A 144,179-nucleotide genomic window follows, 5' to 3' on the forward strand; every position below is an offset into this window, starting at 1 on the left:
AGATGGTGGGAGCTGAGACCCTGGACCAGAGTGAGGACGTCACCCACCCTCCGAGCTTGGTTCTTGTTGGCCCATCCAGGGCACCAGGCCCCTGGGCAGGAGGGAGGGTATCAGAGGGAGAGAGCATGCCTCAGCCCAGCCAGGCTCAGCAGCAAGTGAGGGGTGGGCTTTCTCCCTGGAGGCTCAGGGACCCCTGTCCCCAGCTTCCCAGGCAGCCAGCAGAGCAGCCTGAGTGTCTAGTGCCCGCCACGGCCTTGCTAGTGCAGTCACAGCTGAGAGGCAGACGTTGAATAATTCAGCAGCGCTGGGTATCTTGATTCCCCGTGGAAAGCCAACTGCTGGCCCCATAGGCCTCCACCTGGGCAGCGAAGCAGATTCCCGGCATCCCCAGAGCTTCTCCACACCCTGGAGGGTCTCACTGGCTCCCTCACCAGGTCCAAAACTGCTCCTCCACCCTGCTTTCCCCACACCTGTGACCCTGCCAGAGCCATCTTTGTCATTTCCCTCTCCTCCATCCCATGTCACCAAGTCTTTCCAATTCCATCCCAGAAACCCCTTTTTATAAGATCCATCTTCCTGGCCTCCACCCTGGTGCAGACCAACACCATCCTGGACCCCCGACAGACCCTGGCTGGGCTCCCCGCCTGCAGAATAGCACCATTTGCCCCGTGCACGATTGCTCACATCTCCCCTGCTTCTAGCGCATTCACGGTTCCCACATCTCAGAATCAAGTCCCGCTTCCTACCCTGGTTCCACAGCTCCACCTGCCTCCCAGGACCTGCCTGCATCTCCACCCCTGCGCCTTTCACTCCCCCTACCCCCCACTGCAGGATCTGGGAACAACATCTGTGTGGTCCCCCTCAGGCTGTTCCAGCCTCTCAGCATTAATTTAGGCCTCTTCCTCAGCCTGGGATATCGCCCCCATCCTCCACCTCCCCAGCTGCCACTCAGCTCAGAAGATGCAGCTCAGGTCTCCTCCTCCAAGGAGCCTTCCCTGAGCACCATGGCCCCATGCCACCCTGCCTGTGTCTCCATCACAGCCCTTTCCTCAGAGTTTGTAACTGTCCAGTCCTGTGTCTGTCTTTTCCACCAGGGTATGGAATATAAATATCTACCTTTCCTTAGGTGTTTATCTTAGGTGTTCTACCCTTGCTTTCCTTCTTTTTCTTTTACATTTTTCATTCACATCCCTTTTTTTGGTTAAGATACACATAACATAAAATATACCATTTTAACTGGTTTGTTCTGTTTTAACTGAAGTGTACTCTTCAGTGGTATTAAGCACATTCACAATGTTGTGCAACGATCACCGCTTCCATTTCCAGATCTCACGCTCCTCTCGTCAGATGGGACTCCTCTCCTTATCAAGTCAGGTCAAGGCCCAGTTCATCCCCGCATCCTCCTCCATGCAGCCTTCCTGCACACCTTGGCCTCACCCTTCTTGCTGAAGGAACACACATGGAACAATCTGCCACCAATTTATCTCCTACCTTGGAGTGACTACGTGGAATGTGGGTGTCGTTGCATTGGCACTGTCTGCTCAAATGAATTACACACTGTTTGGGACGAGGGCCTAGGTCTCATGTGCCTTCAGTTACACCCCCTTCCTCCCTGACCCATAATGCAAATCTGGGCACACAGAAGGATCCAGTAAGTACCAGCCAATAGAAGTGTCTAGCTGGTATCATGGCCTGGAGGGACATCAGATCATAGGACATTTGCGCCATCTCTGCCAGGTAGGAATTGAACTAAGCTGCTAGAACTGGCAGAGACTGCCAGTGTGTCCCCGGAGCTTCTTCTTACTAATAGAACTCCAGCGTTTTAGAACCCAAATTTTAAAAATATAAATCACAATACTTTTACTTAATAGCAGAACTTTAAAAAACTTCTATTATGAAACATTTATTATCTACTCAAAAGTAGAGAGGATGTATAATGTACCCATCACTCAGCTTCAGCGATTGTTAATACATGGCTAATCCTGTTTCATCTATTACATCCCCACCCACCACTGGGTTATTCTAATCCAAACATCAAATTATTTCATCCATAAATTCAATATGTATTTTTAAAAGGTAGTCTTTGAACATGTATATACACACACAATATAAAACAATACCTTTCTCACCTATAAAAAAAAGAATAATTTCTTAATATCATCACATACCACTAATTGTTCAAATTCCCACAATTGTCTCATAATTTTTTAAAGAACTGACTGTTCCAACAGATTCCCAAAACACGAGGTCCACATATTGCGTTAGTAGAACCCCAGTTTTACTCAAGGGGGCAATGTGCCCAGCTGAAGTACATTTCCCCCACTTCCCCGTGCCTCAGTTTGGCCAAGGAGGTATAAGTGGAAGTGTGGAAGAGGCTTCCAAGAAGACTCCTTAAAAGGAGTTGTCAGGTGGGAGATAAAGACCTTTTATTCTTCCCTCCTTCCTTCTTCTTATTGCCTAGAACTTGGAATATGATTTCTGAAGCTCTAGCAGCTCTCCTGGACTGTGAGGTGACATGTGCAAAGTGGAAGCCAAAGCTACGATGACAGACAGAGAGTAGGAACCTAACTTCCCACTCCACTGTTATTTCTAGTCTATACTATTGAGTAATTTAATATTAGGTTCAGTTGTAATAAATAGAAAACAAAACAAAAATTTTAAAGCTGTGGCTTAAATATGATAGAAATTATTTTTCTCTCTCCTATAATGTAAGTGTTGAGATAAGCAGTCCAGGGCTAATATAGTGGTTCCACAAGGTCATAGAGTATTAGATATCTACGGCTGTGTAACTACACTCCAAATGTAGAGGCTTAAAACTACAAACACTGCTTCTCTGTTTCAGTTTCTGAGGGTCGGGAATCTGGGATTCGTGAGGCCTGGGCTCCAGTCATTCCTAGCTTGACTGGGTCTGGAGGGACCACTAGTTTAGGGCTTCAATTCCCAGTCATGTGGGTCTCTCCAAAGGGCAGCTCAAAACTCATCAGCTGACTCCCACCCCCTATGCGAGAGGGCCAAGACAGAAAGAAGGAGCAAGACAGAGGGCGCTCAAGGTGGAGGCTGTGGTCTTCCACGGGGTCTCAGAAGCAAGACCCCCTAAGCCTCTCTTATCCTTCCTGCCCCTTTCTCCTGCCCTTGTGCTCCTGCCCTGCTGCCCTGCCCCACCTGCCCCTGCAGCCTGTGCCATTGTCCCTCCTTGCCCAACCCTCGCACTTCGGCAGAACACTTTGGGCCCCTGTCCACTACTGTCTCTCTCTCTCCTTTTCTGTATTTTTGTTTTGTGCGTCTGATGCCTGACTTGGCCCCAAGCCACCATTCAATCTCCTTTCCCTCCATACCTCCAGGCCAGCTAGAACCCTGAGACCGCCCACCCCCTTCATCTTCCCCCCAGATCCACTCCCACCTCCTTGCACATCCCTGGCCACTCCCTTACCTGGGCTGCCCTGCGCCTTTCTCTCTTTATACAACCCCTTCCCATCCAGCCAGGCCGTGATCAAACCCCTTCTTCCAGGAAGCCCCCTCCTTGTGGTTTGTGGTTCTTTCGAGAACTTTATTCCTCCCTGCCCAAAAGGTCAGTTGGGGAGGCCAGGTCAGGCGGGGTAAGTTGCCTCTCCCCTTCCGGAGTAACAGAGGGTTTGCAGGGTGGCGGGCACACTGGTACTACGCACATCAACTTTGGTGCCTATGTGCTGAGTTCCCTTTCTGCTCTGGGGGCTCTGTCCCTAGAGGGAAACCTCACGTTGAAGAGGCCTACATCCCTCGCCTCCGGGTCCCCATCCACTAGCACAGGGTCCTGGCTTCTGCCGGGACTTTTCTGTCTTCAGTACTTGAAGCAGAGAGGAGGGATGGTTAGATTCAGTGGGTGGCCGGGCAGTCTGCTGGGGTGGACTTGCTCTGGCCGGGTTGCTCCCGAGGCCAGTCTCCGAAGGTCCTCAGCTCCTTTCATTTTCCGAGTCTGGTCTTAGAGCCTTCCAGGAATTCTGGGGCCCCGCCGTGACCTTCCAACAAGCCGCTGCTTACTTAAGCACTCTCATCTGTCGCTGGCCACCAGGAGCCACGGCCAAGGGGGCAGTCAGGCTGGGAGGCTACTGAGATGGGCAAGGAGGGTCAAGGCCAGGGGAAGGGGGGCGGGGGGCGGCCTCTGCGGCACTAATGGGGGACCCCGGGTGGGGCCCATGTCTCAGGCTTGTGTTTGAGTGACCTCGTTGGTTTTCCTTCTGGCAACTGCAGGGCACCTCGGCAGGTCCAAGTGGGGTCTCCAACGTGCGAGACGCCCGGAGGCCTCCGGGGTCCCACCCGGGCCGGCTGGGCGGGCTCAGGGGCTGAAGGGCGGGACCTCCCGGGAGCCAGGGCCGCAGCGCGAGACCCGCGCGCCCCCTGGTGGCGGAGGTGGGGGACGCGCTAAGATGGCGGGGGCTGGGCCGCGCCCCTCCGCGCCCACCCCGGGCCCTTCGCCGCAGCCGGCTCGAGGAAGAGTCCCCAGACTCGTGGAGGAGCCACTTCCGTCCCCACAGGGGACACCTGCGAACCCCCGGAGGGACTGTAGCGTGAGATCGCGGGCTCTAGCCAGCAGCGCGCGGCGGGGCGCACGGTCGGGGGCGCCCTCGCGTCCTGGAAGCCACGCCCCCGGGCCGGGGGGCTGCGGCAGCCGGACCCAGAGGGTGCCCCCCCTACCAACCCCGGCCCCGATTCGCCCGCGGCCTGTGGGCTCTGCACGACCCCAGAACATTCCCTGCGGAGGGTGAGGTTATGGGTTCTGCCAAATCCCCCATAAAAGTCGCTTTTGTGGTTTATTTGCGTGTCCTAAAAATTCCTGCTCGACCTGGAGGCTTCCAGGGCTGCACCGTCCAAGTAGGTGGCCACGACGAGCCACTTGTGTCTCTTGAGCCGTGCCAGGTGGTGACTGAGGGACTGAATTTTTCATCTTATTTAATTATAATTAACTTAAATTTTAAAACAAGCAGTGTACATTTTTCTGTAACTCAACTTTGTTTTGGTAGGACTACATGTTACCTTTAACGTTGAAAATGTAAGCGTCCAAATTGAGATGTGCTGTGTAAAATACACACTGGATTTCAAAGAGTTAGTACAAAATCGAGAATGCAAAATATCTCATTCATTTTTAAATAGTAATTACACGCTGAAATAATATTTTGGATGGATTGAGTTAAATAAAACATTAATTTTGTTTTAAAAGAAACGTGGCTATTAGAAATCTTTAAATTATTTATGTAGATGGCATTCTATTTTTATATTTCTGCTCTAGGGTTCAGTCTGAGTTTTATTTTCTGACTCCACTGCAGGGCCCAGAGGGTGGGGTCACTGCTATCAGTGGAAATGGGATTGTGTGTAGGGAAAGGCCCTGACCCTCAAGGACCAAGCCCACAGGGCCTCTGGGCAGGTCAGCCAGGCTCACCCGGTCAACCAGGAGGCATCTCGTAGGAGCCCCAGGTGGCAGGTTGAGGCTCACACAGACACAGGTGCCCACAGCCCCAGTCGAGCATGGAAAGAACACTCACCTGTAGCCTGAAGATGTGGGTCCAGCATTGGCTGTGCCATGAACTCTGTGTGCCCAGGTCTCTTGGCACCTCACAAGGAGTTAATGTAAAGGGGCCAAGTCCTGGTCTACTTCCAGAGGGGCTCCCAGGGCCAGTGTGAGGATCACAAGGGGAAGGCCTCTCCGGCCACCGCTGATGCTGGTTGTCTGCGGAGGAGGGCACTGTGGAAGACTTGCACAAGCTTCTGGAATGCTGATTTGTTACCAGCACATAATTTTTTGAAATCTGTAGAAGAGCATCTTTTAAACGCTTTGTTCCACACTTTTACATGCACGTTAGTAGACTGTGGCAGGCACCTGATCCACTGTTTATAGAGCTGGAGAGAACAGAACTTAGGCTGAAGCTTCTCAAAGGGCGCTGCTAGCTCTGCACCGGCTGACTTAGGTGGTAGGAGCCAAGGGAAGGGGAGCTGAGAGAGACCTGAAGGCCAAACCCCACCGGCTGTCCAGCAGCCCCTTTCCAGGTTAATTGTCAATGATGGGGCAGCCAGAAGGGCCAAGTTTGTCTTTTAGGGAGCCCCGGTCTGTTCCTGCCACCCCCATCATTTGACGCCAGAAGCCAAGTTTGAGCCCCAAAGAGCTCTGAGGTGCCCCGGCCCTTTTTCAAAATTAAACATCCTTCATTATGGACATATATGCATCTACCCTGCACCCCCCAAACACACACACACAAAGTAAGAGGGGAAACGCCCCTGTGTCTTTTACCTTCAAACATTAAATCCCTAGTAAGGGTAACTCTGCAGTTCTAAGAAGTTCTGGGTGCACAAACCCTACCATGTGAGGCACTGGAGAGCAGGGTTGGCCCAAGGCAGACTGTCCCGGGCTCACTCGGGCATCTGAGTCCCTGAGAAGCCTGTGGGCTCCGTATAAGCAAGGCTGCTCAGTCTGCCAGGTGGCTCTCAGGCCTCCGCAGGTCCAAGGATTGTGGGAGCCAAACAAATCCTCTTTGCCCTGGTTCTAGGTAGGGAGCAGAAAACACCAGGGCCCAGTGTCACAGAAATTTATTCCCTGGGGTAGAGAGCAGCCTTCAGAGATAAGAAAAGCTTCAAGTAAGTAAAAGTTCTGGGGCTCTGAGCCCATAACTTTCTGTTCCAGGACAATATGTTTCAGAAACCCTGCATCCCCCTTCTCAGGAAAGGGGCAGTGCCTCAGGCAGGCAGTGGAGAGCCACCTGCCACTTGGGAAGCAGCTGGACTGAGGCTGAGAGGTAAGAGTGATGCTGGGAGAAATTACTGGTGGGGAGGGACCCAAGCCCCACTGGATGTACTGAGATTCCTCATGGGTTTGTTTTTTTAAATAAATCATTTTATTTATTTATTTATTTATGGCTTTGTTGGGTGTTTGTTGCTGCGCGCGGGCTCTCTCTAGTTGCGGCGAGCAGGGGCTACTCTTCGTTGCAGTGTGCGGGCTTCTCATTGCTGTGGCTCCTCTTGTTGCAGAGCACGGACTCTAGGCGCACGGGCTTCAGTAGTTGTGGCGCTCAGGCTCAGTAGTTGTGGTGCACGGGCTTAGTTGCCCCACGGTATGTGGGATCTTCTTGGAACAGGGTTCGAATCCGTGTCCTCTGCATTGGCAGGTGGATTCCCAACCACTGCGCCACCAGAGTAGTCCCCCTCATGGGGTTTTTAAAAGCAGCTGCCTGCGTGAGATCAATAGGATGACTGTTCGTGTGACCCGTAGATCTAATTCTTTCAGCTGGAAAATGGGTGCTGTAAATTCCCAAAGCTCTTTGGGTCCTAAAACTCTAACCTCTGGTCTTGAAACCTTGGTGTTTTTCAGGTTGATATAATATCCTCTCTCAGGATACTGAGTCCTATGATATGGTTTCATTTCAGAGCCTGGATGGAGTTCTGAGTCACAAAGTGTCAGTCAGAACCTACTAGTTTAGGGATCACATGTTAAGAGATGAACCTGAGGCCCACAGAGCTCAAGGCCGCACAGCTGGTTATCAGAAGAGGTGGCACCAGGACTCACAGCGCTGGTTCCGTCCTTTGGTCCACTGTGACCGTGGCTGAGTAGTTAGTGAAGACCAACAGCAAAGCCTTCTGTTGACTGTTTCGTTTCTGAGCACTTGAGGCAGCCAGGGGAGCTTGAGATGTCTGTTGGCAGGGTTCCTGGGTGGCCTTACCCTCCTCCTCTCTGGTAATTACAAAGCTGTGCCTACAGTCAACTACATCGGGATGCAGTGAGGAAAAAGAAGGAGTGTGGGGGAAATGAATAAGGAGAAGAAAACAGTGGAAGAGAGTTGGGGGAATGAGGGCCTGTGACCAAAGGACAACTTTTCGCTTTGTCTAAAGGGCCTTCTAACTAAATCCAGCAAAAGTAAATAGACTAATGAGGCAACATCGCCACCTGGTGGCCGATGAGGACATATGCTTTTAGAAAGGAACTGAAATGTTGGGCTAATCCAGTGATCAGCTTCAGATGCAACACCCACGGCTTTCCCCCTTCCTTGTTGAGGCAGACCAGCCCCAGCAGGAAGCTGTACTGTCTGTGAACTCCAGACCAAGTGGGTACCCTTTGCTCAGCATTAGTTAACAGGGTCTAGAGGTTTGGGCTGAACAGCAACACAGGAGCCATACCTGTTGATCCACATGGGGGTAGGCGGGGTCCTCCAGGCTACAGGACTTCACAGAACAGATGGCTTTTCAAAGCTCTGGTAGAGAAGCTTCAGAGCCAGCCCTGTTTATAGCCAGCAGTCACCTGCCACTCCAGGTATAGGGGTAGGACTCTTGTAGGCAGAACCTCTCAGTTACTACTGCCTACATGACACTCCCTTCCCAAACTAACACAGTCACCTGCCTCATAAGAGATTCTCAGTTAAAAAAAAAAAGGGGGGGGGGCAAGCCATGGTCTGCTGCTCAGAGGAGCCAGATGAGTTAGGGAGGGTGTTTTAAAATATCGGGCTTAGTAATCATGGGGGCTGTTATCTTATTGATCAAGGTCCAGCCATTTGCCAAGGTATATACACATTTTATTTAAAAAAGTTTACAGTTTTCATTATACACAACTATTAAGAGGTTATAGTCAGAGGAGGCATTTGTCCTGTTGACAGAAGTGCCCACTAGATCATCACAATGCAAGGAAAAAGGTGGAAGGGAGGAGAGGGGGCAAGGAAAAAATAAGTGATAAAAAGCTTAGATTTCAATTAAGGGCTGGTAAGTCCCTTTTATCTCTTCAAGTATCACACAATATGTACCAAATACAATCAGTAAATAATGGCCATTTCTTCCCAAGCCCACGGCCAAGATGAATATTTGCTGAATTAAGAGTCCTGGCCCTTCCTCAGGCGAGTGGAGAAACTGCATACCTGAGGGTTTACTCTCCCTTCCCCACAAGGGGCCTCCACTCCATTCAGTCCCTAATGGAATCACCAAGGTGTTCAGTGGCCAGAGAAAATATGAACATGGATTCAGAAGTCCAAAGAAATGCAGGTCTTTGAGCCCAATCAGAAATGATTTGATTTCAGTCAACAAGGCTGTGAACCCAGTCAGGAAATTGGTGAGATGAATAAAACTAACTTTTGTTAATGGCTTTCACTTTTCTAATTGAGTCCCGAGAATACAGAAGGGTCACATGCCATTTAAAGTTCAAACACTAGTTCCCAGAAAGTTGGTATCTAACAACTTCACCATGGGGGCTAGCAGAGGATCTGTCATGATTCTCAGCCATCCCAATAGGAGGCCTAATAGAAAGCAAGTGTCAGGCCAAGGCCAACTAGGGCTTCAGGGAGCCTTGTGAGGGAAAAAATTCCTTCGAGGGGAGACACTCTTCTGGAGCTTAGATCAGCCAGTTGGCAATTAGAACAGCTTTTGGAGTGGAAGAAAAATGTTAGGGACTGGAGAGATATATGGCAACTTCTGATAATTATCTCACTAGTATAAAATGCTGGTTGAAACTGCACAGCAACCTCAAGGAGCGCGATGCGACTGAAGACAAAAGAGCAAACACGCCAGTGTCTAGGTTGGCTACCTTAAAACGCAACCCACGAGGCCCCGGTGCTGGGGCGGCTGGAGGGTAGCGGATTGCAGGCTGCTGTGGTGCAGCCATCTTGCTTGTTGGTGTTTGGCGAGAGCTGGAGCTCAGTCATCTGAACAGGAGCAAAGAATGGCTTGCGCTGGTAAGCCACAAGGCAGGGTTTCAAAAATGATGGGTACTAAAGAAGGGAAGGGAAGGGAAACTGCCAGAAGCAGCTCTGACCTACCACCACCACCTTTAAAAGCAATAACGTGCAGCCTTTCTGAGGGGCTCTGAATGCTTCTCTGAGTGTTATGATGGGACAACGTGGAAAAGCTTTTGGTGTCATACCACCCCCTGCTCCAGACTCACTCTACCATCTATTACTGGGGGCCCAGAGTCCTCAGAATCACAGCCAGGCCCTCTTCCAGCTTCCTCTCCTACTCCTACCTCTCCCAGGCACAGGGAAGGGACAAAAAGTTAGTGTAAGAAGGGATTCTGTTCAACATATCAAAAGTCAATTTCCCAGTGGAGAGGAAAAGCTCCACACAGAGCCAAAAACATGCATGGGATCAAGGTTAGTGCCCCAAAAGGATAGACTTGCACGGAATGAGAGGGTACAGTGTGATCTGGGCAGCAATTTCCAGCAGCTTCCAGTGCTAGCAGAGAAGCCTAGTTACACCTTTATCACACAGACTTGGATGGGCGCGCACACACACGTGCATACACACTGTAGCCATACTCAGACCTGCTTCTTAACCCCTGCAACCTCCAACAAATCTTCATTTGGAAATTCTGCACCACCAGATTCCTAGTGCTGGAGTTCTCGATCACAGGCAAGCTGATGTCTTTTTGTTAGAGAAACATGGATTCAGTCAGGGAGCGGAGCTGTGGCACTGCTCACATACCTTCCCTAAACTTGGTTCTACTAGTTTTCGGTTTTGTTTTTTGACAAGATTAAAAGCAATTATTATCTGGACATTATTTTTTTTGAAAGGTAATTAGAACACTATTGTTTATACAATATTGAAAAAATACAGTTTTTTATTGTTTGAACTCAAATCACCACCCAGCACTTTAAGCCTACCCTAAGTCGCACCTACAAATAACGGTTATAGCACAAGCGAGCTGCTAATTCAGCAGGTAAGCAAGTTAGACAGTGCCAGCAGAGACCCTCCCTCCCCCAAAGTAATGAGAAGACAACGTGCTAGATAAGAGTTAAAGTACTCCATTACATGTTAAATAGTTAATACTACCCTTCCAACAAGCCACAAATGCTAGATAGATAACTCAGTACGGTTAACTAACCACAGCCCTACATAACTGCACTTTTTTTTTTTTTAAAGAAAACCTTTTGCTTCATGCCCGTAATTAACATAAAATAAGTAAATTCTTTGTTTTTTATTTAGGAAAATAATCATGCTAAAAGCAAGTTGTACTTTATATAGATTTTCAAAGAAAAGATTGATTGTGCTTTTTGAATAAAAAAGATAGGGTATCTTCAATCTCATTGACTCAAATTTTGTGGAATATAGCACTTATAAACTAAAAACGCACAGAGAGAAGATTAAATTATCCCAGTAGGACATTCAAAAATCATCTCGAAAAGATTTCAGGATTGGCTAATTTTGCTATTGTCCTACTGGTTGTGTCAACCCCCCCCCACCCCCAGCTAATGTCTGAAGTTCTCCAAATTCAGCAGGCAACACTCAGATCTGAAAGAAACTCTGCCAGCAACCTGGACATATGGTTAGCTGAGTAAACATTTGATTAGCAGGCATTTAAACTGATTTCCTCTTAACATATACAGGAGAGAAAATTCTCTTCCTTCAAAGCCTGTTCTACATCCTATTTCTGAATCCTTTCCTCCTATTCAGTCTCACTCTGAAAAAAAAAAAAAGCTGTTTGTTTTTCCCATGTAGAGTCACTTTGGGTACAAGAACCTTTATTTGTTCCAATTATTACTCATTTTAAATTTAGAATGTGAGTTGGGTCTAAAATACCTATTTCCCACTCCCACGAGCAGACGATGACCAGGCTGCTGCCAAGAGCGGCAGCAGAAGGGAAAACAAAATCAAAACCTGAATGAGAGTACCCAGGAGTCACAGCCACCAGAAGGGTCTTCTTCCCAAGTCTAATGGTCCACTGAGTGGCTGTCCAAGGAGGAGGCCATCTCTTGGTAGGTGAAGATTAAATTTGCAACCTAAGCACAATGCACACACACCAAAAAGAAAAAAAAAAAACAAACCCAAACCCCACAACCATCCTCAAATATAAAGCTCTGAGTCGAGGGTAGCGGTCTCACAGTGGCCAACAATAGGATGAGGATGTGACTCTGCACGTGTTGGATGAGAGGAAACGTCTTCCCAGTCACTTTTCTCCTCCTGTCCTGTCCTCTCAAAAAAAGGTCTGGATTACAAAATTCTACCCCCAAGAAAAAGAATCAGATTCAGAAAACATTTCCAAAAGGTTCTCCAAAGCAAAACACTTGTGGCTGCAGGGCCTGGTAGCGAGAAGGGCAGGAATCTACATACAAAAATGTACTTAAAATCCAAGTCAAAAAAATTGTTTTAAGTTTCAATACTCCAATTAGCTCCCTGTTTTATACTGTTACTCCACAGAAATGGGGCCACCTAGGATGCACAGGAAGAAGCAGCTCTGATTCTGACATGGCTGGCTCTAAATGCTCCCAAGCAGGGCTTTTCCTCCCCAATTTTTTCCTTTCCAGTTTGAAAAAGCACTATTCTATCTTCACATCCAAGAGCTGATTGGTTTGGTTTGTTTCTTTGGAACCATCAATAAAAGAAGCAATTTTTTCCTGTTATTTTTACTCATGTCTATCTATCAGAGCGGCTGTTTCTTTTGACAGTTCAGTAGCACACAGGCTGACTTGGCTAAATGGACTTATGAATGCATGCATTCGGACCGCATATTGCTACCAAAGTGGAATGTGGGAATATGCTATGCACCTCAGGTTGAGAAATGACCAAGAAATCAAGATCTAAAGGGTGATATATAATATATATATATCAATGCTATTATTCATAAAAACCTTGTTTAGTAATAAAAAAAATTGCTTTGTTTAAATATGAATATTATAGTCTGCTTCTCATGGTTAGGAAATAATAGTCTTTCTGAAAAGCAGGTGCTTTTTCTACTACAACTCCATATCCTGGGCCTCATCTTCCGAAAAGTCAGACATAGAACTCTCCGATGAGCTGTCTCCGGTGCCTTCTTCCTGCTCTTTCAGTGCCTCCTCTGTTGCATATTTCTGGATGTACTCTGCACAGGGGGTTGGGATAAAGAAAACACAAGGAGAGTCAGCAGGCAGGCATGTGCTTCAGCGACCCCAAAGCTGGCAAGTCCCAGGGAGGTTCAAGCTTTCCCTATTCGGTATGGGCAGTAGGGAACAGACAATGACAAAGATGACAGTTATTATAGTCACTAAAGCTAAGGGGAAAATTGTACAGGGAGGTGTCTTTGCAGTTTATGCATTTCGCCCCTTTAGTAAGAGAGGCAAACCTGAACACTTGATTTTCAGGGGAACAGATACACTGCACCGCCATGCTAGATCTTCTTTGGGCCATTACCTCCCACATGGATGTGTACAAGACAGCCGACCACCCTGGGCCTCGCCTGAAAGGCTCAGGAAGGTCGGCATACGTCCAGGACAGTGTCTGGGGTTAACCAGGCCCCAGTTTTCCAGCCAGGGCACTCTCGCTCTCTCCTTGATGCCTACTGATATGGCTGCATTCCTCCAAACTTGATGGACTGGGGAAATGTCAGCCTCACATTTTCTTTTACTTTCTATGTTATTAATAAAACTATTCACCCCCCCCCCAGGTAGAACAGGACTAGTTATGATTCCATAGAATTTATAAGGAAATCCCCCATCATTTTTAGATTTGCAGTTATATAATTACAGTCAGCCCAAATCTATTATTTTAGAAATAGATTTTGGTCTAAACAGATCCTGCCTGTCAGGTTTTTGAAGCAGCTGGTGAAGACAGTCTCTCAGTCTGCTCAGGAATGAGCTGCTACCTGGGGACACAGCTGGCCTGAGTGACTTTACCACCTATTAATTTATTTACCTGAAGATTCATGATGCTATAGCCTAGGCTGTATCTGCTAGCTGAAAAAAATGTTAAGAACAGCTGAATACACAATTAAACGTTTTCCTAAAATTCTAGGTGCAGATGGTTTTTCCAGTAAGTAGCCTACACACAATATGAAAAGACAGGACAGAATCCTATCCAGAAAAACACATCCTCACGTCCGTATGCTTTGTTTTTCCTCCTACGGAGTTGCAGGGACTAGAAGAGAAGGTATATGGGCCAAGTCTGAATGATGAAGTGCAGGGCCAGCTAAGATTATTTTCTATATTTTCAAAGGGCTGTTAAAAAGGAAGGAAGAAAGAAAGAATGAGTATGTGACAGAGACCATGTGGCCAAATCTGGGCCTTTACAGAAAAAGTTTGCAGGCTTCTGACTTACACCCCTACAGATTCACTAGAGCAAAATTTTATGCTGAGATAATGAGATTTCAAAAGCCCCTGGCTAGGTAGGAACTTGCATTCATTTTTTTGAGAGTGAGAGAAATGTTTACTAAAGTCTTAGAGTTGGCTACTTTGTTTCTTCCTTTGTAGAAAGAAGTTGCTGCACTTTGGCACTGCTCTTGGACACTGTAAGTCGACACTATCAGCCTTCTTCAGTTTATTCAAGGAGACCAATGTGTATTAAGTGCTTACTGGGACAAGGCCTTTCAGGAGATAGAAAAATGAAGAGCAAGGTCACTAATGAGCAGGAAACACAGACAAAGATAAAAGCAGTTAGGGGGTTAAGTGCCATCAATGGGAAGCAGGAAGAAGGGACTGTGGCCCCTGAGAGCCAGGAAGGCAGTACCTGAACTGACCCTTGAAGCAGCTCTGGCAGCTGCAGCATAGGAGACGCCACTCCAGGGGAAAGGCACAGACAGCCTCGCCAAAGCACAGGGGAGAAGGAAGTGGCTGGGATAGTAAAACACATTAAGAGAGAACTACATTTGTTTTCTTTCTTTTAAAAAATCTGAAGCAAGTAAGGCAAAATGTACAGGTTTTGCTATAGTTGGATAGTGGGTATGTAGTTAAGTCACTCTGTTTTTCTGTATGGTTGAAAACTCTCCCTGAAGAACTAAGGAAGCAGATACAGTGGGTATCTGAAATTCATCCAATTTGTGTGTTACATATTGATACATTTAGAGGAGTAAAGGCAAAGATGTAGATCGCACACAGTAACAGAGAGCCGTGAATGGCAGGCTAAGATGCCACTCAGGGAAGGTTTTTGAGAAGTGACATATCTTTAGACATCTCCAACGGTGCTCCATCCTACAGATAGTCCAATATTTCTTTTCTTTTTTTTTTTGCGGTACGCGGGCCTCTCACTGTTGTGGTCTCTCCTGTTGCGGAGCACAGGCTCCGGACGCGCAGGCTCAGTGGCCATGGCTCACGGGCCCAGCCGCTCCGCAGCATGTGGGATCTTCCTGGACTGGGGCACAAACCCGTGTCCCCTGCATTGGCAGGTGGACTCTCAACCACTGCGCCACCAGGGAAGCCCAAACAGTCCAACAGTTACAAGATAAAATAGCACCAACTAAATATGAATCATGTTCACGGTAAGAAAGGTTACATACACTGACCTCTGATGTCAGGCGTGGAAACTGTCTACCTGGAGGGGATTATCTAAAGTGGTAAGGGGTGAATTAGCTCCCTAACGGGTGGGGGAGGGAGAGAGGGGCCGAAGGACCCAAATCTTATGAGAATGATCACGTTTAGGAATGGAACGAGAAAAGTTTTCAAAAAGGTAAGGGGTAAAATACCAAAGCTGCAGAGAGGAAAGTGGGTCATGAGAAAAATCCAAATGATTAAGAAGAGAGGAGGACTTCCCTGGTGGTGCAGTGGTTAAGAATCCTCCTGCCAATGCAGGGGACACGGGTTAGAGCCCTGGTCTGGGAAGATCCCACATGCTGCGGAGCAACTAAGCCCCTGTGCCACAACTACTGAGCCTGTGCTCTAGAGCCCGTGAGCCACAACTACTGAGCCCGCACGCCTTGAGTCCGTGCTCCGCAACAAGAGAAGCCCCTGCTCGCCGCAACTAGAGAAAGCCTGCATGCAGCAGTGAAGACCCAATGCAGCCACACACACAAAAAAGAGGAGCGAGGAGGGGAAACAAACAGCAGGACTCCTAAAGGAGTCCACAGAAACAGATAAAGGCTTCTGACATGGGGATACCTTTGAGTATGGGGGTGGTGGGTAATCAGGAGGAGAAGTAAGACCAACAGTGCTAGGGGGAAGGGGATAAATGGAGAATAAGATCATGTTGGTGGGGGGACTGGGTCTGAGAAATAAGATCCCTTATTTCCTGTAGGAAGAAACAAAGAAAAGATTGGCGGGGGGAGGCGGATATATATAAAGGTAGGAAGCTGGGGTGAGCTCAGGTCTGATAGTCATGATCTTCTCAGATTACTAAGGAAGTGATAGCCAACACTAATGTTTCAGAAATCTAGAGCCCCCTAAGCTAGAGCTTGCTGTTCAAAGATAAAAACGTAGGTTAGGTTCCTTTTGTAACTGGGACTATAACAGATATGTACTAAAACAGGAATAGTGTTAAATAGAGGCATAATGAATACAAGAACTATAGAAATATGCTCTGCACAGAGATATCTGTGGGTTGCAGACACTGTTAAGTGATTCTTATGTCAAAGTAAGACAGTCTCATAACAGAATTGTATCTGGTTAAAAATGAAATACATGTTTTCTTGAATTATGTTTCTTTGGCTATGTCAGTATTCTGGTTACATAAATTAGATATTAATTTGCAAAGCACCTGAGACCTAAGTAAGTTAATTAGAGTAGATTTATTTTTACTTTATCTCAACAAAAAGTACCAAACAATATCCTAAGAGACCAGGGAAGAATGAGAAGACGAAGAAAAGGAAAAACTACTGTTCAACAAATAGGCCCAGATGCTCCCATCCTGTCTCATACTTTCATATTTAAGAGTGAAGACCTATGAATTCTGGGCTCTCATAAATTATCTCTACTGTCATCTCCTGCAAATGTACTCAGAGGGGCTATACACTTTGCAGAAGCTCATGTTCTGAGCTGCTATGCAGATGAACGAGTCAAGCTAAAAATTGGGTAAATACCAATGCCTGCCATTTGTTAAGAAGAGTAGGCCTATTTTCATGGACTTTGAATTCCTCTCCTTTCTGGTGGAACTTTATGTATCTAGACTTTTCACTATGAAAGTTCTCAAACATACACAGAGGTAAAAGGACAACGTGGTGAACGCTGGTAATCCTGTGTGTAGCTTTAGCTGTTCTTTCACAACCACATTTTCATTTTAATGAAATTCGTGTCCCATTAGCCTGTAAACTGAGAATGGGAAAACAGGATCCTAAATCTTAAAGGATGAGCTAACTAGTGCTACTACCATTTGCACATTTCTAAACTTTTTTTTTTTTTTGCGGTACGCAGGCCTCTCACTGTTGTGGCCTCTCCCGTTGCGGAGCACAGGCTCCAGACGCGCAGGCTCAGCGGCCATGGCTCACGGGCGCAGCCACTCCGCGGCATGTGGGATCTTCCTGGACCAGGGCACGAACCTGTGTCCCCTGCATTGGCAGGCGGACTCTCAACCACTGCGCCACCATGGAAGCCCTGCACATTTCTAAACTTTAATAGCACATTTTAAGTTTTAATAGAAAAATCCATAGCACCAGGGCACTGGGGCCAGGTATCTGCAGTAGAAATGTGCCTTAGATGTAAACTTCCCAAAATGTAAGCAAATCAGTACGGGACCAAGAAAAGAAGCCAGTTGGGTAATTTCTATCCAACAGGCAAAATGATATAATAAAACAAAATCTAAAGATGAATTTGGTAATTATTTCCCAACTCCCAAAGTTAATTGCTGTCCTGAAGGGCCAGGATGATTCCATTTATAAAACAATGTGAGACTATGCCTTTCAATTAATACTTTACTCTCCAGTCCAATTTTCTAATTTTCTAAGACAAGAGGAAGCAAATGAAAGCAAAGGTTCTTTCATATAGGGGGTCAAAGGGATTTCTGGCAGGGTTATGTCTACTTACCACCCAACTAATAAGTCACCCACTTTCTCATTTTTCCTTTTTTGCTCTCTCTTCTTGTTGAAACCTCCAGCTTTCTAAAGGTGTCTCTGACCCTTGAACCTACAGAGGCTAGTGAGCTCCGCTCCGGCCCGCAGCTGTCTCTTTTTAGGCCTGAGAAAAATTACGAGTAACTAAGAAGGGCTTTTATTGATCAAAACCTAACAGACTTAAGTCCTTCTGTCTCCAGGCTAAGCTATTTGCCTTACCTTTAATTTTCTGCTTGTATTCTTCTGGTCGATGGAGGTACATAGCTGCAGCGTCACCATTGAGAGGATCTATGGGGTTGGGATAGGCCAACAACTGGGGCAGGAAGGACTCAAATATATTGGTAAGATCTGAAAAACAAGCAAGAAATACATCATGCACGGAACAAGCTAGTTCACCTAAAATTCACTTGAATTCAGTAGTCAACATATTTAATTACACTGATATTTTTTCATAAAACAGTGGTCCATTACATGTGACTTATATTATATATTCCTTTCAATACCAATTTTTAAATTTAATTTTAATTTGAAGAACCAGGTAAAGGTACACTTGGTATTCTCTTTGAAAGGCAACTGTCCCAATTCGAATTCACTCCACTCTGTAAACTGAGATTTTAGAAATACTACATGGTTTATTAAAACTTGTACCCCAATACTGTACAGCACTCTACATTCTTACAAAGCGAGCAGTTAATTTCTTAACATCGCCATTTTCTACAGCTTTGAAAATCCCCACTCTGAAAGTATTCAAGCACCAGATCTTAAAAGAACTGAATACAATTATATAGGCCTTGACATTTAATTCAATTCTCCTAACTTCTAATGGAGGTAAATATAACCAGTTTTTCAATTATTCTAGGTAATGAGGGTAGGAACCTGTATGAACCACTTAAAATCATAAACAATCATAAGACAGATAAGTACCAATTTACTGCTTTTATTAATAATCATTTTAATAAACATTAACAACTCCCTTACTAGATTCAGCACAAGGTGCTGGGTGTACATCTACATACACAGCAAAAACAACAAAAACCCTGCAGTTACCTAGTGTTTTATAAAGGAAGTAGGGCTTGAAAACCTGTAAAATAAACCACACATCCACATAACTTCGGAGATGCTCTAACTTCCATTCTATTTGCTGCTCAGTTAGCAGACAGTGACCTGTGGAACCTTAGTGCTTCCATCTCTCTGCCCACTCTAGTTACTCATCATGTTTTATAAAAAACATTTCTGTTTCAAGAGGGAATGCTAAAGTATAGTAGCATAGAAACTACTCTTCAATTTATTCTGCTTTTTTAATGGATTTTGTTTTAGAGTGAGCACTCTCATGCAGTATTGTAAGTGAATGTTTTGTCAAGCCATGTCACTTTAGATGAATGATTCTCAGCCAGGGGTGATGTTGCTCCCCAGCGGCCACTTGGCAATGTGTAGAGAAATTTTTAGTTGTCACAACCGGATGGGGGAAGGTGTAGGGGTGGCACTAGCATCTAGTGGACAGAGGCCAGGGATGCTGCTAAACATCCTACAATACAATGCACAGGATAGCCCTTCACAACAAATAATTATCTGGGACCAAAACGTCAAAAGTGCTGAGGTTGAGAAACCCTGGTCTAGATAAAAGGGGTCAGCAAACTTTTTTGTAAAGGGCCAGAGTAAATACTAATTTAGGCTTGGTGGGCCACATTTGGTCTGTCACAGCTACTCAACACTCAGCCCTGCCACTAGCACAAAAGCAGCCATAAGTAATAGATAAACAAATGGGTGTGGCTGTGTTCCAATAAAACTATATACAAAATCAGGCAGCCAACGTTTGCTGACCTCTGCTCTAGAAAATCCTACGAGAAGCAGATCATCATTGTCACTATAAGGTTAAAAAACTGAGCAGTCAAAAAAAACCTAGAGCTGCACTATTCAATAGAACTTTCTGCAGTGATGATAATGATCTGTATCTGCTGCCAATATGGTAGCCATGTGGCTACATGTGGCTACTGAACACGTGAAATATAGCTGGTTTGACTGTGAGGACTGAATCTTTCATTTTTAATTCTAATTAATTTAAATTTAAATAACCACATGTGGCTAGTAGATCCCATATTGGACCACTCAGGTCTACAGAGTGATATATGGACTGTGCTGGCTGTACTTCATGACAGCCAGCACAGTCCTATTCTCATGCACCAGATACTGACACAGAGCAGGTTTACCTTCAACCCCAAGTTAGGGACTTGGTATTACTGACAAGGCTAACTTTCCAAAGAACCACATTAAAGTAAAATTCCCATGTACCAGGAAACAAATGCAGAGATCCTTAATCAAAAAAGCAAAACAAAAAAATGATCTTCCAACATAACCCCAACCATCTGTGGCAGGATTTTCACTGCTGTTTTACATATATATATTTTAAAGTAAGCAACATATTTAACAAACCAATAACTATTCATGGTACAAAATCATTGAAACTATTTGTAAAGGCTAAGGGACAGAGAAAAATGCTTATGTTCTAATGCTGAATAGAGAAAGTCTGTAAAATATTATGCTCTCTAGAATTACAATGATGTACATAGTATGATGCATAAAAATAGTTTTAAAGTTATGCATAAGAATATTTTAAAAATTATGTTGGACTTCCCTGGTGGTCCAGTGGTAAAGGATCTGCCTTCCAATGCAGGGGACACAGGTTCAATCCCTGGTCAGGGAACTAAGATCCCACATGCCATGGGGCAACTAAGCCTGTGCACTGCAGCTATCGAGCTTGCATGCCTCAACGAGAGAGTCCGTGTGCTGCAAACTACAGAGTCCATGAGCTCTGGAGCCCACACGCCACAACTAGAGAGAGAAAACCCGCAGGCCACAACTAGAGAGAAGCTCGAGTGCCACAACAAAGAGACCATGCACTATAATGAAGGATCTCACAGGCCTCAACAAAGATCCTGTGTGCCCCAGCTAAGACCTGACATAGCCAAAAAAAAAAAAAAAAAAAAAAAAAAAAATAATAATAATAATACATTAAAAGTAAATAAAATTTTTTAAAAAGTTATGTCAAAGCAAAAGGCTTGTAATTTCTACTTTTCACAATTCAAATGACACTTTACTTTTTTTCTTTTTTTGCGGTACGCGGGCCTCTCACTGTTGTGGCCTCTCCCGTTGCAGAGCACAGGCTCCGGACGCGCAGGCTCAGCGGCCATGGCTCACGGGCCCAGCCGCTCTGCGGCATGCGGGATCTTCCCAGACCGGGGCACGAACCCGTGTCCCCTGCATTGGCAGGCAGACTCTCAACCACTGCGCCACCAGGGAAGCCCGACACTTTACTTTTTTTACCTTTAAAAATAGCATTTGCATATAAATGTGTTCTTTCTACTTTTGCATAGGTTTGAAACATTTAATAAAACATGGAAAGTCTGAAAAAAAATTTTCCTCTCTTTATCCTGAAGTGGGTGGTTTATCAAAGCAATGGTAGAAAATGCTAAAAGGTAAGCAAATTAAGAAGAAAAGACAAGGGGTGTGAGCCTCAAGTTTTACAAATTGAACATGATCCCAAAGCAGAGTTACAGTAACACTAATGATAGTAACAGTAAGAGTAATGGCGGCAAGAGGTTACACTTACACAGCCCTTACTACAAGCCAGGCCCTGTAAACACGTTACATATACACTCTTAATTTCACTACAGCCAACGAGGGAGGTACCATTACTATCTCCACTTTGCATATGGGGAAAATGAGGCACAGAGAGGTTACGTAACTTGTCCAAGGGGCTGGGTTTCAAACCTGGGCTTATGCACTACGCTGCTTCTGTTAGTGGATAAAAGGAACACTGTCTCAACCATGATGGCAAAAGCTCCCCACATCTCTGCATCAAAACTGTACACCCTGGGCTTCCCTGGTGGCGCAGTGGTTGAGAGTCCGCCTGCCGATGCAGGGGATGTGGGTTTGTGCCCCGGGCTGGGAAGATCCCACATGCCGCGGAGCGGCTGGGCCCGTGAGCCATGGCCGCTGGGCCTGCGCGTCCGGAGCCTGTGCTCCGCAACGGGAGAGGCTACAACAGTGAGAGGCCCACGTACCGCAAAAAAAAACCAAAAAAAAAAAACTGTACACCCTCAGAGATGGCCACCCTCCTCCCCAAAAGTTTTCTTTCTCACATGTTCAAGGCCAACAGGATGGTCTCTAAGCAGAGAACGTTCAGGAGTTTCTTGGATGAACTGTCGGGTATTTCAGAGGCAGTGTGCTTCAAGTAGCTCAACCACAGGAAGTAGCCCACGGCCGCGCACAGATATGCACACATAGCAAACTGGGGGCCTCTCCTGCCACATCAGCATTATTGGTGCTACCCCCAAAAGATTAACAGTTGAATGTTCCTATCAAACAACAAAAAACTTGAAAAAAAAATAAAGTGCAGGTTTTACTTTAAGTTCAGAAGCACTTCAGGACTTGAGAAATATTGCAGACAACATGTCTCATAACTAGGTGTTTCATGTGTTCCAGGAAAAGATTTTATACCCCTCACCACTACTTTTAAGTTTTTCAAGCTACCAATAAGTGGCTTTGCCTATGTATTTGTTCCAAACAAATAAAAGAACCCTCAATTAAAAAAAAAAAGAACCCTCAATTATTGGTTTTTCCTTCCTGTGTCTACTGTCTTCCTACATCAACATACTTTTGATCCATTTTACAGATGTGCTGAGTCACACCTCTAAAACAGAAGAGCAGGAAAGGAGAAGTATGCAGCCCAGTTTTGGGTAAAGATGACAGCTTTTGAAGGCCAGGATGTTGTTGCCATGGCCATTTTAAAGCAGTAAAGTATTCCTGAAAGTGGCTAACAGAATGACTACCATTGAGAGGTTCTTCCCCAAAGAAATATCTCTCAAACATGCAGATGTGCGCAAAATCTTCTTTCAAGATAAATATTCTAGCAGAAGAGACATAAACCATAAACCAAGAATGAAATAAAGATACTCATCTTTGGGAAAATCCATCATAATAAAATTTTCCCCCCTAGAATTGTTAATAATATAAAACACCTATCAGTTCCAAAGTCTTTTAAAAAACACTGACCTTCCACTTTTTGGAAGGGAGAGAACCAGACATGGATCACACAATCTAGAGATTACAGTCAGGTGCCCCCATTACTGGATGCCTTAATTTTTAAAGAAAGTCCCAAGAACCCTGAGAAGTATGGTTTACCATGAGCAAACAGCTCTTACTTTTGCCTTGGACTAAATCAGCACTTACCAAAATGCAGTCCATTAGGACTGATTCTTCAACCTGATCTTACAGTATTAATGTTAACAATATCACAACACTCACAGTTCAGCTCAGGCACATAAACTAATGATTTATATCCATATTTAATTTTTAAAAACACTCAAATTATACTTCTCTCTCATCAAAAGCAGCATTTACCCCACTCAGTCTAGAGCAATGGTTCTTGGGCAAGTCTAGGTCCTGGTTGTCCGTCCATTAAAATTACCCACAGGGTTTTTTCAAAATATGCATGCTGAGGCCTCATACCTACCCCAGGGATTCTGATTTAGGATTGGTTAGCATCTGCATGTGTGTGATACGTGTGCAGAAATGCACTACCTACTCTACACACTCCTATCCCCAGAGACCAAACGGGAAGAGCTATGTGCTTGTGGGTTCTCTAGCTCAAGAAAATGTTTAGGTCTTGGCAGCTAAGCTGCTGAAGAGGCTCTAATTTAGTAGCCCTCCCTGACCCTTTCATGGTCCTTTATCTGCTGTCACCATCACTCCCTCCAGGTGGAGGTCCTCCAAACTATAGGTGTGAAAGCAGGCCTCTTCCTCTCTACATCTCAATTTCGTCATCTGCAAAAAGAGAATACTGTAGTTCCTTACAAGAAGAAATACACATTTCTAAAAATGACTATAAAATAGGCTTCAAACTACATCAAAGGACTAGACTAAAATATTAATACAAATATGCCATCTTCTCAGAAGACATTTCAGCTACCTGTATCCCTCAAGGAATACATATTAATAATTAAAATGAGTCACCCACACAAAAATGCACCAATTCTTTTTTGTTTTTTTTGTCTGTGTTGGGTCTTCATTGCTGTGCACGGGCTTTCTCTAGTTGTGGCGAGCAGGAGCTACTCTTCATTGCAGCACGCGGGCTTCTCATTGCGGTGGCTTCTCTCATGGTGGTGGCTTCTCTCATTGTGGAGCATGGGCTCTAGGCACGTGGGCTTCAGTAGCTGTGGCACTCGGGATCAGTAGTTGTGGCTCGCGGGCTCCAGAACGCAGGCTCAGTAGTTGTGGCACACGGGCTTAGTTGTTCCGCAGCATGTGGGATCTTCCCAGACCAGGGATTGAACCCGTGTCCCCTGCATTGGCAGGCGGATTCTCAACCACTGTGCCATCAGGGACACCCCGCACCAATTCTTAAAGTAAAGCCACCCTACTCCAGGTGACTCACAAAAAGATGGGTACATGGCTTAAAAGAGAAGACACTCAGGAGGGGATGAATCACATCTCATGTTTTATTCTTGGCTGTTTGTGAACCAGTGACCGTAAGTTATTTCTTCTTCCTCTATTTCCTTTGAACATTAAAATGGAAACCTTTGTAAAGCATACTGCTATCTTCAGGTTAAAACCCTGTGGATGCCAAAACTTGACTTGGTCAGCCCTAACAGGAACCACAATTACCAAGCAGGCAGTCCTCTCAGAGACTTGAACTTGCATAATCTTTGTTTGTTTTTCAGATTTAACACCCCAAGTGCTGTGACTCGGAAAACACCACCATGGTACAGCACAGTCATGGCCAGGTACCACCAGCCATCATAGCCCTCCTCCCTTCTCCAATGCCACCTATCCTTCCCCCTTTTCTCACACTACTCCTTGTTCCCCAGATGTCCAAGGCCCTGGGTTCCTTCTTTTTAAAGCCAAACAAATAAAAAACATACAGAAAAACTTGTTTGGCAAGACATCAGCCACTTGCTCAGCAATGTGAATTCTGTGGTCTTTGTATTAATACAAAGAGTGTATTTTATACTCTTACTCCAGGAAGCTCATCATCTCACAATTTTAAAGAAATAAGTCTATGCTGATAACTAGCAAATCCTTCTAATTGGTCCTTTACATTTCTGGTCTTAAAATTATTTCCCTGAAAACCTATTCCTTTCTCCTAAAACCTAGATCGATGGCTCCAAACCTCCGGAAGGACCTTGGTTAGGCCTTCCTCCTTTATTCCATGTACTCAGTCAATTTCCCAGACTCACTATTAATCCTAGTGAAATGCCTCTAGTTCCTCTTCTGTTTCCGCTGGCATGTAACTACATCAAGCCCAATGTATCTTTCTAGACCTGGATTAGGACAACCATCTCTGGATGGCCTTCCAGCCTCCAAATTCTTACCTTTGGAATCAGAGAACACTTCCTTAAAACACTCAGGTCATTTCCCATCAAGAGCAAGTTCCTTTTCTTTCCCTACAAAACTTCATACTCCAGAAGCATGCTATCCAAACAAACTTACATTTTACTGACCTTCTCCCTCCTGGAGGACTCCTGGCTTCCAAAGCTCAGAATCACTAAGTTAGCCACGACTCCTTAAGGTATTTAACTGTTTTGTAATTCAATAGGGAGCAGGGCTAAAAGGAGAGGAAGAAAGGAAAAGTCCTGCTCACAATTAGAGAGGTAAAAAGATAAGTAAAAACCCACGAGAAGTAGATTCTAGTGAACCAGAACCAATGACTCTGCGACCTCCTCTTTCCATGGCTTTCGGCTATTACAGTTGAAGCTGATGGCTAAATAAGTTGAGATCACTTGAGAATTAAAACCATGTTATCCGGGGCTTCCCTGGTGGCACAGGGGTTGAGAATCTGCCTGCCAATGCAGGGGACACAGGTCCGATCCCTGGACCAGAAAGATCCCACATGCCGCGGAGCAACTAAGCTTGTGCGCCACAACTATTGAGCCCGTGCTCTAGAGCCCGTGAGCCACAACTACTGAGCCCACGTGCCGCAACTACTGAAGCCTGCGCACCTAGAGCCCGTGCTCCACAAGAGAAGCCACTGCAATGAGAAGCCCGCACACCGCAACAAAGAGTAGCCCCTGCTCACCGCAACTAGAGAAGGCCCGCGTGCAGCAACCAAGACCCAACTCAGCCAAAAATAAATAAATACAATAATTTAAAAAAACCAAACCAACCCATGTTATCCTTGATTGGCTAGAGAAAATCATCAGCTGACCTTTCAAAATCCCATTGATTGACTTTGCTCATCTTATAAGGAACTGTAATTCATCACATTGCTAAGCAAGCCATGAATTTATAGTTACATGTTCAAAATAAAAACAATCATAGGGGCTTCCCTGGTGGCACAGTGGTTGAGAGTCCACCTGCCAATGCAGGGGACACGGGTTCGTGCCCCGGTCCGGGAAGATCCCACATGCCGCAGAGCGGCTGGGTCCGTGAGCCATGGCCGCTGAGCCTGCGCTCCGCAACGGGAGAGGCCACAACAGTGAGAGGCCCGTGTACCGAAAAAAAAAAAAAAAATCATAAAATTCCATTTCATTTGCTCAAGGTTTTTTCTTTTGTTCTTTTTTTGGGGGGGGTGGTATCTAACTATATGTATAAAAACACACTGACATATATGTGGTCAAAGTTTGTAAGACTGAAACAGGACAAATAAAATTTCTAGATTTCTTCAGGTTATCTAAGAATTCTGAGTTAATTAATAGATCTTTACTTTTCTACTCTTGTCAGCTCTTAAGAAGATGCACTATTAATGATGAATTTGAGTCTTTTACTTTAATTTTCTTCTGCTTGTAGTCCGGGAATACTAAAAACAGTGAAATTCTACCCCCTAAAAGGAGGAGGAGCCAGAAACCTATACCTCTCTTCAGCTTGGAGGATCAGCATTGCATATAATCAAGCAGTTGTTATGTATGAAAGACTGGGTAAGCAGTGGGCCCTAAAAGGTGACAGACATCCCCTAGAGGAAAACCTCAATAAAGCCAATTAGGAGGAATGCCTTCAGATAGGCAGGTAGATTTGAAAAAAGAAATGGCCTTGAGATTAAATATTCTCTTACTAGCTGTTTGAGGGCACACATGTGGCAAGCTGAAGCAGACCACCACAAAGACTTGTGTGGTGCTGCGACACAGAACCAGCTGGCCACTGAATGCTAACATGCTTTAATGGAATAATACATACAGCAAACCAGTATCCCAGATGATATATTCAAGAATGTATCCAATCACTTAACTGAGAGGGTCTTCTGTGTGGATAAAATATACAAAGGGTGTGAAACTCATTAGATGTACACGTGATCTCGTGTTAGTCCATGCGGATCTTTTAAAGATAGAATAAAGTCTCATGAAGAGGGTCATGAATGCAAAAAACAAAACTCTTCTCTCCTCACACCTCTTAAAAAAGAGAGAGAGCAATCAGCAGGAATTAATAAGAATCAGCAAACACTTGAAGAATTTTTGCAATATTCCTGAGAGATATACTTAATCTCACTACACTACCATTACACTTCTTTAAGTATTCCAAGCTAAAAACAGGTATTCCTGTTATATGTGGGAAAGAGCAATGTCAAAGACATAGAGTACTAATTAAAACTTGGTGGAATACCAGATATATCCTGCTAAGTGCCAGATCACCAGGTCACCAACCAGAGGTGTGTAGTTTTATAACATGGAACGTTTTAAAGCATTCCACTGTCTTAGAAAATCATCTTCCATCCATTTGCCTAATTGCAACTCCCTCTCCACAATGTATTTAAACCGTAGAGATCTGCAAAAGGAAATGAATGCTACTACATAGATCAGAATGAAGAAAACAGACTTTTGTTCACCAAAAAACATTCCCCTTGTTACCATGTCAATCTCAAAACACTTCCCACCTTACTTAGGTGTTCTTTAGAGGTCATTTCATCCTGGTTTAAACCTGGTATGACCCTGCTTACCTTAAAAGATTGCAAGCTAAAACACGGTAGTAGGATTTGTTATTACCCTTCTAGAAATGAGGGCAGTTAATGTATAATTAGCTAGTTGGGTATTCTTACAGTCATACTAAAACTCATTATTAAAGTTTTAAATTACTAGGCAATAATTTAGTTTGTCTTTAATGTCAGAAAAGAACAAGATAACTTCATGCAATTATAAGATAAGTGACCATGGATGGGGAAAGACTTTACCTAGACACAGTGATCACAAGCAAATGAAGAGAAAACAAATCCATAAAATCACAATGGAGCCCTGAGGCTACAGCCCCAAAGAAAGAAAAACATGGCTGTGGCTGTCTTTCAGGACCATAGCCTGGCTCATATCCCACGATCCACAAAGCCTGGACCACTCCATGGTTCTAATGCTGACTGTCAGTGAATGTGAACGTGGTGTTTTTAATGAATTTCTGCTAAGTTGTTCAACCCAAGAAAGCCCCATTTTTCTATGTATAGCTAATTAAACTCTTGGGGCACATGCCAACACCAAATCTAAATATCTACAAGCAGACAAAGGAGGTGGATCATGGAGCTAGCATTGTGGAAACCATCAAATCCAAAACTCAGCATATTTCTTCTTTATCTACTACAGCTGACCTTTCTCCATAGTACTAGAAAGAAACTGCTCTACCTGGGTCTGTCTAGGAGACTCATAATGACACCCAGCTGTTCCAAAAGCAGGATGATGTTTGTGATTCCAACATGGATGGATCAATACTGAGTTCTCAAGCCTGTTCAAACAGTGGCTGCTGGCCACTCAATCATCCATGCAGATAGATAAATGTATCTCTTATCTCTGCAACTATACTAAAATGTCTAGAAACATAGTTAGCAAACACTCATGCAGCATAAAGCATTATTTTAAGATAAAGTTACCCTCAGCCAAAATTTGAATTGTTTGGAAAGATTCACAGGCTACCTGACTGAAAAGAGGTATGTAATAACAATGCATTTCCAATATGAAAAGGCTTAAATTCATTTAGCAGCTTAAAATCATCAGGTTACAGCATAGTACTATTAAGTAAATTTATGATTTAAAAATTTTTTAAATGCCTAGTAAAAGAAGCACTGTTTCTCCTAATTCTAATCCCAAAGTTCCTGAAGCATTCCATTTGTTGTAGTCAAACTCATTTGTCTGTTATTGACTGCCCCCCGCCAAACGACTCTAGGGGAAATAATTTCCCAAATGTTGATTTTTCTCACCAGTAAAATAAGAGGACTATCCAGTCCATTGGCTAGCAACCTTAAAGGTGAGAATAAAATTATAAACTGCCCAATTTTATATGAAAATTGTCTTCTACATTACTTGTCCACAACTTAATCCACAAATAAGTAATTTACCAAGTCAGTCAAGAAATGAGTAAAACGAAAGTCGGAGAGAGAAACACAATTTGCGAGGGTCAAGTATGCATGGCCCAGAACGGTGGGAGGGAAACTGAAGCTGTACTGCAGTGAAGGTACCGGAGCTTCCAGGAGTGTGGGGTGAAAACACAACTATGGATAAAATATATATGAGTAAAAAGGAAAAAAGAAAACAAGCTACCTATGGCTTAATGAACTTTCCTTTCATCAGTCTTTAAAATTACAGTTGTTTTTGAAATTGAAATCCAGATCCCCTTGGCTGAATTTTAAGTTTTCCAGAGCTTTTATCATTCCTGTCTGGAAGAGCACGAAGGGATGTAAAAAAAAAAAAAAAGATGCCATCATACAGAAAGCCAAAATGAATCAATTTTGTGATGGCATCTGCTACTTTCCTTTTAATGTCACAAAGAGTAACAATAGTAACTTCAAACTCAATAGATAGCTTCATGTTGATGACAAGCTTCTTTACAAAATTAAGCACTATAATATGCTCTCTTTCAAGGTTAAATATAAAATTTAAAATCACTGGGTGATTAAACTACAGTTATACCAATTTTGAGCTTCTGAATGAACAAACTGCATGTACACTTGGCAAAGGAAAACAGGAGGAGAACAGAGGCAAGGAGTCAAATGGGCTGCCAGAAATCAATTTTCTTTTGTGGAGTTGCTGAGGGGTGGTGGAGGAATAAACATAAACATTGTTTATTATCAGGTTATGATGAGTATAAATCTGAATTTCATCTGGGAATTGCTGTTATAATAAAAATATGTGTATCTATTGCACAGTACATGCCCTGGCGCAAAGTTAATTGTAGGAAATTTCACAAGTAACTCCCTGCTCCTTACCATATTATATAGTAGAGTTGAAACAAGTTTTGGTTACCAAGCTAAGCCTTTTGCTTTTCAGTTGAATATCTGTGTTAACTTGCCAACTTTCTCCTATTAGTTGTTTCATATTAAGTTAGATTTGTTTTTGTCCTTTGAACTAAAATTCAAGAATCACAGCAGGAAATTGAGTGATTCAAAATTCACCAATGATGAAACTAACCTTCAATGCCGGAGGGCTTAGCAGCTTGTAATAAAAATTCAGTTTAGATCTCAAGATCAGATAAGTCTAAAAGAAACGTCAAGGTCATCTAAACCAACTACCAGTACTTTCACATAAACTGTATTTACCTGCTCCTAAATCTTTCCATGAAAGAAATGTTGAATTTTCTTGAGGAATAGTTTGGACTTGAGAAAAATGTCAAAACAGTTTTCCCATGCTGAATATAATTTTGAATGTACTATAAAAATATTTTCTTCCTGCTTTCCTACACTTACCTGTTAGTGTGTTCATGTTCTTGTATTATGGAACACTTAATGGTAACTTGTACACATGTAATACAGAAATCAAAATTCACTTTGATCAATGTGGTTTAATTCTTGTTACTTACTAAATGCTTTGCAAGGTAATACAAGAACATATTCTAACATTTTATAGATGTGATGAAACCTTAGTCACGTTGGCCTGTTGCTTGAAAGTCTATTCTAAACCTCATACACCTGCTGGCAGGAATGTTAACATGATACCACTGGGAAAATAGTTCCTCAAATGGTTAAACAAAGTCACCGTATCTCCGAGCAATTCTACCCCTAGGTACATACCCAAGAGAAATGAAAACATATGTCCACAGAGAAATTTGAGCACAAATATTTATAGAGGCATTATTCATAATAGCTAAAAGGTGTAAACAACCCAAATGTCTATCATCTGACAAATAAAAATTATATCTGTACAGTAGAGTATTATTTGGCCATAAAAAGGAATGAAGTACTGATACATGCTACAACATAGATGAATCTTGAAAACATTATATGAAGTAAAAAAGTTAGTTACAAAACACCACATATTGTATAATTCCATTTACAAGAAATGTCCAAAATAGGCAAATCTATACAAACAACAAGAAGGTTAGTTATTGCCTAGGGCTGGGGGATGAGGCTGGGAGATGAGGGGATGATAGCTAAAGGGTACAGGGTTTCCTTTTGAGGTGATAAAAATATTCTATGATAAAAATGTGGGAATGGTTGTAAATAACTGTGAATATACTAAAAACTATCATCAAATTACACTCTTTAAATGGGTGTATTTTATGTATGTGAGTTATAATTCAATAAAACTGTTATTTAAAAAAAAATCTGTTCTGAGATGTGAGGTACTTGACAATCAGCAAACCTCTTCCACAAAGTTCTTCTGGTCAGTAGTAAAAGAATTAGTTAAACTAAAGTCCAATTTACTTTATTGTCATTGGAACCAGCTTGCAGCATTTAGTTATGTATATTTCTACAATGTGAATGCAGTTTAAGAAAATACATCATTACATCAGATATTCCAGGCAACCTGCCACAAGACATTTTTACCGAAAAACCATCTTAAAAGGAATCCCTTTAACCAACCTCAGTGTATATGTTCTTTCTTGTTGCCTCATCTCCTTATAAGCTGCCGTTTCCCTAAAACTCTCATGTTAAACAGTACTGGGCATGATTAATTCACCTATTAATTCAACAAATATGTGAACCCTCATTGTACATGGGCTACGGCTTTAGGCACTTGTACATATGTACACGCACACATGCACGCACGCGCGCACACGAGACAAAGTCCCTGCTCTTGTGGAGCTTACAATCTGACAGGACAAGATAAACAATAAATAAATTTTAAGGTTTTTAAAAGAGGGTGCTGTGCTATGGAGGGGCGTTATTTCAGATCAAGTGGCCAGGAAAGGAGGCTTCTCTAAGGAAGCATGTTTGAGATGATAAAAGAAGGTGCCAGCTACACAAAGATCAGGGAGGATAACTCCAGGCAGAGGAAATAACTCTTGAAAGAATTAGGAGGAGGAAAAAAAAAAAAGGATTAACCGTGTGCTGCTGGTGACCAACCTCTGTGATTCTTATCACCATCCTAGTACAAACAAGTTGACTTGCAGATGGTAGCTGGAATAAGGGGTCTTATGTACCTTAAGACCGCTAAAAGGTCTCACAACTCTCCAACAAGGGGAGGCCGTCTCTAGTTAACCCCAGCCTGAAGTGATCTTTCCCTCTCTGCACCTCTCAGCACGTGTTTGTTGCCTGTACCACTCACTCTTACAAACAAATTGGTGCGAGGCACCGTGCTAGGAGTGCCAGAACTTAAACACAAATCAGCCCAGCACCCTGACAGCCCTTAGGGCAGGAAATAATCCAGTAGCACAGAAAATGTAGGCACAGACAACAAACACAAGGTAGAAAGTAAAAGCAGGCCACAAAAAAAGAGCTATAAAATTTAGGCACGTCCAGAGATTACTTCCAGCTGGAGGATCAGGGGAAGCTTCACGAGGTGGGCGCATGAGAAGAGGGAGAGTCTGTGACGCCTGAGAACTTGGACATGTGGGGAGAACAGATTGATCTGTTGTATCCCTAATAAACTTTAAATATATTTAAAAATACTTTTAGCTCCCCAACCAAGTTACAAAGCTTGATAAGGCTTCTCTCTCTCTGTGATCTCAATTTACGTGCTGATTCACTGTAAGAGATCATATGTCAATTTCAGCACCGAAGGTAAGGCTAAATTATTCTTTGCTTCATAACAAAGTTTTCACCTTTGAAACAGATGATGATCCCCCAAACCTCTTAATACATCATCTCATTTCAAAGGGACATTCCTAAGAGTTTTTCCAAAACTAAAAGGCATTACAGATAAACATGTATACAATGTGCTTCAGAATAACACATATATGAAATGTCTGCATATGTATTTGTGTGTCTGCATATGTGTAACACTATACATTAATTTCAGAATCTTACCAGATAATTTCAAATTTCCACTGCTAAACCAAAGTCTGTACTCATGAGAAAACATTTTTTTCACTGATTAAACTTGCCCACCCGGCTTTCAAAATCCCTTCCCATTCCCAACAAAACATTTTAAACCAGAGAAGAAAATCCAAACAACATTTTTTTAGGCAGTGTCTCAACATCTCTAAAAAATATTCCATGGCCAAACTCACCATAGAGAGCCGTCCAAGTTTGATTAATTACATCTAGACACACAGTTCCTGACCTGAAACAGATGGAAAGAATGGCATTTTTAAAAAAATTAGAAAGTTAGTTGCATGTATCTGGCAACTAGTTTAATCATCAGGAAAAATATTTTCATAGATCATTAAAAAAAACCCCAAAGAATCCCAATTGGGGAAAACATGATGAGGAGCAGAATATACACAAAGTCTTAAGTGTCTACTTAGAGATTGAAAGGGAAAACCAGTAACTATACAATGGAGAAACCAGACAACACCATAACCATGTGATGAGAATTAACATTGGTTATCAGGGCAGACAAACTTGTGCGCCTCCAAAGAGGATACCCTGAGGAGGACACAATCTCACTTTTTGGTTTTCTGGCCTTAAGAGCATACTCTGAACCTAATTATAAGGAAAAATCAGACAAACCCAAATTGAGGGACAGTAATGAAATAACTGGTCTTTATTCCTTAAAAATGTCAATTTTATAAAAAGCTGAGGAATGGTTTCAGATTGAAGTAGTTTAAAGAAACATGACAACTAAATGCAATAGATGATACTGGACTGGATCCTTTAATGAATTAAAAAAAAAAGTGCTAAAAAGTCCATTACCAGAATATGGCAGTAGATGAAAAAGTACTGCATTAATATTCAATTCCTGAATCTGACAACTATACTGCAGTTACATAAGAGAACATCCTTGCTAAGATGACTGATACATGAAAGTATTAAAGGACAATGGGGCATGATGTACATATATACATACAACCTCTCAGAGTTCAGAATACTTCATATGTATGCACGTGTGTGCGTGTGTGTAATATCAAAATTTAGTGCCATGACAAGGAAAAACTGCAGGATAAATAGTATTCTAAATAGAACTGGAAGTATAAAATAGGAGGCACTGATATCATATTTTAAAATATCACTACTAAAATATTAGAAGGAAAGAAAGGGATAATTAAGATTCATTAACTGTTTGCTTTACTCTCAAGGACTGAGAAATACTTTAAGGGCTGAAAATAATATAATCTGTACACTGAAGACAGATCTCTGGACAGTGTCTATACAAAGAGAACAGAGATATGGAATATTACAAATGTTAGCTGGATATCAAGAGAAATGAAGGACCCATTCATGACAGTGGAAAAAAACCAAGCAGTCCAATAGTGGACCCTGAACAAGTTAGAATATCGTAGTCCTGGATTCTATAATGGAAGTGACCATTCTTATAGTCCTATCTGTTGTTAAAATCCAAAAAGATAATTGAGGCTTTTTTATAACAGAGAGATGAACTCTAACCAAGAGCAGTTGCTGCTAAGATTTAAACATTTTTAAACAGTTACTTACGCTTCATCAATGTTGGGATGGAAAATTTTATTCATGAATCCTGTAAAAAGAGATGTTAATTAGCAGCAAAAAGTATCCAGAGAACAATTAGCTTTAAAGTATTTCAGTACTGGAAACAATTTCAGTATTAGGATAACTCATTACTTTCAATCTTAGATCTTTGGTTACTGGTAAGACTATATTCTCCTGGCTGTGTCAATTACTTAAAATACATCAGAGTTCTACTAATCAAATGAGCAAACTTTGAGAGCAATGCAGCTTCTAATACAAAATAATCATTACAAGAAATTATTTTCTGAGCTATGAAGGTACTTGCCAAGAAAATTTATAGTACTAAATGGTTTATAACTAGTGCCATGATAAAAGTTAAGAAAGCTACTCTGACTTTCCTCCCCAAAGTTTTATTGTTCAATCACTAAATGTGGAGGTTCTGCATTTGAACTTCTCCTTCCGAAGCTCAGTTACTGGTATCATTGTGCTACACCATGTGCGGAACATGAATGAAGCTGCTGAAATGCTAAAGGAGTACCGCTTCCAAACCACAAAGGATTTCATAAGAACAGTGACCAAAATATTTCCTTTAACTTTAGTCTACTCATTCCAGGAAACCCAGTTTTGATTAAAATTGGGGCAACAAAGAAATTAGGCAAGGTGTTCAAAAAAATTCTGTAAGATGGCTATATCTGTCAGGGATTCAAATTTTTTGATTTATTCCTAGAAAAACAAGTATGTATAGACTTTTAAACAAATATATTGATATTTAAATTCCAAAAAGAAATTATTTTCTAACTCAAAACCAGTGATTTAATCAGTTTGTATACAAGCAAATGACAGTATTCTAAAGCAGAGATCCACTGTCAAAGCTCTCATTTTGTCATCCTTATCGCCTTACTTCCTTTTTTAAATTAAATTAAATTTATTTATTTTTTGGCCGTGACACACGGCATGCGGGATCTTAGTTCCCTGACTAGGGACTGAACCCGTGCCCCCTGCAATGCAAGCACGGAGTCTTAAGCACTGGACCACCAGGGAAGTCCCCTTACTTCCTTTTTAGACTTCCTTATTCTGTACCCTCCTTTCAATAAATTGAAGTTCCTTATTAAGTGGCTATCACCACGACCCAATCCCACCCTCCCTCACCCCACCCCCATCTTACATGTTCTCTTTCATTCATTCAAAATATATTTGGTCAACATCTATGTGTCAGGCACTGTGCTTATTTAGGGTACAAAACCAAATAAAGACAGTACTCTATTCCCAAGGAGGTCACTGGAGCAATGGGACAAGACACACAAAGAAATAACTGCAGTGTGCAAAAAGAGGTGACAGGGGGCTTCCCTGGTGGCGCAGTGGTTGAGAATCTGCCTGCTAATGCAGGGGACAAGGGTTCGAGCCCTGGTCTGGCAAGATCCCACGTGCCGCGGAGCAACTAGGCCCGTGAGTCACAACTACTGAGCCTGCATGTCTGGAGCCTGTGCTGCGGAACAAGAGAGGCCGCGACAGTGAGAGGCCCGCGCATCGCGATGAAGAGTGGCCCCCGCTTGCCACAACTAGAGAAAGCCCTCGCACAGAAATGAAGACCCAACACAGCCAAAAAAAAAAAAAAAAAAAAAAAGCCAAGCATTTGAAGCCCTTAAAAAAAAAAAAAAAAAAAAAGAGGTGACAGGGGAAGCATGTATGAGGAGAGGAAGATGTCAGGAAAGATGCAGACAAGTGGTATCAAAGGAAGATCCTCAAGGATGAGGTGTGTCAGAGGTCATCTCCAAAAATCTAAGAAACTTCTCTAGACTTAGAAAACGGGGATGAGACTATATGAAATCCCAGACATTCCAATCCTCACGTGCTCTAGCCACTCCAAGTACTAATCATGCTTCCAATTTTTGTTTTTTAATCTTTTGTGTTGAAATAGCTTAATGTTTTATTTACTACTATCAAGAGAGCCCATACAATGTTTAAATTGCTCTGACGCAAAAAGATTTGTGTCCAATTACCATTTCATATTCATTTTTCATTCAAGATGTTTCAAAGTCTAGATGTACAAGGTATGTGTTTATGAGGCGATTATACTAAGCCAATGGAAATGTTCATGCCTTAATGTTAAGAGAGGAAAAAGCAGAATAAAAATTCTATCGAACCTCAGAAAAACACTAATACATATGTCCAAGAAGGCCTACGAGGATATCTGTTGCAGCAGTGTTTATAAAAGCCAAGAACCAAGTTCAACCCCATCAACAAGGGATGGGAGAGACTGTAGTACATTCTTATACTGGGAGTCCTATACAGCCAACGTAGTGAACAAGGCCAGTATGTATCAATTAGGATAGAGCCAAAGCTGAGGGGAAACAAAAAAGTTGCAGGATGATATACTTACAGCATGATACCATTTACATAAACTAAAACGAAGCAACACTACATATTCTCTATGGTAACGAGTATAGAAAACTGTATTGGACCAACATATACCAAATTTATAAGAGTAATTATTTTAGTGAGGGTGCAAGGGTCAAGGTCATGGTGGGAATAGGTAACAGAATGAGGAATGGTGATTAAAGATGAATTTATCTGTAAAACTATATTCCTTTAAAAAAGAACTAGCTCTTGCTTTGGCAGCACACATACTAAAAAGATATATGTGCTTGTATATTATTTGCCCTGGTATTTTAAAAAGTGTGCACATAGATAAAAAACTGCAAACAAATATGTACAAATATCAACAGTGCTTAGTTCTTAGTGGTGGGGATATTTTCTCTGTTATCCTTTTTAAACCACCCCCACCCCATACCAGAAGTAGGATCGCAGCAATGGAAATGGGTTAGAAGGAATGAAGCTTCAGAAAACTAAAAAGAGAATCACCATATGATCCAGCAATCCCGCTCCTGAGCATACACCCAGACAAAATTATAATTCAAAAAGATACATGCACCTCTATGTTCACAGCAGCACTATTCACAATAGTCAAGACATGGCAACAACCTAAATGTCCACTGACAGATGAATGGATAAAAAGATGTAGTACATATATACAATAGAATACTACTCAGCCATAAAAAAGAACAAAATAATGCCATTTGAATCAACGTGGATGCAACTAGAGATTATCATACTAAGTGAAGTAAGTCAGAAACAAAGACAAATACCATATGATATCACTTATATGTGGAATCTAAAATACAACACAAATGAACCCATCTATGAAGCAGAAACAGAATCATGGATGTAGAGAACAAGCTGGTGACTGCCAAGGGGAGGATGGAGTGGGAGGTTGGGGTGAGCAGATGTAAGCTATTACATACAGGATGGATAAACAACAAGGTCCTACTGTATAGCACAGGGAACTATAGTCAATATCCTATGATAAACCATAATGGAAAAGAATATGAAAAAAGAATGTATATACGTATAACTGAATCACTTTGCTGTAGAGCAGAAATTAACACAACACTGTAAATCAACTATACTTCAACAAAAAATTAAAAAAATAAAAGAATGAAGCTTCAATAATTTGATGTCACAGGGAACCTCAAAGGTATAAGTCAAGGAAATAGCTATGGTGAAAAAAGCTTTAAATGTTTATCAAAACTGTCTCTGAAAGATTAAGGTTCCTGCCTCCCTCCTTGTACAAGGTCTGGAGATTACATTTGGAATCAATATAGTTTCCACACTGTTTTCAATTTAATCTAGATTTTGGCTTGGTTGAGTCCAAGACTATATAAGAAATAGGGCCAAAAAGGGCTTAGTAAACATATTCTTTAGTAATAAATGGGTTGGAGCCCAGTCCCCAGTGCCCCTGCTAAATATAAAACCCCATCTGAGCTCTGAGGTGGAGAGCAGAATCGGATTGGAAAGAGAAAAGTACTAATAGGGATTTGGCTTCTAGTCCCAACTCTGCTATTAACTGCAGGCCTTGATCAGGTCACTACACTTCTGTGGGTCTGCTTCTTTACCTGCAAAGAGAAACAGCTGGGCTACATGATCTCCAAAACCTCCACTCTTACTCTGTTTGTAAAAGGACCATCAGCTCTAAAATCTAGGATTTAATAACAATGGCCAGACCTCTGAGAACAGAGGACTTAAGGGGAAATGGCCAATGGTTAAGTCCATAAGGGAAATTAATTCTGTGAGGCACATTTTTAGGTATATAAGTATTCTGGAGAATATAATACAAAGTTACTAACAAGCTAAAATACCACAAAGAGACACACAATCCACTGACTATTCCAAAGTAGGCAGAAATGGAGTTTATAAACTTGCCATTGAGGAACAAGCACAGCCAGACCATTTCTACTAAAAAACAATTTCCACACTACAATCATCTCTTCCTATACCAGGCTTTTTCTACTGTTAGAAAAATACCCAACGCAAATAAATGGAAAGGGTTAGATTTATCTATATCTGTATATATCTATATCTCCTTTACATTTGTCCTTGGATAAGCTGTGGGCAGCATTTCTGGCAAAGCTATTTACATTCTGGATAATGATGGCAACATGGAACTTCTGCACAAGGAGGGGAGGAGAGAAAGAACAGGCTAGGAATTCAGAGAAGGAACATTCTCAGGACTGAGTGTGTTTGCCCTGGCATGTTTTCCTTCCTTTTGGCAATGCTATCACCACATTAATGAATTTGTCTGCAACAAGAGAATTTTCCCAACACTTGTTTCCATTTGACCAGGAACTATTTTGAAGATATTTTAAGAGAACATATTTTGAAAACTGCTTTTATGGAAACATGATAAGTGGAAGCAGCAAGCCACCTTTAATCCATATGATTTAAGATTTTATTCACTACCAGACATTTTCTAATGATAACATTTCAGTGATTTGATCAGATAAAATTCAGAACTCCTTTGTTTAAATTTTTTGGACAATTATTCTCTGGCATGGCTCAAGCATTTATAAAAAAGGGGACAACAGGTACAAATGTTTAGCTAAAAAGCTTATCACCTCTGTCCTCCGTCTTTTATCAGAAGGGAATCAGGAGATTTATAATTCTGGAGGAGGAATCCAAACCATGCTTAGTTGATGAAAAACTACATATCTTAGAAAAGCACAGTTTATTAAAATAGAAAAATATGCCATGCTTTTGCTTGTTCCACTCCAATACTCAACCTCTAGAATAACAAATCTCTTGACCCATAGGCTAATAAACAGAGAAAGTAAATAATGCTGTGCCGAGTCATGCTGAAAACTGTTTTTTATTTCAGACTGTTTCTGTGTCCAATCCCAAGAGGGGATCTGTACAAAGTTGTACACTTTCGAATAACTGATATTGGGGTCAATATGTACATGAAAGAGGCAAAAATTAATTATACTTCCATCTTTGTTCCGTTTACAAGTGGGGATATTTTTAGTGATCAAATTTGTGGATAGAATGAAATACCTAAGGGCCAGTCATCTATCCAGAAATTTCATCCAGAATAATCTTGAAGAAATGAGGTCAAACAAGGTGACTCATGAAACCCTATTACCCTAAGGTAATAGGGTGAAAAGCACGAAAGGCAAAAATGAAAACTTTATCCCAGAGCTAAAATGAACCTGGACTGCAGATGGTTGAGGCAGCTGTGGCCGATATGATTTAATTATAAGCTTATGAATTCCTGTGAGAAAACAGTAAATGAATAAATTACTCTGATATTCTATCTTCAGGACAAATACCCACATAAAGTAGACCATTCAGAATGAAACTGATTAATTCTCTATTTTTAAAGTAGATATAATTATTTAAAATATATTTATTAAAGATTAAATCCTATCTCCCCTAGAAGTATCTCAGACTATAAATCTTTTAAGGGCAATAACTTGGATCTCCATTCCTAGCATGCAGGAGGTGATCAGAGTTAGGGTGTTCCAGATAAAAAAGGGGTGGGGATGCTGCCAGCTTCACTGGTGACAGCTATACTGCCAGCTTTGTGCATTAGTGCACCCTCAGATAGATTTTCATCTTACCTCAGACAGCCAGGCCCAGCCCATGGCAGCCTGCACCCGGGCAGAAGTCTCTTCCGAGAGCTGAGCCTTTCCTACTCAGGAGAGATGGACCTGGGCCGGTCTCTTCTTGGGTGAGGAACCAAGCAAGGAGCTCACTCTCATTGCCCTGTGTCATGGGAACTTCTGAACTGATCCTGTGTGTGTTCAGGAGATCTAAACTCAACAAGGGGTCCTCTTTTCTGTTTCTTCCTTTCTCTCTGATAATATGGAATCTGAGGAATGGGCTGGATGGATAAGAAAAGTTCATTTATTCATTTATAACTAAGAAAAGGTGAAGTGTTATCCTTCAACAGCGTAACTCTTCTACCAACCTGGCAGATTACCAAAGCCTGCAGCCTTAAATCTACTCTTCTGCACTTCCATTTTTGGAAGACTGTAATCTCTTTCCTGTCTCCATAGTTTATCTTTCACTCTCCTGGTCATTCATATAACCACACTGTCTGAATCAGGCAGGATTTATTTTCATGGTCAGAGGCAGCAGAGTATGGACAGAACACACTGGACTTGAAATTTCGAGACCTAATTTCAAGTCTCTGCCACTGTTACTACACAAAGTCGTGGTTAAAAGATCAGGCTCCAGTCAGACTGCCTAAGTTTCACTTAGACCTACTGTATTTCTTTGCCTTTATGTCTCATTCATAAAGCTGGGTTAAATAATGGTATCCACATATCACAGGACTGTCACCAAGATTTAATGAATATATGCACAGCATGTGACCAGTAAGTCATGAGCTCAGGCAAGTAATTTCATCTCACTTTTCTCATCCTAAAAATGAAAATATCTGCCCCTACATATCCATCTCTTAATCCTTTAGGAACTGTCAAGAGCATTAGAAGGTATTCTGATTATGGGATATTAGTTTTTTTTATAACCCTATCACACTGGAAATGGCAAATACAGTTACTCTAATATTTACTATTAAAAGATTGTTCTGATTGCATTTGGCATATGGAAAAAACACTGGACTGGAAGCTAGAAGGGAGACTCTGCAACTAGTTAGTAGTAATATATCTCCGCCTTCCTGAGTCTCATTTTTACAATCCTTCAAATAAGGGAACAGGATGATATAATCTCCAAAGTTCCTTCTAGCAATATGGTTTTCACCAACACCAAGAATATGAACAAATCTTGAACTGTGTGAACAAGCTTTTCCAAGGGAACTAAGATATTACTCTTATTTGTTTTTAAAAGAATTTCAGTTTAACTAAAGAAAAATGAAGCTAAGGATATATGTTTTCATTATGCCACCAATCCTAAAGGGAAAATGAATTTTATGCCCAGAAGATGTCAGATTAACCAACCAGCTCAAAAGCTAGAGGAATTAAAGTTCAAGTAGGAACTAACCTAAACAGCAAGTTAGGTGGAACTTTAATACAGCAAATGGAAAGATTATATAATAATGAATTGCCAAAGGCAGAATTAAAACTGACATAAGCCAGCTTCAAGAAGGAAATGGACAAACCTTCTCACAGAAGCAAGCATGTGCAAAAGCAAGGTTACCCCTTAGAGGTGGCCTGGGGAAGGGAAATCAAAGCTGACTATTATTTTTACTATACAGCAAGATGAAGCTGAATAAATTCAGATATTACAAACTGCTAACAACAGGTTTTTCATTGACAGGGCCATTGACAGGGCCAATTTGACTACTGACTTCTTCCATCATTGAGAACTTCAGCACCTAAGCCCCCAAGTCTCTCCCCCACCAACTCCTGTCATTTTTAGTGACATTACCTACACAAACCACCCTCCTCACACCCTGGGGCCTCTCAGTTCTCTAAGCTTCTTCTTAATGATCTTTCCTCGGTTCTATCTCATTCACACTCCCAGGACATGCCTTGAAGTCTGGCATCCCTACAAATAGCTTCACTTCCAAAATCACAAATTCAGACATCCCCTCTCCCACTACAGTCTCCTATCCTTGTCAAAGAGCTTCCCACCCCATGAACAATTCTTTCACCTGTGAACTCTAATCCACTCACCCTCCCTCTTTATTCCTACCTACCACCATCCTTTTCACGTCTTCTCCTAACTAGGTTTAAGAGCTATCACCATCATCACTCTCTGGCAATTCTCTGCAAATCCCCTGCCCTCTCCCCTCCAAAATACCCATCTACAACTGGAAGAAACCAATCATTCACAATTCTTACTTGGACTTGAGGATGTCTCTTAAATAGGCATTCACTCATTTATTCACTAACTCACTCAACAGATATTCCTCTGCAGAACAGGCAATGTATGAAGCCTGGAGTTGGGGAGACAGATTTTTAGTAAAACAGAACCAGGAACTGCCTTCATGGAGTTTATATCTATTGGGTTGGCAGGGAGAAGAGATGTGAGTAAACAAATATACCAGTTTTAAAAAGTATGCTCTATAACAACTTTCGTGGATTCAACATCCCCTATAATTTTCCTCTCTTCTTTCTCTAGTAGCTTGCTCCCCCATTCTCCAATGACTTGGACATCTTACCATTATTCTGCAAATCTCCCACTCCCTTTGCCCCTCCATTTCTCACTTTGACTTAATAGCCCTGTCCATTTTTTTTGGAAAATGGGTGCCAATTGGCAGGATCCCTCATCATCCCCAACAAAATCCACCCCCCCACATGCTAAGTTTTCCTGCCTCAACAGCTTGCTCAAATGTTCATGTTCATGGTCTTCTCAAGTACCAGTCTTCTATTTGTGTTCTGATCTTGTCCCTTCCTACAGTGTCAAAGGCATTGCTCCTTTAATTCTCCTCCTGACGTCCAACATCACCAAGCTTTCCCTCTCTTCTAGACAACTCCCTGCAAGTAGCAAAATCTCCTATTCAAGAAATAAAAAGTAAAGCCTTCCTTTTCTCTTCCTCTAGGTAACAGCCTCATTTGTATGCTTTCCTCTATATAGATAGATTTCTTCAAGTAATGTGTATCTATTGGGTTGGCCAAAAAGTTCATTCGGTTAGTGAATAATTGTTCAATAAAATTATTGGTGAAAATAAAAAATGTGTCTTTTATCTTTACTTAAAACTGAACAAACTTTTTGGCCAATCCAATACACCAGTTTTCAACCTTGGCACCTTGATCCAAACCACCAGTATCTCTACTCTTTCCCCACAACAGCAGAGTGATCACTAAACCTGTTTAAAACGTTGCAATGATTTTTTCTCCATTACATTAAGAATATAACTCTGGGCTTCCCTGGTAGCACAGTGGTTGAGAGTCTGCCTGCTAATGCAGGGGACATAGGTTCGAGCCCTGCTCTGGGAGGATCCCACATGCCGCGGAGCGACTAGGCCCATGAGCCACAACTACTGAGTCTGCGCGTCTGGAGCCTGTGCTCCGCAATAGGAGAGGCCGCGATAGTGAGAGGCCCGCGCACCGCGATAAAGAGTGGCCCCCGCTTGCCCCAACTAGAGAAAGCCCTCGCACAGAAACGAAGACCCAACACAGCAAAAATAAATAAACTAATTAATAAACTCCTAAAAAAAAAAAAAAAAAGAATATAACTCAACCATTTAACCTGGCCAGCAAAGCTCTACAGGACTTCGCCCTGCCTACCACTTGGACCCCTTCTCATATCCCAGGCTCTCGACCCAGCCTCCCAGCCTCATCTCTCTTCCCTGAGCATGCAAAGCTCCTGCCTCAGGGTCTCTGTCTTCACAATTTCTTCTGCCTAAAATGCTCTCATTCCTGACTTTGGAGGATCAGGGCTGGCTTTTTTCCCCTTTTCATTTAAACCTCAGCTTAAATTTACTTTGTCAGAGAAGCCCTTCCTGAATACCTAATCTAAGATAGCTATCATGTCAATTCTATCACATCAGTTCTCTGCATAAAGCTATCAGACATTTAAAATTTTGTTTTATCTCCCCCCCATCACAAAAGGATTTAAGGGTGAAGGGAGCAATTTGTTCACTTCCGTATTCCTAGCACCTAGAATAATGCCCTGCACACAGTTGGTATCTGATAAATTTGTGGAGCTGATTAGAAGACATGATGCAAGATGTATCCACTTTATGAGAAAGTAGGTTCTGCCTCAGCTGCCAGACATAATCTTTTCAAAAATCTATCCTGAAAAATCTCATTTTCAAAACTCCAGTAAAAGGAGAGCTTTTAACAATGGCTTACATTCTCATAGCACTATCTAAAAAAATTTTTTTAGGAAACTTTTCTACTAGAATGTAACTAAAACAGGAACTAAATTCAAACCCAAGGTTGCAAAAGTAGAGAAGTATATAGGTGATCTTAATGGAATTTGCTTCCTCAGTCTAAGAATTCATTCTATTTGTGGAAATATAGTGGTTCAAGTAGTCTTTGTTAAATGACTGACCCCAAACCTCTCATGCATGACACACTACTCTCTACTCCCAATCCTGGTCTACTCCTGACTAAGCAGGGCTCAGTCAAGTTACTCACAATAGTTCCTGAGGGAGTAACTGTACAATGTTTCCAGCTAGGAAGACACAAAGTAAATGGTAAATATTCTAAGTTCTACAGTTAGTCATACCATATGTTATAAAACTCCATTCCAAAAATACTGTGAGGTAATTTCTGGCCATAGTGAAATAAAAAATGTATTATGCCAGAAGAGTCTGTGAATCTGCCAATGAAAAAGGTGAAAACATTTCCTTTAATCACTGGCACAAGTAAAAAGAATATGGTGCACTGATTATCAGAATATCTTTTAATTAAAAACTGGTGGCAGATTGGGAAATTTAGAAGGAACTCAGACAGGTTATCTAGTCTAGTTTCCTTTGGAAAAGAATGACCTAAAACCATTCTATTTAGATGACAGTCTGACCTAATTGTAAAGGCCATTGGTATAGCTCAAAATAGCATTCTAATTTTTGTTATTGTCCATGACTCTTTCGTTTTGTTTCTATTTACTCAAATGGACTTGGCTAGCTCTTGCCATATACTATTGACATCAATTACACTGAAGAATGAGATTGGTTTTTTTCCCTGGCCATTCTATCAACATTCGGCAAACACATTAAGTGGTCTCTCCAGAATCTTGTTCTCAACAATTCCTCTTACACAATCAGCTTTGGTATCATCAATTACAGTCCAGACACATAGCACATATAGCCTGCTCCTGAGAGGGGCCTCCTCACTGTTAATATGGAGATACACACAGGGAGTATTTCAAAAGTGAGTTTCTAGACTTGTTAGCTGGCTCTTACAAAAGAGTTTTCTATTTTAAAAAAGTATAAATGGTGACAGAGTTCCCAGGCTGGTCTTAAGGTTATCTACAAAAGATTCTAAAATACTCTATAGTTCTATCTGAAATTAGCAGAATACATGTCTATTAATATACTAGTCAGTAGACATTTAAAAATAAGATTAAATGACAACTTTAAAATTTTCTCTTGAATGCTAGTGTTTAAGTAAAATAGGTAGATCTGATGGAGACTACTGTAGGTCTTGAAGGGAACTTTTCAAGGTACTTTCAAGACCTTTAGAGCAGGGGTCCCCAACACCCCCGCCATGGACTGCTGGCGGCTTGTTAGGAACTGGGCCATACAGCAAGAGGTGAGTGGCGGGCGAGTGAGCGAAGCTTCAGCTGCCACTCCCCATCGCTTGCATTATCGCCTGAACCATCCGAGCCCCCACGCCCCCCGTGGAAAAACTGTCTTCCACAGATCCAGTCCCTGGTGCCAAAAAGGTTGGGGACCACTGCTTTAGAGGCTGAAAGGCTTAAATCTAGTATTTTATGTTGTATTTTATCAGAAGACATAAGTTTGCCCCCTTGGGTGAGGTTTATCCAAAGTATTACTGTTATTGGACTTCCCTGGTGGTGCAGTGGTTAAGGATCCACCTGCCAATGCAGGGGACACACGTTCGATCCCTGGTCCGGGAAGATCCCACATGCCACGGAACAACTAAGCCTGTGCGCCACAACTACTGAGCCTGCGCTCTAGAGCCCGTGAGCCACAACTACTGAAGCCCGCGTGCCTAGAGCCCGGGCTCCTCAACAAGAGAAGCCACCGCAATGAGAAGTCCGCGCACCACAACAAAGAGTAGCCCCCGCGTGCCTCAATGAAAACCCAATGCAGCCAAAAAATAAATAAAATTTTAAAAATTAAAAATAAATAAAAAAATAAGAGGCTTAATTCTGCCTGTTGAAAATAAGAGAACAGACTCTCCCCTCCCCTTCTGTTAAAAAAAAAAAGTATTACTGTTATTATTAGCTGTAAACGGGAGCCTTCTTGGTTCATATGAAGAGAAAAATGGAACAAAGGGAAACATAAGTGGAGGAGTCAGACTGAAAAAAGAAGCAGATAAGAATTGCTCAAGGTAACAAGGGAAGGGAAAAGGGAAAGGAAGAAAAGGAGTGTAGAATAGCTATACTTAAAGGTTTATTCCAAGATGGAGTAAACTAAACTGTAAGCAGAGAAACAAAGGAAATAGTAGGTACACTTACACGCACAAATAATTAAAACTGAAGGTAAAAAAGAAAGGAGTGTGGTGGGAAACATGGGGGCCAGCAGGCCCTTAGCAAGCTACCAGGTGAGAATTCTGGCCAAGGATTGCTTGGTGGCTTTCTAGAACAAAAGACAGGAAAAGCATAGACTCAGACAAAGATGTAGACAGGACATTCAAAAGACATGCACTTGCCATATGTTTTTAAATATTTACTTTTATAATAAAAGGGAACTTACTATAGAATATTTGGGAATTACAGAAAAATGGTTTTAATTCCCTTAACAGCCATGGATAACTATAGCCAATATTAGGCATTCATACTTGGAATTTGCATGGAAAAAATTATTGTTACACTATATAATGTTATACATTTTCCTGTGTGTTCCTTTATTTATTTATTCATTCATTCATTCATTCATTTTTGGCCATGCTGCATGTGCGATTTACAAAATCTTAGTTCCCTGACCAGAGATTGAACCCAGGTCCCTGGAAGTGACAGTGCCAAGTCCTAACCACTGGTTGGCCAGGGAATTCCCTCCTATGTGTTCCTTTAAAGATGGTGCTAAAATATGAGGAATGGTTGTGAAACATTTTGTCCATTAAAATGTACCACAATTTAACTACTTTATTATCAACTGGGTGATTCAGGTTGCTTCCAACTTTTAAGTTTTAAAAATAACACTGCAATTTACATACTCTTGTATATTAAGCTTAGTGTACACCTCTGGGTATTTCCTTATTTTAAGTAAAATCACTCAAAGGATACAAAATTTTATCAATATATACTGTTAGGTTGGCTACATCATAATACCTCTGCCAACAATGTTTAATCTGCCAATTTGAGAAGTCATATATACCCTCATTTTTTTAATCTGCATTCTTTGGATTAGACACAAAACCATTTGTATCCTATGCTTATCGATTATTTTTAATTTTTATAAAAAATTGCTCCATGTGAATCTCTGTATATATGAGATCACTCATTTTTATTTCCCCACACAGCAACTGCAAGTCTTATCTTTGATGGATAAAAGCTCTTCCTTAGTAGATGAGCACACGTGTAACGACTGAAAACTGTGAATGTGGAGAAGTATGGAATATGGCAGTCTCTGTAGAAACTCCTCTGCGTATAACATAATCTTCATGGGCTGGGCATTACTTGGGTTTTGAAAGAGTATTTGTAAAGTCCTTATGTTCACCTTCACATCTCTGAAGCTTTGTAAAGACTCTATTCTCAATATGCGACATACAATTCTTGTAAAAGCCTATCTCCTCCATATACTCTTTCTTCCTCAACTGAGCTGCTAACTCACACTTCTCCTAAAAAGCAAGGAAATGCTGTCATTAAAGCCAATGCAGTATTTTATATGTGTTGCTTTTTTCCTCCCAACTAGTGAAAGCCTTACACAGCCTTCCTAACTATCGGGTAGAATGCCATATATCATATATTCTGAGTATTTAATACATTGGTCAATATCAAACATGCAGACTTCATTTAATTCCATTATCTCATTTTCTAGAAGAGGAAACAACAGTTCTGATAAGTATCATTCTCACAGTCAAGGAGAACCAGGGCCAGAACCATTCCTTCCCACTCTTTCCTGAAGCAGTCCACCGACCAATCACATTCGCCTAACTACACAGTGGCGCACCCAGCAGCAGTGGTAGCATTCTAGGAATGTTTCTGAATGAAAACGACAAAAGTCTGTACTTTAAACTAAATCAGAACTTAAAGATTCAAATATGATTTACATCAAAGCAGTCTCTCTGGAAAACGATGCAAATATTTCAATGACATTACAGTTGATTAAAGGAGTTATATACTTTCCTTTTGAAAGCGCCCATAGGGCCAGTTTAAAAGAAAATCATCAACCTTAAACTTAAGTCACTTTCACAATCATATATCATTTTAGATTTCAACTGATGTGACTCTGTTTTTCAATTCATCTTATTCTCTAGAATTAAATGACCTTTAGCCATTTCAAGAATTTATATCCAGCTTCAAAGCATCAAGATTTGCCATCACTCGTGATATTCAAAGAGAATGTAAAATTCCAAAAGATGAGCTTAAGATGTTTGGAACAATGATGGCATTGTAAGAGTAAGCTCATAACTTCCCCAGGAGTCTGTTTATATTCCTTCTCTTTCCAAAGAGGAGTTGAGGGAGTTTATTGCTGTTTGGGGGGAAAAAACTTACTTAAAGACGTAAACTGTTTCTAAAAGGACTTTTTGAGTTATACCTCATGCAATCATGTAACTACTGAAAACTCTCTAAAACTGTATTTGGAGTATATACCAAAGATGAGCCTGTCCAATTACATTGCATATACACTTACATATGCATAGAAAAATGTTTTAAAGTACATTTTTATGCACTTTATGCAAATAATGATATCTATTGAGGGATAGGATTATAAGACATTTTAATTTTTCTTGACTTTTGCTCACCTGGACCTTCTTACATTCCTACTATGGATATGGAGCATTTATACAATTAAAAAAATACATAGTAATATTAAACAAAGAAGTATATATACATATATATTTTAAAATTCCAAGAGCTAAACATTAAAATACTTAATCTAAATTTGCACATCTCAAAATTTGGCTCAGAAAGAAGGGTATGCCTGCCTAGATACTATAGAGGCAGGGTTTAAAAAGAGCAGTGAAGTTGGATTTATCTTATCTCCTTGCCCTTCTGTATAATTCTGCAACTATCTATACAATTCAAAAAGGAATCTTTGCCTATTCTACATGAGCCACTACCTCTCAAAATGTTTAATGCACATTCTAACAGTAATTACACTGTTGACGACCTGAAAATGGGTCACCCCACACAACTGTTTAAAACTCTCTTATGCAATCTTCCTTTGGAGGAAACAAGGACAGCTTGTACAAATATTTCAACTAGATCTACTTCCCTAAGAGAATATGGTACACATTTGTAGGTATTACCAAGTTCTAAGAGCACACAGAAAGGCAAAGGAAAAATTATAAAGAAGTTAAATTAGCCTAGTCATTTGTCCTAACCAATTTCATGTTACATCATTAATTTAAGAAAGTACAGAGGCTTCTGTTGTGTTATTAGTTAATAAACAATGTCTGAAGTTTAGATATTTACACTTTGAAAGTTATGATGAAATAATTATATTACCTGGAAATATATGTTAAGACAAGACTTGAGAAAAAACTACATTTCTACAGGATATGTAATTGCATTTCTATAGGTTCCTTGTTAGTTTCAACTAGCTATACTCATTCCTTTCTGACTAGGAATCTAGGGTAACAAAACTAGATTTAGCAAGCCAATTTTTAGTCTTTAAGTAAATAGGTATGTATGAAATATATTTGAATGAATTTACATGGTTTGGACATTCTGTTTGTAAAGGTTTAAAGATCATACCACTCAACTACATAAAAGTTTTTTTTTTTTTTTTTTTTGCGGTACGCGGGCCTCTCACTGTTGTGGCCTCTCCCGTTGCTGAGCACAGGCTCCGGACGCGCAGGCTCAGCGGCCATGGCTCACGGGCCCAGCCGCTCCGCGGCATGTGGGATCTTCCCAGACCGGGGCACGAAGCTGTGTCCCCTGCATCGGCAGGCAGACTCTAAACCACTGCACCACCAGGGAAGCCCCTACATAAAAGTTTTAAATGCCTATATAGAAAGAAACACCCTAAAGTTAAAAGACAAACGGGGGATAGGGAACCACAATGTGACACAAAAGCCCTCCCGAACTGAGTGAAATCTACATTCCACCACACTGGAATGGAACTGAGAATGGGCTGGTGTCCCAAGTATGCTAAGGTATTAAGTCAGATACACTCAGGGATTGTCTCAAAGATTCAGCACCTCACAGCACTCTTCTTATATCACCAGCTGATAACTCTAAAACTTGGAGGCCCTTATAGTAATGGGGAGATTTCGAATTCAATTATCCATAAAGTATCTTCTCAATTACTGAGTTTAAAAACTCAACTTAAGGGCCCTTAAGAGGAAATCACCAGTTTATTCTTAAAATGAGCACTAAGAATCCCAGCCTAAGAAGGGATATAGATGCTCTGTAGTATTTTTATAGCATGAAATTCTAAAACATATAAAGTAGCTAGATGTCAGGGGGCTAGGCCGTTGCATCTGACTGGGAATTAGCCTGTGACTATTCTAACGTTCCTGCATTATTTATCCAAGACAGAAATGTGGGGGCCTAGAATCAAAACATAAAGCTCAGAATGTCTTTGGCCCACCTCTTTTAAAAAACCCTTTTGGGGTGGTAGGGCAGTCTAAATTCCAAGAGTTCTGGCATTAGCTCTGAAGACAAGCCCACAGCAGTAGCAAGATATCTGAAACTAACAATTCTGAACATGCGATTCAGTGTGACAGAGAATGCTCTAATATATTCCAATTTTATTTTCTTCTTCCTTCTTAAAATTGGTCAATATTTTATAACATTTTAAAATCATCTACAGAATGAAATGTTTAAAAGTTGGCTTAAGTTAGCTAAGTTACTACCATTCTACAGTCTCAAAATATTTAAAGGTTATCAATCTTCAATCAAATATACCTCTATAGCATCTGATGCTAAAGTACCTAAATTGTCACTAAATGCCTTAACAGGGGTAATAGGTTAATATCACCAATTAGGGCAGAAGATGAAGGTGAGGAAAAAAATACCCTTTATACAACCCCACTGAGGTTTCTTCTCTACTTTCTTTAGCTGTTTAGAGGGCTAAAAAGATTGAGAATGTAGAGAATGGAAAAGGGTACCCAGAGTTGGAGTGAACAAAAGTAAAGTAGGATATACACGGGATTTTTAAATGGCAGAATTAGAATAGGCACTGTAAAATATTAATTCCAACAATCTGGCATTTAAAATGAGATTTAAGATGTTTATTATTTTACTGCTAATAGCCTGAATGAACAGTGGGTCTTAAAATTGTTTAATCTGACCCTAACAGACAGAAAAATCTAGAGTTATAGTCATTACAAGCATGCAAAGGGTATATTTAAACATCTTCTATCACACTATGGAAGTACACCCCCCCAAAATTACTAATTAACCTAAGCCAAAAAAGGAAAAAATTCAGTTAAGTTAATATTTCTGGAATTAATGATCTCCCATAAAACGTAGGATTTTTTTTTTTTCCATTTCAAAACTCTCTAAGGAGAGAAACTGGGTAGTTACATACCTATAGATGGAGATTTGAAAGGGTATTTATCAGGAAGATCCACTCTAACTTTCCATACTCCACCTTCATATGGTGCTGAAATAAAAGCAAAAAAGTTAGACATTAGGATTGTGCCTCCAAATCAGAAGATAAATCTGAATGTAAGTTAAACATTAAATCCTAACCTGTTTTGAGAACCTTGCAAATTAATTCCTTCAAGAGTCAGGGAACTCTTATAAGTAACTAACTACTATAACTAGTAGGTTCTCTATGTTCAATTATAGTACTTTTCTTTAAAAAAATCTAGAGTTAGCAAAGGTTCATTTTCTCCCCCAAATTTACCCGATTCTTTCAAGTATCAAACACTGTTCAGTTATTTGTTAAGTAATAGCCTACTGTCTCAATCTATACCATGCCCATCCCACCCCCAAAAAACAACCACAAAAAACATTTCCACAAAACCCAGAATTCACAATTCATGTTTAATACTGTCACACAGAGATAAAAGAGAAAAGCATATAAAGTAATTATGATAAGAGCAAGATTTCCTCACTGCTTCTAGAATTAAATTTACTTTTCAAAAACTACACATATCACCATCTCCCTTGATATTCTCACTGTCTATTAAGGAATAGAGTAAAAGATTGTAATAAAAAACACATACCAACACATATACTTACTTCCTTGTGGTCCATAAAACTTCACTACAAATTCATTGAGTCCTCCTAGGATCGTAACCTCATGCTTACTCTCGATGCTAAGGTGGAAGGTAAAGGAAATTACACAGGCTTTATATATTACCCAGAAGAACTAAAGATGGCTTCCTCAAGATAGGCCATTTAAAGTGTTACCAACATTTTATATGAAAGCAATAAAATATAAAATATGAATAATAATTCTTGTAATTTAAAAGGCAATATACGCTTTTGTGAAAAGAATATGAATGAGCTTTAGATTCAGAGAAGCTGGTGTTCAAATCCTAGAACTGCCATATACTGAGTTTGAGCCTAGACAAAATAATGTAAACTCACGCCCTGAGCCTTTTGTTCTCCTTTGCAAATCAGGAAAACACCACTTTACATACCACTGTGAAGATTAAATGGGTTAAGTATGTAAAATGTGTAAGACCACATTGTATATATAAGTAAATGAAAAATAGGCACTTAATTTTAGTTTTTCTCCCCTCTGTACTGTCCCCACCCCATCCTATCCCCAATGACCCTTTAACATAAATCCAGCATTCCCTTTAGTCAAATTCAAGCACTCAGCAAAACACCGATTCTCCTGAACTGGAAATGCTGTGCTCCTAAAATTACACATTTACTAAGGAAGTCCCCATAATTTTCTCCCTGGCTTAGAGAATAATCAAAATAACTAGTGATATAACCTTGCTATAAGTAGCATTGCCAAAGGCAAAAGACAAGCAAAAAAAAAAATTTTTTTTTTTAAATCTTATCTGTAGTATTTATTTTCACCTACTCTTTTCCTCCCTCTTTTCCATCCCCTTGAGACTGGCCTCTAGGTTCTTATGTGCTCGGGGCTGGAATCACAGAGCACTAACACTTCTGTGTTCCCTTCCTCAAAAATTTACTTGTCCCGAGACCCACCCCTTTAAGGTACTAAGATTCGATTATAGAAACCAAACCAACCCACATCAGCAGAAGAGAGGGCTACTGGCTTAATATCTGTTTTGTCTCTGCTTTGTGGTCTAACCCAATAATGACTCTACTGAGAAAAATTTTAGATGGTGGGGGTTTTAGGGAGCTCTCAAATCCCACTGTAACCTTAAAAAAAAACCCAACAACAACAACCAGATATGACAGACTGGTCTCATCTTTCTCAACCACCAGTGCAAATTACATTTTAATTATGTGTACTATTATACAAAAGAAAAAAGGCAAAGAAATTTAAAGTGATCTCTTAAATAGAGAAAAATGTTAGTTTTAAAGGCTTGAAATTAAGTATTTGGCTCTCCAATCCTTTGTCCTGTAGGCCACAGAACAGAGGCCAGGTGTATTTTTGGCAAAGTCCTTGCTCAAGAGCAATGAACAGTATCCACTAGAGATATTAAATAATAAGATAATTCAGTCTATTTGATCTCATTCTTTTTGAAAACTATTTTAATAACATGCACACTGAAAGGATTCAAATAGTATCCACACTGGAAAATTGGCTTCATTTCTCATGGTCAAATGACACATGCATGCATGCTTTGGTGTACTAAATTCTTCCTGGCACCTCCTTACAAAATATTCCAAAGCTAATGTTAATGTAATAAATTAAAGTACATGTTTAAATTGTTTTAAAACAAAAACAACCAAAAAAGCTCCCTTGTGTTAGTAAAAGTCAAATCTAGTTACAATAAACAAAGTTAATTACAAATAATTAAGTTCTCAAAAAAACAAACAAAAACCTTGGGGATAAAAAGGCTTTCTTAAGAATGACCCCAAAGCCAGAAACCACAGAGGGAAAAATCAGCAGATGCAAGCACACACACACACACATTTAAAACTTCTATATTCTAAAAAATAAAGTTAGGGCAAAGGACAAGCTAAAAAGAAAAGACCAGAAGAGCCAAGTAAAGAAAACTGAAATTAAGCCATAAAAAGTCCAACTCATTAAAGTAGTTTAAAAATGAGATATTTTCCACTATTAATTGATAAAGATGAAAGAGCTAGATAAAACCCAGTGTTCAGTGGAGTATAAATTGGTATTCCTGAGCACAAATTCAGCACTATACTCTAAAACTTAAAATGAATTTACTCTTTTACTCAAATTTCACTTCTCTGAAGTTATTTTTAAAAAAACAAAAAACAGACACTGCTGGTGGGAGTGTGATACGGTTTCAACCACTCTGGAAAACTGTTGGCACGGTCAAGCTGCACACATGCATGTCCCACCCTCATCAGCACTATTCCCAGTAGACAGGAACACCTATGTTCACCAAAACACGTTTAAGAATGTTCGTATAGTACCACTTGTAATATCCAAAAATTAGGTTACAACCCAAAAGTTCATCAGCAGTAAAAAGGATAAATTATGGTACAGTCACCCAACAGAATATTACACAGCAATAAAAAACTAACTGTACATGTAAACGGATGAGTCTCAAAGATATTACAGTAAGTGAAAGAAAGCAGATACCAAAGAGCACATACAATATGATTCCATCTACACACATTTCAAACAGGCTAAATGAATCAAGGTGTTAGAAATTAGAATAGTGGTCACCCTCTAGTGGGGCCTGGTCATTGGAAAGGGGTTTGAGAGGGACTTCTAGAGTGCTGATTACACTTTTATTTACAGTTCCATTTATCAATGAGCTACAAAAATGATTTGTGCGCTTTTTGTACATAGGTTACTATTTAATAAAAGAAGTTTACTAAATATAAGACTATCTGATACATGTACAGATATTTTTTATTTAAATTTTTAAAATGAAAATAATTTAAGTATTTATCAATAGGAAAAAGAATTATAAGCCATTTATGCAACAGGCTGCTACTAGTGTCTCTTATTGTTTACTAGTGTCTTCTCCCCACCCAGAGCTCCTCTAATGTATGTTTCTGCTTAACTTGGGGTATCCAGAAGTAGTCAAAATGAATACACTGTAGTACCACATATAAAGATATCTCAGACATTAAACTAAATAAATTTGCAAGAATAATAATGGAGTAAGGTAGAGAATTAAGTGAGTTCAACAAAAGAAGTCAAACTAATTTTACAATATAAGAATCTGTAAAAGCAGCATTCCCTATCAATCAGACCTAACTTGCTATGAATGACACTGATCTACAGCAATTACTCTTAATTAATCATTTAAAATTATAAGTTATCCACATGAATGTCCCCTCTAGAAAACTGAAGATATCTTTTCTATCTTTTATGTAGATGCAGTTAAGTCTGGGTTTCTTCCATTTTGTGATCTGTTTGGGATTTAGTCTATGCTGTTACCTACTTTTCAAAGAAGATTCTTCTTTCGAAAAGGTCATGTGAAAATGAGATTAGAAATTAAGGCTCCAAACCTCCTCTTTCCCATGAGCCCTGGTATAACCCACATTCCAGATACACTGGGTCTGTCTGAAATTACACATTATACTGTAAATTAAAGTGTTCTTATAGTCCATTTCATATGAAAAGCTAAAAGTAAACTGAATGAAACCTTTAAAAACTTCTACCAAGTTGGTAAAATGAAGAAGCTGTACTAAATTTATGCTGCCTTGGAGTGGTACAGACACTAAATCAGATGGAAAAAAAGAATTTAAGTTTAGTTGAAAGAAAAACACTGCATTAAAAATAAGCCATTCCATCACCATGAATGAATGACCTACCCACAAAAAATATAAAATTACTTGACTAGTTACCATGTATATTTATGGTAGAGGCCATGAGTTTCTTTCTGCAAAGTCAAGGGCAAGGAAGGCAAATGAGAAGGCAGGTTACAATGACAGGTTACAATGATCTATTTCTGAGATGTGCTGGTCAGGCTAGTAGCCTGGTGGGAACTCACTAGAAGGTTCCTTCATTACTTTCTTACTTTCAAAGCTTGAAAATATAAAATATCCTTCAGATACCGTTCTGGTAAAAATATGTTAAATAAACCCATAAAAATCACATTTTACTCACCTCTAAGTTATTTGTAAAATACTGCTTTTTACTTACTTAGCATTTCACTATTAAGGAATGTCAGCATTTTCAGTAGAATAATGATTAACATTCCCAGGAATCCAAGTTCATTTCACTTCTAAAATGCCAGCCACCCACCAACTTATTTTCCCTGAATGGCATTATGATTACACAATGTAATATTTAAAGGTTAATGCCAAGCCGTCAAAAGATAACTGACATTCTTGGCAAAACGTGTCTGTCGGGATTTTAGAAATGATTTTTATATACTGCTGGGATTTTCCAGAAAGGGAGTCAAGGGCTAAGCCTGTTAACAGGTCAAGGATTCAGACGGCATTGTTTCCTAAATTTGCTGATAGTGAGTTTGTAAGATAATGGAAGGTGGCCTCCCTGAGCTGTGCCCATGGCAGTAAGGAACTAGGATAAAGAACGGGCTGCTTCTGTGAAGAAGGTAAAAGCAATTTGTGTGGGCTTTCTATCCACATGTTCAGACCAGTCCGCTTCCAACGCTCCTTGAGATTAATCACATTACAAAAGTTGAAGAAACTGGGCAACCTTCACTACCTAGTTTTCTTGATAAAAATATGATATGTCTACTAATCCAGTAATGAACAAAATATCACAAAAATAATACTGTGGGGATTATGTTTATAAAGAATCTTTCTCCTTTAGAGATATAAATTGAAATATTTACTAATTAAAATGTATGTTACTTCAAAATAACCCGTGTGGGAAGAGTTAGGAGAGAGAGGTACAGAAGATAGGACATAGGCCCTGAGTCAACAATTACTGAATCTGAGTGAAGGGTACATGGGGGTTTCATTATATCGTTCTCTCTAGTTTGAAATTTTTCGTAATAAAAGTTCTGAAAAATTAGGGCTTCCCTGGTGGCACAGTGGTTGGGAGTCCGCCTGCCGATGCAGGGGACGTGGGTTCGTGCCCTGGTCCGGGAGGATCCCACATGCCGCAGAGCGGCTGGGCCCGTGAGCCATGGCCGCTGAGCCTGCACGTCCGGAGCCTGTGCTCCGCAACGGGAGAGGCCGCGGCAGTGGGAGGCCCGCGTACCATTAAAAAAAAAAAAAAAGTTCTGAAAAATTAATGTAGTCAGTTATCAGAACTTTAGCATTTAACAAGCATGACAATTTAGAAGAACTTAGCTACTGCAGCTCTCTTAAGAGCTTATGAGGGACTTCCCTACTGGCACAGTGGTTAAGAATCCACCTGCCAATGTAGGGCACGCAGGTTTGAGCCCTGGTCCGGGAAGATCCCACTTGCTGCATGCAACTAAGCCCATGTACCACAACTACTGAGCCTGTGCTCTAGAGCCCGTGAGCCACAACTACTGAAGCCCGCACGCCAATAGGATTGTCTATTTTGTTCACTGCCATTTCCTAGTGCCTAGAAGAGTAACTGGCACACAGTAGGCACCCAATCAATACGTATAAAATGAACACATGAATGAAGCTGTAAGACAGGCATAGACTGAAGCTGCCAGTCTGAGATCTAAGGATAGATTTAGGCTTGTCGGAGAGATGAGGTGATACTATTAAGGGCAAAGTGGAACAAAGATGCTAAGTTCAGTTCTGAACACGCTAAATCTGAAGTATAAATGGACGAACCAAGAGGCAATATACTGTAAGCAGCTTGGGAAACTCGCGATTTAAAAGGAGTCACCTTGTAAACTGCTTAACTTGGGGTTTGTTTCTTAAACTCTAAAAAAAAAGGGGAGGGGGGCTTCTTTACTTTGGGGAGGGGTTACTACCTCACAAACAGAACTGTTGAAGATGAAATGATCTATCTACAAAGGTATCTACCTGGCTCAGAGTCAGACACAACCAGGAATTCAATTTTTTTAGCGTAAAATAAATATACAAACTCTGACTAAATTAATTTCCACGTGACAAAAATTTACTTAAACAACACTTTTTACTTTTTTACAATATCTAAAAAAATTAAGTTTCCTTCTATATCCTTAAGCCTTTCTTTTTCTTTTCTTTTCTTTTCTTTCTTTTTTTTTTTGCGGTATGCGGGCCTCTCACTGCTGTGGCCTCTCCCGTTGTGGAGCCCAGGCTCCGGACGCGCAGGCTCAGCGGCCATGGCTCACGGGCGCAGCCGCTCCGTGGCATGTGGGGTCTTCCCGGACCGGGGCACGAACCCGCATCCCCTGCATCGGCAGGCGGACTCTCAACCACTGCGCCACCAGGGAAGCCCCTTAAGCCTTTCTTGATGTTAAGTCATCATTATGAATAATAGTTGCTATACAGTACTACAAAATACAATGATGCCCTTAGGAACCGTAAGGGATATACTTATTTCCTGAAGTAGAAATTTCCCATACTGTTAGGCTGAAGGGATTGGCAGGTTCTTTTCCTAGTTTCTCTTCCTTCTTTAGCTGCATTTGAGAGCCGTCACTGGGCTACCATTCCTTCAAATGTATCTATGGTAGGGTGCAAAAATCAGATAACCAAAGTTCATGGAATTTTTTTTTTTAAAAAGGGTAAATAATTCTAAGCAAGATATTCTCCAATAAATAAAATACATAATTTTTAGCTGTATGTTTTCAGGTTTACAACTAAACCAAACAACTTCAGAGTGAGGGAGTTATCACTTATTTAAAAATAGCCTCTTCAAAATAAATAAGTATCGTCCAGAAGTAAGTAAAGCAAACAATTTGACAACTTACTATGATATACTGAACACTTAAGATTCACTAAGGAGTAAAAAGTAGCATGCACGTATTTCTTAAATTTTACAAAGATAGTGCAAAAATTAAGTTAAACAGCAAGCATGTTCATTACCACCCAGCAGACTGTAAATCATACTAGCCTTTGGAGTTTTGGGGCTTTTTTTTTTTTTTCCCGCTTCTCAAGTTTATGCTTTCATTTAAAGCTTCCATGTCAGAAACCAAAGTAAACACTGGCAAGATCTAAGTAAATGTTAAATGGGAAAATCATTATAACTTAGCTCTTCCCTAGATGCATTATTCTGCTACCAGATTCCCAAATAATAAAGTAAAAAACTCAAAAGAAAAATTAAGAGTCATAAGTTATGGAAAATAATTTTTTCAAATAGGTTTTAGAAAAAACAAGTGTATCAGAAAGATACATAAGAAATCTAAGCCCCATTCGACCCCAACAAAATGTTTTATACAGTCAGATAGTCAGAGATGACCCAGTTGCAGAAGAAGTGAGAGAGAGAGAGAAAAGCAAAGGGAAATATGGAAAAACAAAGATGCCATCTTGAGACCAAGAAAATACAGTCAAAACAGAAATAAGATTTACATTTTCTAAAAAGTTCAAATTCCAATTAAACACCTCAAAATATTTAGAAGGCTATTGATAAAATAGAAACAGCTCTTTAATATACAAACTTTTCTTTTTTTTTGATCTTTATTTCAAGTTGGACAACTGCAGCCCAGGACTTTCTTTTTTTATTTTAGTTATTTATTTTTGGCTGCATTGGGTCTTTTTTGCTGCATGTGGGCTTTCTCTAGTTGCAGCAAGAGGAGGCTACTCTTTGTTGCGGTGCGTGGGCTTCTTACTGAGGTGGCTTCTCTTGTTGCGGAGCACGGGCTCTAGGCGCATGGGCTTCAGTAGTTGTGGCTCACGGGCTCTAGAGCGCAGGCTCAGTAGTTGTGGTGCACGGGCTTAGTTGCTCCACAGCATGTAGGATCTTCCTGGGCCAGGGCTCGAACACGTGTCCCCTGCATTGGCAGGCGATTCCTAACCACTGCGCCACCAGGGATGTCCCTAATATACTTTGATGCTTTGCTATTTTATGGCAACAAAGCATTGTTTATTTTTAACTAAAGATGTACAGATCCATGTACATAAATTAACAGTATATTACTTAAATAGTATTATTACTCTTAAATAACTCATAAAAGGTTAATGAAAAGCTTATTTTTCAGAATTCGGTTTGTTACAGCTTGATTCACAGTACTTTAAAAATAAATCACCTCGGGCCTCCCTGGTGGCGCAGTGGTTGAGAGTCCGCCTGCCGATGCAGGGGATACGGGTTCGTGCCCTGGTCTGGGATGATCCCATATGCCGCGGAGCGGCTGGGCCCGTGAGCCATGGCCGCTGGGCCTGCGCATCCGGAGCCTGTGCTCCGCAACGGGAGAGGCCACAACAGTGAGAGGCCCGAATACCACAAAAAAAAAAAAAAAAAAAAAAAAAAAAAAAAATCACCTTCCCCCAAAACTGCTTATTTTCTTAAGTGTGATAATGTCATTATGTTTATTTAAGAAAATGTTCACATTTTTAAGAGGGGCCTACTGATATGTGTAGATGTTAAATGACAACATCTGGGATTTGCCCTAAAATATTTCATAAAGAAGAGAAACAGATGTGAGAGAAAATACTGATAATTGTAAAATTTTAATTTGGATAATGGGGATTCATTAAAGTAATCTTTAATCTTGTGTACACTTGAAAATTTTAATGATATTATTTCTTTTTATTTAATTTCCAATACTTATCATTTCTTTTTTTTAAATCAGAAGACTGTATATATTTAACTACACTCTACTTATGTGGATAGGGGACACTCACTGCTAAAGAACTATCAGCTGGTCAAACATCCAGTTTAAATCTGTAAACTTGGAATACAACTTTGAACTGCAGAGAAAAAATAAAGACTTGCAAAATTCTCAAGATGCAGGACACCCCAGAGACATCAAGTCGACAATGAAAATCCAAACCAATGATCTAGAAAATCTGTTAAAAAATTTTTTTAGAAGATAGGACATATTAAAAGAAAGAACGCTGTCATTCCAAAGGCAGACTACCTAATCACAGAAGGCTGGAGAAGAAAAACACATGAATCACAACATTATAGATGACAATAGCACCTGAAAACTTCGAAGTCCCAGGCAACGTATAATTTCCCCAGAGATGAATTCCCCACAGTCAGGTGGCCATCTGCAAAATCCTAATGGAAACATCTATTTAAACACATTCTACCTCCCCTTCTGGGTTGTATGCTACTTCACCAAGCCATCCACAGTGCAGAGCAAAGTGCATCATGAAGCAGCTTCTCAGTAAGAAGCTAATATTGCTTTATGGAATATCTATGCAGTGTATTTGTAATCATGTTTCCAGTGTTCTTCTCTTCTCAGAAAATCCTTGAGAACTTTACTTCTTTTATTCATTTTAAATATAGCAGACCAGTTTTTACCCTAACACCTGACATGCAGACTACAATGCCACTCAATGAAAATAGAATTAAGCTAAGTGTTTGATAATCCCTACCCACAGATATTCTAATCAAGGCATATGTGAGTCATTCACAGTAAGCAGTGACATTTTAAAGGAAATATTTTCTTTGGCAGTCTCCAAGTGACATATAGTATATTACAAATGCAAGGTGATGTATGAAAATTAATAAATACCATGAAAACTAATAAATACCAAGCAGTGGTACCCATTCAGCAGATGAAGATTATGGAAGAGTGAAAAACAATGGATCACAGAAATGAGAAGGAGGAGATCTTAGATATATGGTCATACTCTTAAAAAAAAAAAAAAAAAAAAAAAAGAACAATCAACACACCTTGAAGTCATGGAACTACTGATGGAAAGACCCAGGTCCGCAACCCAGGCCATGGCTCTTCTTCCTTTCCTTCTCTGCACTGGCTAATTACGAGTTTGTGTCTCTAGAGACCAACGATTCCTCATCATAATTTTATGACTTCAATAATCTCAAGGAAAATTTCTTAAAGCAAGCTCTTTAAAATTCAAATATAAATGCCTGTAAACCCAGAACAAAGGGGGAAAGATAACAATTGGCTTGCCCTTATAAATCACTGTTCTATAAGCCCTGGTCTCAGTGCCTCCTCACTCCCTAGTTCTTTCCCAGAACATGAATGACCAATGCCTGCTGTTCCCTTTACTACTCCATGTTCATTAGGCAGAGTAGATGTCAAATGTTAGTAACAACCCTGATTTCATAAAAACTATAAGGGGGAAGTGAGCAGCACAGACTCAGGTTTTTTTTTAAAGCAATACATGTACAAAGGAATAAGTAGCAGGTTCAAGATCATTGTCAAGATTTTATACTGAAAAAAGCACAACTACAGATGAATACACTGGATAGGATGCTAAATTAAAGCACAATCCACCATGTAGAGAACTCTGCATTCCACAACAAACGAATATGCTTTTATTCAATTGGGCCCAGTTTCTATTACCCATTTGGAAGACTTATGAGAGGTAATATAGCAAGTATCTGTTGGAAATTTAATAAAGGCTTGGCTAAACAGTATAAAAAAAAGGATTAAAAAGTAATCTAAAGTGATACAGAAAATAGCAGTGTCTTCTTGATTGAAATTCTGCTTAAAAACTATATCAAAGGGTAGTTGGTAGGCAAATACCCTATCTGATATGTTCAAGTAGCCATTATAAGCTGCCTTCATTTATTACCTTTATAAGTAATTAGGATAAAAAAATGGGATAAAAAATTACCAGAAACTTTAAATGTTGCTTAAAAAAAAAAAGTCCATAAGGAAAATAAGCGAAAGAAATAAAATTTTAAAATAGAAAAAAAAAAGTTTCTTTTAAAGAAACATCCTACCCTAAGAAAAATAACCCCAATGTGACTGAGTTAAGTAGAAAACCCTGGAAAGTCAAGAGATGTGGGGTGAAAGTGGACTGTAAACTAGGTGTGCAATGTGATACAACAAGGGAGGTTGCAGCTATTTTAAGCATCATACAAGTAACAGGTGACAGAGCTGAGAAAGGAAGCTTTCTTCCTATGTTAGTAAACTTGCTAGCTCAAGACCAACAGAAATGATTTATACATACTACGAAATGGGTTGTCAGGTACAATTAAAAGACATGGGAGTGATAAATATGTGATATGGAAGCTAGCCTAATAATTTAAAGTAAACAGAAGTTTGAGATTTAAATATACACAAACAATAAAGAGAATAAAAGCTGGATTGTTATGAGTTATAGTTAAGAAGTTAAAAAATCAAGGTTCTCACTAGGAGTGTTTCCTGAATAACTAAACAATGTGGGGAAAAAAATCGGTTATTTAGCAAAACAAGAGAATATAAACCTAGACATACACAACAGTGGGTATATATATAGTAAGAAAATTTGGCCTTGAAAAGGTGACAAAACTATTAGGTTTCCCTATCCCATGTCTGTACCATGGGGAGAAGTAGGATTGATAGGCTCAGGTGCCACTAAGTGAGACAAACAGTTTGCTGGCGGCACAGTCACAGGGCAAGAGTGCAGTTCTGAGAACGCCTTACAGTACAACCAAATAACCTCATTGGTGAAGCACTGAGTTCTAGGCTTTTAAAAAATTCTCTTTTAAAATGTGTGTGGGGCATAAAGCAGCCTCCCCATTCCCTTAACGCTCTAATCCCACTGCCCAGATATTACTATTGTCTATATTAATGTTTATATATACTCACATTAACATCATCATGTACACCCAGACACACAGGTGTAAACTCTTCTGTAAACACCTTTCTTCAGGTTATATATGAAGGACCTCTTTATTAGTACATATAGATCTAAGCTCCCTTTAAAAAAATGCCTGTGCAATATCCATGTACCATAAGTTAAATAACTAAGCATCCATTAGTGAGCAGGTAGGTTGCTGTTAGTGTTTTGCTATTACATTGTTACAAAGAACATCTCAGTATGCCTATCTTGCTGTACATTTTTTTTTTTTTTTTTTTTTTGCACAGTACGCGGGCCTCTCACTGTTGTGGCCTCTCCCGTTGCGGAGCACAGGCTCCGGACGCGCAGGCTCAGCGGCCATGGTTCACGGGCCCAGCCGCTCTGCGGCACGTGGGATCCTCCCGGACCGGGGCACGAGCCCGTGTTCCCTGCATTGGCAGGCGGACTCTCTACCACTGCGCCACCAGGGAAGCCCCTTGCTGTACTTTTGATAGTGCCTAAATGTCTTTCAAAAAGGATACATACAGTCACTTTCTAACCACTGTCATATGAGCCAACCTGTTTTCCTCATACTCTCAACAATATTGGCATTAAAGCTTTTAAAGTGAAACAAAGTTAATCTTTAAACACTACCCCCTTCAAATTGCCCAGTGCTCTTTCTCACCAATTCAACTTCAGCCCTGGCTGGGTTACCCAAGGGAAAAGCATCCACTCTGCTGACCTTCCTTCTTGCCTCTCCAACACAACACCTGACTGTGAAGGTGGCCCTCCAAGATTCATGAACAAAAACGCACTAGGGGGCTTCCCTGGTGGCGCACTGGCTGAGAGTCCGCCTGCCGATGCAGGGGACACGGATTCGTGCCCTGGTCCGGGGAAATCCCATGTGCCGTGGAGCAGCTGGGCCCGTGGGCCATGGCCGCTGGGCCTGCGCGTCCGGAGCCTGTGCTCTGCAACGGGAGAGGCCACAGCGGTGAGAGGCCCACGTACCGGAAAAAAAAAAAAAAACGCACTAGGATATGAAGCACCTTTCATTAACTATCTCAAAGACAAAGCTAGCCAATTAAATCTCACTTAACTCATCGAATAGGTTAACTCCAGAACCTGGACAGAAAAAGCTGAAAACAAGGAAAGTTTAGTCTGACATGGCATCACTCAATTAAATGACAGGAGTAGTATCTTACCTACTTCTCTAAATGCTTAAATCTTTTATACGTCTAAACTTATGCCCCAACTAGGATGTGAAGTTAATTTCTTATTTCTTGGGTGAATCCGATATTTTAAATAGTTCTCTTTAGACCAAACTACTTTTGCTGTTACAGCATACAAAATAATGAATTCTAACAAAAGAATTACAGATTTGAATACTTCAACAACAGATATTTAACATTTAAAGAAATACGTTAGTCTCCAACTCACTAAAAGCCACAGAGTTTACCCCCGATTATTTAAAACAAATGAGAGATCTTGTAGTAATGACCATGTAAATATTATTCACTGCTGAGCCACACAGTACTAAAAGATTTTTTCTTTTCAGTATTTTTTCTCAAGGAAATAATCACTACCTAAAATAACTAAGCAAACAAGAAACCAATGTATCTATCATTATTTGTCCCTCAATTCTGACAGAACTGTCTCTTGATGTTTAAACCTATCAAGATGAATATCTGTATTTGAATGTTTCCCCTCGTAAATTTACCTGCCCCACTCTTTGGCTTGATCAGGTACCATGCATTCCCCAAGCTGACACTGGCTGGACTGCCAAGGAAGGTGACTCATGAACATCCCAGCTGACAGAAGGAAGCCAGACAGGGATCAATACCTGATCGCACTCTGCCCAAGAGTAATTAAGAATTTTTCTGCTAAAACCACTAATATCACTTTAAAAGAAACAGAATATCCAACATCAGCATTATTTACCGAGTAAAATCCAGGACTTCAGGGGCACATGCTGGAGACTGACAGGATGGCAGAGAAGTCCTACCTACCTCTGCCACTCAGTTTCACCAGATCACCCAGTTGCAGAGTACCACTTCCCCAAAGGAAGATGGCTCTTTTCCAGGAACAGAGATTTCACAGTAAGTCTGGAATTCTAGTGGTTAGAGAGTGGGCTCATTAGTTTGAATCTCAAGATGCCATATGGGTCTTGGGCAGACCATTTAACCTCTCTGTGCCGTGGTCTTCCTCAATGTATAAAGGGAGTAATAGTAAATATATCATAGGATTAAGGAAAGGCTCAGTATTTGCTATTATCATTAATACTTCCAAAACAATAACCTCAGATTTAACAAGGTACATCTATTAGTCTAATCTACCTTAGTTACTAACCTACAAAGCTGAAATTACAGCTCTTCAATTTTGAGAAGAGTTAAGTACACAATGACTTTTTACCTTTAATATGCCTAGGTCCTTAATATATTGACATTAGCAATTGCCAATGAGGGGATTATTAACCTATAATTTGTTCCAAAGATAGCATTCAGCCCAACTTCTATGCTGGTGCAGCCCCTTCTGAATTTTAAAAATTGCTACTTCCCCTTTAGTCACCAATATTAACAACAGCTAGCCCTTTCAGCAGTTACAATGCACTGAACACCATTCTAAGCCTTTTGTACTAACTTATAACCCTTACAACAGCCCAGGGAGACAAGTTATTATTACAAAGACAGGCTAAGTAACCTGCTCAGGCTCACACAGCCAGTAAGTTGTAGAGCTAGGGATGAAACCCAGGCAGGCTAGTTCAAGTCTGTGCTCTTAGCCATCCAGCATTGTCTACACAGACCAGAGCTTTTGGAGAGGGGTGTAGCATGCTCAGACTTGTCTTGATTTAGGAAGACTAACTCCAGTGACACTGCGGAGCAGTCTGGGAGACCATGATGGGAGGAAGGCCAGCTGGGATCTGATGAGCAAGAACAGGTAAGAGCTGACAGGGAGCAGGGGGCTGGAGAGGAAGCCACATTTCAACGAGATTCTGAGAGCTGAAAGAACTTCATGACTAATTGTACGTGAGGGGAGAGAGGACTCAAGAGTATCTGTTGAGGTAGATGACACTGTTCTAACAAAAGTAAAAGGGAAGGCAGGAAGAGGAGCAGATTGGGGGTGGGGTAAGAGCAACATGGGACATTTAAGTGTAAGGTGATGAGACACCAAATAATTGTCCAATAGACAATATGAAGTAATATTCCCCCATTTTTATTCTAGCCCTACACTTTTTTAAAAAGGGGATACAGCACATTAAACATTCTAAGTAAATGTTGAACTAATGAATAAAATACAACTTCAGATTCTCACTATCTAAGAAATTATTAAATAACCAACTTACAGGTCCCTCAATAAAACTCCTGTTCCACTGGTGAGAGTTAGGGAAGTTCTCTGGATGGTGGAAGGCTTTGGAATAGAGCAAACCTAGGTTTCAGGCCCAGCTCCACCACTTTCTAGGTAAGCAGCCTAGGGTCTAACTACTCAAGGTGGTAAACTTGTCAGAAATGCAGAAACTGGGTCCCATTTCAGACTAACTGAACCGGTATCTGCATTTTAAAAATATTCCCCATTAATTTGTGTGCACATAAAAGTTTGAGAAGCACCAGCCTAGAGCAAGTGAATGTTCTCTAAGGCTTGCTTTTCCCACCTGTACAAAAGTGGAGATAATCATATTTACGCACAGGGTGGTTGAAGATTAATAGGTGCCAAATACTTACCAAGCCTCTACCAAGAGATGTTAGTATCATACATATGTTACTTCATTTAATCCTCTCAATGCCTATCACGCAGGTACTTTTTCCACTATAAAGATGAAGATATGTCCAGTTTGTGACACCTTCCAAGGTAAGATTGTTGGTGAGTGGTAGAGCTGCTACTCATTGTCTATCTACTCAGGATTCTGCTTCCCATTAAGCCCAATAATGCTTAAGCAACCTGGGCAGAGAAAGGCACAAAATGGATGAGAAGGGAAAGAAAGTAGTCTTGCACCTACCAAAAATCCAAACAATGGTTTTTAAAAATATATAGTTTCTAAAAATATAGATTTATCTATTTGTTTATGGCTGCATTGGGTCTTTGTTGCTGCACGTGGGCTTTCTCTAGCTGCGGCAAGCCGGGGCTACTCTGTCGCGGTGCGCGGGCTTCTCATTGCGGTGGCTTCTCTTGTTGCAGAGCATGGGCTCTAGACATGCGGGCTTCAGTAGTTGTGGCACGTGGGCTCAAGAGTGCAGGCTCAGCAGTTGTGGCGCACAGGCTTAGTTCTTCCGTAGCATGTAGGATCTTCCTGGACCAGGGCTCGAACCCATGTCCCTTACATTGGTAGGCAGATTCTTAACCACTGCGCCACCAGGGAAGTCCCCCAAATATAGTTTTTTAAATAGTATTTTAAAGTTACATCAATCATTATAATTCAAAATTCATGAGTACAAAACAAAATGTACTCATACAAGTTTAAATCCGCTATGCTTATCCTGAATTGGTTTTCAGATGAGGATATCATATTAAATTAATAATACTTATCTCAAGAGTTGTGCTGAAATAGTAGATCAACCAGCAGAAAATAATGATAGTCAGTAAGACTAAGTGAAAATTCTCAGTATGATATAGAAGGCTTATCTGGCTGTACTATAGGTTCCCTAGGGATAGAAATTTAGGCATAAAGAGGAACTTCCTATGAGTGTTTGGCCAATTGTAGGCTATGTTTCACGGAAGGCTGCAATTCTCAGTTCTCTTTCAATCATTATTTGTGAAAATTCACTTTCCAGAAAGGAATATGGAAAAAGAAAACTTAGAATCACAAGTTCTAACAAATAACCAAGTGCTAGTTCCAAACAAATCTTAACCTATGTGAATCACTGTATCAACAGTTGTCTTATTTCACTCATCCGAGCCCATAATATGACCAACACAGTACATTCATGCCCCATTCTTCCTCCGTTTCTAGCTACACTGGTCTTTCATTTCCTGAAACACAAGCTCTTGCCCTCCTCAGGGCCCTTCCAATGGCTACTTCTGGCTAGCCCTGACTTCTCTGTTTCTACAGATAGTTTGCTCCTTCTTATCCTTTATGGTGTGTCTTAAATACCACTTCCTCAGCAATCTTTCTCATCACCTGAAGTACATACCCAACAGACCCCCAACTATTCTCTACTTCAGCCCACCGTCTGTTTCCTTGTATGTCTTACCACAGTACTATGTTGTCTGCTTACATCCTCCCTCACCCCCAGAAAATCTAAGTTCCAAGATGGCAGGGAACCTTATCTGACTTATTCTTTGTCTGGCTTATGGTGGGTGTTCAACAAACACTGGTTAAAGTGAATTATGTAAATGGGTGCCAGGCACCATGCTAGACAGTGGGATCGGCCCTCGGACAGCTCAAGTTCTTGTGGGGAAACAGACAGGCAACCAACTACCAAACGGTGAAATAAATGAGTGTTATGATAAGGGTTACCCAGAGGTGCTAAGGAGGCATACAGAGGATGCTCCAAACCCAGGAGGGTGGGGAAGGGAGAGGGTGTTTTCAGGAGGTAACGTTGACAGCTGAACCCAAGGGGAGATTAGCCTTTCGCTCTCAGCAGCTACAACGAAGTTTTCTCCAAACACAAGAAATAAGAAAGCCCTCAAAGTTCAACTCAAGATCAACACGTAATGACTAGTAAGAGAGGGGTGCAAGCCATCTAAAAGAGAAAGCCTGGTTTGCCGCAAAACAAGATTCAAGCAGAGCCAGAAAGGATGTATTCATACATGTAAAGAAACAAGGTATTCAACAGCAGTGGTCTCCCCTGCAAGCACTGAAGAAGAATTAAAAAAAAGAGAAAGGCTGGCAGGGGCCACTGAAGCAACTAGGCAGGAGAGGAGGAGCCTTTGCTCATAGATGAGATTTTCGGTCACAAGGGATCTCCCTGTTATGAGACGGTGGTATCATCTGATCGGTATCATCTGATCGTGACAAGCCATTAAACACTTGATTTAGCTTTTGTTCTGATTCCTTCTCAGATAACTTTCTCTAATTATGGTATGGGCTCCTGGCTATGTCTAGGAGAGAACACACTGAAAATTATATACTAGCTTTCCAATTTCAGACTCATGAGCTTGGTTAATCTGAAGCCAGGGAAGTGGATCTGCTCTTAGTTCACCAATTAAAGACTTGGGGAGTGGGGAAGTCACCCTCCCAACAAAGCATGAGGTTAGCCTGACTTCAAACAGAGTTAAGGAAAAGGATTTAAGGGAAATGTTTGAGGTGAATCTGACTGATACAGAAGGTGAGGGAAGAGGGACATGGCAAGGATGATTCCAAGGTTTTAGGCTTCAGTTATTTGGGGATGGTGATACCATTCAGCAAGAGAGCATCAGCAGTAAGCGAGGGCATTAGACTTGTAGAAGAAGTCCCCTTTAGGACATGCTGAATCTGTGGTCTCTGAAGGCCAGGTAATAGGAGATATCCAGTAGGCATTTGCCTATCCAAGACTGGAACTCAAGAGATAATGGAATTTTTAAAATTTGGAGACACTTGTATTTGGGCACTAATAGATGAAATCACCCAAGAAAGGCATGGCAGCTACCAAAAGATGAGGAACTTGAGTAAATCCATTATTTAAAGGATGGAAGAAAAGAAACCAGCAAGGTAGACTGTGAAATAGAGAAAGGCACCTATAACTGTCCTAAATATTTGTTAGGTTATCTTTCAATGTCAGATTTCTACAAAGCACATCTGCACAGAGAAAGTAAAAGAAAAAGAAAACAATCTTATAGTAAAGTTACTGAAAAAGACACAAAAGTTCTTTCAGAATACCATAATATGGCTTCCTGGAACAGGAAGGAAATCAATGAGATACACCCTACTGACTTCTTACTAGGACTCCAAAAAGTGAAATAAAGCTGGTTGAAAGGAACAAAGAATTTTCTTTTGGGACCTACTTTAAATGTTTAAATCTTGCCAAAAGTTCAAAGTCCATGATGCTAACCACCTTTGGATGAATGTTCAAGGCAGATATAAAAGCTCCACTGTGCATTTTAATGACTAACACTGGTTTTGAGAGACTTTACTGGCCATTTATAAATTTATACTCTGTGACAAACCAAACTTTCATCCCCTAAGAGATCTATGATATAGCACAGTACTATTCTCCCCAACAGTGTCACTGAGTTGGTAGCTGATTTGTAAGAGCCACTGAAAAGGTTACTGTCATCAAGAACCACTTATTGGGCTTCCCTGGTGGCGCAGTGGTTGAGAGTCAGCCTGCCGATGCAGGGGACACAGGTTCGTGTCCCGGTCCGGGAAGATCCCACATACCGCGGAGCGGCTGGGCCCGTGAGCCATGGCCACTGAGCCTGTGCATCCGGAGCCTGTGCTCCTCAATGGGAGAGGCCACAACAGTGAGAGGCCCGCGTACCACAAAAAAAAAAAAAAAAAAAGAATCCACCCTGCCAAAGCAGAGGACGCAGGTTCGAGCCCTGGTCCGGGAAGATGCCACATGCCGCAGAGAAACTAAGCCCGTGCACAACTACTGGACCTGCACTCTAAAGCCCGCGTGCCACAACAATTGAAGCAGGCGCGCCTAGAGACCATGCTCTGCAACAAAGAGAAGCCACCACAATGAGAAGCCTGCACACCACAACAAAGCCACAATTAGAGAAAGCCTGCGTGCAGTAATGAAGACCCAACACAGCCAAAAATAAAATAAAAATTTTTAAAAAGAACCGCTTATTAAGTCTTTTTTTTTTTTAACCAAAGCCACGTGCTAAAAATTGAGCTGTATGACATTTTCTACCCTATCATAGTTTACAACTTTGCTAGGGAAGACCAAATTACTCCATAAAAAACCTGGGACTTCAATATAAGTTGCAAAGTTAAGTGCCGAACAGTGGTACAATAGGTCAGATGAGGGAGTAATCACTAAAGACTTGATTGTATAAGAAGAAAATGGGATGTGAGCCAGATCTGCGGAAAGGCAAGACAGTCAAGAGAAGAAGCAATGTGAGGTTACAGTAGTGTTGCAAGCAGGGTACAGATACGAGCAGAGGGACAGATACAGGAACTGTGCCAGAAACCAGCTGAACAGTTTTTTTTTTGTTTTTTTTTTTTAATAAGAGATTCACATAGCCAAGCCGTAGTAAACAAGGCCAGAGAAGCCAACAAGAGGCAAGACGGTTGAGCGCCAGGCTACGGAATTCTGAACTTTATCGTATGGACAGTATATGGCACACGTGAGCAGTGGATGCAAAGCAAGATCTGGGGAAATCCATCTGGCGACTGCACACAGAAGAGGCAATAGGTCCAAGACTGTGGTGGGGCACACATTCGACAAAACTCATCAAGCTGTACATCTGAAACTGCCACATTTTGTTGTGCGTAAGTTATACATCCATAAGGCTAGTTTTTAGAAAATAAAGGACAAAAGTACAGTCAGGAATGAGACAAGTATTAAAAGTACGGGCTGTAAGATTTTAAACATTTAGTGGCTGAGGTGAATTCGGCAGTGTGCTGAAGCCAACTGATTATGCATCTCTTCCCAACTTCAAGTTCAGTGACCTCACCATCTGTAGTCTGAAATCAGGCATGGTGGAGTATTTATACCTCAAAAATCAGTAAATGCTACAAATCAGGGCTTTATCCCCCCACAGGTGGTTGTTCAGCATTCACCAGCACACCACTGTGTCATTTCTACACAAGGTCTCGTAAGAATATGGCACTAAATGAAGTGACAACATTTTCTTCTAATTCAAAATAATGACATAGTTCTGAAGCACCAATTCTTAATCTTAACCATCGACAGATGGTTACCAAAAAAGTATAAGATTTAAGAGCCTAACATTTATTTAGTTTCAAGAACTAAAGCACGCCTATGAATAAGAAACCTTTGTCTGCATCTCTCAATCAAGGTTTTCTAGCTATTATGCGGTTCCCCTGGGACTAACATCAATTGATGATAATAATACACAAAAAAATTCCAGCATCCACTCCATTATAGTAAAGGCTAATTGCATGGGCCTATTATTGGAATATGCTTTCCTAGTTCAAACTAGCTGCATTTCAATAGAGTAAAGAGGGTTTTCTGGAGAAACCCTACTGTGAAAAGATGAACTTTGTCTTAACAACTTTAGTTTCAAAAACTATTCACTTATAGGTGCCTATTTCACATCTCTGAAGCAAAATGGCTCATTTGTTATGTAGATTACTAAGCAGTCACTTAAGAATAAAGAGCTTTCTTCTTTAGAGGCTCCAGCTAACTATCTGCATAAACTCAATCTCAAAACCAGCAAAGTGTACTCTAAATATGACAGCAAATAATTGTTTGAACCTTTCTGATTTGACTGCAGAGAAATACAAATGTGTACCTCCTCCCCATTTTCCAACCCACCTTCCAGAGGGGCCAACTTGGAGTTCCTCCCAAGAAATGCTGCCTTTATAGAACTTCTAGGTCACTATCTGCAAAGCTAAGAAATCGGGGTACTAAAGGAGGGGGGGTACAGCAAAGGGTACACTTCACCACAGCAGGTAAGCCCTTAGCTAACAGACTTAAGTTTCGTTTCAAAATTTCTTAAAACTCAGAATGTAATTTCTCACAAATAAAAGCCAATTTAACTCATATCTGAAGTACACTATTTTATTTGGATTGTTAATCCTCACATATATCAATATTTCTATTAGAAAGTACAAAAGCATCCAGAGTTGCACACTGAGATGCTAACATCATTATCATTTGAACTTCGCTGCATCTAGAGCCCCTCTCTCAGAAGAAGGGAAATAAGACATTAGAAGAATCATCATGAAGAACTCTGAAATGGAAAGAGCAGGGAGAAAATGTCAGGTGGGAGAAATGACTGGAAATGCAAAGAAGAAATATACATGTAGAAGAATCAACAGGACATTAACATCTGCTGCCCCTACTGCTAACTGGGTGGGGATAGTGGGCAGTAGGTATTCATCAGACATGCAGACATTCTTTGAAGCACCACTGCTCTAGGGAGTGAGCTGCCAGGCCATGAAGAGCATACAAGGGGACAGTTCTAAGCCCCAGGCCTGTCCACTGGGTATTCTTTGTACCACAGACCCTGGCCCAAGGATCTTTTCCTTTTGCCGCTTTCCTTAGGCTTTTAATTCCCCTGGAAGAGTAGAAATAAGAACCCCCCAAAAGGGAAAGAAAAATGTACATGTGTCCCCACCTCTTTATTAACGAATATTTACCACTCTTCAAAATGTCCAAGCCCAGATGTACAAGAAGCTAGGGGCAAAGGCATAAAAGGTTCAGGATCTGCCCTCCAAGGGGCAGCTTGAAAGAGGGGGGAGTTGGAACCACAAGCACAGCCGATGATAAAGTGGTAACGGCTCATCTGAGGGGAGAAGAAAGGGTGCTACTAAAATAGGTAGGAGGCAGGAGAAGCAGCTAAGGCAAATACGGAGATGGGGTGCTGGAGAAAGATGCAAAGCCTAAGGTGAAAACTAAAGAATAAACCAGAGTTAGCCAGAAGAAGAGAAAGGAACTATGTAGAACAGTTAGGAGCTGTCCTCTGAGAAGGCTGGCGTTCTGCAGGGTGGGTGCAGCACAACATCTCAGACTGTCACAGTAAGGAGGCAATACCTCTCTATTGAATTGACTTTTATACCAAGGTTAGGCTTTAAACCACAGAGACTAAAGAACAGAGGGGTTTTAAGCAGGAAGTGGCATGATCAAATGTACTAAAAACAGGATCACTCTAGCAGCAAAACGAGAGGCAGACTGGAAGGAGACAGAGGCTAGACATAGGGAGCTCTGAAGCTGTGAGATGATTTGCAACAGTCCACGTATATGATGAGTGCCTGAATAAAGAAGTGGTGCTAGGGATGGAGAGAAGGGGAGAGAGTAAAGATTTCGAGGGGGCAGAATAAAGAGGATGAGGGAGGAGTTAAGGGAATATCTATGTTTCCCACTTGGGTAATAGATGAGTGAACACATAAAAAGACTACAGTCTGATTTTGAAGGCTACAGTACTAAAATCAGTATCAGACATGTTAAGGGGCTTGTTGGGATATTCTTGGAGAGAAGTTGGAAGGCAGGCAGCTATACTAATTTAGAGATTGGGAAACGATTCAACTGAAGATGTGTATATATGAATCATTTTATGGTAAAGGAAGTGTTATGTGAAAAGAAGAATGAGGATAAAGCCCATGGGAAAACCAACCTTTAATAAATCTACATTAGCCTACAGAGAGAGATGTAGGACCAAGGTAGGGCTTTACAGTGAGACAGAACTGAATATGTTTCTTTAGTCCAGGGGTGCACAAACTATGGCCCATCATCTGTTATTATAAATACAATTTCATTGTACCATGCCAAGCCCGTCCATTTGTGAATTGTTGATGGTGGCTTCTGTGCTGCAATAGCAGAGTTGAGCAGAGCTGCAAAAAAGACTGTGTGGCCCACAAAGCCTAAAATATTTACTATTTGGCCCTTGGACAAAAGTCCATCCCTACTTCCTACCTCAGTTTCTCCACTTGAAAAGCAAAAAGTACATTATATTTAAATGCAACAAAAACTTAAAAGGCTCATGAAAGTTGTTAGTATCAAAGCCTTTCATCAACCAATGTATTTCCAATTAAAATCAAGGTTTTAAAGTATATAAAAAGTTACAACATATAATTTGAGAGTACTATAGTATTTAAATTATGAGGCAATTTACTGATTTACATGACTACAAAATAAAGGGAATCCCAAACTTTACCTTATATCCAATTCAGAATGTTACACCACAGTCTACTCCAGAAAGTATTCACCACTACAAAAACCTTTGGTAACAGAAGAGATGGCCCACGAAGCAGAATCAATCACCACCATCTCCATCACCACTGCCATCATCTCCAGAACACCTTCCATGTCCAGATACTATGCTGAGCACCTAATGCTTTGTCTCATTCTAGCCCTACAATGACAGTACCCATCCATGTTACAGATGAGGAAACTCAGCCTTAGAAAGGTTAAGGCTCATCTCAGGTCACCTAGTAGAGAGTGGGTGGGAGAACCAGTAACTAGTGTAGTCACAATCAGAACCAGGTCTGACCTCAGAGGCTCCACACTTATCCTCAACCCCATACTTTATAGTTTGTTACCTGCACCAAGGGAGATAACATCTGTAAAGGGACAAACGGAACCTGGAAACAACTAGGAACACATATCTGCTTCTCTTACTCCCTTGGAACTCAAAGCAGGTCTTAGAACCCAGGCTGGTATAACAGCGTAAAGAAGGTGAAGCATATCGATTGTCCCAAGTGGCTCTGGCCTTGGAACCATAACCAGGTACAACACTTGTTGCCAGCAGACAACGTATTCTGAGTTCCAAACCACCACCTCACAAATGAACTTTTTAAACAACTCCCTCTCTAAACTGAGGGCAGCCAACACAAGAAATAAAAAGATCTTAGTAAATCAGATATTACAGTAAGGTACTCTAAGAGGTAATACAATACACTTAGTGGAAAGAACACGGGTGTTCACTTCAAACCGACCCAGGTTTGAATTCTGGTTTCAACACCAGTCTTATGACAGTAAATTACGTATCTTCTCTGAGTCCACTCCCTCCGGGAAATAAGACCACCCCCTCTTTACCACGTGGTCTGGGGAAATACCAGTACTACAGTGTGAGTTTACTGGTTCAGAGTCAGAGAGCCTGAGTTTATCACCCAGCTCTGCAACTTAGTTGGCATGAGACTGGAGCCTAAACTTCAGGTTTCTCATCTGTGAAACAGGAAAAATGACAATAGGATCTACTTATTGGGGTTTTTTGAGGATTAAGCAAGATATCCAAAGTGCCAAAAGCACAAGGCCTGGCACACAGTAAACACTCAAAAAACCTTTTTATCAGTTTAAGTTACAGACCAAATGACAAATCAACTTCCAACCCTCCTAGAACAGATCTTAACGGAAGCAACATCTTTCCCTGAGGATATGAAATTAACTTTTACAGCTTTAAAGGAGTAGTAGTAGAAAAACATTCCCTCCACCCGAAAAAAAAAAAAACCGGTGGCTTGGCTCCATTTTGTTAAATGTCGGGAAGTTTTCTTCATCTCTTGCCTCAAACCTTAAAATAAATATTAAATAATACTATTGGTGCTTTCAGGCAGGCAACGCCCTTAACCTTTAAACAGAACAAGACTCTTTCCCCCCACATATGGTTTTCAGAAAGCCAGGAAGAAACACTGGAAAGGCATCTGTTTAGAAGCAGAACTTTAACTCTTTGTAAAACAGCCTGCCTGCACCTGTGGCCAAGGCAGAAGCAAACAGGCTAAGTGGCCCACGACCCCAGTCTGCCTGTCTTTCAAAAGAACTCCCCCTGCCCCCAACACGCAGTCACCTTTAAGCCCTACCCCCAACTCAAAAGCCATAATAGTACTGAGTTCCACAGATTTTTCTTTCAATCATTAGCTCAAGATACAGAAATAGATCACAGGCAATGCAAAGACATTCTATAATAAAAAAAATTCCTTGTCCTTTACAAGCCTTGTAAGTCCATCCAACTAAAATGTGTCTTTCACACCAAGTTCAATTATTAATGACAAGACAAGAAATCCATAAAACACTCTGACTCTCAGAAAGCTTTCTCAAATGCACTTTACATTTTCAAATGGCTTATATTCCTGCACCTGTTCATTTTTCTTCAAATGACTTTAGCGATTTTTTTATAGGCAGATAATCACATTTATTTAGTCCAGAACCCTCATACTCTAAACACAAAGTTTTGATGGGCACTATAACTGGCTTAACATAGAAATCCTCTGCCATTAAATACATCCAGTTCCAAAGGGATCTAAAAAAAATAGGAAAACAGTCTTCAGATATGACACTGGCTTTATCTACTACAGAAATCAACATGCTCAGCTTGGGCTTCCCTGGTGGCGCAGTGGTTGAGAATCCGCCTGCCAATGCAGGGGACACGGGTTCGAGCCCTGGTCCGGGAAGATCCCATATGCCACGGAGCAACTAAGCCCACGCGCCACAACTACTGAGCCTGTGCTTTAGAGCTCGCAAGCCACAACTACTGAGCCCGCATGCCACAACTACTGAAGCCTGCGTGCCTAGAGCCTGCGTACCACAACAAGAGAAGCCACTGCAACGAGAAGCCCGCGCACCAAAACGAAGAGTAGCCCCCGCTCGCCACAACTAGAGAAAGCCCGCGTGCAGCAATGAAGACCAATCGCAGCCATAAATAAATAAATAAATTTATTAAAAAAAGAAAATGCTCAGCTTATACAGACCTCAACAGATTTGGTTTAAATTTCTCAGCCATTTGCTATAGAATATGCACAGTGATCAATGTCCTGGGCTTTCCTCTCATTTTTTCAAAACCATTTATCTATGTTCAACTTCTAACAGAATTTTTTTAAAAGGGAAATCCTCACCAAAAATCAAACCCAGGAACAGAGCCATCGTCTCCAGCACTATGCAACAGTCTAGTTCAGATTATAAACCTCACTTTTGTTTTGAAAGTTAAGGAGAAGTAGCTTTTCTGTTTTAGATTTCATTCCTGGGGAAATGGAAATAGATGCAAGTCTTCAAGGTTATACAGTACACACAGAGTACATCCTATCCACTTGCTTAACATACTCCTAGCACGCTCACAGTTAATGGCCAAACCACCTGCAAAAGTCTCATTTGCTCAGTCTCACATGTTGCCCACAAATTCAAGATTATGCTGTTTCATTTTGTTTATTTTAGAACAGTCACCTTGTATCCAAATGATCCAGCCTATTTCTGCTGCCAAGGTGTTAACATGTATTACATTTGCTAAAGGCTGTTAACATGTATTACATTTGCTAAAGGCGGTAAGTAAATACAATAGACCTAGCCCCTACCCTGAGGACAGACCCTCATATCCCTACTCTTTCCCCACCTGTAACTGTGTGTGTATGTGTGTTGGAGGCTGGGTGGGTGATTAAGAGATGATGAGGCTGAGAGAATCAACACTGTGGGAGGTTCTGAGAGGAAAGGACACAGGCAGGATGACTGGGCAACACAAACTTCTAGTTCTTTTAATCCCAGGCATGGTCCTCTCAATTAGAGCTCTCCCTGGATTAAGTCCTAAACTAATAAAAAGCCCTTTTAGAGATCTCATGGAGGGAACCGGGTATTTTTAGGGTATCAAGTAGCTAGGAAAGACAACTAAGACTTTGAATTGTAAGGTTTAGAAAAGTTTGTTTAAGAATCTACTTGCAAATGATTTTCCTAAATTAAAAATAATATCTATGCAGTACTCAGTGTTGCCCCAGCAACTCAATGAACATACCTCTGAACACTCTCCTTAAAACTAACACAAGTGTGAGATCTGTTACAAGTGCTGACTGTTCTGTGCTAGGTGTTTAAGATTTATTCTTTTAAGGCATGGAGTTTTTCAAAATACTGTAACTCTCTCCAACCTGGTCTCTAAAATCACTTCCATTTAAATTAGGTGCTGGGAGGCCTCAACTTCCATGCCTTAAAGCAAGACAAATACTCCCATGAAAAAGAACTGGCAGCCAAGGAATGCCAAAAGCGGCAAGGACCCCCAAAAGACCTCTAAGATCACCTATACACACACACACACACACACAAAGTTGGCTGACAAAAAGCACTCAAGCTTCCTAAAGAAGTTCTTTCAACTATGCAAATATTTGCTGTGATGTAGCGAGAGACATGAAGACTCAAATTCCTTACAAAAGACATTGTCCAAAACCACAAATTCTTAAAATTACCATCTCTGTGCAAACCTATACCTATTTGATAACAGAAATAAAATACTGTGAAGACCATCTGCTGTCCCACTTAAAACCAAGGAGCATGGATGAGAGCAAATGCATCATGTGCTACGCTATAATTATTTCTATTTTGGAAAGCAAGTGACCAACTCCAGTTCAAAGGAAAACATATCAATTTCTATCATCTATCTGTTTCAAATGGGCAATAATAAATAAGAGGCAAGCTAGAGCATGAGGGGGTGGAGCCTCAGGCACTCCAGGATCATGACGAGTTGCAGCGGGGAGGATGGGAGCATTGGCTGCTTCTTCTAGACGCTGGGGAATGCAGCTGGACCTGGATCCAAAGCAGGCTCTCCATATTGACTAGGGCTGAAGGACAACACCTGGCTGGAGGACCGAGCGGAGCACAGAAGGCTGACCACCCTGTGTCGTCGGATTGGAGAATTTAACCCATAACCCATTTACACGTAAGCCGTGTGGCTGACAGGGTCTTGGTGCTCTGGCCAGGTGGGAGGCCTGAGCCTCTGAGGTGGGAGAGCCAAGTTCAGGACACTGGACCACCAGACACCTCCTGGCCCCATGTAATATCAATCGGTGAGAACTCTCCCAGAGATCTCCGTCTCAATGCTAAGACCCAGTGCCACTCAACAACCAGCAAGCTCCACTGCTGGACACCTCATGCCAAACAACTAGGAAGACACGAACACAACCCCACCCATTAGCAGAGAGGCTGCCTAAAATCATAATAAGTTCACAGACACCCGAAAACACACCACCAGACGCAGTCCTGCCCACCAGAAAGGTAAGATCCAGGCTCATCCAGCAGAACACAGGCACCAGTCCCCTCCACCAGGAAGCCTACACAACCCAGTGAAGCAACCTTACCCACTGGGGGCGGACACCAAGAACAACAGAACTACGAACGTGCAGCCTGCGAAAAGGAGACCCCAAACACAAGTTAAGCAAAATGAGAAGACAGAAATACACAGCAGATGAAGGAGCAAAGTAAAAACCCACCAGACGAAACAAATGAAGAGGAAATAGGCAGTCTACCTGAAAAAGAATTCAGAGTAATGATAGTAAAGATGATCCAAAATCTTGGAAATAGAATGGAGAAAATTCAACAAATGTTTAACAAGGACCTAGAAGAACTAAAGAGCAAACAAACAGTGATGAACAACACAATAAATGAAATTAAAAATTCTCTAGAAGGAGTCAACAGCAGAATAACTAAGGCAGAAGAATGGATAAATGACCTGGAAGATAAAATATGGAAATAACTACCACAGAGCAGAATAAAGAAAAAAGAATGAAAAGAAATGAGGACAGTCCCAGAGACCTCTGGGACAACATTAAATGCACCAACATTCAAATTATAGGGGTCCCAGAAGACGAAGAGAAAAAGAAAGGGACTGAGAAAATATTTGAAGAGATTATAGTTGAAAACTTCCCTAATATGGGAAAGGAAATAGTCAAGTCCAGGAAGCACAGAGGGCCCCATACAGGATAAATCCAAGGAGAAACACGCCAAGACACATATTAATCAAACTATCAAAAATTAAATAAAGAAAAAATATTAAAAGCAGCAAGGGAAAAGCAACAAATAACATACAAGGGAATCCCCATAAGGTTAACAGCTGATCTTTCAGCAGAAACTCTGCAAGCCAGAAGGGACTGGCAGGACATATTTAAAGAGATGAAAGGGGAAAAACTGCAACCAAGATTACTCTACCCAGCAAGGATCTCATTCAGATTCGATGGAGAAATTAAAACCTTTAGAGACAAGTAAAAGCTAAGAGAATCCAGCACCACCAAACCAGCTTTACAACAAATGCTAAAGCAACTTCTCTAGGCAGGAAACACAACAGAAGGAAAAGACCTACAATAACAAACCCAAAACAATTAAGAAAATGGTAACAGGAATATACATATTGATAATTACCTTAAATGTAAATGGATTAAATGCTCCAACCAAAAGACACAGACTGGCTGAATGGATACAGAAACAAAACCTGTGTATATGCTGTCTACAAGAGACCTACTTCAGACCTAGGGACACATAAAGACTCAAAGTGAGGGGATGGAAAAAGATATTCCATGCAAATGGAAATCATAAAAAGGTGGAGTAACAATTCTCATATCAAACACAATAGACTTTAAAATAAAGACTATTACAAGAGACAAAGAACACTACATAATGATCAATCCAAGAAGAAGATATAACAATTGTAAATATTTATGTGCCAACATAGGAGCACCTCAATACATAAGGCAAATGATACCAACCATAAAAGGGGAAATTGACAGTAACACAATAGTAGGGGACTTTAACACCCCACTTTCACCAATGGACAGATCATCCAAAATGAAAATAAATAAGGAAACACAAGCTTTAAATAACACATTAAACAAGATGGACTTGACTGATATTTATAGGACATTCCATCCAAAAACAACAGAATACACTTTCTTCTCAAGTACTCATGGAACATTCCCCAGGATAGATCATATCTTGGGTCAAAAATCAAGCCTTGGTAAATTTAAGAAAATTGAAATCATATCAGTCATCTTTTCCAACCACAACACTATGAGACTAGAAATAAATTACAGGAAAAAAACTGTAAAAAATACAAACACATGGAGGCTAAACAATACACTACTAAATAACCAGGAGATCACTGAAAAAATCAAAGAGGAAATCAAAAAATACTTAGAAACAAATGACAATGAAAACACAACAACCCAACACCTATGGGATGCAGCAAAAGCAGTTCTAAGTGGGAAGTTTATAGCAATACAATCCTACCTCAAGAAACAAGAAAAATCTCAAATAAACAACCTAACCTTACACCTAAAGCAATTAGAGAAAGAAGAACAAAAACACCCCAAAGTTAGCAGAAGGAAAGAAATCATAAAAATCAGATCAGAAATAAATGAAAAAGAAATGAAGGAAACAACAGCAAAGATCAAGAAAACTAAAAGCTGGTTCTTTGAGAAGATAAACAAAACTGATAAACCATTAGCCAGACTCATCAAGAAAAAAAGGGAGAGGACTCAAATCAATAGAATTAGAAATGAAAAAGGAGAAGTAACAACTGACACTGCAGAAATACAAAAGATCATGAGAGATTACTACAAGCAACTCTATGCCAATAAAATGGACAACCTGGAAGAAATGGACAAATTCTTAGAAAAGCACAACCTTCCAAGACTGAATCAGGAAGAAATAGAAAATATAAACAGATCAATCACAAGCACTGAAATTGAAACTGTGATTAAACATCTTCCAACAAACAAAAGCCCAGGACCAGATGGCTTCACAGGCAAATTCTATCAAACATTTAGAGAAGAGCTAACACCTATCCTTCTCAAACTCTTCCAAAATACAGCAGAGGGAGGAACACTCCCAAACTCATTCTACGAGGCCACCATCACCCTGATATCAAAACCAGACCAAGATGCCACAAAAAAAGAAAACCACAGGCCAATATCACTGATGAACATAGATGCAAAAATCCTCAACAAAATACTAGCAAACAGAATCCAACAGCACATTAAAAGGATCATACACCATGATCAAGTGGGGTTTATTCCAGGAATGCAAGGATTCTTCAATATACACAGATCAATCAATCTGAAACACCACATTAACAAATTGAAGGAGAAAAACCATATGATCATCTCAACAGATGCAGAAAAAGCTTCTGACAAAATTCAACACCCATTTATGATTAAAAAAAAACCCTGCAGAAAGTAGGCATAGAAGGAACTTTCCTCAACATAATAAAGGCCATATATGACAAACCCACAGCCAACATCGTTCTCAATGGTGAAAAACTGAAACCATTTCCGCTAAGACCAGGAACAAGACAAGGTTGCCCACTCTCACCACTATTATTCAACATAGTTTTAGAAGTTTTAGCCACAGCAATCAGAGAAGAAAAAGAAATAAAAGGAATCCAAGTCGGAAAAAAGTAAAACTGTCACTGTTTGCAGATGACATAATACTATACATAGAGAATCTTAAAGATGCTACCAGAAAACTACTAGAGCTAATCAATGAATTTGGTAAAGTAGCAGGATACAAAATTAATGCACAGAAATCTCTTGCATTCTTATACACTAATGATGAAAAATCTCAAAGAGCAACTAAGGAAACACTCCCATTTACCATTGCAACAAAAAGAATAAAATACCTAGGAATAAACTACCTAAGGAGACAAAAGACCTGTATGCAGAAAACTATAAGACACTGATGAAAGAATTAAAGATGGTACAAACAGATGGAGAGATATACCATGTTCTTGGACTGGAAGAATCAACATTGTGAAAATGACTATACTACCAAAAGCAATCTACAGATTCAATGCAATCCCTATCAAACTACCAATGGCATTTTTCACAGAACTAGAACAAAAAAGTTCACAATTTGTATGGAAACACAAAAGATCCCAAAGAGCCAAAGCAATCCTGAGAAAGAAAAACGGAGCTGGAGGAATCAGGCTCCCTGACTTCAGACTATACTACAAAGCTACAGTATCAAGACAGTATGGTACTGACACAAAAACAGAAATATAGATCAATGGAACAGGAGAGAAAGCCCAGAGATAAACCCACACACATATGGTCACCTTATCTTTGAGAAAGGAGGCAAGAATATACAATGAAGAAAAGATAGCCTCTTCAGTAAGTGGTGCTGGGAAAACTGGACAGCTACATGTAAAAGAAATGAAATTAGAACACTCCCTAATACCATACACAAAAATAAACTCAAAATGGATTAAAGACCTAAATGTAAGGCCAGACACTTTCAAACTCTTAGAGGAAAACATAGGCAGAACACTCCATGACATAAATCACAGCAAGATCCTTTCTGACCCACCTCCTAGAGAAATGGAAATAAAAACAAAAGCAAACAAATGGGACCTAATGAAACTAAAAGCTTTTGCACAGCAAAGGAAACCATGAACAAGACAAAAAGACACCCCTCAGAATGGGAGAAAATATTTGCAAATGAAGCAACTGACAAAGGAGTAATCTCCAAAATATATAAGCAGCTCATGCAGCTCGGTATCAAAAAAAAAAACAAAAAACCCAATCCAAAAATGGGGAGAAGACCTAAACAGACATTTCTCCAAAGAAGACATACAGATTTCCAACAAACACATGAAAGGATGCTCAACATCACTCATCATTAGAGAAATGCAAACCAAAACTACAATGAGGTATCACCTCACACCAGTCAGAATGGCCATCATCAAAAAAATCTACAAACAATAAATGCTGGAGAGGGTGTGGAGAAAAGAGAACCCTCTTGCACTGTGGGTGGGAATGTAAATTGATACAGCCACTATGGAGAACAGCATGCATGTTCCTTAAAAAACTAAAAATAGAACTACCATATGACCCAGCAATCCCACTACTGGGCATATACCCTGAGAAAACCATAATTCAAAAGGAGTCATGTACCACAATGTTCATTGCAGCACTATTTACAATAGCCAGGACATGGAAGCAACCTAAGTGTCCATCGACAGATGAATGGATAAAGAAGGTGTGGCACAAATATATACAATGGAACATTACTCAGCCATAAAAAGAAATGAAATTGAGCTATTTGTAGTGAGATGGATGGACCTAGAGTCTGTCATACAGAATGAAGTAAGTGAGAAAGAGAAAAATGAATACCGTATGCTAACACATATATATGGAATCTAAAAAAAAAAAAAAGTGGTTCTGGAGAACCTAAGTGTAGGGCAGGAGAGGAATAAAGGCGCAGACGTAGAGAATGGACTTGAGGACACGGGGAGGGGGAAGGGTAAGCTGGGAAGAAGTGAGAGAGTGGCGTGGACATATATACACTACCAAATGTAAAATAGATAGCTAGTGGGAAGCAGCCACATAGCACAGGGAGATCAGCTCTGTGCTTTGTGACCACCTAGAGGGGTAGGATAAGGAGGGTGGGAGGGAGATGCAAGAGGGAGGGGTTATGGGGATATATGTATACATATAGCTGATTCACTTTGTTATACAACAGAAACTAACACAACATTGTAAAGCAATTATACTCCAATAAAGATGTTAAAAAAAAAGAGAGAAGCTAATGAGTTTGAAACTGAAATTAAAACAAAAACTAGATTAACTTTTAAAATACACAAATTCATTTCTAGACTTAAAAAAATCTCCTGCGCTTAAAACTTTCACCAGTGACTATGGATGCCTGCAGTACTCAACTCCTTCAGCCTGCCCACACGTCTGCAGATTCTCCTCTGCCTCTCCCTTGGCCTCCCAATCCTGGGACTCTATGCATAGTCATTAACACTCAGTAAGTTCTTTGAATGATGTGGTTTTACAGCTCTATGCCTTTGCCTAGTTCCCTCCTCTCCACGTGTAATGTCCTTCAACTGTTATGTGCTGTCTGAAAATGCCTACTCACCTTTCAAGACCAAGGTCAAACTTCATCTCTCACAACAAAAGTACCCAAGTGGGCTGCAAATTGCCCATTCCTCTGTATCCCTCTGCTACTCATAGACTGACAAAGTTCACCTCTCTCTCCTAGAACAGAGAAGCCATGTCTCACTTGTCTTGGTAGCATCTTTCCTGCTTTGCAGAAGGTCTGACAGAGAAAAGGCACTCAAAATATTTGATTAGAAACAGGCTGAGGAAACATTAGGATACCATTTCACATTCATTAGACTGGCAAACATTAGAAAGCTAGACAAGTGCTGGTGTGGATATGAGTAAACAGAAAGTCTCACATGCTGCTGAAACGTAAAGCCTGGTACGACCACTTTGAAGAGTAATTTTTTCATCTCTAGCAAAGCTGAAGATGTGCACCATTAAGACCAGCAATTCTACTTCAGGTTAAATACACTGGGCCATTATTTGTCAAAAGTAGAGCATGATTAGCATTTTTTCAGAGAGATATCTCAAGGGTGTATGGCTAAACATTTTTTCAGAGTAAATATTATTATAAAAGTAAAGTTTCTGTGTGTCTGTGTGTGTATATATATATACATGGTGTGTGTGTGTGTGTGTGTGTATATATATATATATGCTGTGTCTCACTGTAAAATACATTTCTTATTGTGTCCAATGAACAAAAAAGCCTAAAAACACTGTCGTAGAGAAACACATATGCGCTCAAAAAGACATTCATAAATGTTCTTTACAGCACTATATATAATGGTGAAAATCAGGAAATAACCTAAATGAAAATTAACAAAATGGATAAGTAAAATATGGTATATGCATGTAACTTCTACAAACGAATTAAAAATGAGTTACAAATGGAGACCACCAGAGATGCATGGCTCCCCTTGACCACCACGACAGCAATAAGAGTACCAAGGAGAATGATGATTGGTAATAAATGGTATAATGGGAAAAAAAATGAGTTACAAATGAAGTAGATCTACTTCTATCAACAACAAATCTCAAAAGTAATACTGAACTAAAATGTATGCTATCATTTATTTAAACATGCAAGACAATGCTACATATTTATGGATATGTACATATATAAGAAAGTCTTTTTAAAAGATTGGAAAGATAATTCAGCATAGTAGCTACCTCTATTTCATAAGAGAGGGAGGGAAGTAGAATCTGGGAGTACTTCACAGGGGGATTCAATGTAACTTCAGGTCTTACTTCTTTTTAAAAATAAATTCTCTGAAGCAAATAAGGCAAAATGTTAAGACCTGACAAAACTGGGTAAATGGGTCCTCTTTTACTATCATTATCTTATTCCTCATATTTGTCGTGGTGCTCAAAAAAATTCGTCATTTTAAAAACATTCTAAATGAGCAAGTAACTAGAATAAATCAAAAGAAAAAAAAGTAATCTTGCAAATATCCTGGTGTCTATAGCTCCAAATCAATACGTACACATTTTTCTTTAAAGCTAACATTTGAAATGCTTACATATCAGACACTGTGTTAAGCCCTAGGTACACAGTCTCACTTAATTGATTCAACAGCCTCTGTGGCAGCCACTATCATTTTTCTATTAGGATGACTATATCACTGCCTCTGGTCTTTAATCTTGAAGGTCCAACTGTATTTACCATTCCACATTTTCTGAGGGCAGAAAAATGGATTAATCTATTTTTAAAAGATTTTAATATAGATTCAAATCAAAAGGGTTTCTTCTGCCCAATTTTCAGTTAATCCAAAGAATCTATTCCAAATTCACACCCAGCTGAAATTTTACTAAAATGTATCCTACCTTTGCAGTTTGTGTAAAAAATAAATACATATACAATGAATGCTAATCTAGGCTCCATTTGGTCACCTTGCTTTAAAAAATCAATTCAATGAATATGGGGGTACACTTCTAGTTCATTCTATGTAAACTGCTATATATTTTTTTAAATTTATTTATTTCATTTATTTTACTTTTGGCCGTGTTTGGTCTTCGTTGCTGCATGTGGGCTTTCTCTAGTTGCAGCGAGTGGGGGCTACTCTTCGCTGAGGTGCACGGGCTTCTCATTGCAGTGGCTTCTCTTGTTGCAGAGCCTGGGCTCTAGGCGTGTAGGCTTCAGTAGTTGTGGCTCGTGGGCTCTAGAGCACAGGCTCAATAGTTGTGGCACACAGGCTTAGGTGCTCTGCGGCATGTGGGATCTTCCCGGACCAGGGCTCGAACTCACGTCCCCTGCATTGGCAGATGGATTCTTAACCACTGCGCCACCAGGGAAGCCCTAGTTGCTAAATTTTTAAAAGATGTGCAGCTGCAACAGCTAATTTAAACTCTAATTTAAAAGCTGAGCTTAGGGGCCTCCCTGGTGGCGCAGTGGTTGAGAGTCCGCCTGACAATGCAGGGGACGCGGGTTCGTGCCCTGATCCGGGAAGATCCCACGTGCCGCGGAGTGGTTAGGCCCGTGAGCCATGGCCGCTGAGCCTGCGCATCCGGAGCCTGTGCTCCGCAACGGGAGAGGCCACGACAGTGAGACGCCCCGTGTATCCCAAAAAAAAAAAAAAAAAATGGCTGAGCTTATAAGTTATTAGAATGTGTGATAAGTATTTTCCCCACTAGGACAGCATTGGTTTTAAAGCAATCTTTTGGCACTTTGTCTTTTTAATACTGTTAACTTATTTAGAGTAAGACTATATGCTTTCTTACTCTGAAAATGGATAATCTCATCACTTGACTATTTCCTCTATGGAAATTACATGATAAATGTAATTATTGTTAATATTCTTTGATGTGATAATTCCACTACAGTTATATAGGAAAAGTCCTGACTCTTTGAAGATGTATGTTAATTAGGCTGAAGTGCTATTATTATTATTATTATTTTTGCAACTTACAAATGGTTCGACCAAAAATATATATGATAAAGCAAATATGGCAAAATATTTATTATTGAGTCTACATAGTGGGAAGGTATACAGGCATTTATTTACATTTTTCCCACTCTTATGTATTTGAGATTTTTCATAGTAAACTATAAAGAAAATTTTCCAGTCAATATCTGTTGTGCAAAAACCTTAATACTGTTAACATGCAATTCTATCTGAATTACCCTTATCAACTAACTTCCAGAATAAAATGAAGTTTTACCTGCTTTTGTAGTTTTACTCATAAAAATGTGGCAGCTGAAAGAAAAAGATCTACAATAGGGCCAAATTAAAGGCATACCAGTATATTTTAACCAGTAAATATTACTGCCAACCTAGAATTGGTTCTGCTGTATTATTAATCATAATTTAAGGCAAGCTGGACAAGCTTAGACCCTTTTTACGTGATTAGAAGTTATGTATTAATTTAGAAAAATCATAAAACTGAACCAGTTTTCTCAATCACAATATTTCCAACTAATAAGCCAAACTCTGGCAAAAGGATCTGTAATTTAATACCTTGTTCTTATCTACCAGTGAAAATATCCCAATTATCAATTACAAATAGCTAAGGTGATTTATATTAGATAGGACTGGTTCTGAAACATGGAAGCATTCTCAAATCTTGTTTGTAACACCAGGGATCAGAGAAAAAAGATGAAAGAGAAATTTACTGGCTTGAAATTACATTGTTTCAAGGAATTCTAGCACGAGCCTTCTCCCATCTACTACTATACCATGCTGCCTCTCAAAATATACTCTACATGAAAAACAAAACTGAAACAAAACATGAGGGCACCACAGCTTCCCTCTACTGAAATATACAGTGAACAGATACATTCACCCCACAGGACAAAATCAGAGGCATTCTGAACTTGGCTGCTCCCCACTACCAGTCAAGGACCATAACATCTTGCCTCAATTTCATCATCTATAGTAATGGTAACAGTTGTTTTCATTCACAGAGTTGGTCAAAGTTTGAACTAAACATGGTAAACAAAGCATGTGAATTCTTAGGTAAACAGGTGATGAATTAACACTGAATAGAGTTTGAATAATTTCACTTTCATAATACTTCAACTAATTCCAGGGATCTGTTTCTAGAAATGAAGGAGCATTTGATAGGCGTTTGCTACTCAAACTTAATATTAATGCAGGTTTCTAATTATGAAGCAACATTTTACTACCGTATTTCAAAGTCAGAAATGAAGATGTCAAGGTTTTCTACTTCATACTTCTAAAAGCCCTAATAAAAATTCATACCAACAAAGTGATAAACTGTAAAAACTTATTTATTTTTACTACCCATATCTTTCTGTAAAAATAGTAAGATTCAAAATAAGATTTTAAATTTATGCTATAGGTACTTTCCTGGTGGTGCAGTGGATAAGAATCTGCCTTCCAATGCAGGGGACACAGGTTCGAGCCCTAGTCCGGGAAGATACCACATGCTGTGGAGCAACTAAGCCTGTGAGCCACAACTACTGAGCCTGCGCTCTAGAGCCCACGAGCCACAACTACTGAAGCCTACATTCTGCAACTACTGAAGCCCGTGTGCCTGGATCCCGTGTTCCACAAGAGAAGCCACCGCAATGAGAAGCCTGCGTACCTCAACAAAGAGTAGCCCCTGCTCGCCACAACTAGAGAAAGCCCGTGCTCAGCAACAAAGACCCAACACAGCCAAAAATAAAAAAAAAATTTTTTTAATTTATGCTGTAAAGCTATTTTCAATACTCTATTCCCTAGAAGGCAATGCCAGGAATACACATGGCTGTGAAGGTCTTTTACTGTATTTAATATACATACCCACACACACACAATAAGAGTTATATGCAAAATGCCTTCAGATAAAATCAAAATATTCAAGTTGCAAAGACTTAGAATGTCTAAGCTAACTCCTTATTTGATAGGTGAAGAAACAAATACCCCAGAAGGAAGTGAAAGGCACAAGGTCTCACAACACGGAGCAGCAGAGCCAAGGGCAAGAACCTTTCAGGCAGAATTCTTTCATACTAACACGCTGCCTCTCCTCTACCAACCTCCAATAATGACCAAACTCCCAAATTAGGTCCTCTGAGTTAAAGTTTGAAGATACCAGCTAAATTATAAATGAAAAATGCCAAGTTAATGGTTTTTCTTCTCTGTTAATGCCCAAGTAAATAATTTATCATACAAGTCCAGTCCCCCAGCAAAGGAGAACCTAGAAGACATGGAATAAAAGTTAAGAGATCAATTTTTGTGAACCAAAATTCAAGGCATGGGAAACCAAGCATAAATGATAATGCTCTTGAACTTAGCATTCACTGTGGCAGACACTGCTGGTTCCCCAACCCAATACCTACTCTCCCCTTCTTTCTTACTAAATAAAAAAAAAATTTCTGATTTTAAAATTCTGATTTTATTAAGGGTAATCAAAAAGCAATGTTGGGCTCCCCTGGTGGCGCAGTGGTTAAGAATCCGCCTGCCAGTGTAGGGGACACGGGTTCGATCCCTGGTCCAGGAAGAACCCACATGCCACAGAGCAGCTAAGCCTGTGGGCCACAACTACAGAAGCCTGCACTCTAGAGCCTGCGTGCCACAACTACTGAGACCCACGTACCTAGAGCCTGTGCTCCACAAGAGAAGTCACTGCAATGAGAAGCCCACGCACTGCAATTAACAGTAGCCCCTGCTCACCGCAACTAGAGAAAACCCACGCACAGCAACGAGGACCCAATGCAGCCAAAAATTAAATAAATAAATAAATGTGTTTAAAAAAAAAAGCAGTGTTTCCCAGCCTCTCTTGCAGCTAAGGTTGGTCAGCTGACATTTCTTGCTCGGGATATAAGTGCAATTTGTAGGCAGGGACTCTCAGAAAAGCTGGCAGTCCAGTGGTTAAGATTCTGCGCTTCCACAGCAGGGGGTATTGGTTCCATCCCTGGTTGGGGAACTAAGATCCCACATGCTGCGTGGTGCAGCCAAATAAATAAATAAACTGTATTTAGGAAAAAAAAAAGTCGGCGAGGGGAAGACTGTTTTGGCTAGTTCTTATCCCTTTGCCTTACCTTTCTTCCTCCTCCTGCATGAACATTAATGTGATGGTAGGAGAGATCCCTTTAGGAAGTGAGCCACATTAAAGATGGCTGGGTAACAAAACCAAAAGGAATCTGGATCCCTGACAACATCAGCCTTGCCCTTATCTGCCTACCTGCTAACTCCATGTTATATATTATTTCAGATCTTTTACTAGCAGCCAACTACAATTCCTGAGTTATTCACTAAGCAAATACATAGTAAATGCATTCACATACATTATTTCAAATAATCCTTCAAACATTCCTATAATGATATTTTCTTCATTTTTTTGGATGAGGAAACCAAATGCAGATGCAAATCCAAATATGCCACTATAGCCTATGGTCATTCCACTATATTTTATTTTTCAAAAGTAGTACATACCTGAAAAAGTATATGCATTTCACGGGCTTCCCTGGTGGCGCAGTGGTTGAGAGTCTGCCTGCTGATGCAGGGGGTGCGGGTTCGTGCCCCGGCCCAGAAGGATCTCACATGCCACGGAGCGGCTGGGCCCGTGGGCTGTGGCCACTGGGCCTGCACGTCCGGAGCCTGTGCTCCACAACGGAAGGGGCCACAACAGAGAGAGGCCCACGTACCACAAAAAAAAAAAAAAAAAAAAAAAGTATATGCATTTTAAAATACTATCTTAATCATTCTTTTATAACGTGCCATAAAATCCATGTATTCCCTTCTACCAACACCATTAAAATCCTGCCAATCCATGACCAGATTTCAACAACCTATGTGAGTAAACTCTTTACAAAGAGTCCTTCTTTGGCTGACTGAAGATGAGAGATCATACCTCCAGCAAATAACAGGTGGGGCCCTACTGGTTCCAGAGTGTCCATTAGATGATAAAAAGCAACAAAACTCAGCCTATTCACCTTACAGCAACCCATATAATCATGGTCACACACACTGCACTCTAGTACATACATACTTAACAGTGACAAATAATTTACAACCTCTGATCCTTTCATCAGTCTAAGCCACCAACCACCTGCCATCCCCACAGGTGCCTTTTTGCTTACTTACCTCCTGTCTCTATGAAATTCAGCTTCCTCCAGAAGCCTTCTTGAATAGACTCAACTCCTTACTTTTCCAAGCTCCTACCCTTTCTTTTTTAAATTTATTTATTTTTGGCTGCATTGGGTCTTCGTTGCTACGTGCAGGCCTTCTCTAGTTGCAGTGAGTGAGGGCTGCTCTTCGTTGTGGTGGGTGGGCTTCTCATCGCGGTGGCTTCTCTTGTTGCGGAGCATGGGCTCTAGGCACGCAGGTTTCAGTAGCTGTGGCACGTGGGCTCAGTAGTTGTGGCTTGCGGGCTCTAGAGTGCAGGCTCAGTAGTTGTGGTGCGTGGGCTTAGTTGCTCCACGGCACGTGGGATCTTCCTGGACCAGGGCTCAAACCCGTGTCCCCTGCATTGGCAGGCGGATTCTTAACCACTGCACCACCAGGGAAGCCTTAAGCTTATTTTTAAGGATGCCTTTGTTATTTATTTGTACAGTATCTTTTTTTTTTTTTTTTTTTTTTGCGGTACGCGGGCCTCTCACTGTTGTGGCCTCTCCCGTTGCGGAGCACAGGCTCCGGACACGCAGGCTCAGCGGCCATGGCTCACGGGCACAGCAGCTCTGAGGCATGTGGGATCTTCCTGGACCGGGGCACGAACCCGTGTCCCCTGCATCGGCAGGCGGACTCTCAACCACTGCGTCACCAGGGAAGCCCTGTACAGTATCTTTTAACCTTCGTATTATGGTCCTATTCTTTTTTTTATAGAATTAAACAGAGGCACAAGGTTAATAATAGAACCCAGTAACTTATCTTTTACTAGACCTATTCAAGAGAACAGAAAAAGCTCTAAAGAGGAAGAAATGAGCATCTGTACCTCCCAGGTCCTGATAAAACCATGCAGAATAAATATTAACAGTGTTCAGATTCAGAATAACAGACGCCAAAAGTGAACTTGTGAATTCCTCAAGCTTCAGTAAAGTATTAATAGACTTAAAATTTTTTAATCAAAAGAATTTTAAAAAATTTAATTCTGCTACTCTTCTTCATTCATTTTCTAAGAACTACACAGTAAAACCTTCCAAAGCCTGCTTTACAACAGAAATGGGAATAACTCAATACTCACCATTATGGTCCATCAACAATACGATTAAATAGAAAAACAAAAAGCTTTACATATAAAAAACCCAAAATTTATATCATGTTTTACATTTTATCTTAAAAGCCTGAATTCCAGCATTAGAGTCTAGTCTTCCCGCTTGGAATAAAGATAACTGCTTTATGAATGGAATATTTTGACAATGGGCCCACTGTCAACTGCCCATAGTCAACTCAGTGCCTGACAAAAACATTTAATGCAGCGTATACTGTAGCCCAAGAAGTAAACTGCTATCCAATGTGTTTCCTCCTCATCTCCATACAAGAAGCACTACCTTATTTCATCACATCTACAACACACCAAGAAAGAAAAAAGCTGACAATCAAACCGACTCACGACCAATTCTAAGACATCTCAGTTTCAAAGACATTAAGGGAAAAAATGTCTTAAAATCTGTGAAATACGATGTAAACCTGACATTCTTTACTAACATAAAATCACTTGCCATCTTCACACATCAATTTTCCTTCTTGGCTAAATACGTATTTACATGGTTTACTGTACAATTCAATCTGATTCAAATATGTTATTAGAGAACCTACTATTTTGCCAACACTATGCTATATACAAATAAAGCGCATCCTAGACTTCATAACATGACAACTTCTCTACTGACACACATTTGTTAGAGTAGCAGTTCTCGAACTTTTTGGTCTTAGCACCCTTTTCACTTATAAAATTGATGACCCAAAAGAGTTTCTTTATGTGGAAATAGTTATTGATATTTACCACTTAAAAAATTTAAAACATTAATTCACTTAAAAGTACTAATAAGGGACTTCCCTGGTGGTCCAGCAGTTAAGAATCTGCACTCCCAACGCAGGGGGCCCAGGTTTGATCCCTGGTCAGGGAACTAGATCCCGCATGCCGTGACTAAAAGATCCTGTGCGGGCTTCCCTGGTGGCGCAGTGGTTGAGAGTCCGCCTGCCGATGCAGGGGACACGGGTTCGTGCCCCGGTCCGGGAAGATCCCACATGCCGCGGAGCGGCTGGGCCCGTGAACCATGGCTGCTGAGCCTGCGCGTCCAGAGCCTGTGCTCTGCAATGGGAGAGGCCACAACAGTGAGAGGCCCACGTACCGCAAAAAAAAAAAGATCCTGTGCGCTGCAACGAAGATCCCTCCTGCCACAACTAAGACTTGGAGGAGCCAAATAAATAAATAAATATTTTTACAAAGTAGTAATAAATCTTACGCATGTTAACATATCATCTTTATGAAAAAAACAACTAATTTCCAAAAGAAAAAACAATTTCACACATCTCTTTGATGTCTGGCTTAATAGAAGTGAGCTGGATTCTTAAATTTGCTTCTGCATTCAATCTGGTACAACGTTTTGAATGTAGTTAGGAAAGAGAAGAGTACTTTAACAGACTTTTCAGAAAATTCTGGACATTCTTCACTGATATTACACCAAAACTTGACAAGTGGTCGATTCCTAAAAGCTAACTGCAATGTGGCATCTGAAATAGTACCAATGAAATTTTCATATTGTTACATTAAAATCCACTGGTCCACCTTGTATTTTAAACAGATCTTTTATCCAAGCATGATTTTTCTATCATGCATTAGCTGTTCAGAAAATACTGGTTCACTGACTTATACAGATCTTCTAAACATTGGCACATTTCATCACACAGTATCAAAAAATCATGTTAATATCACCACTGATCTCATCAGAAACGTCTAAGTATTAGACAACTGTCAAGCATGTGGTGACAGATACAAGTTTTCCCAAATTCTGATTTTCACTTTAAAGTTTGTATATTATCATCGGCAACACACACTGTCAGTTTTCCGTAAAGTGATGGGCTCACTTTGTTCCCTTCTGAGAAAATGTCTGACAAACATCTAAGTCTGAATAACCATAGTCTGTCAGTCAGTCATACTTTCAAGTTCAAATGGCGTTCAATTAAAAATAAACAAACAAACAGCTGGTCACCCTAAGTGCTTTTTCTGGAAACCATCACCACACTTTCAGTATGCAGGAAAGGTGCTCCCCATTTCAACACACAGAAGAGTAAAGAGACGTACCTGAGGGTCAAAAGTTATTAATTGTCATTACTCCTTATCAAGAGCATGTTCAAGTGAAACTGCCTTTTTTTAAAAACTCTATATGTGTTGTGATGAAGAATGACTATTAATATGGTTTTGGTGTGCTAAAGCTTTGATAGTTTTGTGTGTGTGTGTGTGTCTTTTTTTTTTCTGGCCACGAGGCATGCAGGATCTTAGTTCCTCGCCCCCTGCAGTGGAAGTGCAGAGTCTTAACCACTGGACTGCCAGAGAACTCCCAAGGCTTTGATAGTTTTATCCATTGTTGGTTTTGGCCTTTGCACCATCAGTACAAATGTCACTACAGAATAAAAAAAGGCAAAAAAATTAATTAATGTAACTATGAAACAAGTTTTGACCTTACCGTCTCCCTGAAAGTATCCTGGGGATCCCCAGTGGGCTGCAGGCAACTTTGGAACCTCCGTGTTAGAGGGTTCAAATGATTGAAGAACTTACCAAAAACCTAAGGAGCAAAAATTTGTTCTTCCCTAAGAGCCTGTGCACGCACACAGAAAGAAAAAAAGTATACTCATGTGTCTATACAGTTTAAATATATCACTAAACCTCAAGTTTTGCATCTGTAAAATGAGATTTTAAATATCTCACTGTTACAAAGACATGGAAGCAACCTAAATGTCCAATGACAGATGAATGAATAAAGAGGATGTGGTACATATATACAATCGAATACTACTCAGCCATTAAAAAGAATGAAATAATGCCATCTGCAACAACATGGATGGACCTAGAGATTATATTAAGTGAAGTAAGTCAGAAAGACAAATACATGATATCACTTATATGTGGGATCTAAAATGTGACACAAATGAATTTATTTATGAAAAGAAACAGACTCACAGACATAGAAAACAAGGTTACCAAAGGGGAAAGGGGGTGGGAGAGGGATAAATTAGGAGTTGGGGATTAGCTATTATACATAGAATGGATAAAAAACAGGGTCCTGCATAGCAACTGTATAGCACAGGGAACTGTATTCCATATCCTGTAACAAACCATAATGGAAAAGAATCTGAAAAAGTACATATACACACACACACACACACATATATATGTGTGTGTGTGTATATATATATATAACTGAATCACTTTGCTATATACCAGAAACTAACACAACATTGTAAATCAACTATACTTCGATTAAAAAAAATTATTTTTAGGGCCTCCCTCGTGGCGCAGTGGTTGAGAGTCCGCCTGCCGATGCAGGGGATACGGGTTCGTGCCCCGGTCTGGGAGGATCCCATATGCCGCAGAGCGGCTGGGCCCGTGAGCCACGGCCGCTGGGCCTGCGCATCCGGAGCCTGTGCTCCGCAACGGGAGAGGCCACAACAGTGAGAGGCCCGCATACCGCAAAAAGAAAAAAAAAAAAAAAAAAAATTATTTTTAAATATCTGGCTATTACAAAGTATTTCCCCCATTATTCTGAGTAACTAAAAATAGGCCGCATATAATTTTTATAGCAGGTGTGAGCTGTTAAAGCATTTCTTAAATCTACTTTCCGCACAGAGTATGGGTAGAAGGTAAAAATAAACACAAAATAAAGTAAGGTCCTCAATAAAATCCTATACAAACCAAGAAGTTCATAGTATCAAATACTAAGCTAGTAAAAGTCACCTTTAGAACCACTAATTTGTAAGGGGGAACTTGAGACACTTTACAAAGTACAAAATAGAGTACTAGTAAGCTAAATGATTTGATGAGTTTAAGGTATTCTATTTTACAAGTGAAGTAACAAAAGTTTCAGCTGTTTCTTTCCCCAATTCCCAATCTTAATAATTTCCTTTGATCTTAAATAAAACCAGCAATCAAGGAATCTTTAAAAAGAACTCCTCTGAAAATGGCATTTAATAAACAAAAGTATTAGCATTTAGGACAATTTCAGAACACAAATACACGTCACATGTGGAAAAATTAACAGTGTACATGAAATGGCAAATGGCTTCTGCACATAAACGAACTGAAGTCCTTAACATATGAGGAAGATCTGCCTCTCTCCTGTGAGGTTTCCATATTGTTTCTATACAGAAACAAAGTTCAGTCTAAAACTGATCCAAGGACTTGGTGGAAACCTGTGGTATATTATTTATCAAAATTCATTTAACAGGTGTTTCCTGAACACCTACTTCATATGCAAAGATAAATATGTGCTAGAAGGGACAAAAGCATGAGAAACTCTCATAGGCTCCAGACCCATCACAAGGAGGACTTAACTCTGTGATCTCAGCACTTTCAACCAATCTCTGTAACTCAGGTTTCTTGTTTACATAAAGTGAGTCGTAACATCTCAAAGCAAGGATTGTACCAGAATAAATGTGAAACATATTAGAATGAGAAGTAGCACATTACAGAACAAGTATAATGGGATAAGAAAGGGGCAGCAGTATAAAATTCAGCTACTTGCTACTAAGAGATTTTTTTTTTTAAGTACAAAGGCTAATCTGGAAAAATGAGAAACCATTAAAAGAGTTATTAGCTCTATTCACAAAAAAATGGCTCACCAAGGTGAATGGATAAACAAACTGTGGTACATCCAGACAATGGAGTATTATTCACCTCTAAAAAGAAATGAGCCAAAAAAAAAAGACAGGAAGGAAATTTAAATGCAAATTACTAAGTGAAAGAAGCCAATCTGAAAAGGCCACAAACTGTATGATTCTGAAAAAGGTAAAACTATGGAGATAGTAAAAAGATCAGTACTTGCCAGGGGGTGGGGTGAGGAGGAAGTGAACAGGGAGAGCAGAGAGAATTTTTAGGGCAGTGAAAATACTCTGTATGATACCATAATGATGGATACATGTAATTATACATATGTCCAAACCCACAGATGTACAACACTAAGAGTGCACCCTAATGTAAACTGTGGACTCTGGGTGATAATGATGTGTCAGTGTAGGTTCATCATCTATAACGAACACCCTACTCTGGTGGGGGATATTGATAATGGGGGAGGCTGTTCATGAGTGGGGCAAGGGGATATAGGAAATCTTTGTACCTTTCCTTCAATTTTGCTGTGAACCTAAAACGGCTCTTAACAAAAGTCTTAATTTAAAAAAAGCCATCCAGGGCACTCGAACTTAAGAAAGTGAGCAAAGGAAACAGGGGTACAAAAGAACCAGCTGAACATCTGCCCAGAGTCATAACGCCAGTAATAGGGCACTAAGTGCCACACTATTGACTCTTAGCACTGACATGACATCCAGGTGCTCGCATTATTTAAGGTCAAAGGTCTAAAAATGCACCACCAGGGTCACTAAACCAGTAAACAGCTGGTTACAAACACCTGACTCACATACCACACGAAAACCCAGGTGTCCCCATGAGTTGGTAAATACTGAAGTATTCATAAATTCTGAACTATTCTCTACAGTCTTAAAGAATATATTACTACTAGCAAGATAGTAATTCTTGCAACCTTGCTACCACAATTTCCTCACTATTTTCAAGGACTCCCCTGAGACATAAATACCTTGGCTTAACTTTTTAGCCTAGAAACCAAATGGGTTTGGCCAAATTTTAATCTCTCACTATTACTTTTTCAGAGGTCACTTACCCAATAACCTCAACTATAAATATACTCTGCTCAAGAAAACAATGTTTTGTATATACTTTAAGACTTTCATCATATGAAAATCAGTTAGTGTTATCCCAGGGAGAAAGGAGAAAAAAGTCAGCCAAAATAAAAATACACCAAAAACTGTCAAAGTAAACAAGTTTTCTCATTTAAAGGAGTAAGCTTCAATTGCTTAGAAAATTCTGAAGAAAAAGTGAAGTTCTATACAGTTAATCTTCCCATAATAACTGAATTTCTGGTTAAAACCACCAACTACAATTATGTCAAGGTTTTCACTGAAACTACAAATAGAACTGCAAAAAACAAAAACCAGAAACCAAAAAACAAACAAAAAACCAGATATCAAAATGGTGAAAAATATGCTCCTTTAAGATAAAATAAAATGTGTCTATGGGCCAAAATAATGACTCTTTGCTAGAATTCACAGCTAATAACATATTCTTCTAAGTTAACTATATAACTAGTTAATAACAAGAAGATATACAGAATGTAATGGCATTTTATCACTACTACCCATTCCCAAATTCTCTTTCTGATCTAAAACTCTTCAAGATGATAGAATTCCTTGAGTTATAAGGCTTTGAACTAATATTTTTGCAACTCATCCTAAGTTTATCTTCATTTTCACATGATATTATAGATCTAAAAACAGCCAAATGCTGAAAGTTAAATTTGCATGCAAATTGCTAAATAAACAAACCCATCAAATCTGTGTGCTCCTAGACCACATCCTCATATTTTTACGTCCCATTTTATTTCAAAAAAGGCAGTACCAATTTACACTTCATTCAAAATCAAGTGTAAGTTCTGTACAAAATCCACTAATAACTAAGATTAATGCACTATTATGTTATGATCAAAAGTCAAAAACAATTACTCCCTCCAGGAGGTGGAGCCTAACTCCTCTGGCTCCCTTGAGTGTCAGGTACACTTAGTGACTAGCTTCCAAAGAATAGAATACAGAAGGGAAAAAACAGTAACTTTACAGTGGAGAAACTTGGCAAGTGCCACCTAAACTAAGTGGATCAAAGTTAACATCACCAGTAACGTCATGAGGACACAGGTACCCCCCCACGCACACCTGACTTGTGATAAGAAGAACGCTTCACCTCTGCAGTATTCTTTCCAAAACCCACAATGAGTTTGGCTAAATTTTTTTTTGGCTGCGTCGGGTCTTCATTGCTGCGCACGGGCTTTTCTCTAGTTGTGGCGAGCGGGGGCTACTGTTTGTTGCGGTGAGCGGGCTTCTCACTGCGGTGGCTTCTCTTGTTGAGGAGCACAGGCTCTAGGTGCGCGGGCTTCAGTAGTTGTGGCACGCGGGCTCAGTAGTTGTGGCTCACAGGCTCTAGAGCACAGGCTCAGTAGTTGTGGCGCACGGGCTTAGTTGCTCCGCGGCATGTGGGATCTTCCCAGACCAGGGCTCAAACCTGTGTCTCCTGCAGGCAGATTCGTAACCACTGCACTACCAGGGAAGTCCCTTGGCTAAATTTTAATACCTCACTATCATGAGGTCTAATCATGAGGGGAAAAAAATCAGATAAACTGAGATTGAACACTCCAAAAAATACCCGACCAGTACTCCAAAACTGTCAATGTCATGCAAAACAAGGAAGGAGTGAGACACTATCACAGACTACAGAAAGCTAAGGAGACACGATCACTAACTAATGTGTTATCCTACATGGAAGCCTGGAACAGAAAAAAAAACACATTCATGGAAAAACTGGTGAAACCTGAACAAAGCCTGGAGTTTAGTTTATAGTAACATACCAACGTTGGTTTCTTAGTTTTGAAACACGTCTCAGTAATATAAATAACAGGGGTGACCAGAACTGGGTGGGGTACAAGAACTCTATCGTCTTTGCAACGTCTCTGTAAATCTAAAATTAAAAGTTTACCTAAAAAAAGTAAAAAGCTATCAAAACATTAAGGCAAAAACAGTAGAAAAAAGGTAGGGCAGCTTACATCCCAAGCCTTCTGTTATAAAAATCATCCCAACTTTTAAGAAACTAAGCATCTAAAGTACATGCTTGGCTGTCTTGAGACTAATAATTAAAATTACCATAACACAAAGCAAAACTGATCCACTAGAGACACTCATTTTAAATATCAATAAAAATGTAGGCAACTAAATTTTCTTCAAAAGATATATTTTAAATATCTGGAGAGTATTAAAAGATATAAGGTATCTATAAACACTATTATTTCCACTTCATGACTCTGCAGAATGCAAGATATTTTAGTAATGCATTTGTGGCATTATAACAGAAATATCTCTATGTCAAAATTTAAAATATGATCTAGGGGAAAAAAAAGGACAAAGGTAAAAAATATTTAGATGCTTAAGTACCAAACTGTTTCAAACTCTGATGGGATCCTTCCCTGGTTCTGGGCATATTCTTTTTCTCAATTATACTCACATTCCCTAAGTTTATCTTTTAAAAACCAAAATATAATTTAGGTAATTAAATACATAAAATTTTGAAAGAACAGCATGCTGCCATTCTATCCTGATAAAAGCTTTCATAAATGAGGCACTTTTACAAGGCTTACTTTATTTAAAAATTATTGACAGGGCATATATAATTCAGACATCTCAAGAATACCAAATGCAATGCCATCTAATCTACTGTTGTAAAGAGATAACATAACATTTACATTAAAACCTATTAAAGTCATTTTTATTTTTTCTTTATGACACATTCATAAATAGAATTAACTGAGGCATTAGGCTATACTGCTTTTATTCTATTTTTCACATAACAAATGTGATTACTAAGAAGTAAAACTGATTTTATAAGTCACAGATGAAAAGCAGACTCCTTATTTCAACTTTGGCTTCTATTTTTTCTATCAATAATAAAAACAAAGTTACCAGAGTTTACTCTCTTAATCTGAAGCAGTACAGCCAAGCATTAGTATTTCTCAAACTGTTACTTAAGGCCACAAACGATATTGCCTAAAAAGAATACAATTATTAATTTCAACTCAAGAAGCCCTTATATTCAGAAAGCAACCATTGCTTTATAATACTATTATCTGCATTCCAGGTTTTCTCCAAGTAGAAAAACATGCTAAAAATCTATGAAAGTGTAATACCTACTAAAATTTAACTTCAAATAATAAAATATCATCAGAACTTCATCAGAGCTGACAAAACACTATAGGAATGACATTTAAGAAATAAACCAGGGCTTCCCTGGTGGTGCAGTGGTTGAGAGTCAGCCTGCTGATGCAGGGGACACGGGTTCATGCCCCGGTCCGGGAAGATCCCACATGCCGCGAAGTGGCTGGGCCCGTGAGCCATGGCCGCTGAGCCTGCGCGTCCGGTGCCTGTGCTCCGCAACGGGAGAGGCCGCAACGGTGAGAGGCCCGCGTATCGCAAAAAAAAAAAAAAAGAAAGAAATAAACCAGCCAGAACTGACAGACTAAAATCATTACGCTTTACCCAATTCTTTCAAATGAGTAATAAGCCCCGATTTAAAAGCATAAATCATACACTAACTTTTGATTCTATAAAAAATAGGATTTCTAACTCTATTTTTCACTAAGCAAGTAGAAAGATAAGACATGTATCTCTGTCAATTAAGATAATCCAGTTCAAAGGCTTGAGCATATATACCAGATCACCCAGCAAAATGGAGAATAAGCACAAGTAGATGTGGCATTTCATTAGTCATTCTTTGAATTACAAGATGCAAAGGGGGGAACTCCCTGGCGGTCCAGTGGTTGGGACTCCACGCTTCCACTGCAGAGGGCACGGGCTTGATCCCTGTTTGGGCAACTAAGGTCCTGCATGCCACGCAGCGCGGCCAAAAGAAAAGAAAAAGATGCAAAGGGGCTAAAACTTAATCCCAGGAATAAGCTCCCATGGGGCAGGGGACTACTCCTATCTACCTTGCCTGAAGAACACAGGAGAATGCTGAGTGAGAGAGACCTCTAGACTTCCTACCTTGAAGACTTAAATACAGTCAGTTAGCAGCTCCTGAATCTCAGAAACACTGGCTAGACTGTATAAATTCAGCTTAGAAAAACCAAATTCTTCGGAGGCAATGAGAAACAAGGGCCTTTAAAGTGTAAGAACGCAAGATTCAGGTGCCAAGTTCCATCATGTCTCACTTCACTGAACAGAGAGTTAAGACAAATCTAAGGCATGGCCTATTTTTACATTCAGAGAATGGATACCAAAGTTGTAAGCTACTATACACTTTTAGCATAAGTTCAAGTTTGATATATAATTGCCAAATTGCACAAAGTGAAACAGGCCAAGTATAGTCTGATTTTCAAACTTCTAGAAAAAAGAACCGGACCTCACTACTACTTTTAATTAAGGAAACACCTTCTCTCCAAAGGTTTATTTGTGTACTTTCCTGCCAGTAATTTTAACTCTGTTTGACTTCTAGAAATTAGTCAAAGTATAAGCTAGGCACACTAATAGAAAAAAGACATACAGACTGAAATATATGAAAAGAAATCAGTCTTTATGAGCCACCAATATAGTCTTCCTGATATGTAACTGTTAACATGTTACAAAACTCTTAGCTAAGTCTCAAAGGAAAAGCCACATTAATTACTCAAAGACAGATAGAATCTGGTACCTAATACCTATTCTAACCCAAGAGCCTGTAGAAAGAGAAAAGCAAGTTAAGTATTCACAAAAAGATGAATGACTCAATATAGGTATACTCAAATATATGTCATTTGATAATCAAAGACAGCATTCAAGAGCAGCAATCCAGATAATGAGACTAAAGAACACACACACTACCAAATGTAAAATAGATAGCTAGTGGGAAGCAGCTGCATAGCACAGGGAGATCAGTCGGTGCTTTGTGACCACCTGGAGGGGTGGGATGGGGGGGTGGGATAGGGAGGGTGGGATAGGGAGGGTGGGAGGAAGGCACAAGAGGGAGGGGATATGGGCGTATAATACATATAGCTGATTCACTTTGTAACACAGCACTGTAAAGCAATTATACTCCAATAAGATTGTTAAAAAAAAAAACACACTCAAAGGTCTACTTCCTCTCCTTCTTCCACTCATAAAACAAACCTGATTTAAAAGTACTTTTTTTTTTTAATCTCTAAGGATACAAATGAATAGAAAGGCAAAATGCAGGGTTTTTTTTTTTTTTTCTTATTATCGTCAAGATGGTGGCTCTGGTGAATTGAATGAATTAGTTGGCAAAATCAACAGATGCTAATAATGTCAAAATTGTTGCCAAGATCAGAAATTCTGTGATGAAATATACATTATGTTCTATATTTTAATATACTTACTTAAATATACTCTAAAGCAACAATGAGATCAGCGACCAAATTAAGATAAGATAAACAGTTAAAACTCCTCTTGTCAGAAAATGCCACAAGCATTTAAAATGCATTTCCCTCCTGTGTGCATCCATTTCAATGTAAATATAATTTGTAATAAAGATCCAAAATGTCCAAGAAATCATCATGGGATGATTTCATTGTAGGAGCCTTAGTTTGGATTAGTGATCTGACCAAGTATCAATTCCCAGCTGTGAGACTCTTAAGGTGACCATTTGTTAACGAAAAAAAGCCAATCCAGTTTCTTTCCTTTGGAGTGAAACAAGAAGTGTGATCTAGTTTCAAGCTTTGTTGCCAAGGAGACTTACTAATTTATTTACATATTTAGATAAATAGATTAGCAAAAGGGTACTAAACATTCAGTAGTCTGTAAGACCATAAAACAATATATCTAACTATATTACGCCTGGTGGTCTCTTATGAACACAATTCTAACCGACTCAACGTTCTACAGATAGACACTACAACGGAAATGTTTACCTGAATTTTTGAATTAATCAACCTTTCAAAACTGTCTACACAGTAGAAAGTCAACTGATTAAAAAGCAATATTCAGATAACCAAAGTTATACTGAACCATTTGAACAAAACAACTAAATCTATATTCACTAAGCTGAGTAGTAACCCAATTGCTTACGAAGTAACATGAACCAGGCACACACTGTATCTAATTTTCTATTTATATTACATCAACTAAGATTTCATAATCCAAGAAACCTTGAAAAGTGTGCATGATAAAAACATAATACATGAAAAAAAGAAACACTGCCTAAGACTAAAAGGAAAATGCATAATTTACAACATTAATAACAATTTGACGTGTAGGGAATATCTCTTACTTTGATACATAATGCCTCCTTAAAAGTGGTTTAAAAGTTAGAAACCACGAATTTGGACAAAAGACATAAAGATTCCATTCCCTGATCCCTAAATATGGTCCCTCCAAGTGCTACAGCCCAGGTACCTTTTGTGAGCCCATGGACAGACCCACCAGCCATGCCTGTCCTGATGATGACAAAGTCCAGCCAAGCCTCTCCACTTCACATGGGTTTCCTACTCCTCCCTGACTGCACTGCAGGGCCAGGTCAAAAGACCAGTAGCACCTATTCAAACCACCTACCCAATGCCCTAGACACCTAAAAAGCACCGGAAGGCGGAAACGATCCTTCATCCCTCATGTGCACAGAACTGCCCTGTGGGGTTTTCCACAGGCTCTTGAGGATTTGGGTTCTGCCAGGCTTGGGCAGGTGCCCCCACAAGCACCAGTCTGCAAACGACCAGCCACCTTTCCCAAGCATCTGATGAGGTACAAGAAGAAACTTTAATAACCTTAGCACCCCCATAAAAGTATAACAATTCTTCTCATACCCCACCTGAGAATCACTAAAGTAACAACAGCCTCTCAAAAGTACACAGTGACTTCTCTGTGTTTCCAAAGATTTCCACATTGCACTTGAATTACACTTCGGCAATCTGGAAATAATACACTCTAATATATATACGTTCAGAGCACCATCCTCGTGTTTGAGGACTGAACCAAAGTCTACCCACCGAATAAACTGTCACTGACTCCAACATGAAACAGGTTGTCTTTCTTCTTGTTAGCCAAGCTAAAAATTCCAGTTGTCAGTAATAAGATGTTAACCTTTTAAGCAACATGCATGTAAACTCCTAACTTTTTAAGCAACACGCATGTAAACTCCTATATCTAAATTCAAATGTTCATAATTTATAAGAATGTGACAGTAACAAGTTTTAAAAAGCAATGTCTAATTTTTCATTATGGCAATGTCTAATAATTAACTTATAAAATAATTTACATAGGATGCCAAAAAGTAAAAAAGCAAAACAAAAAGCCCCACCATTTTGTTAAATATTAACTTTAAAAAAGATTCCAGGAAAACATATTAAGGGATGCCCTCTTAGAATCTGTTTCCAGTTCTGCCACTGAGTTACTGTGGGTTCCTTTTACCTGAGTTTAGTTGATATGAAAATTGAAGATAGTATTCAGACCTCAACAGAGTCCTATGTAAATATTTGTAAACTGCTGTAAATGTAACTGGAGGTGCTAAGTAAAACTAATGTTAAAAAATTCTTATCAATACTCTACAAAAAGCAAGAAGAGGGTACCATCAACAAAAAGTGTACTTACCTTTCCACGAAAATATAGTCTCACTAGCAAATGCAAAAATAAAAGTTATTTGTGGGACTTCACTGGTGGCGCAGTGGCTAACAATCTGCCTGCCAGTGCGGGGGACACAGGTTCGAGCCCTGGTCTGGGAAGATCCCACATGCCACGGAGCAAATAAGCCCATACGCCACAACTACTGAGTCTACACTCTGGAGCCTGTAAGCCACAACTACTGAGCCCACGTGCTACAACTACTGAAGCCCGTGTGCCTAGAGCCCATGCTCCGCAACAAGAGAAGCCACTGCAATGAGAAGCCCAGGCACTGCCACGAAGAGTAGCCCCCGCTCGCCCGCTTGCCCGCACGCAGAAATGAAGACCCAATGCAGCTAAAAATAAATAAATAAAATAAATAAATTTATTTTTAAAAAAGTTATTTGTGACCATAATTCTTGAAGTACCACTTCAAAGAGCCACAAAACAAAAATATTTCACGATGAAAATTTAATTCAGTAATTTTGAATGGGGGAAATGGAAGAGCATTCACAAAACTAGCTTTGACTAGTTAGAGTTAGGTTACAAATCAGTGCTTAGGATCATGCTATTTAATGGGATTCCTTTAAAACACACAATTGAAACAGGAATTCAATGTCACAACATAATTGCGTTTGAAATAGAGACCATCATTAGTAAAAGTTAAATTCAAGCTACCTGTTAAAAAGTTAAACCTATACCTATCACATGATCCAGCTATTCCACTCTTATATATTTACCCAAAAGAAAAGAAAGCATATATCCACAGCAGCTTTATTTGTAATAGTCCCAAACAGAAAATAACCCAAATGTCCACAGAAGTGAATGCATAAACAAATTGTGGTACAGCCATACAATGAAATACTACCCAGCAGTAAAAAAGGAAAGAACTATATGGTAACAACATGGGTGGATCTAAAAATATGAGGAAAGAATTCACACAAAAAGAGTATATACTGTATGATTCCATTTATATAAAATTCTAGAAAATGCAAAATAATCTACAGTGACAAAAATCAGATCACTGATCTGATGGGGGTGGGTGTAGGGAAAGACTACCTAGGGGCAAGAGAAACTTCGGGAAAATGAATATGTTCACTATCTTGATTGTGGTGATAGGCTTCATGGGTGCTACTTATGTCAAAACTTACCAAATTATACCTCAATAAAAGACAAAAGCAAAAAAAAACAAAAACAAAAAACAAAAAACAAGTCACCAAAACTAATTCTACAGCTCTTGCCGGTCAGATCTATCTGCTTATGAATGTATTATGTTTAACCTACCAACTCACAGTAGGCACTCTGAGAAGTACAAAAGTATCCCTAATTCAAAAATCACTATTATCACAAAAAAACATGAAAATTTAAATAGAGATCAGAACTCATCTTTCATCACCATGCCAGGCTGACTGCTTCAGTGTTGAAATGACCAACTAAAACACAACAGAACAAAGTGAGAGCACACTGAGTGTGGGGCCCCAAGATTTTTAATTAAATATTTTAATTCAAAGGCTTACCTTCTTTGATCTAGAATCCCATTTCTAGAAAATAGAAATAATCCAAAAAGGCAAGAAAAGCCTTGTGCACAAGATGTTAATTTCAATCTTATTTATCACAGAAAAATGGCAAAGAATTAAATCAATGGCACAGGCATGGAATGGCATATTACATGAGCTATTTATTAAATCTGATATTTTTAAATGGGAAAAATAGTTGCAAAAATATTAAGCAAAAACAGGGCACGTACAGTATGATCAACAGGTTGACAATAATACATCCTGGGGGGAACCTATATTTGTAACCTATATTTTCCTCAATTATCTTACTACTTGTATAATCCAATTAAGTTTTTTCATTAAAGTACTTTACTAAAATGTACACTGTAGGTCTACAGTTAAAAAGCTATTACACTGTAAGCACTTTTGCAGGTCTGAATTGCACGCCTAAAAATCCAATGATTCTTGGAACCATGAAATCTGGTAAGACTGAAATAAGATACTAAATTATATATATAATTATATATACATTTAATATATAGATATAACATGCAGGTCAAGGTGCTGGGGAAATTGCACAATACTAGAAAACCAACAAATCCAGGTTCTTCTAAAACACACACACACAAACAGGGTAAGGGATTTTTATGGGTCACATCTGCAAAGACTGTTTTCCCCTAAAAGCTAAATTGTTAGGCTTGTGTGTAATTTACTAGAACTGTACTGCAGGAATCAGATGTTCTGAACCTGTGAACGCTTACTCATGTAGGTTCCTGCTTAACCAAAATAAGTACCAGTATGTTATATTTGTCACCAAAATCTAGGCAGAGAAGACAAATTCAGAACACTGGGAGTTGCCAAAGCTTTAACTTTTAGCTTGAAGACCATAAAACTGTTCTACCTTCCATCTCATCATCTCAGTAAAACAGAGACCACAGGAAATAAAAGGCAAACCACAGGTTCCCAATTGACACTGGAGCTAGTTAAAAGATAACAGAACAGTCTACACTTTGAGCACAAACTAAAGAGCAACAAAGACTACTAATTTAGGGATAGTTACTAAACTACTGATTAACAGCAAAATACCAAAGCTGAAGTCAAAGACAAATGGCTACACTTTTTAATGTTTGTTTTTGTTTCAGTTTTTAACATCAATCTTTTAAATAACAGAAATATAGATCCCCATACATCCCATCAACATAAAAGTCACTTTAAACTTTCTATTTCTTGAAGTCAATTCTGAAAGTAAATACAAGTTATTCAAAAAGCAAGGTGATACATACAGTGCTCACCTGCTATAAACACAGTCTGTACTCTGATTTTTTCAAAAATTGTTTAACTAGTTACATAAGCACACACCAAATTTTTCACTACTAAACCCCCAGCATCTAGCCCCAAGCCTGGCACAAAGAGGGCACGGAAACGTCTGAGGGGATGAACTTACTACTGAAAGCTTCTGAAACCCTAAGGCAGACAACCAGCATTCTTTACAGAATTCACTAACGCTGTTAATGAATTTAGTATAAGACACTGCCCTTTCCTGACCATTACTCTTAAAGCTTTTGCAGGGGAAGCTTACATTTCTACCATACTTTTGAATCCCTGCAGGAGTCAGTTAAATAAATTTAAATTGGTAGCTATCCAGTTTTAAGTTACCACACTCCCTCTGAAGAAGGCACTCTTTGAAAAGCCTTGGTATTATAAAAATAAGTTCCATTATCTCACACCAATAACAAATACAGTGTATGCCAAGTCCCCATTACTATCAGATCCACTTTTCTGATTTAACCTTGAACATTTCTTGTACTCTGACAGGTCAGGTTTTCCTCTCCTCTTTTTACCCCTTGAAAACACACTTGATCCTGTAACACCACTCACAAGGCCTCCCCAGCCCCTGCTTCTTTTGTATATAAACACACTCTGGTCACACACTCCATCAGCTGTTTGGTAGCTCCGCCCCTCCTCCTTTTCCGGGTAGTAACAGAGCAGCCAATGAGCTGTGAGGAGCTGTGCCTGCGGCCTTTTGCCTGCATACGCTTTTCCAAAACAAGCAGCTCCAGCCTTCAGCAGGGGCCACTGGTTCACAGATAAAAGGATCACCAGGCTGTGCAACAGGGCGAGACGAGTAACCCCCACCAACAAGGAAACCCGTGTAATCTGAGCTGTTTGTTCCTCCACCCAGGAGAACTTAAACCGATATTCCTTTAGGGCAAATCACGCTTTAAGGTCACCAGAGTCCCAGTTCTCAGACAATCTAAATAATCAGCCAGGTTCTAGATGGAAACCCCAAAGCTTGCCAGGGTGGGAACAGCACAGTTATCACCACCCTACCTCACTCTGCAAACAAATGGCAACACTATTCAACCACCATTCCACAGGATTTGGGCTCACTGCAAGTTTCTTGATTGGGACACATTCCTACAGGGCCCAAGTCATGTCCATCAGTTTGAGGTTTGCACAACCCTCAGCCAAGGATCAGAAGAGAAACAATGAATGAGTCAGAGTTTCAGAACATATTCGCCCAGCAGATTATTAAGTGCATCGGTGCAAAACACTCCCTCCCTCCATAACTTGGAAGTCAGCTCTCCTCCTACCAACCCGTCACAAAAGAAATATCCCCGACTCCAAACAACAACCAGAGACCAAAAGAACCTAACGAGGTGGTGGAAGGCGGTGGCCAATTAGTTACACATCCTCTTTTCTCCCTACCCCCCACACCACTACCTTCCTACTATACAGGTTCCCTGCCAGGCTGTAAATCGTGGTGGCATAATTACACTCAAGAGACATCCAAAAATGGGCTGAAACAGGAGACTGCAAGGAAACCAGCTATCAGCCTCCACACCAAAGAAATCAAGGGGCACTGAGGGGCACAAAGCAAGAACATTCCTTCAGACCTTTCCTACTTCCTCCACACCCTCCTTCATCTTCAACCCTCGGCCCTTGCACACCATTGTATTCATTTTAGTAGTGTGTTGCTTAAATTCTGTGGTAAGTGTACCTTGCTCAAAAATTGTCTCCATTTGGGCCTACTAATGTGAATTCAACAGAGAAAGGAGGCCAGAAAATCTCTCACGCCTACAACACACATGCACACACAAAAGGAAATACAAAAAACTGAACTTAGACAAGAAAATAACAAACACGAAGCAAAGATAACCCCTGGCTTTTAAATCCCGAGACTGTTGTCCTCCTACCTCAGACATCAATGATTTTAAAGCGCCTCTGCTTTCTTTGTCAGAAAGGAGGAAGGTGGGGAAAGAACAGAAGGCCAATGCATCTATGCCTTTCTTCATCTTCTACTAAAAATAAGCTATGAAATAAGCCACTTAGGGAAAGAAAAAAAAGAGAGACACCCTGCTGTTCTTTGTCTGTTTTCCTCTCCCTCTCCACCCCCCCCAACCCCGACTCCTAAATACGGTAATCATTCTAGATGCCTCAACTACTAAATGAACAAAAGGCACTGTATGGAAAAGGCATCAGGTCAAGTTAGGCCTCACCCTTTATCCTCAGTCTTCTAAAAAATATATAGGTCTACAATTTGAGAACCTGACATTGATCAAAGACAGCTGGAATTCTCTCTCCCAGCCCCATCCCAATTAAACATTAGGTAGAAATTTGCATTAGGTGTGACAGCAAGTCTCAATTCAAGATAAAAATAACTCAGATTCTGCCACCATGTCATTTCCTAGTTTCTAAACAAAAATAAAACCCGATACTGCTTTGTGTAAACTGTACACACAGCCACAGTTACAAGTTTTCCTGCCACCTTATGAAAAGCCAATGTTACTGGTATCATTCACACATTGACAAAACTCAATCACAGCCACAAACAGCTCATAAAGAGTCAATTTCACTTGTGCCTAGACATATATTTGGTACATAATATATATTTTATTACTTGCCCCTCTCTCTAATCCCCACTCCCACCTCCCCAAAATTCTCAACTTCAAACCCTAAAACTTAGAAGTTCATCTACTGTTCCTAATTTCTAATCAAGTTTTGCTGAGTGAGGAGAAAAACACCTTATTCCTGAAAAGATTATGGTGGGGAAAAAAAAAAAATCACTTGCCCAGGCAACTTCCCTCCCATCCCCCACTTCCAAACCAAATGCAAAATCTACTTTTTAAAAACTTCAGCGAATTCCATAACTGAGTATCTAACAATAATCACTGATCTCTACAAACAGGTAAAACATCCAATCAAAAACAGCAACAATAAAAGGAATAAAGAAGGAATTCACCTGAAGAATCTAGCCAAACAACTTGAGTTATATAAACAAAACCCTGCAACAGGGGGAAATGGTGGGGGGATGGGGGTGAGGGAGAGACAGAAGCAGGAGACAGGACTTTTTAACTGCGTGTCACACACTACCACTCCCCACCCCCGGGTCCCCCTCTCCCCAGGGATTAGTTGTTCAGAACACTGGGCTCATTTCCTCTCTCCCCCCACTCTCTAAATTACCGCTCCAAAAATGTCTCGATTTGTCACAGGAACCTTCGCGAATTTCTCAAGCTGGTCATGAAATAATCAGGCTGGACTCCAACCAAAACCACTGCCTGAAGGACTCTTATCAGTTATAGCTTTCCCACTGCTACCTTCAAAGTACATAAAGTTGGGAGGGGGGGTGGGGGAGGAGTAGAAAAATAAAGGGTGTCACTTGGCAAGATCAGGGCAATTATTCCCCAAGAACCTTATTCTCATACGGAGAGTTTGCTTAAGTGGCTAGTACAGGGGCTATTTGGTCAAGGAGATCCTCTTTCTCTCCTTCCCCCTCAGCTGTCATAGCCACAATATGGAGGGTGGCTTGCTGGAGGGACTGGGGGTCCTCACCACATACAACTATGGGTGGGATAGGCTTTGTCGGTAGGAAGAAAAACAGTGGGGTTCTTCTAAGGACCAGAAGGCTTAATAGGGGTCTCTGGTTTAAAACACTCAGAGCTCTTTATTACAAGAGGGGGCACTGAGCAGACTACTCTCTTCCTAATATAGAAAGGAATTAGGGATAAAGGAGGTCACTTGAGTTACCCCAGTTCAAGAAGCATTGTGAGTGGAGGGAGTGGAGGCATCTCAAGAAAAGGAGAAAGGGAATTCTTCGCTTTCGGGAATTTCTACCTCGAGTCCCTAAATCCAGAGCGAGCAAACAGGAAAAAGAAGGTGGGCTCGGTGGTGAAGAGAAGCGGCTGGTCCTGGGGTGGGGGAAAAAAAAAAAAAAAAAAGGCCTACTTGGGAGTCCAAACGTCGTGAAGAAAAGTCACGGGCACTGGGGGTGAGGAAAGAGCGTGGAACAACGCACATTTCGGGGTGCTGCAGATAAAGGGGGAGCTGAGAAGGCTCTCGGCTCCTGGGAGGTGCCAAGGAGCCTCCGTAGGCACTGGGGGGAGGGAGATGGGGGAGGGAGCCTCGGACAGTGGCCTGGAGTGCCCCTGGGCCCCTGCTTAGGTTTCAGGGGGTGCCCTGGGCATCCCCAAACCGCCCCCCACGTACAGCCCGAATTCCCAGCCCACGAAGGATACAGCTTGACCACGTCCGTGTCCATCCGCCTCTTTCCCGGACTAGGGGATGACATGGTGTCGCCGCTGCCTCTCCGTCGCCTGCGCCGCCGCCGCCTCTCTCCCTTCCTCGGCCCGTCTGTCACGGGCCCCGGGCCCCGGCTCTGAGGAGCCCGCGGCCGCGCCGGCTCCTCGGTGGAGGTGGCAACACCCGCGAGGTCCTGTCCGGTCCCGTCAGCCGCTGCCGCCGCCGCCCCCCGCACGGGGGAACACCGGGCACCGTCCGGCCGAGTGGGGGTGGGGACCCCGCGGCGCCCGGCTCGGGCTGCCCCTCTGCGGCTGTGAGTCTCCGCTGCCCGGACCCGGCGCTCCTCTGCGCCGCGCGACTCTCCCTCCTGCCTGCGCTAGCTCACTCGCCTGCTCGCCCGCTCACCCTCTCGCCGGCTCCCTAGCAGCCTCCACCACAAGCGGACGACTCCAGCTCAGTCGGCCTCTCTACCCGAGCCTCGCTCTGGGCGCCGTGACGTCACCTCTGTGACGTCATCGGAGGGGCGGGCCCAGCTGGCGAAAGGGGTGGGCCGCCGCGGCCGTAGCGTGGGCTTTCTTCGAGGGATTCTGGGAGTTGTAGTTCCTCTTTCTCCTGCCCTCCCAGCTCTCTGCCCCCTCCCCCAACTCCCCCACTCATTTAATAGCTCAACTGCCAGTGTCGTTATCATCATCATAAACGATAATGGTTAAAGAATGGCAGTATTATTATATTCATGTGTTTTAGGGTAATGAACCTCCTTCCCACATACACTGTTAAAAAGTCTGTTTATTTGTTTTGAGGAAGCCAAGGTGGCTGTTAACCCAGACAGGAACAAAAATCTAGAAATTCCTACACCAGCAGGTTCCCTGCGCTGTGCTCCCTCCTTGGATGGAGATAATATGTTTGCATCGATTATAGACTATAGCAAGGCTTCCTTAGGGCTTGCAAATCAGGGTTGGTTATCCTCCATGTGTATAGGGTGACCTTTTCAAGGATTAGAGGTGAAGCAGCAAGGTGGCAAGGCCAGAAATAATTTAGCACTAACATCCTTATTCTACACAGTATGAGATGATTTCACAAAGTGAGTGACTGAAAGAAGCAGAAACACCCCAAATATGCTGTTATTCAGGACATAGATTGTTCTGCCTTCCAAACTCCTATATCAACCCTATATACTTCATCATTCATTCAGTAAATATTTATTGAGCACCTATTGTGTAGTAATCACCCTGCTTGACATGAGGATAACATGGTGAACTAAGAAAGACTTTAAATTTACACAACCATCCCAATGTGGTCCAGATCTAGAGTGTCAGCATCACCTGGTAACTTGTTAGAAATGCAGGCTAGAGCTTCACCTCAGACCTACTGAATTAGAATTTGCAGATTAACAAGGTTCCCAGGTGATTCCTTTGTGCAATAAAGTTTGAGAGACACTGCTCTACAAGGTACTCCAAAAGAACTGATATGGAACCCAGGAGTCAACCAGGAGAAGGGGGGCAGGAAAGAGTGTTCTAGGCAGCTCCTGTATTTATTTATATCACATTTTTGCTGCCATCTATTTTCAAAATTTTTATCTATTCCCTTGTTCCCACGAATACACTTGTATTTTGTCAAACCACATGCTGTGAGTTGGGTCCCCTCATGTAACCTCCTATATACAAACACACACATGCACACATGAACCTGGGGCAGTAGCAATCAGCTAAAATTGAATGTTATTTGCTCCTATCATTCCACCCCTCAAAAGAGGAGCTAGTGTGTGTGTGTGTGTGTGTGTGTGTGTGTGTGTGTGTGTGTGGTAAGTATACATAACACAAAATTTGCCATTTTAACCATTTCAAAGTGTACAATTAGGTGGTATTAAATACATTCACAGTGTTCTTCAACCATTACTACTATCCATTTCCAGAACTTTTTCATCATCACAAAAAAATTCTGTACCCATTAAACAATAATTTCTTACTCATTTCTCACCCTCCACGGCCCCTGGTAACCTCTATTCTTTCTGAAAAATACAAGCTATTTTAACTGCTTCTAAAAGGGGTGCATTGCTCTTTCCTATTGCACATAGCTGTTCTATCAGAAGGAGCACATTTCTGAATGAAGAGATTTCTAACTTCCTTTTACTTGGCCACTTTGTTAAAGGGAGACAAGGACAGAGCAGGGAATTGCTCGTGAGTGTGTCTTCTCTAGGCTCTCCAGGCTCCTGTTGTTGCTCCCTCCTCTCCCAGCACGGCTCCCCACCACCTTCATCTGAGTGACTCCCACTCCTGTGATTCCCAAGCTTTGGTGTAATTCAGAATCACCTGGGGAGCTTGTTAAGCTCACAAACGTCCAGGCCCCACCCCTGGAGATTCTGATTCAGAAGGTCTGGGGTGGGCCTTGGACATCCAAGTCTTTCACAAGCTCCCCAGATGATTCTGATGCAGGCCAAAGTTTGAGAACCACTGCTGGAAGATTCCAATAGGCATCAGCACTTTCAAAACTCCTGCCTGACCGCTCTAGGTGGGTCCTGTGCTTTCATAATGTCCTATGAAAATAAGGATGTTTCCTCCCCACCTGAGACCAAGGTAGCAAGCTTAAAGGATCTGAAGCTATTTTTCCCAGAACAGAAAGAGCTGGTCAAGGACGAGACACTTGAGAAAGAAAGGCATAGGGTGGATATAGAGATTTTTCCCTGATGCTTTAACCTTCACAGATGTTATGATGCTGTGGTCTAAGTACTAAGCAAAAGTCATCAGAGAGACTTGTTCTGGACTACATTGGGGAAGGTAAGGCTGCTCTACTTAAGAATGCCATGGTGATTTAGCCTCTGAGCAGTTGTTGAAAAGGAATCACCCTTCCTAGTAAGTATCTTAGCCCTGGGTTACTTAGGACAAACCTGCCCCTCCCCAGCTCTTAATTATGCCTCAGTTAATTGCTTATATCCTCCCAAGCCTCAGTTTTCTTATCTGTAAAATGTGGCTTATAATGCCCTACCCACTTGAGTGGGTTGATGGAATAAATGGAAAAGATGAATGTGAAAGGCCCTTGTAAACTATAAATTGCTTTTTATGAAGACAACGTGAAGTGTTGATTCCAAGGTGTGATGATATTACTGGTGGTATTATTAATATTAATCCCCCATTTGCCCCACCCCTTATACACTGTATGTCATTTAAGAAGAAGAACATTCGCTTTTGCGGGGGGCGTATTTTTAATTTAATTTTTTTTTGTTGTTTTGGCTGCACCACACGACATGCGGGATCTCAGTTCCCCGGACCAGTGATCGAACCTGTGCCCCCTGCAGTGGAAGCGCAGAGTCCTAACCACTGGACCACCGGGGAATTCCCACTTTTGGTATTTTTTTAAAGACGTCACAGGGTCGATCTTTGTGGTGAAGGTATGTTCACATTTTTACCAGACACTTTTCTCTCTGGGCATTTCGACATCTGCTCCTTCATAAATCCACCTCCCCTATTCTGACTTCCTCCTCTTTCCAGAGCTTCAGAGGACTCCAGAACCTGCCCTTGACCAGGTAGGTTCAAAAAGTGGCTCCAAAGTGGTGCCAAATGACAGCCTTGGTTTGACTTATTTTCGGCTTATGGACCTGGAGCTCCCCTTGAGCAGAGTCAGTTTGTGCTCACCTTTCCCCCCAGTGTCTCAGCCACTCAGAATGTCAATAATTTGCTCTAAAACAACACCGGGGCCTGCGAGTGTCTGTTTATATGTGTGCACAAGAGGCAGTACGCTGGAATGAGCCATGTTCTTCCTTATCGGGGACAACCAGGGGCGCTGTGAGGGAACAGCTGTCCAGCCTCGCCTGACTCGTCAGTGTTGCAATCTGGGAAGTGTATTCGGGCCTGTTTATCTCTCCCCAGGGCAGGGCCAAGCTTGACCAATGGAGCCTCTGATCTCAGGAGCAGCTTCTCAAAGGCAAGAAAACAAGTTTGCAGAGAATATACTGCTTTGAGCAAGACACTAAGAGGGAGTAAGATGAAACCCATCATTCGGTGGAGTGAGTTGAAGAGCCCAGCCCAGAAGCTGCTCTATCTCTGAAAGGTCCCTATTAACCCAATGGCTCTAAAACTAAAGTGAATTTATCACTATCCCCGCCAAATGTGAAAGTCCCCCAAATAAGGCTTCCTGATTCCATTTGACCATTTCTGTTGAGAAATAGGATCATTTTAAATCCGTAGCTCTTGGTATCTGAGATCACAGGTCCAGACCCCTCAAGAGGGCAATAATATCAGCAGTTTCCTTGCTGCCAAGAAATAAAAGCTTAAAACTCATTTCAAGTCATCTCCATGTAACCCTGTTATAATTTTTCCCCATAGAAGCAGTCAGTGGGGCGCAAGAACAGCCAGCAGCAGAAAGGATGGAAAGATTGTATCTCCTTCACTGCTATCATTCCCGTGGGATTCTTTGCTTGCTCCCTCTGGCAGCTGGCCCCTGGGGAAGCACCAACCTCCCCCAAACAAGTGTGATTCAATGAGAGTGTGAACTTGGAGACAGATGCCCCCTCATAGTCCCAGATCTGTTACCTGTTATTGTTGTAACTTGGGCAAGTAACCTAACCTTTGTGTCCCAGTTTACTCATCTGGGATGAGTAGCACCTACATTACCCTTGCTTAGATCAAATAGGAGAAGAGATGTTGCAATTTCTAAAGTTCTAGTCGTGGATAAGATATTATCATGTCCCCCTTACACATGTGCACGTGCACACACACACACACACACACCCTAATGCCAAGGCTCAAGGAGAGAGCAAGGCTGGGGAAATTTTTCACACCTACATTATTCATCGGGGCCAGCACCCCTGTTTGGAACCCTTGTTTTGCCAGTTGTGGCTTCCTGCTTCCTCATTTCTATGATCTGGAAATGCTAGAGGCTCCAGGCTCTGTCTCCAGGCCTCTGTTCTTTATCTACATTTAATTCCTAAGTGATATCATCCAGTCTCAGAGCTTTAACTGCCCTCTATGCTCTGACTCCCTAATATACATTGCTGACTGGGGCCTTGCTCCTGAACTCCAGACATGTATATACAGCTGACTATTCAACATCTTCTCATGTCCAAAAATAAACTTCTGATAACCTCCCCACCTCTTCCTCACATAGTTTTCCCCTTCTCAGTAAATGGCCACTATTAAGTTAGAATATATGAAGTAACCTTTTTTTTTTTTTTTTAAGGTCAAGAACAGTCAAATATCAGCAACATCATTCGGTTCAACCAAATACATCCTTCCAGCTGCTCAGGCCAAAGGCCTTAGACTTTACAATCCTTGACCCTTCTCTCTAATTCTGTACCTTGAATCTATCAGGAAATCCTGTTGGCTCTACTATCAAATATATCCACAATCTTTTCCCCACCACCTCTACTAAGCCATTATCATTACTATATACAATCACTTTCCAACAGGCCTCCTCTCTTTTTTTTTTTTTTTGAGCAGTGCTTCTTTTTTTTTTTTTTACATCTTTATTGGAGTATAATTGCTTTACAATGGTGTGTTAGTTTCTGCTTTATAACAAAGTGAATCAGTTATACATATACATATGTTCCCATATCTCCTCCCTCTTGCAGGCCTCCTCTCTTTGATCCCTGAATTCACTCAGATAGAAACCAGTGATCCTTTTAAACCATAAATCAGATCCCCACTCTTCAAAACTCTCCAAGGACTTCCCATTTCACTCTATGTTAAAGCCAAAGCCATTGTGGGCTTCCCAGGCCCTATAGGAGCTGCCCCTACCCTCTTCCCTGACTCACAGCTTTCTAGCCACACTGGCCTTCTAGCTGTTCCTCAGATATACCAAGTATGCTCCTCCCCCAGGGCCTCTGCACTTGCCACTCAGTCTGAAACATTCTTCACTTAGATTAAAAACATGGCTTCCTCCCTTCTCTCCTTTAGGTCTTTGCAGAGATGTCACCTTCTCTGTAGAGCCTTCTCTGGGCACCCGATTTAAAATTGAAATCCCAGGGACTTCCCTGGTGGTCCAATGGGTAAGACTCCGCACTCCCAATGCAGGGGGAATGGGTTCGATCCCTGGTTGGGGAGCTAGATCCCACATGCATGCCACAACTAAGAGTCTACATGCTGCGACTAAAAGATCCCGCATGCCGTAACGAAGAGCCGGCACAGCCAAAATAAATAAAATAAATAATAAATAAATAAATATTTTTTAAAAATTGCAGTCCCGGCTCCACTCCAGTGCCTCCTCTTCCCCTCCCCTGTTTTGCTTTTCTCCCTAGGACTTATCACCATCTCATATATTACATACTGTATATTACTTAGCTAAGTTTGTCTTCTCCCTCTACCAGAATGTAAACTCTATGAAGGCAGAGGTTTTGTCTGTTTCATTCACTGCAATACATCCAATGCCTAGAACTGCACGTGGTACACAGTAAGTGCTCAAATACCGTACGACTAAAAGGAAGAAAGGACAACTCTAGCTGAAAAGGCAACAAAAGATAAACAGCTTAAAGCAGTACTTTGGCTGCTCACAAAGTTAGTTCTTCCTAATGGTCTCTATAGAGTAGCAGGAAACCTTATATGTTGAGCACCTACTCTGTGCCAGGAGCTGTGCCAAGGCGTGTTACAACCTAACAACCTGGCAGGACAGTTGTTATTTTGCCTATTTTACGGATGAAGAACCTCAGGTTCAAAGAAGTTAAGTAATTTGTTCAGGGTCACATAGCCAGTAAATGGCAGCATCGGGATTCAAACCTGCTGTGCCACCCTGTTTGTTAACCCACATGAAAACCTTAATTTGTTGATATTGATGAACTCCTTATTTTGAAGGCCCAACCCCAATTCCAGTTGCTTCATGACCACAAAGACTTCCAGGCCATTCTAAACCAAACTAATGTTCCTCTGAAAAGGAAAAGCCTGTGCCTCCCCTCCAGAGTTCCCTGTCTCAGCAAATGGCGCCACCGTTTGTCCAGATGCTCATGCTCAGACTGTCCTTGGAGTCTCCTTTGACTGTTTTTTCCCCTCATTCCCACACCCAGTCCATCAACAAACTCCGTGAGAACTCCCCTTCCGGGACATATTTGCCAAAACTAAGCCCTTCTCCCTGTGCCATCATCTAATCTGTGATGCCATGCTCTCTGCAATAAATCCTATTTATCAGCCTCTCTGTTTCCACTCTTGTCCACTATGACCCCCACCCTCACCTCACAGCCTATTCTCCACCCAGGAGCCAGAGAGATGTTTTAAAATATAATTTGACCCAAGTGACTCTCCACTCATGGTCCTTTAGCAGGTCATCCTTAAACTAAAATCTTAATTCTATGATGCTGTATAATCTGGATTTAGGCTACTTTTTCAACCTCATCTCCTGCCTCCCTCACATCCTCTCAGCCTCTCTCAGTGCTTGTGTCCAGGGACACACCAAGCCCGTTTCCACTTCAGGGCCCCTGAGATGGCTGTTCCCTCTTCCTGGAATGCCCTTCCCCTGGGTCCTCATGGCCAACTCCCTCTTTCCTGCATTTATTCAAATGTCCTGCCTTCAGAGGCCTTCCCTGACTACCTTGTTTTAAAAGATACGCCACTTACTTTTATGTCCTTACCTTGCTTTCAGTTTTTTTTGCTTTGTAATTTTTTTAGATTTGTATTTTGGAAATGTTCAAATATGCTGAAAATTTGAGAAAATAGTACAATGACCACCCAAATACCACCATCTAGATTTAACAACTGTTAACATTTTGCCATATTTGTTTTACTTGCATGTAGGCATGTGTGTACTGTTTTTTTTGTGTGTTTTTTTTTTGCTAAATTTTTGAAAATAACCTTCAGACACCATGATACTTCAACCCTACATACTTCTTCAGCATGCATACCCTGCAAATAAGGACATTTTCCTTTATAACCATATCATTAGCACACATACAAAAATGAGCAATGATTCCCTAATGTCATCTAATTTCCAGTCCACAATCAGATGTTTTTAACTGTCCCCTCTATGGCTTTTTTTTTTTTTGAGCCAGAATCCACTGAAGATTCACCTAATGTATTTTGATTTTATATCTCTTTAGTCAGAGGACAGTTGGGGAATTACATTTATATTTATAGTTCTTTGGGTCTCGGCCCTCCTACATCCTTTGCCTCACCCTACACCTGTCACTGTGCTATATACACAAGAGGCAGTTAATAAATAATTGATAAGGACTAACTGGAAAGTCCTACTCCTCCATATAAAAACTTGTACACGAACGTTTATAAGCACCATTACTCATGATGCCAAGTGGAAACAACCCAAATGTCCATCAACTGATGAATGGATAAATAAAATGTGGTATAACCATACAGTGAGATATTATTTAGCAGTGAAGAGAAATGAAATATTGATTCACCCTGGATGAACCTTGAAAATATTATGCAAAGAGAAATAAGCCAGTCACAAAAGACCACATTGTATGATTTCTTTCATGTCAAATGTCCAGAATAGAACTATGTATAGAGACAGAAAGTAAATTGGTAGCTGCCTAGGGCTGGGGGAATAGGCAGAATGGGCTGGGGGTGACCACTAAGGGGCACAGGTGTCTTTTCAAGGTGAGGAAAATGTTCTAAAATTGTGGTGATGGCTGCACAACTCTGTGAATATGCTAAAAAAGATTGAATTGCGCACTTAGAGTGGATTCTATGGTATATGAATTATATCTCAATAAAGGTATTATTAAAAAAAAAAAATAAGTCCTACTCTTCCTTGTTGCTCTGAGTCACAGCAGGAACAACTGTTGACCAAACATCCTCTTCCCTCCTCTCCCATCTTCTCCCATCCTCTGTTCTCTCCTCTCCTTGAAGAGCCACAACTTTTCTTTTCACTAACTGTCCTACTTTACCCTCTCTGGGGCAGACACCCCATTTTTCCCCAACAAATGTGGGGCTAGCCCTTTCCTCCAGCTTGTGGGGCTGTGGCACGTCCAGGTCCCCTTCAAGGGCAGACACAGCTGCCCATCTGAGGCCACCTGCTGGAGTCACAGGCAGGCTTGCCAGGCCCCATGTGTACCCAGCACTTCTATTTTATGGGTGTCACGTGGTTGGAGTGGCTACTTGTTTCTGGTGCAGCTTCCCTACTGCCCTGTGAGTAGGAGTTATCTTATTCCTTTTTGTATTTTCTGTGCCTAAAACAGACATTTGCTCTTAAAAGAGGCAGAATGTGTGGAGTCAAGGCTTCCACGCTCAGTACCCTGATCTGGCTCTCTGGGAAGGGAGGGAGAGGCTCTGGCCCTAAGGCAGATGGCCTCAAAATCTGGGGTTCTGAATTCCAATCCCAGTTATCATGGGGCACCTGGGGAACTCATCAGCTCGCCCCCAATACACTGTGGGGAAAACTGCCTAATATCAGGAAGGTTACACATAGGATACTTTACATTGAGTCAAGACCTTTAAAAATTTTTGGTTAAGTCTGAAAAGACTTAGCCATTTTTTTCTTATTCTTCTCAATGCCTGCCAAGTCTCTTTTCCTATGCAGGAGGAGAAATGAAGAAGTTGCATTAGGGGAAAGTGAAGTGTATTAATTTGCTTAGTTGAGCAAAGAAAGAGAAAAAAGTGAGAAAATAGGACTCCTGTTTCCTTTTCCTTTCTAAATAACCCCCCTCTGACTTTCTCCCAATGTCTCAGGAGGCAGTTTGGTTTTCCCCAGGATGCTCTGACTGCCTTGGCCTTACTCCAGTGGTCAAATGGCAAAGGGTCGAGGAAATGTGCCCTTAGCTGACTGGCCCGCAATGGCAGAAGGTGGGGAGGGATGTTACCAAACTCTACCATGATAGCTTTGATTCAGTCACATTCTTCTTGGTTAAAATGAACATTTCAAAATATATACATATATCAAATCACTATGTTGTACATCTGAAGTGAATATAATGCTATGTCAATTATAACTCAGTTTTAAACAGTACACATTGATATATACATACATAAAGTAAAAAAAAGATATGCATCAACATATCTTTTTTTTGATTTAAAAGTTTTGTACTTCAAAGGACATATCAAGAAAGCGAAAGGACAACCCAGAGAGTGGAGAAAGTATTTGCAAACATATCTGACATAAACACTATCCAGAATATTTAAAGAATTCTTACAATTCAACAATACATAGACAAATAACCCAATTTAAGAATGGGAAAATGGGCTTCCCTGGTGGCGCAGTGGTTGAGAGTCTGCCTGCCGATGCAGGGGACACGGGTTCGTGCCCCGGACCGGGAGGATCCCACATGCCGTGGAGCGGCTGGGTCCCTGAGCCATGGCCGCTGAGCCTGCGCGTCCGGAGCCTGTGCTATGGAACGGGAGAGGCCACAGCAGTGAAAGGCCCGCGTACTGAAAAAAGAAAAAAAAAAAAAAGAATGGGAAAATGATTTTTTTTAACTTTTTGTTTTATACTGGAGTATAGTTGATTAACAATGTTGTGTTAGTTTCAGGTGTACAGCAAAAAATGGGAAAATGATTTGAACAGAAATTTCTCCATGGCCACTAAGCACGTGAAGAGATGCTCGACATTATTTGTCATTAGGAAAATGCAAATCAAAACCACATTGCGGTATCACTTCTCACACACTTGGATGGCTATCATCAAAAAGACAGGCAAGGGCTTCCCTGGTCGTGCAGTGGTTGAGAGTCCACCTGCCATTTTTAGGTATGTACCCATGAGAAATTAAAACACAAAAAGCTTGTATATGCATGTTCATAGCAGCATTACTCATAAGAGCCAAAAAGTGTAAACAACCTAAAGGTCCATTAATTGATGAGCGGAAAAATAAATGTGACATATCCATACAGTGGACTATTAATCAGCCATCAAAAGGGACTAAAGTTCTGATACATGCCACAACATGGATGAACCTTGAAAACAGGCTGAACAAAAGAGGCCAGTCACAACAGGCCACATATTGTATGATTCCACTCATATGAAACGTACAGAATAGGCAAAATCACAGAGAAAGAAAGTCAGTTAGTGATTTCCTGGGGGAAATGGGAAATGGAAAGTGACTGCTAATGGGTATGGGATTTCTTTTGGGGATAATGGTAATGTTCTAAAATTAATCGTGCTACTGGTTGCAAAATCTTGTGAATGATCTAAAACCACTGAACTGTATTTTTTTTTTTTTTTTTTTTTTGCGGTACACGGACCTCTCACTGTTGTGGCCTCTCCCTGTTGCAGAGCACAGGCTCCAGATGCGCAGGCTCAGTGGCCGTGGCCCACGGGCCCAGCTGCTCCGTGGCACGTGGGATCCCCCCAGACTGGGGCACAAACCCGTGTGCCCTGCATCGGCAGGCGGACTCCCAACCACTGCGCTACCAGGGAAGCCCTGTATATTTTAAAAGAATAAATTTTAGGGGCTTCCCTGGTGGCGCAGTGGTTAACAATCCATCTGCCAATGCAGGGGACATGGGTTTGAGCCCTGGTCCAGGAAGATCCCACATGCTGTGGAGCAACTAAGCCTGTGCGCCACAACTACTGAACCCGTGTGCCACAACTACTGAGCCTGTGTGCCACAACTACTGAAGCCCGCACACCTAGAGCCCGTACTCTGCAACAAGAGAAGCCACCACAATGAGAAACCTGTGCACTGCAACCAAGAGTAGCCCCCGCTCGCTGCAACTAGAGAAAACCCGCGTGCAGCAACAAAGAACCAACGCAGCCAAAAAACAAACAAACAAACAAACAAAAAGTCTCCCAACATCATTAAAAAAAGAATTAATTTTAAAGTACGTGAATTATATCTAAAAATATAATAAAACCATACATAGCTTGAGATAAGTAAGGTAAAATTGATGCTGCTCCATCCCACATGCCGCGGAGCAACTAAGCCTGTGCACCACAACTACTGAGCCTGTGCTCTAGAGCCCGCGAGCCACAGCTAATGAAGCCCGTGTGCCTAGAGCCCGTGCTCCTCAGCAAGAGAAGCCACCGCAGTGAGAAGCCCGTGCACCGCAGTGAAGAGTAGCCCCCGCTCGCCGCAGCTAGAGACAGCCCACGTGCAGCAACGAAGACACAACACACATAAAAAAATAAAACTGATGCTGTTCCAATGCCATATTTTTGGCTGTCAGGTCAGCGATTAGACCAATGGTCCAGGCTTCTCTGAGGGTGCAGGCCCAGCTCAAATTTGCAAGGCCTCTGGGCCCTTGCAGATGGTTGCCTCATTTCATCATGAGGAGAGAACACACCCTTTTTTTCAACTAGCGCTTACCAAAGTGGCAGTCAAAAGACATCTGACTGCCCAGAGCATCAAGGGCCTGAGCGATTTCAGAATCAAAGACAGTTTTTTCCTAAGTTACTGTCTGGACCCAGTTTATATACCTTCCTAGGTTAGCTAAGTCCCACCTTTTCTTCAGTCTCATCTTGCCTCGTCTTGCCCTGCCTCCCAGCTAGAGAGGTGCCGGCTTCTTTCTGCGGCCCTGCAGTCACAGCTGCTGTCCTTGTGCTGTCCTGTCAGGTGTGACCTCAACTGCCCCAAGGGAGCCAGGGCACAGCATGCAAGTCCAACCCAGCTCGCCTCCAGGAACCTCTGGCTTCCCAGCAGCTGCTCAGAGGGGCTCACACGGCCCAGACATGGGGAGTTAACCCCCAGGGGGTAAACTTTGACCAAAAAGGGAGATGAGACTGGGAGGGGCTGGCAGTTGCTCCCTCTGCTTCTTTCTCTCCAACTGACTCTTCCAATCCCTGGAGACATCCCAAGTGAGTGAGTGAGCAGCTCTGTGTATTTTCTTGTGGGCCCGTAGCCAGTTTGATAATGCACAACCTTGTGTTTGCTTCCCCTCCTCCCCGGCCTCACCTCTTTTCCTCACTCTTGCTGCTCTAGGCTTGCAACCTCTCCACAGAAACATTAACCCTTAGGCTTTGTCCCAAGCTCTGTTTTCCAGGAAGCCTAGTCAAACTCTGCATTTACTTGAGGGTAAAGTGTTTATAAACCCTCAAAGGCTCTTTGGGCTGTTTTCATCAGCCCGCATTCCTACCTTGCCCCATTAAATAGAAACTTCTGCTGGCTTCTCTGGGAGGGAATGGTACTGGAAAAATAACTTGAATTCTCGAGACCTCCCGCACTCCATGGGGTAAGCAGCCAGTCTTGGCAGGAAGGATGGGGGTGTTTGCCCTGCAGTAATCCAGCTGCTTTGCTGAAGACTGTGTGGGTAAGTTTAAATCTGGGTAGAAAAAATAGGAAGCCCGTTTGGATGTAGGTACCAGCCACGTTTTCCAATCCAGCTTTATCAGAAATAAAGCTATGTTTTCATCTCAATTTTTCTCATTCCTCAGCCTTGTTCTCATTTGGTTCAGAACCTGTCGTGGTTGGAAAGGATATTCCTATGAATATTACAGTAATGATAATGAGCCCTCATACTCCCCCCATGTTAAAGAAGACATCTAGAGACCACCCGGGCTCTCTCCAGCAGAATCCAGGCATAGCAAGGAGACAGGGACTTCAACATCATATTACAATGTCCTTGGGACTTCCCTGGTAGTCCAGTGGGTAAGATTCTGCATTTCCAATGCAGGGGGCACGGGTTTGATCCCTGGTCTGGGAACTAGATCCCACACGCATGCCACAGCTAAGAGTCCCCATGCCGCGGCTAAACACTCTGCAATGAAGATCCCGTGTGCTGCAATGAAGACCCAGCGCAGCCAAAATAAATACATAAATATATATTTTTTAAATAAATAAATAAAATATCCTTGTTTTGCTTTGGGCATAAATTTAAAATGTGCTCACAATACTTAAGACATATAGTTTAGGTCTTTGCTGTGTCGCTGACAGACATGACTTCCGTCTATTAATTCTAGGCGTTTTTGTTTTTTAGTGGCTGGGCTCCAAGTGTCAGATTGGGGGTTCCCAATAGTGTGCCAACATGTGGGTTACAGGTGTGTGGAGGAGATGAACCCTCACAACCCTGGAGCAGCTGGTGCCTGGTGACAGCGTCCAGCCTCACACAATCAGTTTATCCTTCATGTCACATAAATATTACCGTTTACCGTGATGTGTGCCATGATGTGAAAAAGTCTGGCAAGCACTGAGATACATCACGCTTTAATAAGGGCTGTTTTGCCTTTCCTGAAGTGGCCTGCTAATTGGAAATGTTTGGGAATTATTGATGGAAGAAGCAAGTCAGAGGAATATGTGTTGAATGAATCTGAGAGTCAGTGACACAAAATGAAGACAACTTGTGTCTTCTCGTGGTCCCTTCTGGGGAAATAAACCCGATTTACCTGCACGGGGAGATCATTTGGCAAAGGGCAACAAGGGAGAATGAGAGGACATGCTAGAGGAAGGACAGCAGGTGTCCAGAGTTTCCCCCTCAGGCCTTTCCACTCCAGCCCCTAAGAGATCTTTCTTCCTTCCCTTCATTATTTGCACCTCCTTGACGTATAAGTAACTCTGTCTCCCTTGAAGTTAGTGGTAGACTTTCTGGTCCCCTGAGGCCAGTTTCCTTTTCCTCCCACCTCTAAATAGAATATGCCAGTTTCCCCAGGAGGCCCCAGTCCTCACCTTCCTCCTCCTGCTCTCAGTTGCTGTCTGTGCCTTTGTTTGCAGCCCTGTTCATCCCTGGGCTACTTGAATTTTGAACTCCTGAAAAGGAAACTTTCTGATATTCACTGACACTGATTAAAGACAGGAAACACTCTTGTACTGTGGAAGGATCCTAGTATGTGTTGCATTGTCTAAACTGTCTCCTGGCCCAGGATTTTTGACCAGTACGAAAACAGGGGATGAACCTCCTACATCCCTTACCCAGGAGCTTCTGAAACACACTAAAGGTCTCAGAGCCACCGGCCTGGCCTCTTCCTACCAATGAGGCTGGTTACCAATGATTACCAGTTGGGTACAACACTTCACCCAGCCCAGACTCAGCCAGGGTTTATCTATCATCCTTGATATTTCCCTTGTTCCATTCCTGATTTCTAGGTTACCCCAAATTAGCAAATACTACTTCCCTACCTTGAAAGGGAGGAAAAGGAACACATTCAGTAGCTGTTGGGAATGCCTGTCTTTAGCACAGGGAAGGTGCCAGGCAAAGTCTCCAGAGCCATCTCTGCTTCTCCCACCCCAGAGACTTCATTGCCCTGCCTCAGCTACCCTCCCTCACCCCTCCTCCTCCCCTTCCTTCTCCCCCTCCCCTTTCCCCTCCCCCTCCCCTCTCCCCCTCCCCTCCCCTCTCCCCCTCCCCTCCCTCTCCCCCTCCCCCTCCCCTCTCCCCCTCCCCTCCCCTCTCCCCCTCCCCTCCCCTTCCCCCTCCCCTCCCCTCTCCCCCTCCCCTCCCCTTCCCCCTCCCCCTCCCCTCTCCCCCTCCCTCTCCCCCTCCCCTTCCCCCTCCCCCTCCCCTCTCCCCCTCCCCTTCCCTCTCCCCCTCCCCTCCCCTCTCCCCCTCCCCTTCCCTCTCCCCCTTCCCCTCCCCTCTCCCCTCCCCCCTCCCCTCTCCCCCTCCCCTTCCCTCTCCCCCTTCCCCTCCCCTCTCCCCTCCCCTCTCCCCCTCCCCTTCCCTCTCCCCCTTCCCCTCCCCTCTCCCCTCCCCTCTCCCCCTCCCCCTTCCCCTTCCCTCTCCCCTCCCCTTCCCTCTCCCCTTCCCTCTCCCCCTTCCCCTGCTAGTCACAAAGCTATTTGCCCCGCCCCTGTAGTGTATGGAGTCACCTGCTCTCCTCCCTGGGAGGGCAGCCAAGACCTGGGGATTGCTATTTTCAAGGAGTGCCAGGAGGCCCCTCAAAACTTACTGAACCAAATGCTCACCCGCACCTTGCCAGCCCTTAGTTCCTTAAATGGAAACAAAGGGAAGAGGGAGCAAGCAGGAAAATGGAAGAAAAACTTAGAATTCAAAACTCAACCTCAGCTGCTTATAGACCTGAAATTATTGTTTTTCATTTGTAATAACCCTTTTCTGATTTTAAAAAGTGATTTCTTCCCAGTGGGAAAAGCTTAGAACATGTGAAAAAAAGTAACAGTCATCCGTAATCTGACTTCCCAGAGCAAGCTGCCTTAATATTTGGCATATTTTTGTTTTTATGTTCACATATTTTTACACAGTTGAAGTATCTTGTATATATGAGTTTGTATCAACTTTTTTTCACTTACTACATCATGAGCACCTGCTCCTATTGTTTTCAGCTGTTGCAAACTATTCCATCATAAGGATGTGTTTAACTGTTGATAGGTTCATGGATACTCATATCCCTTTTTGTTGTTGTTGTTATAATTAACACTGCAGGCTTGTGCAACTAATTTTTAAGAAGTTCTTAGGTTATATTTCAAATAAAGTGGAACTCCTGGGCAAAACTCTGTAAGATTCTTGATTTTCAGAAAGGTTGGACAGCCACCTGCCAGAATATTTAAATACATAATGACACCCCCTTCCATCCCAAATGAGCTTAATTTTGTTCATTAACAGTTTGCCTCTGTAGGACGTTGAGGGAAGAAAGATATCCTCTGAGATCTACAGGATGTTGTGTTCAAGCTGAATATGTCTTTGGCTGTAGCTGGAGAATACAGCTGGTGTGACAAAGGCAAGGTCCTGGTCAGCACCAGGAGACTAGAATTTTTGTGGAATGCCAAAGTTCATGATTGTCGTTGTGGAATTAATTGACTGATGTCCATCTCTCTTACAGTACTAGAAACTCCATGAGGGTGAAAACCAGATCTCTCTTACAATACATTCCTGGCACCCAGCAGAGTCACTGGCGTATATAATCAGGTGCTCAATAATGATTTGGGTTTTTTAAAAATATCTTTTTTTTTTTCTATTTGTATCTATTTATTTATTTATTTTTAACATCTTTATTGGAGTATAATTGCTTACAATGGTGTGTTAGTTTCTGCTTTATAACAAAGTGAATCAGTTATACATATACATATGTTCCCATATCTCTTCCCTCTTGCGTCTCCCTCCCACACTCCCTATCCCACCCCTCTAGGTGGTCACAAAGCACCTAGCTGATCTCCCTGTGCTATGCGGCTGCTTCCCACTAGCTATCTATTTTACATTTGGAAGTGTATATATGTCCATGCCACTCTCTCACTTTGTCACAGCTTACCCTTCCCCCTCCCCGTGTCCTCAAGTCCATTCTCTAGTAGGTCTGTGTCTTTATTCCCATCTTGCCCCTAGGTACTTCAAGACCTATTTTTTTTTAGATTCCATTTATGTGTTAGCATACGGTATTTGTTTTTCTCTTTCTGACTTACTTCACTCTGTATGACAGACTCCAGGTCCGTCCACCTCACTACAAATAACTCAGTTTCATTCCTTTTTATGGCTGAGTAATATTCCACTGTATGTATGTGCCACATCTTCTTTATCCATTCATCTGTTGATGGACACTTATGTTGCTTCCATGTCCTGGCTATTGTAAATAGAGCTGCAATGAATATTTTGGTACATGACTCTTTTTGAATGATGGTTTTCTCAAGGTATATGCCCAGTAGTCGGATTGCTGGGTCGTATGGTAGTTCTATTTTTAGTTTTTTAAGTAAACTCCATACTGTTCTCCATAGTTGCTGTATCAATTTACATTCCCACCAACAGTGCAAGAGGGTTCCCTTTTCTCCACACCCTCTCCAGCATTTATTCTTTGTAGATTTTTTGATGATGGCCATTCTGACCTGTGTGAGATGATATCTCATTGTAGTTTTGATGTGCATTTCTCTAATGATTAATGATGTTGAGCATTCTTTCATGTGTTTGTTGGCAATCTGTATATCTTCTTTGGAGAAATGTCTATGTAGGTCTTCTGCCCATTTTTGGATTGGGTTGTTTATTTTTTTGATATTGAGCTGCATGAGTTGCTTGTATGCTTTGGAGATTAATCCTTTGTCAATTGCTTCATTGGCAAATATTTTCTCCCATTCTGAGGGTTGTCTTTTGGTCTTGTTTATGGTTTCCTTTGCTGTGCAAAAGCTTTTAAGTTTCATTAGGTCCCATTTGTTTATTTTTGTTTTTCTTTCCATTTCTCTAGGAGGTGGGTCAAAAAGGATCTTGCTGTGATTTATGTCATGGAGTGTTCTGCCTGTGTTTTCCTCTAAGAGTTTGATGGTGTCTGGTCTTACATTTAGGTCTTTAATCCATTTTGAGTTTATTTTTGTGTATGGTGTTAGGGAGTGTTCTAATTTCATTTCTTTTACACGTAGCTGTCCAGTTTTCCCAGCGCCACTTACTGAAGAGGCTATCTTTTCTTCATTGTATATTCTTGCCTCCTTTCTCAAAGATAAGGTGACCATATGTGTGTGGGTTTATCTCTGGGCTTTCTCTCCTGTTCCATTGATCTATATTTCTGTTTTTGTGTCAGTACCATACTGTCTTGATACTGTAGCTTTGTAGTATAGTCTGAAGTCAGGGAGCCTGATTCCTCCAGCTCCATTTTTCTTTCTCAAGATTGCTTTGGCTATTCGGGGTCTTTGTGTTTCCATACAAATTGTGAAATTTTTTGTTCCTGTTCTGTGAAAAATGCCATTGGTAGTTTGATAGGGATTGCATTGAATCTGTAGGTTGCTTTGGGTAGTATAGTCATTTTCACAATGTTGATTCTTCCAATCCAAGAATGTGGTATATCTCTCCAACTGTTTGTATCATCTTTAATTTCTTTCATCAGTGTCTTATAGTTTTCTGCATACAGGTCTTTTGTTTCCTTAGGTAGGCTTATTCTTAGGCATTTTATTCTTTTTGTTGCAATGGTAAATGGGAGTGTTTCTTAATTTCACTTTCAGAGTTTTCATCATTAGTGTATAGGAATGCCAGAGATTTCTGTGCATTAATTTTGTATCCTGCTACTTTACCAATTTCATTGATTAGCTCTAGTAGTTTTCTGGTAGTATCTTTAGGATTCTCTATGTATAGTATCACGTCATCTGCAAACAGTGACAGCTTTACTTCTTCTTTTCTGATTTGGATTCCTTTTATTTCCTTTTCTTCTTTGATTGCTGTGGCTAAAACTTCCAAAACTTTGTTGAATAATAGTGGTGAGAGTGGACAACCTTGTCTTGTTCCTGATCTTAGAGGAAATGCTTTCAGTTTTTCACCATTGAGGACGATGTTGGCTGTGAGTTTGTCATCTATGGCCTTTATTATGTTGAGGAAAGTTCCCTCTATGCCTCCTTTCTGGAGGGTTTTTATCATAAATTTGTGTTGAATTTTGTCAAAAGCTTTTTCTGCATCTATTGAGATGATCATATGGTTCTTCTCCTTCAATTTGTTAATATGGTGTATCACATTGATTGATTTGCATATATTGAAGAATCCTTGCATTCCTGTGATAAACCCCACTTGATCATGGTGTATGATCCTTTTAATGTGCTTTTGGATTCTGTTTGCTAGTATTCTGTGGAGGATTTTTGCATCTATGTTCATCAGTGATATTGGTCTGTAGCTTTCTTTTTTGTGACATCTTTGTCTGGTTTTGGTATCAGGGTGATGGTGGCCTTGTAGAATGAGTTTGGGAGTGTTCCTCCCTCTGCTATATTTTGGAAGAGTTTGAGAAGGATAGGTGTTAGCTCTTCTCTAAATGTTTGATAGAATTTGCCTGTGAAGCCATCTGGTCCTGGGCTTTTGTTTGTTGGAAGATTTTTTTTTTTTTTTTTTTTGCTTTACGTGGGCCTCTCACTGTTGTGGCCTCTCCCGTTGCGGAGCACAGGCTCCAGACATGCAGGCTCAGCAGCCATGGCTCACGGGCCCAGCCGCTCCGCGGTGTGTGGGATCTTCCCGGACCGGGGCACGAACCCGTGTCCCCTGCATCGGCAGGCGGACTCTCAACCACTGCGCCACCAGGGAAGCCCTGTTGGAAGATTTTTAATCACAGTTTCAATTTCAGTGCTTGTGACTGGTATTTTTTTTTAAACATTTACTTATTTATTTAATTTATTTTGGCTGCACCAGGTCTTAGTTGTGGCACGTGGGATCTTTAGTTGCAGCATGCAGACTCCTAGTTGCAGCATTTGAACTCTTAGTTGTGGCATGTATGTGGGATCTAGCTCCTGGACCAGGGATCAAACCCAGGCTCATTGCATTGGGAGTGCGGAGTCTTACCCACTGGACCACCAGGGAAGTCCCAAGTGCTCAGTAGTGATTTGTTAATCATTGCTTAGATGGAGTCCTTTACCTCCTTTTTTTTTTTTAATTTCACCAGGCCCTTTCTCCAATTCCATCTCAGGTGGCCATTGCCCAGGTTTATGTGGAGAATTTTTCTCCTGGACTTCCTTGCCTTCTAAGGAAACCCTTGGGGATTCCTGTGGCAGAGCGGCATTCAATCCTCCAATATTCCCATCCTCTTTCTATTTCCCCATTCTGCTCTGTGCCCTCCTCACTGGATTCTGTTCGTGGCAGATACATAGTGTGCTGGTTTCCCATGTTGCCCCTCCTGTGGGGAGGCCTCCACTTGCCCCTACTGGTGCTCATCCTCCCCCTTCCCAAGTCACTATGGTAGGACAACCTCACGTCTAACCTGAATGTGGCTGCTTTAGCATCAAGAGGGGAGTATTTCCGATTATAGTCAGAAGGCTTGCTTCCCACTGCATTCCAGCTGTATACCAGGTCAGTAATTAAGTCGGGGAAAAAAAGAAAAGAATCTATAAATGTGTTTGGTATGATTTGTTTTGGAGAAATAAGTGTTTGTTAGTTATTAGATACCTTACTCTCAAACCCTGCTGTGTTTTGATTGGTATCCCTTGAGCTCCCACACACAGATCTCTGGAATTAAATTCCTCTCACTGAGGGATAACAATCTGTCTGTTACTGAGATAACTAAGTGCCTTTCCGAGCCCTCCTCTGTTTCTAGGGGAAGGGAAGGAGATCTTGAGTCACAAGTACTAAGAAGAATGTGCCAAGGAGCCCTCCTTTGGCTGCATGCCTTCTGGAATGGAATAACCCTACTTGCCGTGGTCATTTGGGCTAATAATGTTCATTTTCAGCACAGGTGGAAACATTTCATCCCATGGCACCTCGGTTTCTGGGGCAGTGTGCTGATTCAGCTGTTTATTATTTGGTCAGTTTTACTAACACCCTGAAGGCAAGATTTTGATGGAGCAAGCCCAAAACAAAACAAAGCACAACAAAAACAAGACAAGTCCCCCCCCACACACACACACACACTTACACAAACAAATGAACAAACAAAAGCCCTGCCCAACCACATGAGTGGTCTTCCAATGTTTTCCTCAGGTGAAAATATTCTCGAGTCTGTATTTGCTAAATTATTAACACCTTGGCTCTTAACTGCCTGGAATCAGGAATGTCAAGTCTATTGACTGACCATGGAACTGATGTTCACAAGTTGGCAAAGACTTGGCCACATATGATAGAAAATTCCAGTACAAACATTCTGCCTCATTCAAACTTGTCCCCAGTCTAGAAGACAAGCTGCTATCACACTCTGAAAAGCAGGAGTTCTTTGTTAGTAAAAGGGACTGCCAAACAGGCCTTGGTATTTAATCCTTGTAACATAGCTGGTAAGTACAATATTGTACTGAGTTCTGAATTCCACAGGCAATTCGTTTATTCATCCAACATTTATTAAGCACTCATCTTGGGAATACAAAAGTTTATAATATGGGGTATCTCTCCTCAAGACCGGCCTAAGGCTATTTATTAGGGAGACTGAAACATATGTAATTATAGCACAGGTGAACGTTCTTTTTCTTTTTTCTTTTTGTTTTTGGTTAGGGTGAGATGTAAATGTGCGACATGAAGCAGAGTAATAATCTGTTAAGAATCAGCTTTTGCTGCTGTGGATGCCGTAGGAGGGAATGGAAGGCATTTTTCCCCTTTCAGGATGGTGAGCAGGCCTCTATTCAGAGTCCTGAGAAACCTTTACCTCCAGAAGGTGATAACAGGAGGGGGTGAGGGTCATTTGTGTAACCGCCTATCAGTGAAATTAGATTTTATTATCTAAGAAAGGGGTGGGAGGTTCAGGGGGTAGGAAAGGGGCAGCAGCCAGACCCCAGGAGAGTCTCAAGGACTAGGAAGAAGAACTGGGTTGGGAGAGCTTTTGGAGCCTAGGGGAGGGGGGGAGATGCTGTGGAGCTGGCCTCCATGGGGGAAATCCTTAAGCTCTGAGCAGGGAGCTGGACCAGGAGGCTGCAGGATCCATGGGACAACAATGACAAAGAGGCGGTCACGAACGGGTCCTGAAGCAACACAGCCAACCAGGGCCTCTTCCGACTGGAGGATGGGGAGCCTGGGGGACCCCTTCTAAGCACTCCACGGTTGACTGATGATCCAAGGGAGTGGAATCCATCTCTGGAACAACTGGTGTCGAACTTCTCTCCAATCTAGGTGGGTGGGCTTGAGGTGGTTCTAGTTAATGTCAAGAACATGTTTTAAGTAATATAATTGGTGTCCTCGTTGTTGAACAGTACATACCTGCTACATATGCGGGAGGCTTAGTCTGGACACCTACCCCAAAGTGAAGACTTGAGGGAGGGCTTCCTGGAGGAGGTGACCCTTTAGTAGAGACCTAAGAACAGATAAGTGAGCCAGGTTAAGGCATGATTTGGGGCATGGGAAGTGGTATTCGGGAAGAAGAAGAAGAAGAAGCACAATTAAAGTGCGGGGGGGAGGGATAAATTGGGAGATTGGGATTGACATATACACACTACTATATATGAAACAGATAACTAATGGGGACCTACTGTATAGCACAGGGAACTCTACTCAATACTCTGTAATGACCTATATGGGAAAAGAATCCAAAAAAGAGTGGATACATGTATATGTATAACTGATTCACTTTGCTGTACAGCAGAAACTAACACAACATTGTAAATCAACTACACTCCAATAAACATTAATTTTAAAAATATATATACACGTTAAAAAAGGGGGGGCAGGAGGGAGACCTAAAGAGCACAGCATGTTAGATGAATTCCTGATAGTTTAATGTGGCTGGAGTACAGGGAAGGAGGAGAGAGGAGGTTCTGCATCCCATATTCCAGCATCTGCATGTAGGTCAGGTGACCTCAGGACTGCTGCCGTAAGAGTATCTCGAAGTTCACTATGAGCTCTCTCTGTGAACTCAGACCCAAACCCTGACAGTCATTCTTTGTTCAATGAAGAAGGGTAAGAAAGTCCTCTGGACTTTTCCACCCTGGAAAATCCCAGCCCTGAAGCCAGGTGAGGTCTGCCCATGTATCTCTGCTTCCGTCCCTCATTCTCCCTGTCTCTCTGTCTCTGTCTCTCTTAGGCTCCAGCCAAACAGTAGACAAGCTGGTACGGCTTTGGATCACTAGCAAGCTGAGAAAATAGGCAAACAGACACTCTGGACAGAGTCAGGAGCTAAGTCACACAGGGTAGCCGTATAATCTTATCTATTTAGAACCCCTTTATCTATCTGTAGAACTCTTGCCTTTCCAGTGCCCCAGATAATAATCACAATATCTCACGTTGTATAGGATTTTTCACACTTTACAAAGGGCTTTTACAAGTGTTTCCATATTTAATTTTCACAGGAATCCTGTAAAAAAAAGGCAAGACAGGAGTTATTTATTCTAATTTTTTAGAGGAGAGAAAGTGAATTGCCCACCACATACAGTGAGTGGGAGAGCTGATCTGAACCTCTGTCTTCTCACTGTAGACCACTCCTGCTCAGTAAGGCAAGCAAGGCCATGACCCCAGATTTCCATCCACTTAGATGTTGAGATTCCCATAGAGAGATGACTGTGTACCAGGCTCTTGAAATGTATTTAATTTAGACATATTACCTGTGTTCAAGGAGTTTCCAACCTACTGATGACCAATCAAAGGAAGGCAGGTCATTATATGGTTTTAGAAACATGTGCAGAGATAAAATTCTGAAGTAGAATGTGACAGGGTCAAAAATATTAGAGCACTGGTATTTGCAACCCTACTCTTCTCCCATGCTCAATCTAAGAGCCTGAGTACTAGGAGCTGAATGTTTGTGTTCACCCCAAATTCATGTTGAAAACCTAACCCCCAATGTGATGGTGTTTGGACGTGGGACCATTGGGTGGTAACTAGGTTTATATGAGGTCATGAGAGTAAAGCCCCCACGCTGGGATTCGTGCCCTTATAAGAAGATAAAGAGACCAGAGCCTTTTCTCCTCATCATGTGAGGACACAGCAAGAAGGGGACCAGGAAGAGGGCCCTCACCGACACCTAATATGCCAGTGCCTTGATCTTGGACTTCCCAGCCTCCAAAACTGTGAGAAATGAATGTAGTTTAAACCACCTAGTCTATGGTATCTTGTTATAGCAGCCTGAGCTGACTAAGACACCCAACCTCTTCAGTTAAGTGGGATGGAGCTCTAGGGCCAGAAGAAGCTTAGAGAAGGCATGGAAAGAGGGGAGGACAGGGAGATGATGGGGGGAGGGGCGGTATCTGCCACAGGGAGGCACCAAAGGTAGAAGCAATAGAAGCAGAGACTTAATAGTTAGCGAGGGGTGGGGTGAGAGCAATGCTCATTTCCATCTCCCAAACTGGCCGGGAGAACCTGATCTAAGTGCCGCTATAACCTCTTTCCAGGTCGTGTGTGTGTGTGTGTGTGTCTGTGTGTGTGTGTGAACTTCTTGGGGGCAGGGGAGGTGGTAGAGTAAAGCTTTCCAAGGTGGAACTTCTACCCAGGCATCAGAGACATCCCCACTATGGGCCTAAGGAAGGCAAGGGAATCCACATACAGGTTTCAAGACCATAGAGGGAGAGTAAACTAAAGCCGCAGCCACTCCCACTGCTGCCCTCTACACCTGCTCCTCCCTTTCCTTTCTCCAGAGGGCTGAGAGAAACCCTCTGGGCTCTTCACCCAGGCTGCAGGACTGTTACTGAAGAAAAGGGTCACAGAAAGGAGAGGCACTCAGGTAATTTGGAAGGATAAGAGGAAGTGCTATGAGTTGACTGAACAAAAAAACTCAAAGGTTGGGGTAGATTTTGAAGGATAAGATATAGAATCACAATCCCTCCTGAGCAGAGACCACAGCTCCAGGTCCAGACATCAGCTTGAGTGAAGGATCTGAAGGACATCAAAACCAGCTGTGGTTATATTGATGGAGCACATAACTTATAACATGTTTGCTGAACACGTAGAATAGATTGAAGTGGGGAGGGGGTGTGCAAAGGTGAAGACTTTTCTCTTGAACTCCAGGTCCACGTTTCCAAATGCCTGTTAGAAATCTCTGGACAACATGCTCAAAACCTCATCCAACATCTTCCTCCCAAGCCTGCTCGTTCTCCAGGGTCCCCTGTGTGTGTTCTAGCACCCTTCTCTTCCCACTCACCCAGGTTAGGTGCCTCTTCTCTCTGCCTCACCCTCACCTCAGCAGTTGTCAAGTGCCATGGATCCCACCTGGAGAATGTCTCTCATTCCACACCTCCTCTCCTGCTAGCCTGGGTTAGGTCTTCCTTACCTATTGGTTGGATCTCGCCGATTAGAGCAGCTGCCTAACTGACCCCTCTTCTTCCAAGCTCCCCTCTAATCTAACCTTTACACTGCTACCGAGCTTACTGTCTTCTTAAATATGGGGTGCCCATCCCTTGGGTCAAAAGCCCCATGAGGGGCTTCCCTGGTGGAGCAGTGGTTGAGAGTCCGCCTGCCAATGCAGGGGACCTGGGTTCCTGCCCCGGTCCGGGAAGATCCCACATGCCGCGGAGCGGCTAGGCCCGTGAGCCCTGGCCACTGAGCCTGCGCGTCCCGAGCCTGTGCTCTGCAACGGGAGAGGCCACAACAGTGAGAGGCCCGCGTACCACACACACACAAAAAAGCCCCATGAAACTCCTGGATATCTACTAGAACCCCATTCACAATTGGAGACATGTATAGATATTTCTGGTGGGTTTGGGAGTGGGGGGAGAGAAGGCCCCCATCACAAAAGAAAGACCATTCCCCCATGGGATAAGGAGCCCAGTGCAGTAGCCTTGATGTATCGGAGCCCAACCATGGCAGGAAGTGGCGATCCTATGAGCAACGTGGAACCTACTTCCAGAAAATAATGGATCATGTTACCTCCCTGCTTAATAAACATACGCTGGCTCCCACCGCCTATGGGATAAAACCCCAACTCCCTAGCTCAGTGTACATACAAAGTCATTTGCAGTCTGATCCCACCTGTCTTCCCAGCTTCACTCCCATTTTTGCCACCCACTCTCACTCCAGTCTCCCTGCACTCGCCTCCGTGCTCTGAACAGGTCACGACCTTTGACAACAGCTTCCATTTGCCCATACGTGCCTCCATCCGGAATGCCCTTCTTTCCATATTTCTCTGGCAAACACCTGCTCCTCCTTCACATGATCTTTTCCTCTGCAAAGCTTTTCCTGACTCTTAGGCCCGGGTGCACCTAGGCCTTGGCTCATTGTTTGGCACCAACTATAGTCTACTATAATTTATGTGTTTACTCGTTTACGTCTACACTTGGTATATTTGAAGGACCCACCCTTCCACGTGGGTCTGGGAAGATGCCTGTTCTCACAGGCACTGAAGGAGCCATAATTCGTTCTTTTTTTTTTTTTTTTTTTTTGGCGGTACGCGGGCCTCTCACTGCCGTGGCCTCTCCCGTTGCGGAGCACAGGCTCCGGACGCGCAGGCTCAGCGGCCATGGCTCACGGGCCCAGCCGCTCCACGGCATGTGGGATCCTCCCGGCCCGGGGCACGAACCCGTGTCCCCTGCATCGGCAGGCGGACTCTCAACCACTGCGCCACCAGGGAAGCCCCGTTCTTTTTTTTTTAATTGAAGTATAGTTGATTTACAATGTTGTGTTAGTTTCTTGTGTACAACAAAGTGATTCAATTATATATATATATTCTTTTTCATTATGGTTTATTACAGGATATTGAATATAGTTCCCTGTGTTTTACAGTAAGACCTTGTTGTTTACCCATTCTATATTTAATAGTTTGTATCTGCTAATCCCAAACTCTTTTTATTTATTTATTTATTTATCTTTGGCTACATTGGGTCTTTGTTGCTGTGCACAGGCTTTCTCTAGCTGCGGCAAGCGGGGGCTAGTCTTCGTTGTGGTGCACGGGCTTCTCATTGCGGTGGCTTCTCTTGTTGTGGAGCATGGGCTCTAGGCACACAGGCTTCAGTAGTTGTGGAATGCAGGATCGGTAGTTGTGGCTCCCAGGCTTAGTTGCTCCATGGCATGTGGGATCTTCCCAGACCAGGGCTTGAACCCATGTCCCCTGAATTGGCAGGCGGATTCTTAACCACTGCGCCACCAGGGAAACCCCTAATCCCAACCTCTTAATTTATCCCTCCCCCTACCCTTTTCCCCTTTGGTAACCATAAGTTTGTTTTCTATGTCTGTGAGTTGGTTTCTGTTTTGTAAATAAGTTCATTTGTATCATATTTTAGATTCCAAATGTAAGTGATATCATATGATATTTGTCTTTCTAACTTCACATAGTATGATAATCTCTAGGTCCATCCATGTTGCTGCAAATGGCATTATTTGCACACATATATATGGTGTATATATATATATATATATATATATATATATATATATACATGTGCCACATGTTCTTTATCCATTCATCTATCAATGGACATTTAGGTTGCTTCCATGTCTTAGCTATTGTAAATAGTGCTGCTGTGAACATTGGGGTGCATGTATCTTTTTGAATTAGAGTTTCTAAGAAGCCATATTTTGGACAAGACTCTGCTACCCATGCCCACAATTAATTGGACTGGAGCTGCATACTGAACAATCCATAAGCTGCCCAGCAACTTGTGACTGGCAGCTGCCTCAAAAAGGTAAACTGAGCCGCTCTGATTTCTTTGTTGGAAATTGGAAGTTGGAAAATTGAGAGACTGAGGCAGTTAGCGGCAGGGACAGAGATGAGACATGAAGACTGTGCCAAGAACTGCTGTCATGTAAAGCAGCTGTGGAGTGGGAGGGCCACTGGGGTCATGTTCAAGCTGGGACTGTGCAAAGGTGCAGGGCACTGGGCTGTGGGTGCGGCAAGAAAGAGCAGGCTGGCTGAGACACAGGGATGCCATGAGATCTAGGAGAAAAAAAGAGGGCTCCGTCAGTTTCTGGCCTGGTCCAGTTTCTCCTGGGTTCCTCTTTCAGCAACACCCCACCTTTCCTCTCTCTTGAAAGAATCTCTGTCTCTTGTAACCGAAAGAACCTGGAACATTCTCCTCCTGCAGACACTGAGAGCATCAGTTTCTTCTGCAGCACTGCACTGGAGTAGCGGTTATTATCTGGCAAGTTTTCTGTCTTGCTGGGCTGTCCCTTTCCTGGTCTTTTGGCTAGGGAGAGCAGGGTGTGCTGGGTTTTTTTTTGTCTGCGCCCATTCACGGTTCTGGTTGTTGTCTCCTTTTGCTCTACCTCTGGGGTACAGGAGGCAACAGAAAAATCCAGGGAGCACACGAGCATGTCCTTCTTGGAGGTCTGATGTCCCCAACCGGCTGGGCTTCTTCCCTCCACCTTTCAAAGTCTTCTTATATTTCTCTTTATTTAATGTCCAGGCCTTTTAGTTATAGTGGTGGGAGGATAGGGAAAAGTTTGTCTACTCCATCTTTACAGAAGCAGAAGTTCCTTAAAGAACAATTTTACACAATGACCACCAATGCACCTTCCATCCCACCTAATGAAGGGCACACCACCAATGCCTTTGTGCTCCTTTTCCTCCAACCAGTGGGAACTTCTTCCCTCCACTTTCTTTAGTTTCCCATATATGTATGTATGCTTAAACATTACTTGACTGTTTTTGAACTTTATATAATTAGAACCATTGGAATCATGCTGTATTTTCAGACTAGTTTTATCACTCAATAGTGTTGTAAGTTTCACCCATGTTGATGAGTGCAGCTATCATTCATTCATTTTACTGATGTATCGTAATCTTGAATATACCACCATTTACAGAGGTATTCTATTTTGGATGGCCTTTGCGTGGTTGCCAGTTTTGCACTCCTGCCAACAATGCCATCACGAGCGTCCTTGCACCCATCTTCTGGTGCAAGCACATGAGTTTCTCTGGGTATGTACCTAGGAGTGAGATTGCTGGGCCATGGGATATGGGCCTGCCCAACTTGACAAGGTAAGGTTAATTCCAAAGTGGCTGTATCAATGTGCCAGTGGGACTTTACCTTTTTGACTCTATTTATGACTGCTTTATGCTCACTGTTTAAGAATGAGAATATAAAAACATATTATTAAGTGAAAAAAGAAAAATAGTAGATAAAGCAGGCAGACAGATAATCCTGGACATCCCTTCCAGCCTGACATCTGGTGAGACCATACATTTTCCCTGATGCTGGAGGCACACTCCTGAGTTCTGAGAGACTGGGATCTACTCTCTACACTCTCCCCGCCTCTCCCTGCCCAGGCAGAAGTGATGTGAATGAGTTGGAGGGGGATGTGGACAGTTGGCATGTGAAATTTACTTTCTCGGAGGACCTGCACACATGTTTCTCAAAGTATATGTCTTTTTCTTCATCAAACTGCAAATTCTCCCCCTGAAGGAAAGCTCAAAGCTCCAGGTACTTGCTCACCAGGACCCTTGGACTGGCTTCCATTTGGAGTTTTCCCATCCTTCTTGGAAGAGAACACCTGCCTGGTTGTTCCAGGGCTTTCTGCTCTTGTGACATTGTTGTGGAAGCAGCCAGATTGGTGTCCACCCTGGTGATGACTCAGGTACATGCAGATGCCTGACAACCTTCATTAAACCCCCCTTTCAGGTAGGTAGACTGAGGCAGAGAGGGAGGAGAGGAGGGAAGGGAAGGTCTTTTTAGATGTAGTATAGTTTTACTTCTTTCTGATGCTGGAATACAGCCAGCTTGTTTCTACCTCCAGGCCTTTGCAGTTCCACTGCCTGGAATGTTTTGAGCCCCAGTTTTTGCTTGCTGGCTCCTTCCTGTCAATCGGGGATCAGCTGAAACATCATCTCAGAGAGGCCTTGCCCGACCTCCTGGTCTAACCCTGTC

At 41.4% G+C, this 144,179-nt stretch overlaps 1 protein-coding gene across 1 annotated transcript; it reads right to left on the reverse strand.

The window, feature by feature from the left end:
- Positions 1–8,506: 8,506 nt before the first annotated feature.
- On the reverse strand, positions 8,507–114,839 carry UBE2H (ubiquitin conjugating enzyme E2 H). The gene is made up of 7 exons (XM_082632077.1): positions 114,343–114,839; positions 52,602–52,678; positions 51,943–52,017; positions 34,374–34,413; positions 33,011–33,063; positions 17,879–18,007; positions 8,507–12,793 (listed from the first exon to the last, which is right to left on the reverse strand). The coding sequence occupies exons 1-7, from the start codon at positions 114,393–114,395 to the stop codon at positions 12,669–12,671; spliced, it is 552 nt and encodes a 183-aa protein (XP_082488203.1). The 5' UTR covers positions 114,396–114,839; the 3' UTR covers positions 8,507–12,668.
- Between the last annotated feature and the right edge of the window lie 29,340 nt (positions 114,840–144,179).

The sequence above is a fragment of the Mesoplodon mirus genome (assembly GCF_964341445.2).
Source record: "Mesoplodon mirus genome assembly, chromosome: 9".
Classification (NCBI taxonomy): domain Eukaryota; kingdom Metazoa; phylum Chordata; class Mammalia; order Artiodactyla; family Ziphiidae; genus Mesoplodon; species Mesoplodon mirus.

Excerpts from the sequence above, each read along its gene's own strand:
- UBE2H (XM_082632077.1), bottom strand. The coding sequence starts at position 114,395 with ATGTCATCCCCTAGTCCGGGAAAGAGGCGGATGGACACGGACGTGGTC. Across the intron at positions 34,414-51,942 it reads TTTCAAATCTCCATCTATAG|GATTCATGAATAAAATTTTC; the intron begins GTATGTAACTAC and ends CTCTTTTTACAG. Across the intron at positions 33,064-34,373 it reads CATCCCAACATTGATGAAGC|GTCAGGAACTGTGTGTCTAG; the intron begins GTAAGTAACTGT and ends CATCTGTTTCAG.